Source organism: Ranitomeya imitator, chromosome 1, assembly GCF_032444005.1.
Source record: "Ranitomeya imitator isolate aRanImi1 chromosome 1, aRanImi1.pri, whole genome shotgun sequence".
NCBI classification, from domain to species: domain Eukaryota; kingdom Metazoa; phylum Chordata; class Amphibia; order Anura; family Dendrobatidae; genus Ranitomeya; species Ranitomeya imitator.
Genome location: NC_091282.1, coordinates 1,184,494,598 through 1,184,638,776, shown reverse-complemented (window position 1 = coordinate 1,184,638,776; position 144,179 = coordinate 1,184,494,598). Strand labels below are relative to the sequence as shown.

The 144,179-nt window shown below is 42.9% G+C and overlaps 1 protein-coding gene across 2 annotated transcripts; it reads left to right on the top strand.

The window, feature by feature from the left end:
* The first annotated feature begins 35,232 nt into the window (after positions 1 to 35,232).
* On the top strand, positions 35,233 to 113,999 carry SH3TC1 (SH3 domain and tetratricopeptide repeats 1). 2 transcript variants are annotated; one of them, XM_069744768.1, is made up of 18 exons: positions 35,233 to 35,322; positions 42,208 to 42,517; positions 59,418 to 59,510; positions 71,197 to 71,318; positions 72,929 to 73,034; positions 77,384 to 77,527; positions 79,646 to 79,817; positions 80,925 to 80,995; positions 81,491 to 81,689; positions 82,058 to 82,194; positions 83,776 to 83,811; positions 91,638 to 93,317; positions 94,570 to 94,750; positions 103,198 to 103,348; positions 106,239 to 106,361; positions 108,341 to 108,491; positions 110,117 to 110,313; positions 113,664 to 113,999. In XM_069744768.1, exons 2-18 carry the CDS (start codon positions 42,256 to 42,258, stop codon positions 113,910 to 113,912), a joined length of 4,074 nt encoding a protein of 1,357 aa, XP_069600869.1. In that variant the 5' UTR covers positions 35,233 to 35,322; positions 42,208 to 42,255; the 3' UTR covers positions 113,913 to 113,999. The 2 variants fall into 2 exon arrangements, with proteins under 2 accessions (XP_069600869.1, XP_069600870.1); XM_069744769.1 differs by lacking the exon at positions 59,418 to 59,510 and having other exon boundaries at positions 35,240 to 35,322.
* The last annotated feature ends 30,180 nt before the right edge of the window (positions 114,000 to 144,179 follow it).

The following is a 144,179-nucleotide window of genomic DNA, read 5'->3' as shown; positions in this document are numbered from 1 at the left end:
AAGATCACGGTCAAATTTCAATACCCTTTGCCTCTGCTTACTGATTTGTTTGCTAGGATTAAGGGGGCTAGTTGGTTTACTAAGATTGACCTTCGAGGGGCATATAATCTTATTTGTATTAAGCAGGGTGACGAATGGAAAACTGCATTTAATACGCCCGAAGGCCATTTTGAATACCTTGTGATGCCATTCGGACTCTCTAATGCCCCATCTGTGTTCTAGTCCTTCATGCATGATATCTTTCGGAGTTATCTTGATAAATTCATGGTTGTATATTTGGATATTTAGATTTTTTCCGATGATTGGGAGTCTCATGTGAAACAGGTCAGGATGGTATTTCAGATCCTCCGTAATAATGCTTTATTTGTGAAGGGGTCAAAGTGCCTCTTTGGAGTGCAGAAGGTTTCCTTTTTGGGCTTCATTTTTTCTCCCTCATCTATAGAAATGGATCCGGTGAAGGTTCAGGCCATTCATGATTGGATTCAGCCCACATCTGTGAAGAGCCTTCAGAAATTCTTGGGCTTTGCTAATTTTTATCGTCGTTTCATTGCCAACTTCTCCAGTGTGGTTAAACCTCTGACCGATTTGACGAAGAAAGGCGCTGATGTCACGAATTGGTCCTCCGCGGCTGTTTCTGCCTTTCAGGAGCTTAAACGCCGATTTACTTCTGCCCCTGTGTTGCGTCAGCCGGATGTTTCTCTTCCATTTCAGGTTGAGGTTGACGCGTCTGAGATTGGGGCAGGGGCCGTTTTGTCTCAGAGGAATTCTGATGGTTCCTTGATGAAACCGTGTGCCTTCTTTTCTCGGAAGTTTTCGCCTGCGGAACGCAATCATGATGTCGGCAATCAGGAGTTGTTGGCTATGAAGTGGGCACTTGAGGAGTGGCGACATTGGCTTGAGGGGGCCAAGCACCGTATTGTGGTCCTGACCAATCATAAGAATCTGATTTACCTCGAGTCTGCCAAACGACTGAATCCTAGACAGGCTCGATGGTCCCTGTTTTTCTCCCGTTTTGATTTTGTGGTCTCGTATCTTCCGGGTTCTAAGAATGTTAAGGCTGATGCCCTCTCTAGGAGTTTTTTTCCTGATTCCCCTGGGGTTCTTGAGCCGGTCGGCATTCTGAAGGAAGGGGTGATTCTTTCTGCCATCTCCCCTGATTTACGACGGGTTCTTCAGGAATTTCAGGCTAATAAACCTGACCGCTATCCAGTGGGGAAACTGTTTGTTCCTGATAAATGGACAGGCAAAGTGATTTCTGAGGTTCATTGTTCTGTGTTGGCTGGCCATCCTGGGATTTTTGGTACCAGAGATTTGGTTGGTAGGTCCTTTTGGTGGCCTTTTTTGTCGCAGGATGTGCGTTCTTTTGTGTAGTCCTGTGGGATTTGTGCGCGGGCTAAGCCTTGCTGTTCCCGCGCTAGTGGGTTGCTTCTGCCTTTGCCGGTCCATGAGAGACCTTGGACGCATATTTCTATGGATTTTATTTCAGATCTTCCGGTTTCCCAGAGGATGTCGGTTATCTGGGTGGTTTGTGACCGGTTTTCTAAGATGGTTCATTTGGTACCTTTGCCTAAATTGCCTTCCTCTTCTGATTTGGTTCCGTTGTTTTTTCAGCATGTGGTTCGTTTGCATGGCATTCCGGAGAATATTGTGTCCGATAGAGGTTCCCAGTTTGTTTCTAGGTTTTGGCGGGCCTTTTGTGCTAGGCTGGGCATTGATTTGTCTTTTTCTTCCGCATTTCATCCTCAGACAAATGGCCAAACCGAGCGAACTAATCAGACTTTGGAAACTTATTTGAGATGCTTTGTGTCTGCTGATCAGGATGATTGGGTGGCTTTCTTGCCATTGGCCGAGTTTGCCCTTAATAATCGGGCTAGTTCTGCTACCTTGGTTTCGCCTTTTTTTTGTAATTTTGGTTTTCATCCTCCTTTTTCTTCAGGGCAGGTTGAGCCTTCTGATTGTCCTGGTGTGGATTCTGTGGTTTACAGGCTGCAGCAAATTTGGGCTCATGTGGTGGACAATTTGGTGTTGTCTCAGGAGGAGGCTCAGCGTTTTGCTAACCGTCGTCGGTGTGTTGGTTCCCGGCTTCAGGTTGGGGATTTGGTCTGGTTGTCTTCCCGTCATGTTCCTATGAAGGTTTCTTCCCCTAAGTTCAAGCCTTGGTTTATTGGTCCTTATAGGATTTCTGAGATTATCAATCCAGTGTCTTTTCGTTTTGCCCTTCCAGCCTCTTTTTCCATCCATAATGTTTTCCATAGATCTTTGTTGCGGAAGTATGTGGTGCCCGTTGTTCCCTCTGTTGATCCTCCGGCCCCGGTGTTGATTGATGGGGAGTTGGAGTGTGTGGTTGAGAAGATTTTGGATTCTCGTTTTTCGAGGCGGAAGCTTCAGTATTTGGTCAAATGGAAGGGTTATGGCCAGGAGGATAATTCTTGGGTTGTTGCCTCCGATGTTCATGCTGACGATTTGGTTCGTGCCTTTCATTTGGCTCGTCGTGATCGGCCTGGGGGCTCTGGTGAGGGTTCGGTGACCCTTCCTCAAGGGGGGGGTACTGTTGTGAATTCTGCTCTTGGGCTCCCTCCGGTGGCTATGAGTGGTAGTGCTGCTGTCTTTGGATCGCAGCATTTATCAGGTGTGTCCACTTATTGCAATTTGGACTGGGCTATTTAGTCTTGCTTGATCCTTTAGTCAGTGCCAGTTGTCCATTGTTTTTGGAGGATTCTCATCCATACCTGGTCTCTCCTGTTTTGCTGTTCATTTCAACAAAGATAAGTTCTGGCTTTGTTTTTGCTGTCCACATGCTGTGGACCTTATAGTTCAGTGCATTTTCATGTTTTGTCTTGTCCAGCTTTGTCTGTGAAGGATTTTTTGCAGCCAAGCTGTGTCTCTGGAGATGCAGATATACCCTCCATGTCTTTAGTCAGATGTGGAGATTTGTATTTTCTGTGGTGGATATTTTCTAGTGTTTTAATACTGACCGCATAGTATTCTGTCCTATTCTTTGAGAAATCAACCAAGACAGTGAGCAGCAATGGCACCATAATCAGAGTTACCATCCCAATTCTGTGTCTACTCAAACACTTGCAGCTCACAATTGAAAAGGAAGCTTTGCATGTGGACCATGCGGACCATGTGGAGATGAGGAAGAAAGTACATAGGGTGATACTACCCAACCCAGCCTCATCTCATCTCCTCAGTGTGGATTTTGTGATAATGAGATGGAGGAGTCTGTGGAGGAGGAGGAGTAACAGGAGATGGTTGCCTGCATTACAGAGGGTACAACCATGCCAGCTTTATCCTGTCTGTTCAGCATGTTTGGGCTGAAAAGAAGGAGGAGAGGGAGGAGGGAGGAGGAAGAGACGGAGAGTCATCCTCTTGCTGGAGACAGGGAATTCTTGGCTGTTGGCAGTCTGGCACACTTGGCTGACTTTATGTCCTACTACCTTTCTTGTGATCCCCACATTATACACATTTTGACCAACACTGGTTACTGGTTGTTCACCCTTCTTGACCCACGTTATAAGGAGAACTTTTCATCTTTCTTTCCTGCAGCAGAAAGGGCTAGTAAAATGGTGCAATACAATACCAGAAGGCCCTAGTCGAACAACTAGTAAAAAAAATTCCCATGTGACAAAGCTGGTAGCAGAGATCATAGTTTCTTGGGCACCTAAGGAGGAGAGATGGGGAGACACACCCCAGGCCCAACACAGGCAGGACAACAATATTACATTGATATCCTTTCTGAGGAAGACAATTGGTGAAACGTGTGTGGCACCCCAGGAGTCCAGATGTCACAGTGGCAATGCCTCCCTCACAGGGGGTGATGCCATGACTGGAAGCAAGAAGGGACCCTCTTAACAGATAACACTAGCATGCAACACTTTCCTGACTCCAGACCAGAAAGGGGAGCTCTAAACCCAGTTTCTAGTCTGGAATGAATACGGACCTGACTCCACTCCCATAGGGGTGGAGCCACATATGAATTACTGTAATGAGCGGTACCATGTGACCACTCAATACACGAAAAAGCTGTCAGCACCCGGAGAACCGGGGACCTGCAGGGATCGCGCCAGGAGCAGGTAAGTAAAACGGGGGCATATTCACCTGTCCCACGTTCCACCATCGGGGCCGCGCCGTCTTCCGCGTCCTCTGCAGTGACGCTCAGGTTAGAGGATGCGATGACACGATTAGTGTGCGCGCCGCCCTCTGCCCGAACGTCAGTGCAAAAGACGCGGAAGACACAGCGGCGCCCGGCGGTGGAACGGGAAAGGTGAGTATAGCAAGTGCCGGGGGCCTGAGCGAGGAGAGGTGAGTATGTTATTTTTTTTTTATCGTAGCAACAGCATATGTGGCAAATATCTGTATGGAGCATCTTATGGGGCCATGTGCAGCGTTATATGGGGCAAATATCTCTATGGAGCATCTTATGGGGCTATGTGCAGCGTTATATGGGGCAAATATCTCTATGGAGCATCTTATGGGGCCATGTGCAGCATTATATGGGGCAAATATCTGTATGGAGCATCTTATGGGGCCATGTGCAGCATTATATGGGGCAAATATCTGTATGGAGCATCTTATGGGGCCATGTGCAGCGTTATATGTGGCAAATATCTCTATGGAGCATCTTATGGGGCCATGTGCAGCGTTATATAGGGCAAATATCTCTATGGAGCATCTTATGGGGCTATGTGCAGCATTATATGGGGCAAATATCTGTATGGAGCATCTTATGGGGCCATGTGCAGCATTATATGGGGCAAATATCTGTATGGAGCATCTTATGGGGCCATGTGCAGCGTTATATGGGGCAAATATCTCTATGGAGCATCTTATGGGGCTATGTGCGGCGTTATATGGGGCAAATATTTTTATGGAGCATCTTATGGGGCCCTGTGCCGCATTGCAGCCGAAGAAAGGAAATGTTCCAGCTCCATAAAATGTCAATGCTTTATTTTTCAATTAAAATCTTAGTACAAAATATCCTTGCATAAATATGAATGCTGAAGTGTCACAATGAGAGCAACGCGTTTCGATCGAACCATTGTTCAGTGTTCATGCTGTTCCTTTGGAACATTTTTTCCTCTCTCTACTCCCCCAATTTTTTCTTACATCTTGGCACCCATTGGGTTATTATTTGATTGCAGGGGAGTACCTATTCGAGGCTTTCTGGTACATGCTTGTAGCCCGCATTTATATATCTATCTTGGTACTGCCATCATCTTGGCTAAACAGCATGCTGATATAACACTTTATATTGCTATATACCAAACACTGAATTGCAGTAATTTGCTAGATTATCTGTCAGTGTGCGACTACAGGTTTACGTATGCATTTGTTTCGGCCTTTATATATTCATGTATGTCATATTTGAGGCTTTCTGGCACATGTTTGTACCCTGCATTTATATACCTATCCTGGTACTACCATCTTCTTGGCTAAACAGCATGCTGATATAACACTTCACATTGTTATATACCAAACACTGAATTACAGTAATTTTATTGCTAGATTATCTGTCAGTGTACGACTACAGGTTTATGTATGCATTTGTTTCGGCCTTTATATATTCATATATGTCATATTGGACCGTTACATGTTTAGACAGGATACATCTTGTATATACATATAGCACTTTATCTATGCAGTGTTGTTATTTCATGATATTTGTGCTTAGGGATGGTGACTTATGGTTCTGTATTCAGACCTTTTTAAATGGTTTTATATGTTTGTCATGTTCTTTGAGGTGTAATTAAACATTTTTTGATATTTTCACATATTTTATGGGTGTGCATACCATTATTGGTCGAGTCTTTTTTCTTTTGTGTTTATAGCATTCTATTTACTGACCAGGTTTTTGCACCCCATCTCCATGTGTTGTGCAGAGGTGCACCATTAATTATCCTAATGCAATATAAATGAACTTATCTAAATAATAAAACAAACCAAACTACCAAATTAAATATAAACACAATAAGGCTGTGTGCACACGTAGGAAATGTGGCACAGAATTTTCTGCACCAAATCTGCATCGTGTGCACATACCCCAAGAGCTAAGAAAAAACCAATAAACAATAAATAAGTTTTAACCCCTCTGTGACCTTAGACGTACTATCCCGTCGAGGTGCCCTGCGCTTATCTGACCCTGGACGGGATAGTACGTCATAGCCGATCGGCCGCGCTCACGGGGGGAGCGCGGCCGATCGCGGCCGGGTGTCAGCTGCTTATCGCAGCTGACATCCGGCACTATGTGCCAGGAGCGGTCACGGACCGCCCCCGGACACATTAACCCCTGGCACACCGCGATCAAAGATGATCGCGATGTGCCGGCGGTGCAGGGAAGCACCGCGCAGGGAGGGGGCTCCCTGCGGGCTTCCCTGAGCCCCCCGCAGCAACGCGATGTGATCGCGTTGCTGCGAGGGTCTCCTCACCTCCCTCCCTGCTCGAGCCCCGGATCCAAGATGGCCGCGGATCCGGGTCCTGCAGGGAGGGAGGTGGCTTCACAGAGCCTGCTTAGAGCAGGCACTGTGAAGGCTGCAGCGCTGCATGTCAGATCAGTGATCTGACAGAGTGCTGTGCAAACTGTCAGATCACTGATCTGTGATGTCCCCCCCTGGGACAAAGTAAAAAAGTAAAAAAAAAATTTTCCAAATGTGTAAAAAAAATAAAAAAAAATATTCCAAAATAATGAAAAAAAAAATATATATATTATTCCCATAAATACATTTCTTCATCTAAATAAAAAAAAAAAAACAATAAAAGTACACATATTTAGTATCGCCGCGTCCGTAACGACCCGACCTATAAAACTGTCCCACTAGTTAACCCCTTCAGTAAACACCGTAAGAAAAAAAAAAAAAAACGAGGCAAAAAACAACGCTTTATTATCATACCGCCGAACAAAAAGTGGAATAACACGCGATCAAAAGGACAGATATAAATAACCATGGTACCGCTGAAAGCGTCATATTGTCCCGCAAGAAAAGAGCCGCCATACAGCATCATCAGCAAAAAAATAAAAAAGTTATAGTCCTGAGAATAAAGCGATGCAAAAATAATTATTTTTTCTGTAAAATAGTTTTTATCGTATAAAAGCACCAAACCATAAAAAAATGATATAAATGAGGTATCGCTGTAATCGTACTGACCCGAAGAATAAAACTGATTTATCAATTTTACCAAACGCGGAACGGTATAAACGCCTCCCCCAATAGAAATTCATGAATAGCTGGCTTTTGGTCATTCTTCCTCACAAAAATCGGAATAAAAAGCGATAAAAAAATGTCACGTGCCCAAAAATGTTTTCAATAAAAACGTCAACTCGTCCCGCAAAAAAACAAGACCTCACATGACTCTGTGGACCAAAATATGGAAAAATTATAGCTCTCAAAATGTGGTATTGCAAAAAATATTTTTTGCAATAAAAAGGGTCTTTCAGTGTGTGACGGCTGCCAATCATAAAAATCCGCTAAAAAACTCGCTATAAAAGTAAATCAAACCCCCCTTCATCACCCCCTTAGTTAGGGAAAAATAAATTTTTTTTTATTTATTTCCATTTTCCCATTAGGACTAGGGTTAGGGCTAGGGTTAGGGCTAGGGCTAGGGTTAGGGCTAGGGTTAGGGCTAGGGTTAGGGCTAGGGTTAGGGCTAGGGTTAGGGCTAGGGTTAGGGCTAGGGCTAGGGTTAGGGCTAGGGTTAGGGCTAGGGCTAGGGTTAGGGTTAGGGCTAGGGTTAGGGCTAGGGTTAGGGCTAGGGTTAGGGTTAGGGTTAGGGCTAGGGTTAGGGCTAGGGTTAGGGCTAGGGTTAGGGTTAGGGCTAGGGTTAGGGCTAGGGTTAGGGCTAGGGTTAGGGTTAGGGTTGGGGCTACAGTTAGGGTTGGGGCTAAAGTTAGGGTTAGGGTTTAGATTACATTTACAGTTGGGAATAGGGTTGGGATTAGGGTTAGGGGTGTGTCAGGGTTAGAGGTGTGGTTAGGGTTACCGTTGGAATTAGGGTTAGGGGTGTGTTTAGATTAGGGTTTCAGTTATAATTGGGGGGTTTCCACTGTTTCGGCACATCAGGGGCTCTCCAAACACGACATGGCGTCCGATCTCAATTCCAGCCAATTCTGCGTTGAAAAAGTAAAACAGTGCTCCTTCCCTTCCGAGCTCTCCTGTGTGCCCAAACAGGGGTTTACCCCAACATATGGGGTATCAGCGTACTCAGGACAAATTGGACAACAACTTTTGTGGACCAATTTCTCCTGTTACCCTTGGGAAAATACAAAACTGGGGGCTAAAAAATAATTTTTGTGGGAAAACAAAAAGATTTTTTATTTTCACGGCTCTGCGTTATAAACTGTAGTGAAACACTTGGGGGTTCAAAGTTCTCACAACACATCTAGATAAGTTCATTGAGGGGTCTAGTTTCCAATATGGGGTCACTTGTGGGGGATTTCTACTGTTTAGGTACATTAGGGGCTCTGCAAACGCAATGTGACGCCTGCAGACCAATCCATCTAAGTCTGCATTCCAAATGATGCTCCTTCCCTTCCGAGCCCTCCCATGCGCCCAAACGGTGGTTCCCCCCCACATATCGGGTATCAGCGTACTCAGGACAAATTGGACAACAACATTTAGGGTCCAATTTCTCCTGCTAACCTTGGAAAAATACAAAACTGGGGGCTAAAATATAATTTTTGTGGAAAAAAAAATATTTTTTATTTGCATGGCTCTGCGTTATAAACTGTAGTGAAATACTTGGGGGTTCAAAGCTCTCACAACACATCAAGATGAGTTCCTTAGGGGGTCTACTTTCCAAAATGGTGTCACTTGTGGGGGGTTTCTACTGTTTAGGTACATTAGGGGCTCTGCAAACGCAATGTGACGCCTGCAGACCATTCCATCTAAGTCTGCATTCCAAATGGCGCTCCTTCCCTTCCGAACCCTCCCATGCACCCAAACGGTGGTTCCCCCCCACATATGGGGTATCAGCGTACTCAGGACAAATTGGACAACAACTTTTGGGGTCCAATTTCTCCTGTTACCCTAGGGAAAATACAAAACTGGGGGCTAAAAAATAATTTTTGTGGGAAAAAAATTTTGTTTTATTTTTATGGCTCTGCATTATAAACTTCTGTGAAGCCCTTGGTGGGTCAAAGTGCTCACCACACATCCAGATAAGTTCCTTAGGGGGTCTACTTTCCAAAATGGTGTCACTTGTGGGGGGTTTCAATGTTTAGGCACATCAGTGGCTCTCCAAACGCAACATGGCGTCCCATCTCAATTCCTGTCAATTTTGCATTGAAAAGTCAAACGGCGCTCCTTCCCTTCCGAGCTCTCCCATGCGCCCAAACAGTGGTTTACTGCCACATATGGGGTATCAGCGTACTCGGGACAAATTGGACAACAACTTTTGAGGTCCAATTTCTTCTCTTACCCTTGGAAAAATAAAAAATTGGGGGCAAAAATATAATTTTTGTGAAAAAATATGATTTTTTATTTTTACGGTTCTGCATTATAAACTTCTGTGAAGCACTTGGTGGGTCAAAGTGCTCACCACACCTCTAGATAAGTTCCTTAGGGGGTCTACTTTCCAAAATGGTGTCACTTGTGGGGGGTTTCAATGTTTAGGCACATCAGTGGCTCTCCAAACGCAACATGGCGTCCCATCTCAATTTCTGTCAATTTTGCATTGAAAAGTCAAACTGCGCTCCTTCCCTTCCGAGCTCTCCAATGCGCCCAAACAGTGGTTTACTGCCACATATGGGGTATCAGCGTACTCAGGACAAATTGGACAACAACTTTTGAGGTCCAATTTCTTCTCTTACCCTTGGAAAAATAAAAAATTGGGGGCAAAAATATAATTTTTGTGAAAAAATATGATTTTTTATTTTTACGGTTCTGCATTATAAACTTCTGTGAAGCACTTGGTGGGTCAAAGTGCTCACCACACATCCAGATAAGTTCCTTAGGGGGTCTACTTTCCAAAATGGTGTCACTTGTGGGGGGTTTCAATGTTTAGGCACATCAGTGGCTCTCCAAACGCAACATGGCGTCCCATCTCAATTCCTGTCAATTTTGCATTGAAAAGTCAAATAGCGCTCCTTCCCTTCCGAGCTCTCCCATGCGCCCAAACAGTGGTTTACTGCCACATATGGGGTATCAGCGTACTCAGGACAAATTGGACAACAACTTTTTGGGTCCAATTTCTCCTGTTACCCTTGGTAAAATAAAACAAATTGGAGCTGAAGTAAATTTTTTGTGTAAAAAAGTTAAATGTTCATTTTTATTTAAACATTCCAAAAATTCCTATTAAACACCTGAAGGGTTAATAAACTTCTTGAATGTGGTTTTGAGCACCTTGAGGGGTGCAGTTTTTAGAATGGTGTCACACTTGGGCATTTTCTATCATATAGACCCCTCAAAATGACTTCAAATGAGACGTGGTCCCTAAAAAAAAATGGTGTTGTAAAAATGAGAAATTGCTGGTCAACTTTTAACCCTTATAACTCCCTAACAAAAAAAAAAATTGGTTCCAAAATTATGCTGATGTAAAGGAGACATGTGGGAAATGTTACTTATTAAGTATTTTGTGTGACATATCTCTGTGATTTAATTGCATAAAAATTCAAAGTTTGAAAATTGCGAAATTTTCAAAATTTTCGCCAAATTTCCGTTTTTTTCACAAATAAACGCAGGTACTATCAAAGAAATTTTACCACTATCATGAAGTACAATATGTCACGAGAAAACAATGTCAGAATCACCAGGATCCATTGAAGCGTTTCGGAGTTATAACCTCATAAAGGGACAGTGGTCAGAATTGTAAAAATTGGCCTGGTCATTAACGTGCAAACTACCCTTGGGGGTAAAGGGGTTAAGCATAGTGATACATGATTTCGTTTTTTCTGTTGAGGCCAAAAGGGTATCTCGTTTGTAGATTATAAATCCAAAAAGCTTCTCTAGTGAGTAGCTGTCTTTTTATATCCCCTCCCCTTTGGGAAGGTTTTATCCGTTCAATACCCTGTACTGTCATCATAGAATAATCACCTGAATGACAAGTAACAAAATGTTTGGCAACAGCTGAAACATTACGGCTAGTTGTGTTATTATTACTGGTTAGATCCCTGAGATGTTCCGATATTCTAATTTTAAGTTTCCTCGTTGTGCATCCTGTATAAGAGATTTTACAAGAAGTGCAGTCTATTTTATAAACAACATTATTTGTCTGACAGTTTATAAATTCCTTTATTTGATATGTTTTCGTTCCCTCTGTGTTTTGGAAAGTATTATTAGTTTTCGCATTGCGGCATGTGCTGCAAGCAGCAGTGCCGCATTTCTAAAAACCCCTACATTGTAGCCATGTTTTAGATACAGGTTGATAAGCAAAGCAGTTTGGGGAAAGGGAGCTACCAATAGATGGTGCTCTTCTGGTCACCATGTGCAGCATTATATGGGGCAAACGTGTCTATGGAGCATCTTATGGGGCCATAATCAGCATTTGTGCAGCATTATACGGGGCAAATGTGTCTATGGAGCATCTTATGGGGCCATAATCAGCATTTGTGCAGCATTGTATGGGGCAAATGTGTCTATGGAGCATCTTATGGGGCCATAATCAGCATTTGTGCAGCATTATATGGGGCAAATGTGTCTATGGAGCATCTTACAGGGCCATAATCAGCATTTGTGCAGCATTATATGGGGCAAATGTGTCTATGGAGCATCTTACAGGGCCATAATCAGCATTTGTGCAGCATTATATGGGGCAAATGTGTCTATGGAGCATCTTACAGGGCCATAATCAGCATTTGTGCAGCATTATATGGGGCAAATGTGTCTATGGAGCATCTTACAGGGCCATAATCAGCATTTGTGCAGCATTGTATGGGGCAAATGTCTGTATGGAGCATCTTATGGGGCCATAATCAGCATTTCTGCAGCATTTTATGGGGCAAATGTGTCTATGGAGCATCTTACAGGGCCATAATCAGCATTTGTGCAGCATTGTATGGGGCAAATGTCTGTATGGAGCATCTTATGGGGCCATAATCAGCATTTCTGCAGCATTTTATGGGGCAAATGTGTCTATGGAGCATCTTACAGGACCATAATCAGCATTTGTGCAGCATTATATGGGGCAAATGTGTCTATGGAGCATCTTATGGGGCCATAATCAGCATTTGTGCAGCATTATATGGGGCAAATGTGTCTATGGAGCATCTTACAGGGCCATAATCAGCATTTGTGCAGCATTATATGGGGCAAATATCTCTATGGAGCATCTTATGGGGCCATAATCAGCATTTGTGCAGCATTATATGGGGCATATTTTAGTATGGAGCATCTTATGGGGCCCATCATGAACTGTATGGAGCATTATATGGGGCGTATTTTGTTTGGAGCATTATATAGGGCCCATCATGAACTTTATGGAGCATTATATGGGGCTCCTGATTCAATATGGATATTCAAAAACACTTAGGCTGCTTTCACACATCAGGTGTTTGGTTTCAGGCACAATCCGGCAGTTTCAGGCACAATCTGGATCAGTTTTTTTCTTACGCCTGATCCGTTTTTTCCCCATAGAGTTGTATTACTGTCGGATTGTGCCTGAAGGACATGCGTTTCATCCGTTTTCTGCCGGATCCGTCCCTTCAGGCTTTTTTGCCGGACACAAAAAACGTCTCCTGCAACGTTTTTTGTGTCCGGCGAAAAAACCTGAAGGGACGTTTCCGGCAATAAACGCATGGAACTGATGTGTGAAAGAGCATTTCCGGCGACCGAATCTGTTCTTAACACACTGAGCATGCCCAGAAGCTTTGTTTTTGAGTCTGGCATGGAGAAATCTCTCTCTCTCTCTCTCTCTCTCATCCCAGGAACTCAAAAAACATGCGCAGTACATAGAGCCGGATCCAGTTAAAAAACGGATCCGGTGCATCAGTTTGCATCCGTTTTTTCACTATGTACACCGGATCAGTTTTTTAGCAAATTTGCCGGATTGTGCCTGAAACCAAAAACCTGATGTGTGAAAGTAGCCTAAACCTACTGATGTCTCAATTAATTTTACTTTTATTGGTATCTATTTTTATTTATTTATTTTTTTTATTTTTTTTTTTCTAAATAAGTATTTTATTTGACCATTGATCAAGGATTTTGTCTTGCTTAGAAGAAGGTGTTTGGTCTCTTGGTGGTGAAGCGGGGCTTGTGCTGGCTACGCAAAACTCTGTGTGGCAGAGGGAACTTGATCTTGGAGTCATGGAACTGCTTGATTGCTGGTCTGCGACACTTGTTGGCAGGAATCACCTCAACTTTCATAATGTGAATGGAGTGGGCACGAGCACGATGGTGTGCACCCATATCACGGTAACAGAGGGTCACGGCACCAGCTGTGGTCAGGTCTATGTACTCCCTGTACATGTTGTGTGTTCCACTACAAGAGTCATAGCGTAGCCAGATACCAAAGTTCTTCACCTTCTGAGGGGATTTCCCAAAAACTTGTCCACAGTATACAATCTGTCCAGAGGCCTTCTTCATTTTATTTTTGACATTTACCGGTAGCTGCTGCATTTTCCTTCCTAGGCTTATACTCGAGTCATTAAGTTTTCCCAGTTTTTTGTGGCAAAATTAGGGGTCTCGGCTTATACTCGAGTATGTACGGTAGCTTGTATTTGGTTCCATGTGTCAGCCTAGTAATACCTTGCAATCTGCACTTTATCTTTCTATATAATAGTATTATAGATATTCTATCTATGAACTCTAACATTTTGTACTTCATAATAAGCACTTTGTGATTTAGATGAATAACCACTTTTTTTCCTGAGTGCTTCAATCTCAGTCCATAGCCTCTAGGTGGATCTGTTATACCTTGTACTACGGTTGAAGTACTTTGTGAAAACTGGCTGCTATAAGCCCATTATAGGTAGCCCTTTTTTCTTATATACTGCTATTGATACTAGGTGGAGATGTTACACCATATACCAAAGGTTTTTTACCCATTACACTTTAAGCTGATAAGAGGCTTTGTAATTGTGTATTCCCATGGAATACATAGTGGATTGATTCTCCACTAAGATTGTAAAGTTGAACGTAATAAGTTCTACATATGATTAATTGCCACTTTATTCACTGTACAGACATACCCGCTTTTTTTCTAGCTTTTAATTGCATGTGTTTTAATTGTTATATTTAATACAGATTGATATTATTATGATTTCATTTGGGTAGTTTCATTTCTGTTGGTGTTTTCAGTTATCTTTAGACTCCCACTCATCAATTATCCCCCCACAATTTCTCAACAGTACTAAAGGTCTGGGACTGTTTTATTAGACCCTCCCAGTGCCCAGCCCCTGATGTGCGAGATAGTCTGACAAGGAGGGAAAAGTTTTGGAAGATCATGAAGCAGTACCGTACCAGCGTCCTCCGTGATTCCTCGATGCTGTACAAATATTAGGTATCTAAGCTTGACACATGGTATGTACTGTCCAACTATGCCTTGGAGGTGCTGGCTTCCCTGCCTCTAGCATTTTGTCAGAGTAGGATTTTGGCCCAGACTTCTCAACCCCACTGGATGACAGCAGCAGAACATAAAGCCAATTCAAGAGTTCAATTTTTTATGGTGCATTCCTATGCACCACTTCCCACCCAAAAAGGTATAAGATTCAGGGATTATTATTTAATTTTTGTCCTCCTCCTCCACTATACCAACAGGGTCACCAGGTGGCTCTCACTCAGAATCTTTGACCCTCACTCAAAATCTTTATAGGTTCATCAGGTGGCCCTCACTCAAAATCTTCATAGGGTGAACATGCGCCCCTCATTTGAATTTTTACAGGATAATCCTTCAACCCTAGCTCAATATTTTACAATGCCTTGATTGGCCCAGACTTTTCAACCCCATCGTATGACAGCAGTGGAATACAAAGCCAATTCAAAAGTAAGATCATCCTGTGGCCCTCACTCATAATTTTTACAAGGGTCATCCTGTGGTCCTAGTTCAAAATTTACAAAGCCTGGATTGGCCCAGACTTCTCAACCCCACTGGAAGACAACAGCGTAACGTAGAGAAAAACCAATCCAAATGTAGAAATGTAGGGTCAGAGTCATCCTGCAGGCCTTGCTTAAAATGTTTAGTGTCATCATGAGTCCGTCGTTTAAAATTTGTACATAGTATTCCTGCAGTAATTGCTCAAAATATTCATGGCCTAGATTTGCCCAGACTTCTCAACCCCACCGGATGACCAAAATGTCAATTCAAATGTTCCTTATTTATAGTGTATTCCCATGCACTCCTTCTCAGCCAAAAAAACTATCCGATTCATGTTTTATTCTTTTTCTTCTCCACCTCTTCCTCCAGCACATCAGCAAGTTCATCATGCTGCCTTTTCTACACATTTTTAGAGGGTCATCTTGAGGCGCTCACATCAAATTTTTAGAAAGTCATTATGCATCGCTCTCTCCAAAATTTTAGAGAGTCCTTATGAGTCACTGTCTCCACAATTTTCAGTGTCATTATGCGTATCTTTCTCTAAATGGTTAGAGTCATTATGAGGCGCGCTCTCCAAATTTATAGAGGGCCATTATGCATTGTTCTCTTCACATTTTTAGAGTGTCATCATGTGTCATTGTCTTCAAATTTTTAGAGGGTCATTATGCAATGCACTTTCCAAATTTTCAGAGCGTCATTATGCGTCCCAGTTGCAAAATTTTTAGAAGGCCATTATGAGGTGCTCTGTCCAAATATTTAGAGGGTCAATATGAGCCACTTTCACAAAACTTTTAGAGGGTCACTATGAGGCACACTGTCCACATTTTTAGAGAGTCATCATGAAGTGCTCTCTTCAAATTTTTAAAGTCATTATGAGGTACGCTCTCCAAGTTTTTAGAGGGTCATTATGCGTCTGCAGCTCAGCTCCTATTGAAGGGAACACAAGCTTTGCTGCATGACCCGTGGATGGCTGCTACATGTGTACTACGGTAAGGAGCTTCGATTTCCCCGACTCTGAACATTGTTTTTAGCTAAATGAAGTGAGAGTTGTAAACAGCTGATCGTGGTGGGTGCCAGATGTCAGACCTCCACCAAGCTGCCATTGATTGGTGGGGGTCAATCAATGATAAGGCTAGGTCATCAAGTCCTGGATTATAATTTTACTTTACTCCTCTGAGGTTGCTCACTGTTATCATCCTGTTGACAGATTGTTATGGCCTATGTTATTTATGCTGCTGATCCCAGTACTATTGGAAGAATGTGACAGCGATGACTTCTTTTCCTGTTTATGGAAAGACCAAGACATTTCCAGGATTGAAAAGCTCTTTTCAGGAACCACGTGGTTTATTTGCTGAGTTTGGAGCTCTGAGAACAATGTCTGGATGTTAGGAATCTGCAGAATAGAGATGATTGATAAAAAGTCATGATCTGGCAAATTTTCTCCTTCTATAGCATTGAATTAATGAGAAATTGTAAGCATTTTATCGCCTGTCCATACTGTTGTGGTAATTATAGGTTATGCTTGAATCTGGCATCTGTTAGTCAGGAAACCTCTTTAAAGGAATTTGTCAGCAGGATTTCACTCTTAAACTATTTATACACTGCTCAAAAAAATAAAGGGAACACTTAAACAACAGAATATAACTCCAAGTAAATAAAACTTCTGTGAAATGAAACTGTCCACTTAGGAAGCAAACATTGATTGACAATCAATTTCACATGCTGCTGCGCAAATGGAATAGACAACAGATGGAAATTATTGGCAATTATCAAGACACACTCAGTAAAGGATTGGTTCTGCAGGTAGAGACCACAGACCACATCTCAATACCAATGCTTTCTGGCTGATGTTTTGGTCACTTCTGAATGTTGGTTGTGCTTTCACACTTGTGGTAGCATGAGACGGACTCTACAACCCACACAAGTGGCTCAGGTAGTGCAGCTCATCCAGGATGGCACATCAATGCGAGCTGTGGCAAGAAGGTTTGCTGTGTCTGTCAACGTAGTGTCGAGAGGTTGGAGGAGCTACCAGGAGACAGGCAAGTACACCAGGAGATGTGGAGGGGGCCATAGGAGGGCAACAACCCAGCAGCAGGTCCGCTACCTCAGCCTTTGTGCAAGGAGGAACAGGAGGAGTACTGCCAGAGCCCTGCAAAATGACCTCCAGCAGGTCACAAATGTGCATGTGTCTGCACAAACGGTTAGAAACTGACACCATGAGGATGGTCTGACGTCCACAGATGGGGGTTGTGCTCACAGCCCAACACTGTGCAGGACGCTTGGCATTTGCCACAGAACACCAGGATTGGCAAAGGCGCCACTGGCACCCTGTGCTCTTCACAGATGAAAGCAGGTTTCTACTGAACACATGTGACAGACGTGACAGAGTGACATCATTGAGCATGACCGGTTTGGCAGTGGGTCAGTAGTGTTCTGGGGTGGCATTTCTTTGGAGAGCCGCACAGCCTTACATGTGCCCGCCAGAGGTAGCCTAACTGCCATTAGGTACCGAGATGAGATCCTCAGACCCCTTGTGAGACCATATGCTGGTGTATGCTGGTGCGGTTGGCCCTGGGTTCCTCCTAATGCAGGACAATGCCAGACCTTATATGGCTGGAGTGTGTCAGCAGTTCCTGCAAGATGAAGGTATTGAAGCTATGGACTAGCCCGTCTATTCCCCAGACCTGAATCCAATTGAGCACATCTGGGACATCATGTCTCGTTCCATCCATCAAAGTCACGTTGCACCACAGACTGTCCAGGAGTTGGCGGATGCTTTAGTCCAGGTCTGGGAGGAGATCCCTCAGGATACCATCTGCCGCCTCATCAGAAGCATGCCCAGGCGTTGTACAGTAGGGAGGTCATACAGGCACGTGGAGGCCACACACACTACTGAGCATCTTTTCTTTTCCTTGTCATGAGGCACTTCCACGTGGATCAGCCTGTAATTTGTTGGATCAGCCTGTAATTTGATTTTCCACTTTGATTTTGAGTATCATTCCAAATCCAGACCTCTATGGGATATTCATTTTGATTTACATTGATAATTGTTATGTTTTATTGTTATGAACACATTCCACTATGCAATGAATACAATTTTGCACTGGAATATTTCATTCACAGATATCTAGGATGTGGTATTTTAGTGTTCCCTTTATTTTTTTGAGCAGTGTATATAGCTCTTCCAAAGACAAGACCAACAATACATGATCAGTCTTTTCCTCCATTACTGAGAAGTCAAGGTTTGAATTGATATGTAAATGAGGCTGAAGAGCTAGTTGGAGATCTAAAGCCTCTGTCACTTCAGCTCTATTCCCCGCCCAGCATTACCACCTTTTGCATGACTGACAGCTCCTTTGCCCGAAGACGCACAACTTACAGGCTGTCAGGCAAATTGGTATTGCTGGACTTGTCTTTGTAAGGGCTATATATGCATCTAAATAGTTTTTGGGGATGAAATCCTGCTGACATATTCATTTAATCCATATTTGCCAATCTGAGTAATTTATTTTTTTTAAAACTGAGCCACCTTTGTGTTCCTTCCACAAAGCACTGTATACTTTAACAAATTTTCCAAAAGTCTGTGACCACTATTTCTGGGGCGTAAAACACTTTACACTGTCCAATTCAACCATGTTGTTAGGGACAAAAGGGCAGAACATTGGCCCAGGATTTATAGAAAAGACTTGGTGGGGGGAAAGAGTTTATGGCTGTACTAGCTCAAAAGGTGCTTCTACTCAATACTGAGCAAAGGGTCTGAATACTTAAGACCATGTGATATTTCAGCTTTTCTTTTTTATAAAATTTGCAAAAATGTCTACATTTCTGCTTTTTTTAAGTCAAGATGGGGTGCAGAGTGTACAGTTAATGAGAAAAAAAAATTAACTTTTTTGAATTTATCAAATGGCTGCAATGAAACAAAGAGTGAAAAATGTAAAGGGGTCTGAATACTTTCCGTACCCACTGTAGGTCCCATCCATCCTGGATTCAGTGGAACTATCCTGACACGTCAGGGCTTTGTTCCGACTGCCTCTCACTCTCTCTGTGCAATGTCTTCTCTCTACTGGTTCCATAACCGCTCCTATGGGGTGGGTCCAGAATATCTTTACACTTAAAATAATTAAATAAACAATTATCTTCTTTTCTTGTGATCTGATTTCTCTGGAAGTCAAATCCAAAACCTCTATTTTTGTAGGCAGTAGCTAGAGCTATGAGCCACAGCCTACAAGTAAAGGAGAATTTTGTATTCTTGAAGCTGCATAACAGCCCCTGACCCAATGGGCAGATTATACTGGTACATAGAGATACATTGCATATAGAAGTGTATTTCTATGTTCCTGTATTCCTCTATAGGGAAAATAAAAGTCAGATCATTTTTCTTCCTAGAAATTACTAAAAAATAATGAATACAACAATGTCATCTTGACTCCAATTTTAAAAAACAATAAGCATCACAAATCAGCAAATAACATACATGTTTGGTGTCCCATAAAAAATGGCAATAAACAAAAAAGTTGCACTCTGTAGTGCTAAAGCATATCGACATGAAATATGAATGGCAATACTGCTTCTGGATACTAGGAAAAAACTGAGACACTTAGCACATAATTTGGCCAATTCATGCATGCCTAGCAGTCAACGACAAGGCGTTCTCAGAAATGCTGGGTCCTACGTGTCACACAAAGCAATAATAATTTTCTCTAATTTTTGTGTGTTTTCTGCTTTGCTTTTATGCGTTTTCTCCATTGTTTGATACGTTTTCATACAGATTTGAAGTGTTTGTAATGCTTTTTTTTATAAAAGCTTTGACGTTGCTCTTAAAAATTCAATGACTTTTTTTTCACTTTTTTTCAAGCTATACACTGAGCAAAAACACCAAAACCGTACAGTACAACGGCGTCTTTAGATGCATCAAGGGCGGAGTTTTCATTAAATCACATCCACTTTGCTTGAACACTTAGGCCATTTTCACATGTAGTGTAAATGCTGCATTTTTACTGCTGTTTTTTGTGTGCAAAAAGTCTCCTGTATTTCACTGTCCAAGAGAACCGGAGGTGATTTCATGAGAACTGCGCACACTCTGCATCTAAAGATGCTTCTGAGCTGTGCGGTTTTGGTGCTTTTTCTCTCTTGAGGGTTATACTATATGTGGAGTCGAAAAAAAATGCATGTAAAAAACACAATTTTAATGAAAAGTTTTCTGTAATATAAAAAACACATTAAAGCACTTATTTACATTTGCTCCAAAAAGCATCAAAATAAGGGGGAAAATGCAGTAACCAGAGGAGATTGTTACTGTATAGTTTGGTGCAGACACTTGCAGAAAAACACAAAAAAGCCAGATAATGAAGCTAAATAAGGATAAGAAAGATGTGGATGCTACAACTATGAATGCATGAACAAAAAATAAATCCACAGGTCCCAACTAGAGATGAGCTGTCAGCACAGATGACATTACACCAGCCTGAGCTATTCAACAGCTGCGGCATGGACACTGGAGATTCATGGGCCTGCCGTCCAGCCACATTGACCTGGACACTGGGCCCGAGTCCTGTAAATCGATTCACCCATCCTGGATACAGTGAGAGTTGGGCCTACACCCTGCAGCCTTGGGCATCTGCTAAATGTTCCTCTCTCTACCATTGTCCCTCTGACATCTCTTCCTGCCAGGGTAGAAAGAATGGTAAAAGGACATGGCTTGGGGTGTGGCTAGGGGTATGGTAAAATTTTGTGGAGGCCTCTTCCTGTTCTTCAAAAACTGGAAAGTATGCTAGAAGATTTGGTGCTGTCTATAAAAATAATAGATGTCATACACAATGTTAGATGTAGTACTTTTTGATGTAGGGTGTACTCACTGTAAACGATGAGTATCGAGCACATCCATAGCCTTATGTTTGCCTCTTGACTCATAATGACCACGCTCTATGAAGAGTCGTTGAAATAAAAGTATAGCGTGGGCCATTTATATGGATACACCTAAATAAAATGGGAATGGTTGGTGATATCAACTTCCTGTTTGTGGCTCATTACTATATGGGAGGGGGAAAACTTTTCAAGATGGGTGGTGACCATGGCGGCCATTTTGAAGTTGGCTATTTTGGATCCAACTTTATTTTTTACAATAGGAAGAGGGTCATGTGACACATCAAACTTTTTGAGAATTTCACAAGAAAAACAATGGTGTGCTTGGTTTTAATGTAACTTTATTCTTTCATGAGTTATTTACAAGTTTATGACCACTTATAAAATGTGTTCAAAGTGCTGCCCATTGTGTTGGATTGTCAATGCAACCCTCTTCTCCCACTCTTGACACACGGATAGCAACACCGCAGAAGAAATGCTAGCACAGGCTTCCAGTATCCGTTGTTCCAGATGTTACACATCTCGTATCTTCACAGCATAGGCAATTGCCTTCAGATGACCCCAAAGATAAAAGTCTAATAGGTTCAGATCAGGAGACCTTGGTGGTCATTCAACAGGCCCATGACGGCCAATCCACTTTCCAGGAAAACTGTTCATGTAGGAATACTCGGACCTGACATCCATAATGTGGTGGTGCACCATCTTGCTGGAAAAACTCAAGGAACATGCCATCTTCAGTGTATAACTGAACAGTTTCCTGGAAAGTGGATTGGCCATCGTGGGCCAGTTGATTGGCCACCAAGGTCTCCCAATCTGACCCTATTAGACTTTTATCTTTGGGGTCATCTGAAGGCAATTGTCTATGCTGTGAAGATACGAGATGTGCAGCATAAAGTTGCGTTAAAACCAAGCACACCATTGATTTTCAAGGAAATTCTCAATAAGCTTAATGTCACATGACCCTCTTCCCATTGAAAAAATAAAGTTGGATCCAAAATGGCCGACTTCAAAATGGCCACCTTGGTCACCACCCATCTTGAAAAGTTTCCCCCCTCCCATATACTAATGTGCCACAAACAGGAAGTTGATATCACCAACTATTCCCATTTTATTTAGGTGTTTCCATATAAATGGCCCACCCTTTAGAAGGAAGTGGATAATCTGTAATCGATTGACTCAAGGGCAGAAAAATGTCTTACATAAAGCACTTGTGGACCAAGCAATGATATTTCTGCCTGCACGTAACATAAAGCTCGGGCCAATAAAAAATTTTGTGAAAGCAAAAAGGTTTTCATTATTTGAGACAAATGTTCCCAAGAATAACCGATGCTAAGGTTAAGTCATTTTTGTTGGACCACAGATCCGATACATCCTGAATGACAAGAAATTCGAAGAGCTGCTGGAGGGGAATGAGAAAATTGTTTGGAAATCATTCAAGGATGTTTCCAGAATTTTTTTGGCAACAATCCAACACCAAATGACATTGAATGCTAGCTGACTATTGCTGGACACTACATTGAATGCTAGCTGACTATTGCTGGACACTAACACGGGATGCACCAGATGATGAGTACAAATGAAATTCGGCAACAAAACACTTTTGGTTCATTTGAACTAATGCTTCATGATCCGTAAAACTTAATCTCATATTTCTCAAAGTTTCTAAGTGATGCAGACTATCTGAAATCATATTTCTGCTTAGCTCGAATAGATTTATTATAATCTCATTAAATCTTCAAGGAAGTAAAAGTTTAAAAAAAATTTGTTGTCCAGTGTAACCTGGAGAATATTTGTCATTTCCTAAGGATATCATTGCATTACATATTTAGGATTGGTACAGTCTAATATATTATATTTCTTTATAAATTATATTTTTTATTCAGATTTTAGGAGCAAATGTGCTGGCAAATACTGATAATGGAAAATCGTTGACCCCATAGATCCATGAATCTGTCAGTCTATCATAAATGGAGATGTACTGTACTGTATTCTCACCCATCCCTTGTAGATTGTGAGCCTTCGCGGGCAGGTTCCTCTCTCCTCCTGTACTAGTTATGACTTGTATTGTTTAAGATTATTGTACTTGTTTTTATTATGTATACCCCTCCTTACATGTAAAGCGCCATGGAATAAATGGCGCTATAACAATAAATAATAATAATAATAATGTCTGTATATCATCAGGTGACTGCGTATGAATTACACATCCAATATGACTCCCATATAACTATGGGATATGTCTTTTATTAATGTAAATGTTTACTATTTAGAGAATTTAATAAGTGACTTGCACCAGTTTTCTGCCGTAAAAATTTGATAATTTGAGCAATAATTTGTTACTTTTTTGCCTCTTTATTAAAACTGTGGATGGAGTTTAGCATAAATGACCGTGCACTCATAACTAAAAAAATTTGAAACTATTACTTTTTTCATAACAATAATTTGGATATTTTAGACTTGTTTTTTATTGGCTAGGGTAAGAAATAGCAATTTGTACTTGTATTTTATAGAAATACAGGTACTTCTCACAACATTAGAATATCATCAAAAAGTTAATTTATTTCAGCTCTTCATTATAAAAAGTGAAACTCATATATTACATAGCGTCATTACAGACAGTGATCTATTTCAAGTGTTTATTTCTGTTAATGTTGATGATTATGGCTTACAGCCAATGAAAACCCAAAAGTAATTATCTCAGTAAAATAGAATAATTAACAAAAAACACCTCCAAAGGCTTCCTAAGCGTTAAAAAAGGTCCTTAGTCTGTTTCAGTAGCTCCACAATCATGGGGAAGACTCCTGACTTGACAGATATCCAGGAGGCAGTCATTGACACACTCCACAAGGAGGGTAAGCCACAAAAGGTCATTGCTAAAGAAGCTAGCTGTTCACAGAGTGCTGTATCCAAGCATATTCGTGGAAAGTTGAGTGGAAGGAAAGAGTGTGGTAGAAAAAGGTGCACAAGCAACCGGAATAATGGCAGCCTTGCTAAGAAAAAGCCATTGAAAAAATTGAGGGAGATTCACAAGGAGTGGACTACTGCTGGAGTCATTGCTTCAAGAGCCACCACACACAGACGTATCCAGGACATGGGCTACAAGTGTCGCATTCCTTGTGTCAGGCCACTCATGACCAGTAGACAACGCCAGAAGCGTCTTACCTGGGCCAAGGAGGAAAAGAACTGGACTGTTGCTCAGTGGTCCAAGGTGTTTTCAGATGAAAGTAAATTTTGCATTTCGTTTGGAAATCAAGGTCCCAGAGTCTGGAGGAAGAGTGGAGAGGCCACAATCCAAGCTGCTGGAGGTCTAGTGTGAAGTCTCCACAATCAGTGATGGTTTGGGGAGCCATGTCATCTGCTGGTGTAGGTCCAAGTCAGCGCAGCCTTCTACCAGGAAATTTTACAGCACTTCATGCTTCCCTCTGGCGGCAATCTTTTTGGAGATGGAAATTTCATTCTCCAGCAGGATTTGGCACCTGTCCACACTGTCAAAAGTACCAATACCTGATTTAAATTCAACAGTATCACTGTGCTTGATTCGGCAGCAAACTCGCCTGACCTTAACCCCATAGAGAATCTATGGAGTGTTGTCAAGAGGAAGATGAGAGACCCAACAATGCAGACGAGCTGAAGGCTGCTATCAAAGCAACCTGGGCTTCCATAACACCTCAGTAGTGCCACAGGCTGATCACCTCCATGCTACGACACATTGATGCAGTAATTTGATGCAAAAGGAGCCTGACCAAGCCATAATCATCAACATTAACAGAAATAAACACTTGAAATAGATCACTCAGTGTGTAATGACTCTACATAATATGAGATTCACTTTTTGCATTGAACAACTGAAATAAATTAACTTTTCAATGATATTCTAATTTTGTGAGAAGCACACACACATACATATATATATATATTATATGTAAAAATTAAAACAAATGTTTAAAAATAATATGTATATATTTCCTGCTTTCTCTTTCATTTGCTTCATACATTACGCCCATAATAGGGACATAAAAGTGGGGCATTTCACTATTTAGGTAAGGGATGAAACTTTTTGAAGACAATGATTAATGTTAACGATGTCATGATTTTTAATGATTTATTACTTGATCATTAACCCCTTTCTTACCTCGGACGGGATAGTACGTCCGAGGTCAGATCCCCCGCTTTGATGCAGGGCTCCGGCGGTGAGCCTGCATCAAAGCCTGGACATGTCAGCTGTTTTGAACCCGCCGCGATTAACTAGTTAAATGCCGCTGTCAAACGCTGACAGCGGCATTTAACCGGCGCTTCCGGCCAGGCGGACGGAAATGAGCGCATCGCCGAACCCGTCACATGAACGTGGGTCAGCGATTCTTCTACAGAGTAACCATGGAGGTCCTTGAGACCTCTATGGTTACTGATCCCGGATAGCTGGTCGGCGCTCATAGCACACCTGCAATTCTGCTGCATAGCAGCAATCTGATGATAAAAATGATAAAAATGCACAAAAAAAACCCAGCAAAACATGTATTTGGCATGAGAAAAAAAGCAGCATGCTGTGATTTCAGTCCAAAATTGGGCAGTGCCAGAAAACAGTCGCATGCCTTACTGACAACCGAGTTTTTTCGGAGACATTACAATTCTGCAGCCTATGAAGCTGTAAATGGTCCTGGAAAAGATTAATAGCTGTGGCAAGTGAGCAAAACTCAGCCCACTCTCCTGGATGAGAATGTGACCAATTATTTATAGACAAGTGTGAGCGAACCCGAAATATTGATAGGCAGCATCTATTTGTGCACAGCCTACAGGCGGTAAGTGCCTAGGGTTTTATTCCGTTGAGTTAATTCCCCACCCAGGGACTGCTTTGGGACGTCCCACAGTCCTGTGTCCCCCAATGAGATGCAGGAGAAATATGGATTTTTGTGTTACTCACAGTAAAATCCTTTTCTCCGAGACGCTCATTGGGGGACACAGCTCCCACTGTTATGAAAGGTAATTCAGTACCACAATGGACATAGAGGTCAGCGCACATACAGTGACCTGGCAATAACCCAAAAAACAAGAACGAGCTCTGAGACGTGGGAACTCTGTTGACCGCAATTCCTAATCCTCTCCAACCACACTAAAGGCAGCCGTGGATTGCGCCTAACGCTGCCTATGCAACTCGGCACGGCCTGAGAAACTAGCTAGCCTGAAGATAGAAAATAAGCCTACCTTGCCTCAGAGAAATACCCCAAAGGAAAAGGCAGCCCCCACATATAAGGACTGTGAGTTAAGATGAAAAGACAAACGTAGAGATGAAATAGATTTAGCAAAGTGAGGCCCAACTTTCTGAACAGAGCGAGGATAGGAAAGGTAACTTTGCGGTCAACACAAAACCCTACAAAAACCACGCAAAGGGGGCAAAAAGACCCTCCGTACCGAACTAACGGCACGGAGGTACACCCTCTGCGTCCCAGAGCTTCCAGCAAGCAGAAAAAAACAAATTGACAAGCTGGACAGAAAAAAACAGCAAACAATAGCAAAGAGGAACTTAGCTATGCAGAGCAGCAGGCCACAGGAACGATCCAGGAGGAAACAGGTCCAATACTAGAACATTGACTGGGAAGTCAGGATCAAAGCACTAGGTGGAGTTAAATAGAGAAGCACCTAACGACTTCACCACATCACCTGAGGAAGGAAACTCAGAAGCCGCAGTACCACTTCCCTCCACCAACGGAAGCTCACAGAGAGAACCAGCCGAAGTACCACTTGTGACCACAGGAGGGAGCTCTGCCACAGAATTCACAACAGTACCCCCCCTTGAGGAGGGGTCACCGAACCCTCACCAGAGCTCCCAGGACGACCAGGATGAGCCATATGAAAGGCACGAACAAGATCGGGAGCATGGACATCAGAGGCAAAGACCCAGGAATTATCTTCCTGAGCATAACCCTTCCACTAAAACAGATACTGGAGTTTCCGCCTTGAAACACGAGAATCCAAAATCTTCTCCACAATATACTCTAACTCCCCCTCCACCAAAACCGGGGCAGGAGGATCAACAGATGGAACCATAGGTGCCATGTATCTCCGCAACAATGACCTATGGAATACGTTATGTATGGAAAATGAATCTGGAAGGGTCAGACGAAAAGACACAGGATTAAGAACCTCAGAAATCCTATACGGACCAATAAAATGAGGTTTAAACTTAGGAGAGGAAACCTTCATAGGAATATGACGAGAAGATAACCAAACCAAGTCCCCAACCCGAAGTCGGGGACCCACACAGCGTCTGCGATTAGCGAAACGTTGAGCCTTCTCCTGGGACAAAGTCAAATTGTCCACCACATGAGTCCAAATCTGCTGCAACCTGTCCACCACAGTATCCACACCAGGACAGTCCGAAGACTCAACCTGCCCTGAAGAGAAACGAGGATGGAACCCAGAGTTGCAGAAAAACGGTGAAACCAAGGTAGCCGAGCTGGCCCGATTATTAAGGGCGAACTCAGCCAAAGGCAAAAAGGACACCCAGTCATCCTGATCAGCAGAAACAAAGCATCTCAGATATGTTTCCAAGGTCTGATTGGTTCGTTCGGTCTGGCCATTAGTCTGAGGATGGAAAGCCGAGGAAAAAGACAAGTCAATGCCCATCCTACCACAAAAGGCTCGCCAAAACCTCGAAACAAACTGGGAACCTCTGTCAGAAACGATATTCTCCGGAATGCCATGCAAACGAACCACATGCTGGAAAAACAATGGCACCAAATCAGAGGAGGAAGGCAATTTAGACAAGGGTACCAAATGGACCATCTTAGAGAAGCGATCACAGACCACCCAAATGACTGACATCTTTTGAGAGACGGGAAGATCTGAAATAAAATCCATCGAGATATGTGTCCAAGGCCTCTTCGGGACCGACAAGGGCAAAAGCAACCCACTGGCACGAGAACAGCAGGGCTTAGCCCGAGCACAAATCCCACAGGACTGCACAAAAGTACGCACATCCCGCGACAGAGATGGCCACCAAAAGGATCTAGTCACCAACTCTCTGGTACCAAAGATTCCAGGATGACCAGCCAACACCGAACAATGAACCTCAGAGATAACTTTATTCGTCCACCTATCAGGGACAAACAGTTTCTCCACTGGGCAACGATCAGGTTTATTAGCCTGAAATTTTTGCAGCACCCGCCGCAAATCAGGAGAGATGGCAGACACAATTACTCCCTCTTTGAGGATACCCGCCGGCTCAGATACACCCGGAGAGTCGGGCACAAAACTCCTAGACAGAGCATCCGCCTTCACATTTTTAGAGCCCGGAAGGTATGAAATCACAAAGTCAAAACGGGCAAAAAACAACGACCAACGAGCTTGTCAAGGATTCAACCGCTTGGCGGACTCGAGATAAGTCAAGTTCTTATGATCAGTCAAGACTACCACGCGATGCTTAGCTCCTTCAAGCCAATGACGCCACTCCTCGAATGCCCACTTCATGGCCAGCAACTCTCGATTGCCCACATCATAATTATGCTCAGCAGGCGAAAACTTCCTGGAAAAGAAGGCGCATGGTTTCATCACCGAGCAATCAGAACTTCTCTGCGACAAAACAGCCCCTGCTCCAATCTCAGAAGCATCAACCTCGACCTGGAACGGAAGCAAAACATCTGGTTGACACAACACAGGGACAGAAGAAAAACGACGCTTCAACTCTTGAAAAGCTTCCACCACAGCAGAAGACCAATTGACCAAATCAGCACCTTTCTTGGTCAAATCGGTCAATGGTTTAGCAATACTAGAAAAATTGCAGATGAAGCGACGATAAAAGTTAGCAAAGCCCAGGAACTTTTGCAGACTTTTCAGAGATGTCGGCTGAGTCCAATTATGGATGGCTTGGACCTTAACAGGATCCATCTCGATAGTAGAAGGGGAAAAGATGAACCCCAAAAATGAAACCTTCTGAACACCAAAGAGACACTTTGATCCCTTCACAAACAAAGAATTAGCACGCAGGACCTGAAACACCGTTCTGACCTGCTTCACATGAGACTCCCAATCATCCGAGAAGATCAAAATGTCATCTAAGTACACAATCAGGAATTTATCCAGGTACTCTCGGAAGATGTCATGCATAAAGGACTGAAACACTGATGGAGCATTGGCAAGTCCGAATGGCATTACTAGATACTCAAAATGGCCCTCGGGCGTATTAAATGCAGTTTTCCACTCATCGCCTCGCTTAATACGCACAAGATTATACGCACCACGAAGATCTATCTTGGTGAACCATCTAGCCCCCTTAATCCGAGCAAACAAATCAGATAACAATGGCAAGGGGTACTGAAATTTAACCGTGATCTTATTTAGAAGGCGGTAATCTATACAAGGTCTCAGTGAACCATCCTTCTTGGCCACAAAAAAGAACCCTGCTCCCAATGGCGACGATGACGGGCGAATATGCCCTTTCTCCAAAGACTCCTTCACATAACTACGCATAGCGGCGTGCACAGGCACAGATAAATTAAACAGTCGACCTTTTGGGAATTTACTACCAGGAATCAAATCGATAGCACAATCACAATCCCTATACGGAGGTAGGGTATCGGACTTGGGCTCATCAAATAAATCCCGGTAATCAGACAAGAACTCAGGAACCTCAGAAGGGGTGGATGACGAAATAGTCAGAAATGGGACATCACCATGGTGCAGAATCAATTGGTGCAGAATCCAACCAGAGGAGCAGCACTTTTAGACCTAATACTATCTAATAGACCTGACAGAATAACAAATCTGCAGGTGGTTGGGCATCTAGGAAATAGCGACCACAATATTGTGCAGTTTCACCTGTCTTTCACTAGGGGGACTTGTCAGAGAGTCACAAAAACACTGAACTTTAGGAAGGCAAAGTTTGACCAGCTTAGAGATGCCCTTAATCTGGTAGACTGGGACAATATCCTCAGAAATAAGAATACAGATATTAAATGGGAAATGTTTAAGAACATCCTAAATAGGCAGTGTAAGCGGTTTATACCTTGTGGGAATAAAAGGACTAGAAATAGGAAAAACCCAATGTGGCTAAACAAAGAAGTAAGACAGGCAATTAACAGTAAAAAGAAAGCATTTGCACTACTAAAGCAGGATGGCACCATTGAAGCTCTAAAAAACTATAGGGAGAAAAATACTTTATCTAAAAAACTAATTAAAGCTGCCAAAAAGGAAACAGAGAAGCACATTGCTAAGGAGAGTAAAAATAATCCCAAACTGTTCTTCAACTATATCAATAGTAAAAGAATAAAAACTGAAAATGTAGGCCCCTTAAAAAATAGTGAGGAAAGAATGGTTGTAGATGACAAGGAAAAAGCTAACATATTAAACACCTTCTTCTCCACGGTATTCACGGTGGAAAATGAAATGCTAGGTGAAATCCCAAGAAACAATGAAAACCCTATATTAAGGGTCACCAATCTAACCCAAGAAGAGGTGCGAAACCGGCTAAATAAGATTAAAATAGATAAATCTCCGGGTCCGGATGGCATACACCCACGAGTACTAAGAGAACTAAGTAATGTAATAGATAAACCATTATTTCTTATTTTTAGGGACTCTATAGCGACAGGGTCTGTTCCGCAGGACTGGCGCATAGCAAATGTGGTGCCAATATTCAAAAAGGGCTCTAAAAGTGAACCTGGAAATTATAGGCCAGTAAGTCTAACCTCTATTGTTGGTAAAATATTTGAAGGGTTTCTGAGGGATGTTATTCTGGATTATCTCAATGAGAATAACTGTTTAACTCCATATCAGCATGGGTTTATGAGAAATCGCTCCTGTCAAACCAATCTAATCAGTTTTTATGAAGAGGTAAGCTATAGGCTGGACCACGGTGAGTCATTGGACGTGGTATATCTCGATTTTTCCAAAGCGTTTGATACCGTGCCGCACAAGAGGTTGGTACACAAAATGAGAATGCTTGGTCTGGGGGAAAATGTGTGTAAATGGGTTAGTAACTGGCTTAGTGATAGAAAGCAGAGGGTGGTTATAAATGGTATAGTCTCTAACTGGGTCGCTGTGACCAGTGGGGTACCGCAGGGGTCAGTATTGGGACCTGTTCTCTTCAACATATTCATTAATGATCTGGTAGAAGGTTTACACAGTAAAATATCGATATTTGCAGATGATACAAAACTATGTAAAGCAGTTAATACAAGAGAAGATAGTATTCTGCTACAGATGGATCTGGATAAGTTGGAAACTTGGGCTGAAAGGTGGCAGATGAGGTTTAACAATGATAAATGTAAGGTTATACACATGGGAAGAAGGAATCAATATCACCATTACACACTGAATGGGAAACCACTGGGTAAATCTGACAGGGAGAAGAACTTGGGGATCCTAGTTAATGATAAACTTACCTGGAGCAGCCAGTGCCAGGCAGCAGCTGCCAAGGCAAACAGGATCATGGGGTGCATTAAAAGAGGTCTGGATACACATGATGAGAGCATTATACTGCCTCTGTACAAATCCCTAGTTAGACCGCACATGGAGTACTGTGTCCAGTTTTGGGCACCGGTGCTCAGGAAGGATATAATGGAACTAGAGAGAGTACAAAGGAGGGCAACAAAATTAATAAAGGGGATGGGAGAACTACAATACCCAGATAGATTAGCAAAATTAGGATTATTTAGTCTAGAAAAAAGACGACTGAGGGGCGATCTAATAACCATGTATAAGTATATAAGGGGACAATACAAATATCTCGCTGAGGATCTGTTTATACCAAGGAAGGTGACGGGCACAAGGGGGCATTCTTTGCGTCTGGAGGAGAGAAGGTTTTTCCACCAACATAGAAGAGGATTCTTTACTGTTAGGGCAGTGAGAATCTGGAATTGCTTGCCTGAGGAGGTGGTGATGGCGAACTCAGTCGAGGGGTTCAAGAGAGGCCTGGATGTCTTCCTGGAGCAGAACAATATTGTATCATACAATTATTAGGTTCTGTAGAAGGACGTAGATCTGGGGATTTATTATGATGGAATATAGGCTGAACTGGATGGACAAATGTCTTTTTTCGGCCTTACTAACTATGTTACTATGTTACTATATTACTATGTTACCATGTACCCCCTGACAACCCCAGCTGGACACAGACATGGATCTCCAATCTAAAACTGGATTATGGACTTGTAGCCATGGCAACCCCAACACGACCACATCATGCAGATTATGCAACACCAGAAAGCGAATAACCTCCTGATGTGCAGGAGCCATGCACATGGTCAGCTGGGTCCAGTACTGAGGCTTATTCTTGGCCAAAGGCGTAGCATCAATTCCTCTCAATGGAATAGGACACTGCAAGGACTCCAAGAAAAACCCACAACGCCTAGCATACTCCAAGTCCATCAAATTCAGAGCAGCGCCTGAGTCCACAAATGCCATGACAGAATACGATGACAAAGAGCAGATCAAGGTAACGGACAGAAGAAATTTTGACTGTACCGTACCAATGGTGGCAGACCTAGCGAACCGCTTAGTGCGCTTAGGACAATCAGAGATAGCATGAGTGGAATCACCACAGTAGAAACACAGCCCATTCAGACGTCTGTGTTCTTGCCGTTCAACTCTGGTCAAAGTCCTATCGCACTGCATAGGCTCAGGTTTAAGCTCAGGTAATACCGCCAAATGGTGCACAGATTTACGCTCGCGCAAGCGTCGACCGATCTGAATGGCCAAAGACATAGACTCATTCAGACCAGCAGGCATAGGAAATCCCACCATGACATCTTTAAGGGCTTCAGAGAGACCTTTTCTGAAAATAGCTGCGAGCGCACCTTCATTCCACTGAGTGAGTACGGACCACTTTCTAAATTTCTGACAATATACCTCTATTTCATCCTGACCCTGACACAGAGCCAGCAAATTCTTCTCTGCCTGATCCACAGAATTAGGCTCATCGTACAGCAATCCGAGCGCCAGGAAAAATGCATCGATATTACTTAATGCAGGATCCCCTGGCGCAAGGGAAAATGCCCAGTCCTGAGGATCGCCACGCAAAAAAGAAATAACGATCCTAACTTGTTGAACTGGGTCACCAGAAGAGCGAGGTTTCAAAGCCAGAAATAGTTTACAATTATTTTTGAAACTCAGAAATTTAGTTCTATCTCCAAAAAACAAATCAGGAATAGGGATTCTCGGTTCTAACATAGAATTCTGAACCACAAAGTCTTGAATACTTTGCACTCTTGCCGTGAGCTGATCCACACATGAAGACAGACCTTTAATGTCCATCACTACACCTGTGTCCTGAACCACCCAAATGTCTAGGGGAAAAAAAAGGCAAAACACAGTGAAAGAAAAAAAAATGGTCTCAGAACTTCTTTTTTCCCTCTATTGAGAATCATTAGTACTTTGGCTTCCAGTACTGTTATGAAAGGTAATTCAGTACCACAATGGACATAGAGGTCAGCGCACATACAGTGACCTGGCAATAACCCAAAAAACAAGAACGAGCTCTGAGACGTGGGAACTCTGTTGACCGCAATCCCTAATCCTCTCCAACCACACTAAAGGCAGCCGTGGATTGCGCCTAACGCTGCCTATGCAACTCGGCACGGCCTGAGAAACTAGCTAGCCTGAAGATAGAAAATAAGCCTACCTTGCCTCAGAGAACTACCCCAAAGGAAAAGGCAGCCCCCACATATAATGACTGTGAGTTAAGATGAAAAGACAAACGTAGAGATGAAATAGATTTAGCAAAGTGAGGCCCAACTTTCTGAACAGAGCGAGGATAGGAAAGGTAACTTTGCGGTCAACACAAAACCCTACAAAAACCACGCAAAGGGGGCAAAAAGACCCTCCGTACCGAACTAACGGCACGGAGGTACACCCTCTGCGTCCCAGAGCTTCCAGCAAGCAGAAAAAAACAAATTGACAAGCTGGACAGAAAAAAACAGCAAACAATAGCAAAGAGGAACTTAGCTATGCAGAGCAGCAGGCCACAGGAACGATCCAGGAGGAAACAGGTCCAATACTAGAACATCGACTGGAAGCCAGGATCAAAGCACTAGGTGGAGTTAAATAGAGAAGCACCTAACGACTTCACCACATCACCTGAGGAAGGAAACTCAGAAGCCGCAGTACCACTTCCCTCCACCAACGGAAGCTCACAGAGAGAGAACCAGCCGAAGTACCACTTGTGACCACAGGAGGGAGCTCTGCCACAGAATTCACAACATCCCACCCTGTTAGCCAGATGGCTCCTTTTTGATTTATTTTTGTTCTTTTGATTTTATCAGTCGGTGGGGTTGTTTTTAGACATGTTGTTCCTGTATTAAACCTGATTTATTTTTTGTTCTCCTACTGCTTTTTGCACCAAAACTGGGTTCGCCTGCGGCCGGTGTCAGGGCGTATACGGCAGAGGAGGAGCTAAACTTTTTTATGTTTACTTAGGCTAGGTGCACACGTTGTGGATTAGCCTTAGGAATTTCTGGTGCGGATTCTGCCTCTCCTGGCAGAAAACGCACCCGCGGATTTGTCGTGTTTTTTTTTTGTGCGGTTCCACAGCGTTTTTTGCTGCAGTTTTCTTGCGGATTTGCGGCGTTTTTTACCCCTGCAGTTTTCTATAATGGAATGGGTACAAAAACGCTGCAGATTCACAAAAAAATAAGTGACATGCTACTTTTTTTAAACCGCAGCGTTTCCGCAGCGGAGTTTCCGTAAAGTGTGCACAGCATTTTTTTTTTCTCATTGATTTACATTGTACTGTAAATCAATTGCCGATCTGCAGCGTTTCTGCACCTCAAAAAACGCTGCGGATCCGCAGAGAATCCGCAACGTGTGCACATACCCCGAGTGTCAGCCTCCTGGCGGCGGTAGCATACACCCACAGTCCTGTGTCCCCCAGTGAGCGTCTCGGAGAAAAGGATTTTATGGTGAGTAACACAAAAATCCATATTTCCCCACCAGGTGATTGCAGGGTTTAGAGGGGCACCCTTCCATTTATAAGGGGTCGTCCCTGTCAGGCTGGGTTTACAGGAGCGTATTGTCATAGACACACGAGGGTGTGAGTTCGGATCGGGATACCCTTCGCGAGGCTGGAGGTTGTGGTCTGTATACAGACCGTGAACTTCACTCTTGTGAACACAGCCTACAACTAATTCTGTAATGGTGCATGTATTACTAAGGCAGATCGTGTTCGTTCGTGTGTGTCGCCATTTCTAATTCACCTATATATTTTTGGCATGGGTGGGGGTCCCATTTGAAAGTTCCCATCGGGGCCCATAACTTTGTAGTTACGCCACTGTTTATAATGCAATATTGTGTAGACGCCATGGTCATCTGGAGACATTGTTAATGGTCAACTCTTTGTTAGTTCAGAGAGTCCGAGCTCCGCTCCGGGTAGTTCAGTCAACAGGAAAGGTAAAGAGGTCACACAGGAAGGGATGTATCAGAGGCAGTTCCTGCAGTCCTGTACACAGCGCTGTGCTGGGGAGCTGCTCCCATGCTAGTCCGTCGGAGAGCAAGAACTAAACTGCAGAGGTAAGACATATTCACACTATATTAGACTGAACCGGATCTTTAAATACAGATGCAGCAGAGCTAAGTTTGTCAGATGTAACAGGTTTGGGTTTGTTACGACATTATATGCTGTGGTTTTACATAGGACTGCAGGTAAGTTTAACACATTCTCTTTACTCAAATAGTTCATTGGATACACAACGCTGAATGTTAGGACATGCACTATGTTCTGTTTTGGTTTTAAAGTGTAACTGTCGCTTTAAAAAAAAAATCAGAGGTTTTGATCGGTGATGATTGGGATGACGAGGCCCCCCATCACCAGGGTATAATTCATGCACTGTCAGATAAAAAATGCAAGTTTCCAGTTTACCGGTAACTTAAAAGGTGCAGAAAATCTGCAACACCAAAAACTCATCATGGGAACGTAACCGAAGAACAGCGACCAGAGCTAGCGCTGATCACTTCTGCTTTTATGGTTATGTTCACATGTTGCGTTTTTGCTGCGTTTTTTTTTCTGCTGCTACAAAAAAAGCAGATTTTGCTGCGTATTTGTTGTCGCTTGTGCATGCTGATAAAGTTTAGTGTCTCTCAAAAAATCATGATGCAATGTCTTTAAGGTTTCTGCACCAAAACATAATATTTACATTTTTGCACTTACTCATTGCTTTCTACGGGTGGAGAAAAAAAAAAATAAAACGCTGAAAAAACACTGAAAGAAGTGACATGTTGCAGTTTTCCCAAATCAGTCGGGGAAAAAAAACGTGTGTGCATGAGATCTCTGACATCTCATAACCTTTGCTGGTACTGTAAAAACTCAAAGCAGTACTGTAAAAAAAAAAAGAAGCAGCAAAACGCAAAGTGTGAACATAGTCTCAACAGTTACATAGGTCCGTCAAGTTCAACCTTTCTCCATCAATTATACATTTTTTTTGTCACTAAAATTATCTATAAACCACAAGGTTATGTGTACTGATGAATGTTGATGTCAATCTCTAAGGAGACTAATAAATAAAGTAAAAAAGTTTAAAATATAAAAAAAAAAAAAAAAATTAAATCATCCCCTTTTGTCAGTTTAAAAATATATATATATTGTATTGCTACATCCCTAAAAACGTATCACATAAAAAAATTCACCAGTACAGTAAACACCTTAAAGCATTTAAATAAAAAAATGAAATTGAAATGCCAGAATTTCCATTTTTCAGTCTTCAAAACGTCATATATAACCTAAAAATGTAATAATAAAAAAGTCAGCCTGCAGTGAAAAAAAAAACAAAAAAAAACAAGCTCACAAACCAATTTTTTTTTTACTTTTTACAAATCTGTGATTTTTTATTTTTGCCACTTAATTTCAAAAGCCCCTTCCAAGTTTGGTATCATTGTGTCAGAAGTGAAAGCTCGAGGGTGTTCTCATGATTTTAATGATACGACTGTAGAGCTGTAATTTGCATTCACTACACTGAGATTACAGAAAATGCATTTAGTTCTTGATTTTTTATTTTTTGCAAAAAAATTCTTCAAAATTCCCATCACCAATAAATCATCCGATCGATGTCACAACATAAAAACATAAATGGATCTGAATGATTCGTCGCTCTGCAGGTCTTTACTGAAAAAGCAAACACCAAAGTTAAAGAGTAACTGCGGGAAGAGAACGTTAGCGAGTCGCCGCCGGTGTGAGATTAATATGTGGCAATGTGTCCGCACTCCCTGTTTATTTTACTTTGTACTGAGTGCCAGAATGTGCTCAGAAAATAAACTGTGGGCACGGGACGTCGGACCAGCGGAGCGCTGGGGATGGGAAGGAGTCTGATAACCCCTATGGTCTTCTATATTCTTCATGAGAAGGATTGTCCCACCATTGTGGCGACTGCCATTATTTCAGTGAGTAGACTGCAGCTGTAGGCGGCATTCACATACCCGTGTGACCTCGTGCTGCCATTGTTTTCTCGGACAGAACACGGACTCATAAAGCGTCATTAATCCATGTACACATTAGTAGTACAAGCGTTCATGTCTACGCTCTCGGAGACTCAGATCAGGGTCTTCTCTCATTCCTTTTGTGTATCAGGTTCGGCCATTAAAGTCTGTGAGAATCCGAAGACAGACTCTATACTTCACTTTTCATTCCTAGTTTCATCTGTTTTTAACTGATCCATTGTTGAGAGTCAATGGATTAAAAAAAAGTACAGAAAATATACCTGCTCCATGGAGTAAAAAGGGATGTGAAATAGGTGGATGAAACCAGATGGTCAATTTTACACTTTTGTAGAAATGTAACACAGAGATGTGAATGCAGCTAACTTGTCAGAAATAATAATCTTTATTTAATAATCTTTATTTTTATATAGCGCTAACATATTCCGCAGCGCTTTACAGTTTGCACACATCATCATCGCTGTCCCCGTTGGGGCTCACAATCTAAATTCCCTATCAGTATGTCTTTGGAAACACTCACCTCTGCTACAATTCAGTCCCATGACACCCAATATCACCCACAGACAGTACTAGTAACATTCCTATAGATACAACACTAGTAACATTCCTATAGATACAGCACTAGTAACATTCCTATAGAGACAGCACTAGTAACATTCCTATAGATACAGCACTAGTAACATTCCTATAGATACAGCACTAGTAACATTCCTATAGAGACAGTACTAGTAACATTCCTATAGATACAGCACTAGTAACACTCCTATAGAGACAGTATGATATATATTCCTATAGAGACAGTACTAGTAACATATAGGAACATTTCTTATAGAGACAGTACTAATGACATTCCTATAAATACAGTACTAGTAACATTCTCTTGACCCATCCTCTGCATCTAGCTATCGCCCCATATCACTTCTCCCTTATGCCTCAAAACTACTGGAACAACACGTCCATCTTGAATTGTCCTCCCACCTCTCTTCCTGCTCCCTCTTCGACTGCTTTCAATCTGGCTTCCGGCCACATCACTCCACTGAAACTGCCCTAACTAAGGTCTCCAATGACCTATTAGCTGCCAAAGCCATGCGACACTTTTCTGTCCTCCTCCTCCTAGATCTGTCCTCTGCCTTTGACACAGTGGACCATTCCCTACTATTACAGACCCTCTCATCTCTCGGCATCACAGACTTGGCCCTGTCTTGGATTTCGCCGTACCTAACAGACCGGACATTCAGCGTCTCCCACTCGCACACCACCTCCTCACCTCGCCCCCTATCTGTCAGAGTCCCAAAAGTTTCAGTCCTATTGCCTCTGCTCTTCTCCATCTATACCTTTGGCCTTGGACAGCTCATAGAATCTCACGGCTTTCAGTATCATCTCTATGCCAACGACACACAGATCTACATCTCTGGACCAGATATCACCACCCTTCTAAAAAGAATCCCACAATGTCTGTCTGCTTTTTCATCCTTCTTCTCCGCTAGATTTCTAAAACTTAATATGGACAAAACAGAATTAATCATCTTTCTCCCATCTCACGTGACCCCCCCAACGAATCTATCCATTACAGTAAACGGCTGCCCACTCTCCCCAGTCCCACAAGCTCGCTGCCTCAGGGTAATCCTTGACAGTGATCTCTCCTTCAAACCACATATCCAAACCCTTTTCCACTTCCTGCTGCCTTCAACTCCAAAATATTTCCCAGATCCGTACATTCTTAACACTCTCACACGCCTCTAATGTATCCTAAACTCTGCTGCCCGTCTATTCCCCCCGCTATTCCCCGGCCTCTCCCCTCTGTCAATCCCTTCACTGGCTCCCCATTACCCAACGACTGCAGTTCAAAAGCCTAACCATGACATACAAAGCCATCCACAACCTGTCTCCTCCATACATCTGTGACCTCGTCTCCCGGTACTTACCTGCACGCAACCTCCGATCCTCACAAGATCTCCTTCTCTACTCCTCTCTTATCTCCTCTTCCCACAATCGCATACAAGATTTCTCCCGCGCTTCCCCCATACTGTGAAAATCTCTACCACAACATAATAATAATAATTTTATTTATATAGCGCCAACATATTCCGCAGCGCTTTACAAATTATAGAGGGGACTTGTACAGACAATAGACATTACAGCATAACAGAAATCACAGTTCAAAACAGATACCAAGAGGAGTGAGGGCCCTGCCCGCAAGCTTACAGACTATGAGGAAAAGGGGAGACACGAGAGGTGGATGGTAACAATTGCTTTAGTTGTTCGGTCCGGCCATAGTGTAAGGCTCGGGTGTTCATGTAAAGCTGCATGAACCAGTTAACAGCCTAAGTATGTAGCAGTACAGACACAGAGGGCTAATAACTGCATAAAGTGTATGAGATCATGATGCGAGGAACCCAATTATATTTTGTTTGTTTTTTTGAATGGGCCACACAGGGATAGTTAGGTTAATGCGTTGAGGCGGTAGGCCAGTCTGAACAAATGAGTTTTTAGGGCACGCTTAAAACTGTGGGGATTGGGGATTAATCGTATTAACCTAGGTAGTGCATTCCAAAGAATCGGCGCAGCACGTGTAAAGTCTTGGAGACGGGAGTGGGGAGTTCTGATTATTGAGGATGCTAACCTGAGGTCATTAGCGGAGCGGAGGGCACGGGTAGGGTGGTAGACTGAGACCAGGGAGGAGATGTAGGGTGGTGCTGAGCCAAGGAGTGCTTTGTGGATGAGGGTAGTAGTTTTGTACTGGATTCTTGAGTATCATATCAGACTCTCGCCTACCTTGGAAGCCTTCAAAAAGAACCTGAAGACCCACCTCTTCCGACAAGCCTACAACCTGCAGTAACCACCGATCGACCAAACCACTGCACGACCAGCTCTACCGTCACCTACTGTATCCTCACCCATCCCTTGTAGATTGTGACTCGAGCCCTCGCAGCCAGGGTCCTCTCTCATCCTGTACTAGTCATGACTTGCATTGATTAAGATTATTGTACCTGTTTTTATTATGTATAACTCTCCTCACATGTAGCGCTCTACGGAATAAATGGCGCTATAATAATAAATAATAAAAATAATAATTCCTATAGATACAGCACTAGTAACACTTCTATAGAGACAGTATGATACATACTCCTATAGAAACAGTACTAGTAACATATGGGAACTTTTCTTATAGAGACAGTATTAGTAACATATAGGAACTTTTCTTATAGAGACAGTACTAGTAACATTCCTATAAATACAGCACTAGTAACATTCCTATAGAGACAGTACTAGTAACATTCCTATAGATACAGCACTAGTAACATTCCTATAGATACAACACTAGTAACATTCCTATAGATACAACACTAGTAACATTCCTATAGAGACAGTACTAGTAACATTCCTATAGATACAGCACTAGTAACATTCCTATAGAGACAGTACTAGTAACATTCCTATAAATACAGCACTAGTAACATTCCCATAGAGACAGTACTAGTAACATTCCTATAGATACAGCACTAGTAACATTCCTATAGAGACAGTACTAGTAACATTCCTATAGAGACAGTACTAGTAACATTCCTATAGATACAGCACTAGTAACATTCCTATAGAGACAGTACTAGTAACATTCCTATAAATACAGCACTAGTAACATTCCTATAGATACAGAACGAGTAACATTCCTATAGAGACAGTACTAGTAACATTCCTATAGATACAGCACTAGTAACATTCCTATAGAGAGTACTAGTAACATTCCTAGAAATACAGCACGAGTAACATTCCTATAGAGACAGTACTAGTAACATTCCTATAAATACAGCACTAGTAACATTCCTATAGAGACAGTACTAGTAACATTCCTATAAATACAGCACTAGTAACATTCCTATAGAGACAGTACTAGTAACATTCCTATAAATACAGCACTAGTAACATTCCTATAGAGACAGTACTAGTAACATTCCTATAAATACAGCACTAGTAACATTCCTATAGAGACAGTACTAGTAACATTCCTATAGAGACAGTACTACTAACATTCCTATAGCTACTGTACTACTAAGATTCCTATAGATACAGTAATAGTAACATATAGGAACATTTCTTATAGAGACAGTGCTAGTAACACTCCTATAGAGACAATATGCTACATACTCCTATATAGACAGTACTAGTAACATATAGGAACATTTTTTTATAGAGACAGTACTAGTAACATTCCCATGAAAACACATTAGTAACATTCCTATAAATACAGTACTAGTAGCATTCCTATACAGTACTAGTAAGATTCCTATAGATACAGTACTAGTAAGATTCCTATAGACACAGCACTAGTAACATTCCTATAGGATGCAACACTAGTAACACTCCTATAGAGATATTGCTAGTAACATTCCTATAGACACCGTGCTTTTAACACTCCCATAGAGACAGTATGATACACATTCCTATAGAGACAGTACTAGTAACATATAGGAACATTTCTTATAGAGACAGAACACACCTATAGGGAAGGAGCGCTCATCAACATAATTCTACCAATGAAAATTAATAAGACAAGGAGAAAATCGTGACTAAGTTATTGGATATGCTCCTTACTTGTCAACAGTCATTTTTTTGCTGGACTACAAAGCGTCGGAGGTCTAATAATAAAGTGCACTAATAAGAGCGTTTCTTGCTGTTTCGGACAGTTCCTATACAGAACAGACTTCTAAATCTTTTATCTATGCAATTTCTGGACCTGCAATATTAACTTTTTTAATAACGCCAGTCATGGTCATTGACCTTATGAGGCTTTCCCAGTAGAGATCGGAGGTAGGCTGTAACATGGTACGGAGGATGCTATTGATTGGCATCCAAAGATCTCGTCAGGTATCTACACATATTTCTATGTGATCCATTACTTAGTTCATTATTTGCAGAAATAGTTCAGGATCCCTGATCTAATGTATGGAACAATTTTTATTTCTGCAGGTCAGGGCAGTTTATTGATACAATGCAGATACCATAAGGCAGGACGAGATGATGGATCCCGATGATGTACACACCGTCCCCACCTATTCAAAAGTTCACAGACTGCACCCAATTGCAGAAGATGAGTTAGAGGACAAAGAACCGGTGGTCGCACCTGCAAACCAATCACCTCCAGAAGATAAGAGTCAAGAATATTTAGAGGAACGCACAAATGGAGGAAGTCAGGTGTCCGGACTTAGAGCGGCCGTCCACAGCCCTGGGTCCATTGTTGCATCTATGAAAAAAGTGATATCATCCCTTGGATCCAACGGTAAGAATATAGGCTTAACGCCCAATAATTATTGTTAGTGTCCTGAAAGATTGGACGTAAAACAGCATCAACTTCTTTGTGATTTGAGGTTAGATCAGCAAAGCCATGGGTGATGCACTTGAAGCGCCCCCAGACTTAGGGCCGTGGGGTACTCGGTCCGGGGTTGTCACGGTGGCTATACCCGGTCCGTGACCCTGCTAAGGGGCGTCCAATAAAAGGTGATAGTGCTTGGTGCAGAACGCGAGGAATAACAAGGACACAGGGTTGCAGTCTCTTTATCTTTTACTGAAGGCTTCGAGATCTGCAATCCAGAGCACTGCTAACAGGGCTGGCTGAGACCGGCCGGTCCGAAGGCACATCCAGAGTTCCCTTTGCAGGTGGAAATCAGTGTCTACCTTCTAGCGCCTGTGTGTTGTAGTCCTTCCCTGCTGAGCACCACGGGATAGTCCTCACAACTGTCGTATCCGTCCTTTCTCTTCTCTCCGTCCCCCAGTATGATATGGCTAGGACGCACCCGTATGACAGGTAGGCCTGGAGTTATTCTGGGACCCTAGAGATGCCCCTCTCCCACGAATGCCTCCTTTGTCCGTTCAGTTGATTTAAGTCAGACAGCCAACCTATAATTAACTGTCCTGCCGCTGTTTGAAGTAATGCGTAGAGTCTGTTACTTCCCCGGTGCTCTGGCCACCGGCTACGCGCCTCAGAAGGATGTTGCCACAGTCTTAGGGGCACGACTCCTTCTGGTTCTATCTCCTTCCTACTCTGATCCCGTTTCTCACTTCTCCACAATATACTTCGCTTCGTGTCCTTTCTTAAGATGCCGCCGCAAGGTAGTGCAGGTGCGGCTCCGTAACAATCGGTCCTTTCTGCTAGGCCCCTGCCAGGAACCCACTTCTGACAGGTCCTCCCTGGAGCTCTCCCAGGCTGCTTCTCCCTCTAACTTCCTATCCGACCCCCAGTTTTACCAGAGTGTGGGGAGTGGCCTAATACATAGTGCCTTTTGCTCCCCCTAGTGGCCGGAGTGTAAAGTGTAATGTGTGACTGTGATACCTGGTCAGGTGAACTCCTTTAGTGCAATCAGACATAACATCACTCCCCTTAGTGGCAGAGCAACATTACTGCAACAACCAGGACTCTGGGGCACTGCACACTCAAAATACAGACACTGAAATGTATTCCCATAGCGTGACAGCAGCCTTTGTTGTGTGCACGACCGTTATCTCTGCCTCATATTGAACCTATAGAAATCTAAGTGACCTCACTATCCCTCTGATATCCAACATCCAATATCCAAGTCTAGAGAGCGTTGCTTCATTAGATGATGTACTATGACATTGTCATACAGTGCTCAAAAAAACATTCAGAAACATCAGTTTTTTCCACACGGAAACCGTTTCAGGAAACTTTTTTTTTTTTTTGGGGGGGGGGGGGCAGTGATCTTAAAAAGGTCTCCAAATATGCTTTTTTTCTTCCCCAAGTGCCTTTTGCAATCCTTGATTACACAGTGTAGTGCAGTGGTGGTTGCACAGTGTGACAGAGACAGTGACCCAAGAAAGTTCAAGATAAAACAACTTTTATTCCAAAAACTCACAAAAATCAGGTAAGCGATATCCTCCGGTTCGTATCCGAGTCATCAAAACAGTCCGAGTCCAAACCAACTGCAACACCGTATACTTCTTGGGTGCGTCAGCAGCTTTGAAGTCCCTGGCTCAGTGTTCAACCTCACACAGGCCTGGGTTGAACAGAGCCTCCTGCTCTGCAGCTTGCAAAACCAAAACACATGGACATGTGCCACGCCCAAAACCCGGAGTGGAGGAAGAGAGTTGCCCCACTGCCAAACCTGCAAAACATTTAAAAAAAAAAAGCCCATGTCATGTTTTCCTAAAATCTGACTTGGTCAACTACTTTGACCAATACCACACTCACTTTTATTCTGCCTTGTAATCACAGACGTTGTTTTAGTCACAATGCGCTCCAGCGGGTTCAATATGTTTCTATCCGCATCCTGGGGGACACAGAATGACCCTCATATATGATTCCCCTCACTGTCTCACAACAGTCAAAGAAAAAATATCTCATCAGCTCACCCTGTCCAGGTATCTTTCAATCTAATAACGGTGAGACCATGGGCCGACTTCTGGCTAGAAGGCAATAAGACATCCAGCAACCGTAATGGAAAGTACTATGAAAACATTATTTATTGGTAACTAATAAAATATCAAAAGGGAAAAATTAAACACAAACACACTAGGCCTATGCGTTTCGAGCACTAAGGCTTTTAATTATAGCTTTGTGTTCAAAATGCGTAGACTTAATGTGTTTATTTTTTTTCTTTTGATATTTTAACAGTTACTAATAAATAATGTTTTTATGTTTTTATAATGCTTTCCATGGCGGATGCTGGATGTCTTCCTGTCTTCTACTCGATTGCACAGTGTCTACTTTGGAGCGTTTTCTTCAAAAAAGTGGCATAAACTCTCTTTAATTACCACCAGGCGTTTTTCGAAACCTCGTCAGAAAAGTAATCAAACAAGCAGAAAACAATGAATGACAAAGTGTTTTTCCAGTAGAAATTAATTAGAAAGGTTTTCCAAGCATGTTTTAGGAAGGATTTTGGAGACGATCCACACCCCAAAAAAAACTTTGAAAAAAATGAGTAAACTTCACTGTAGTTTATGTGAAATGATCAGGCACTTACCGTCTAGGAAAAGTTCTACCCTATTTGTCAATGCTCATTTGCATACTTTTTCCCCAATGGAGCATTTTTTGTAAAATTCCATTTTAAGCTACTCTTTTAAAGAGTTTTTTTAAACTATTTAGTGCAGAAAACACTAGAAAAAAACACCTAAAAAATGCTACCAAAATTAAAATATTAATTTCTGTTTAAAAATTACTTGCTGTTCATATTTTCTGGCTTTGGAGAGTCTTTTAGCCACTTCAGAATTCCAAATATGCCAAGTAATTAACTCCTTCACGACAGATGATGTATATTTACACTGAGCCCGCATCTTTTTCTGCTCATGATGGCTGACTTAAACAGCCGTCATGTGCCTAACAGCAGAGGGGGGAGCAAAGCGTCATTCAATGCTCCAATCGGCAAACCCAATGACATGATCGCGATGTGCTAATGTATTGTCATGACAGCCGGGGTGGCCTGTGAATTCCCCCGTGCCTGTCATTACAATACTCCTGTGAACACCGGAAGAGGGCACCTCTGTAAGAACAGTATATGGGCTTTTTAAGTGGTAGTGGGCCCCCTTAGATCTTGGCCCTCTGTGCCATTTTAATAATCTTTATTTTTCATATAGCGCTAACATATTCCGCAGCGCTTTACATTTTGCACACATTATCATTGCTGTCCCCGATGGGGCTCACAATCTACATTCCCTGTCAGTATATCTTTGGAATGTGGGAGGAAACCGGAGTGCCCGGAGGAAACCCACGCAAACACGGAGAGAACATACAAACTCTTTGCAGATGTTGTCCTTGGTGGGGTTTGAACCCAGGACTACAGCGCTGCAAGGCTGCTGTTCTAACCACTGCGCCACCGTGCCGCCCTCATTAATTTTATAGACACAAAAAGAAAGAAAAGTGAGCATAAAACGGGAGAGAATGCAAAAAAATAATAATATTTTATTAAAAGAAAATATAATGAAACACGAAAAACAAAAAAAAATGTACAAAAACTGATGGTTTTCCAAAATAAGAAGAAAACTCCCAAACCACTATGAAAAAAATTGTTATATACATACAGTCATGACCGAAAGTGTTGACTCCCTTGAAATTGTTCCTGAAAATTAAGTATTTCTCCCAGAAAATTATTGCAATTACACATTTTGTTATACACATGTTTATTTCCTTCTAAAAAAAAAAAAAAAAAAATGGTCCTGAGAAAAATAGTTGGCACCTTTCCAAAAATGTGGGTAAACAACTTTGTTTCACAAATGTGAGGCTCATTAAACTTACCTGTGGCAAGTAACAGGTGTGGTCAATAAGAAAATCACACCTGAAACCAGATAAAAAGGGGAGAAGTTGACTCAATCTTTCCATTGTGTATCTTTGTGTGCCACATTAAGCATGGAGAACAAGGAAAAGAGAACTGTCTGAGGACTTTGCATCTATGATCTGCAAACTAAATTTGTTCTAGGAGATTGGCCAGGAGTTGAGTTCCAGCAGCTGCCTTCCAAACTTTGTCGGAAAAGAAAGAGTGACCACTGCTACGCTCTGCAGCAACCCCGGTGACGTGTGTTAATCTTGCACGAGAGTGGGATTACCTCAAATTCTTTCTCTGGAGGCTTGGTGGCCTAATTTGTTCGCAAACATAGCTTAAAATATATTAATAGAAAGGAAAAATTAGACCTTATACTTCGGAGCATGTCATTTGTTTCATTGGATTCTTACAAAATAATATCCTTTTTTTAGGTAATTTCTCTGCTCTGAACATGGCTAAATCTTGAACAAGGAACTGAGTATGTCTACAGAAACTCTTCCGTCAAAACCTTAACTCTACTTCTTGTTCCCCTATGCTCTTCTTGGTCTCAGTAGTGCTCAGCTGAGTTGTCTGTTCCTGGTTTCTGGACAATCCTAAGGCTAGGGTCACACAAGTGTATTTTCTCTCATCAAATCACACTCTGATGAGAGTGAGATCAGAGTAAGATCTGATTTTCTTGGATAAGGAGAAGATGGGAAAAATGTTTCCATCTTCTCCATTTTTTTTGGAGGGGAGAGGTGGTGTGAGTGGGAGGGGGTGGCGGTGTGAGGGTGAGGGAGTTGTTTTTTTCTTTCTTTTTTCCAAGAGCCATAACTTTTTTATTTTATCCTATCTTTTTTGGATTTTCATGTTAGCTATGCAATAAACATAACCTGGTAGCGTGATTTTTCATGTCAGTGCAATCACGGAGATACCCAACTAGTATGGTTTTTCATTATCGTGCTTAAAAAATTCCGAACTTTGTAGAAAGAAAAAAAAAAGTTTGGTTTCTGCCACTATTTTCTATTGACTTTTTATTGCATTTTTGGAGGGAGATGTGACACTAGTCATTATTCACGAACAGACTGTGAAGCAGAGAAGTCAGACATTCTGGGGTCAGTGCCAAGAGAGCACGTAGAAAACCAAGGGAAAAGACAAAGACATAAGTCAGGTCACGGTCTGGGGTCAATATACCAGAAGATAGGAGATAAAGGCAAAAGGACAAGAGAAAGGGATAGTCAGAACAAGGTCCAAGAGTCAGGCAGCGGAAGAGCAGAACTCAAAACAACAGAATCAGGCAAACACTCACCAGGAAGCACAAAATGCATCAGGGATTAGAGGCAAACAGCTCAGTTAAATATCTTGGGCAATCTCCAGAACAGAGAACACCTGGAGAAAGTCCCGCACCTCCCAATCTCAGTTTGGACAGCAGAGCTGTTAATCAAAGCACCAGCAGCTCAGCACACCTATCACAATATTGGACAGCCAAGCTGTCAATCAAAACACTGAAAACCGAGTTTCCATAGAACAGCAAAACAATCATTCAATGAGCGGCGGAAGCATGACAGGAAGTATTGCAACCAAAAAAGCGCAATTCAGTTTATTTTATTTTTTGTTTACTCTGTGGATCAGTTGATCAATATTGTTATATTTTATAAGTTTGTCAATTTCTTTGCTCCATGTTCAGTGTGGTACCCTCCATGATATCAAACAGCACAGCAACTACTTTTCACCATTTAAATAGGCAGACTGACTGATTGCAAGTTTGTAGACACCTGCGATCCTAATTACAGGATAAACCTTACTTTAACATGTCTCTATGGTCAAATTATTTTCAATCTTTTTAGGGGTATCATCATTTGAAAATTACCTTTGGACGTGTCAAGCTATTTCAGTGACCAATTTGAGTTTTTCTTAATATAACAGAAGTGTACCAACTATTCTGTCCACATCTGTATACATACTGTATATGTATTTTTTTTTACACATACTGCTGGTATATTTTATATTTTTCACCAATATTTTTCTCATATTTTTCTTTAGCCCCCTTGAATCTGCAATATCTTGATCACCTTTGCAATACACTGTAATACTGTAGCAGTGGATTGTGACATTAACCATCTCTTATGAAGTCCAGCCAAAATTCAGTATTTAAAAGGTTAACATTTTGAGTTGTCGCTGTCTGGTGCCAGCTATATAATACGGCTGGCACATGCATTGTATAGAGCATTGTTCCCCAAGTGCGGTCTTCAAGAGCCACCAACAGGTCATGTTTTCAGGATTTCCTTAGTATTGCACAGGTGATGGAAGTATTGCCTGTGCAGGTGATGCAATTATCACCTGTGCAATACTAAGGAAATACTGAAAACATGACCTGTTGGTGGCTCTTGAGGACCGGACTTGGGGAACACTGGTATAGAGGGTCTCCTTAGTCCCCTCCAAAGCAGTGTTAAGTAGAGGTGACATATTAGCCTACATGTTCCCCCATTGCTTTGGGGTATTTTTCATGCTCCCTCAATCAATGGAGCTGCAGTACCAGTAACAGCCACACTTGGATAAATGTCTCTGTGCCAAGCACTCTGATTTTCTGATCATTTGGGGTCTCGGCGATCCCACTGATTGCTCATGGGAGCTCACTCCATAGTATAACCCCTCTAGATCCTCCATAATGGCCACCTTATTGCAACCACTAATGGGACCTTCAGTTTGTTTTTCATGGATACATAACATTTAGACTTTCAGGAATGGCTCCTTTACCAGGAGGCTTCACCCCAGAAATCTGCAATTTGGGGTAAATTGTGGGAATGTATTTTTTGGCAACTATATTCTATTAAAATGAACAATGAAGCCAACCAGTTCATGATTACGTTACTGGGAGATTTTATGGAAACATCATTATGGGCCACGCAGATAGGGCAGATAGTATTGGCTTCTGTCCTATAGTAACAGCATATTCCACATCGCTGCCAGACTATAACATCTGCTTAGCGTCACTTTAATGGAACTTTTTTTTTTTTTTAAATCCTGGTGAGAAAACATCATAACTTTGTGACTTGAAGAAACAAATTCAGTGTAAATATTCTAGAACTTATTATTAGATGATGCATTTATGACCCGTCCCCTGGTAATGTGTTTATATTCACCTTCGAGCACCATCTTTCATATACAATTCTGTATTTTTTATTAACTTTCTAAATACATCATATTAAAGGGACACTTTTTTATTACTTGAATGCATGTACTTTCGCTATTGAGTTTCATTATAAATATTGCCCCATTTCCATTCTATAGCCTCTGGTCCCGATTCATTATTTGTGGGGTTTTGTCTTATGGTATTCTTTGATGCTTTTTTTGTGCCAAATTCATCAAGAGGGCACAGAAATCAAAAATGCTTAAATGCTTTTAATTTTTGTCTTTTACCTTTTTTTTGCACTGATTTAGAGCAAAAAGTTACCTGTTCCGCTAAAATGTTGAAAAATTTGCACAAATAATTTCAGACGCACATAACATTACTCAGGGGGGCTCTGGGGCTGGAATATATTGACACAAACATTTTGTAAGTTTTTTTTTTTTTTTTTTTTAAAGGTTGCAATTGATAAATCAACTGCAAACATGTTGAAAGCAAAATCCAGGAGATCATTGTCCAACATAAAAGAAGAAACAAACAAACAAACACATAGACTTTAAAAGGGTGTAACCTAAAAGAAAAATTTGGTACAAATCAAAATAAGCAAAAATCAATTAAAGCAAGATAAATAAGACACAAATGCGATATTGAGTAAGACCCTCTGTGTTTCTCTGCCTATTGCTGACAGACAAATTAAAGAGGAAATTTCACTATATTTTTTTATTTTAACTGAGTACCTCATCCAATTGTCATTGTTCTGCTAATTCTGGAACAGTTTTTCTTTTTCTTCTGTGCCCCTCCTTTCCAAAGTTATGCCCCCTGAAATATAGATGAAAATTTTCCCCTGAAGCTACTGGGCGTGTACCACAGAATTCTCTTGTGGGTGTGGCCCTGTTTTGATTGGCCAGGGTCAGAGGAGGAAAAGCAAATGCCGAAAGCTGGGCTGAAAATTAAAACTTATTTCCAGGAGGCATAATTTTGGAATGGAGGAGCACAGAAAAAAAGAAAAACTGTTCCAGATTCAGTGGAGAAGCGGTGATTAGAAGAGATTTGTCATTAATTACAGTGGGTATGGAAAGTATTCAGACCCCTTTACATTTTTCACTGTTTCATTGCAGCCATTTGGTAAATTCAAAAAAGTTCATTTTTTTCTCATTAATGTACACTCTGCACCCCATCTTGACTGAAAAAAAAAACCCAAATGTAGTAATTTTTGCAAATTTATTAAAAAAGAAAAACTGAAATATCACATGGTCATAAGTCTTCAGCCCCTTTGCTCAGTATTGAGTAGAAGCACCTTTTGAGCTAGTACAGCCATGAGTCTTCTTGGGAATGATGAGACAAGTTTTTCACCCCTGGATTTGGGAATCCTCGGCCATTCTTCCTTGCAGATCCTCTCCAGTTCCGTCATGTTGGATGGTGAACGTTGGTGGACGGCCATTTTCAGGTCTCCAGAGATGCTCAATTGGGTTTAGGTCAGGGCTCTGGCTGGGCCAGTCAAGAATGGTCACAGAGTTGTTCTGAAGCCACTCCTTTGTTATTTTAGCTGTGTGCTTAGGGTCATTGTCTTGTTGGAAGGTGAACCTTCAGCCAAATCTGAGGTCCAGAGTACTCTGGAAGAGGTTTCCATCCAGGATATCTCTGTACTTGGCCGCATTCATGTTTCCTTCAATGGCAATCTGCAGCTGAAAAACACCCCCATAGCATGATGCTGCCACCACCATGTTTCACTGTTGGTATTGTATTGGGCAGGAGATGAGCAGTGCCTGGTTTTCTCCAGACATACCGCTTAGAATTATCAGCAAGAAGGTCTATGTTCATCTCATCCGACTAGAGAATCTTATTCCTCATAGTCTGGGAGTCCTTCATGTGTTTTTTAAGAAAACTCTATGCAGGCTTTCATATGTCTTCCACTGAGGAGAGTGTTATGACCCCAATGGCGAGGGTCTCAGAGGAACGTGGAAGTCTGCAAGATACAAAAATCCAGCTCATAGGGCAGTGGTAACTGGGTTGACCATATATCTACTCCTAACGCCAACACTAGAAGTAGCCGGGGGTCATACCTACGTTGATCCTAGATGACTCGCGCCAGCCGGAGAATCTAAATACCCCTAGTAGAGGAAAACAAAGACCTCTCTTGCCTCCAGAGAAAGGGACCCCAAAGCAGGATAGAAGCCCCCCACAAATAATAACGGTGAGGTAAGAGGAAATGACAAACACAGAAATGAACCAGGTTTAGCACAGAGAGGCCCGCTAACTAATAGCAGAATATAGAAAGGTAACTTATATGGTCAACAAAAAACCCTATCAAAAATCCACACTGGAAATTCAAGAACCCCCGAACCGTCTAACGGTCCGGGGGGAGAACACCAGCGCCCTAGAGCTTCCAGCAAAAGTCAGGATACAGATTAGGAACAAGCTGGACAAAAATACAAAACCAAAAACAAATAGCAAAAAGCAAAGTAAATGACTTAGCTGAATAACCGGACCAGGATCAGTAGACAAGAGCACAGCAGATTAGCTCTGATAACTACGTTGCCAGGCATAGAACTGAGTGTCCAGGGAGCTTATAAAGCAACGCCCCTAACTAACGACCCAGGTGCGGATAAAAGGAAAGACAGAAAAACCAGAGTCAAAAAACTAGTAACCACTAGAGGGAGCCAAAAAGCAAATTCACAACAGTACCCCCCCCTTAGTGAGGGGTCACCGAACCCTCACCACGACCACCAGGGCGATCAGGATGAGCGGCATGAAAGGCACGAACTAAATCGGCCGCATGAACATCAGAGGCGACCACCCAGGAATTATCCTCCTGACCATAGCCCTTCCACTTGACCAGGTACTGAAGTCTTCGCCTGGAGAGGCGAGAATCCAAGATCTTCTCCACCACGTACTCCAACTCGCCCTCAACCAACACCGGAGCAGGAGGCTCAGCAGAAGGAACTACAGGCACAACGTACCGCCGCAACAAGGACCTATGAAATACATTGTGAATAGCAAACGACACAGGAAGATCCAGACGAAAAGATACAGGATTAAGGATTTCCAATATCTTGTAAGGACCAATAAAACGAGGTTTAAATTTGGGAGAGGAGACCTTCATAGGAACAAAGCGGGAAGAAAGCCATACCAAATCCCCAACGCGTAGTCGGGGACCCACACCGCGGCGGCGGTTGGCAAAGCGCTGAGCCTTCTCCTGTGACAACTTCAAGTTGTCCACCACATGATTCCAGATCCGCTGCAACCTATCCACCACAGAATCCACCCCAGGACAGTCAGAAGACTCCACATGACCTGAAGAAAAGCGAGGATGGAAACCAGTGTTGCAGAAAAAAGGCGAAACCAAGGTGGCGGAACTAGCCCGATTATTAAGGGCAAACTCAGCCAACGGCAAGAATGTCACCCAATCGTCCTGATCAGCAGAGACAAAACACCTCAAATAAGCCTCCAAAGTCTGATTGGTTCGCTCCGTCTGTCCATTAGTCTGAGGATGGAAAGCAGAGGAAAACGACAAATCAATGCCCATCCTACTACAAAAGGATCGCCAGAACCTGGAAACGAACTGGGATCCTCTATCTGACACAATATTCTCAGGGATGCCGTGCAAACGAACCACGTTCTGGAAAAACACAGGAACCAGATCGGAAGAGGAAGGCAGCTTAGGCAAAGGAACCAAATGGACCATCTTGGAGAAGCGATCACATATCACCCAGATAACAGACATGCCCTGAGATAGCGGAAGATCAGAAATGAAATCCATGGAGATATGTGTCCAAGGTCTCTTCGGGACAGGCAAGGGCAAGAGCAACCCGCTGGCACGAGAACAGCAAGGCTTAGCTCTAGCACAAGTCCCACAGGACTGCACAAATGACCGCACATCCCTTGACAAAGAAGGCCACCAAAAGGACCTGGCCACCAGATCTCTGGTGCCAAAAATTCCCGGGTGACCTGCCAACACCGAGGAATGAACCTCGGAAATGACTCTGCTGGTCCACTTATCCGGAACAAACAGTCTGTCAGGTGGACAAGACTCAGGCCTATCAGCTTGAAATCTCTGCAACACACGTCGCAGATCCGGAGAAATAGCTGATAAGATAACTCCATCCTTAAGAATACCAACAGGATCAGCGACTCCAGGAGCATCAGGCACAAAGCTCCTAGAAAGAGCATCGGCCTTCACATTCTTTGAACCTGGTAAATACGAGACAACAAAATCAAAGCGGGAGAAAAACAATGACCAGCGGGCCTGTCTCGGATTAAGGCGTTTAGCAGACTCGAGATACATCAGATTTTTGTGATCAGTCAAGACCACCACACGATGCTTAGCACCCTCGAGCCAATGACGCCACTCCTCAAATGCCCACTTCATGGCCAACAACTCCCGATTGCCCACATCATAATTTCGCTCGGCAGGCGAAAACTTCCTAGAGAAAAAGGCACAAGGTTTCATAACAGAGCAACCAGGGCCTCTCTGCGACAAAACGGCCCCTGCTCCAATCTCCGAAGCATCCACCTCAACCTGAAAGGGAAGTGAGACATCGGGCTGGCACAAAACAGGCGCCGAAGTAAACCGGCGTTTCAACTCCTGGAAAGCCTCCACGGCAGCAGGAGCCCAGTTAGCTACATCGGAGCCCTTCTTGGTCATATCCGTCAAAGGTTTCACAACGCTAGAAAAATTAGCGATAAAACGACGGTAGAAGTTAGCGAAACCCAAGAACTTCTGAAGACTCTTAACTGACGAGGGCTGAGTCCAATCAAGAATAGCTCGGACCTTGACCGGGTCCATCTCCACAGCAGAAGGGGAAAAAATAAACCCCAAAAAGGGAACCTTCTGTACACCAAAGAGACACTTTGAGCCTTTGACAAACAAAGAATTTTCACGCAAAATTTTAAAGACCAACCTGACCTGCTCCACATGCGAGTCCCAATCATCAGAAAAAACCAAAATATCATCCAGATAAACGATCAAAAATTTATCCAGATACTTCCGGAAAATGTCATGCATAAAGGACTGAAAAACTGAAGGCGCATTGGAGAGCCCAAAAGGCATCACCAAGTACTCAAAATGACCTTCGGGCGTATTGAATGCGGTTTTCCATTCATCACCTTGCTTAATGCGCACAAGGTTGTACGCACCACGAAGGTCTATCTTGGTGAACCACTTGGCACCTTTAATTCGGGCAAACAAGTCAGACAACAGCGGCAGAGGATACTGAAATTTGACAGTGATCTTATTTAAAAGCCGATAATCAATACAAGGCCTCAAAGATCCGTCCTTTTTAGCCACAAAAAAGAATCCTGCACCAAGAGGGGAAGAAGACGGACGAATATGTCCTTTCTCCAAAGACTCCTTGATATACGAACGCATAGCGGTATGTTCAGGTACCGACAGATTAAAGAGTCTTCCCTTAGGAAATTTACTGCCTGGAATCAAATCTATAGCACAGTCACAGTCCCTATGAGGAGGCAATGCACTGGACCTGGACTCGCTAAAGACATCCTGATAATCAGACAAATACTCCGGAACTTCCGAAGGCGTAGAAGAAGCAATAGACACAGGCAGGATATCCCCATGAATACCACGACAGCCCCAACTAGAAACTGACATAGCCTTCCAGTCCAGGACGGGATTATGGGTCTGTAACCATGGCAGCCCTAAAACAACCAAATCATGCATTTTATGTAAAACAAGAAAACGTATCACCTCGCGGTGTTCAGGAGTCATGCACATGGTAACCTGTGTCCAATACTGCGGTTTATTTGCTGCCAATGGCGTAGCATCAATACCCCTAAGAGGAATAGGATTTTCTAATGGTTCAAGAGTAAAACCACAGCGCTTAGCAAATGACAGATCCATAAGACTCAGGGCAGCACCTGAATCTACAAACGCCATGACAGGATAAGACGACAGTGAGCAAATCAAAGTTACAGACAGAATAAATTTAGGTTGCAAATTTCCAGCGGTGACCGGACCAACAACCTTAGCTATACGTTTAGAGCATGCTGAGATAACATGTGTAGAATCACCACAGTAGTAGCACAAGCCATTCCGGCGTCTATGAATTTTCCGCTCATTTCTGGTCAGGATTCTATCACATTGCATTAAATCAGGTGTCTGTTCAGACAACACCATGAGGGAATTTGCGGTTTTTCTATCACATTGCACCGAATTAGGTGTCTGTTCAGACAACACCATGAGGGAATTTGCGGTCTTGCGCTCCCGCAATCGCCGGTCAATTTGAATAGCCAGTGCCATAGCATCATTCAGACCTGTGGGAATGGGAAAACCCACCATAACATCTTTAATGGCATCAGAAAGACCATTTCTAAAATTAGCGGCCAGTGCACAGTCGTTCCAATGTGTCAGCACGGACCATTTCCGAAATTTTTGGCAATACACTTCAGCCTCGTCCTGCCCCTGAGACATAGCCAGCAGGGCCTTTTCTGCCTGAATCTCAAGATTGGGTTCCTCATAAAGTAAACCGAGCGCCAGAAAAAACGCATCAATATCAGCCAATGCCGGATCTCCTGGCGCCAGCGAAAAAGCCCAATCTTGAGGGTCACCCCGTAAGAACGAAATAACAATTTTTACTTGCTGAGCGGAGTCTCCAGATGAACAGGGTCTCAGGGACAAAAACAATTTACAATTATTCTTGAAATTCCTAAACTTAAACCTGTCTCCGGAAAACAGTTCAGGAATCGGTATCTTAGGTTCTGACCCAGGACTTCTGATAACATAATCTTGTATGCCCTGCACACGAGTAGCCAGCTGGTCCACACTTGTAATCAAGGTCTGGACATTCATGTCTGCAGCAAGCATAAGCCACTCTGAGGTAAAGGGGATGAAGAAAAAAAAAAAAAAAAAAAATGAGAGAGGAGAAAAAAAAAAAACTCAGAATCTTCTTTCTTATAATCCCTCTTTTGCAATGCATTAAACATTTAATATAGGCCTGGCAAACTGTTATGACCCCAATGGCGAGGGTCTCAGAGGAACGTGGAAGTCTGCAAGATACAAAAATCCAGCTCATAGGGCAGTGGTAACTGGGTTGACCATATATCTACTCCTAACGCCAACACTAGAAGTAGCCGGGGGTCATACCTACGTTGATCCTAGATGACTCGCGCCAGCCGGAGAATCTAAATACCCCTAGTAGAGGAAAACAAAGACCTCTCTTGCCTCCAGAGAAAGGGACCCCAAAGCAGGATAGAAGCCCCCCACAAATAATAACGGTGAGGTAAGAGGAAATGACAAACACAGAAATGAACCAGGTTTAGCACAGAGAGGCCCGCTAACTAATAGCAGAATATAGAAAGGTAACTTATATGGTCAACAAAAAACCCTATCAAAAATCCACACTGGAAATTCAAGAACCCCCGAACCGTCTAACGGTCCGGGGGGAGAACACCAGCGCCCTAGAGCTTCCAGCAAAAGTCAGGATACAGATTAGGAACAAGCTGGACAAAAATACAAAACCAAAAACAAATAGCAAAAAGCAAAGTAAATGACTTAGCTGAATAACCGGACCAGGATCAGTAGACAAGAGCACAGCAGATTAGCTCTGATAACTACGTTGCCAGGCATAGAACTGAGTGTCCAGGGAGCTTATAAAGCAACGCCCCTAACTAACGACCCAGGTGCGGATAAAAGGAAAGACAGAAAAACCAGAGTCAAAAAACTAGTAACCACTAGAGGGAGCCAAAAAGCAAATTCACAACAGGAGAGGCTTCCATTGGGCCACTCTGCCATAAAGGCCCGACTAGTGGAGGGCTGCAGTGATAGTTGACTTTGTGGAACTTTCTCCCATCACCATACTGCATCTCTGGAGCTCAGCCACAGTGATCTTGGGGTTCTTCTTTACCTCTCTCACCAAGGCTCTTCTCCCATGATTGCTCAGTTTGGCTGGACGGCCAGGACTAGGAAGACTTCTGGTGGCCCAAAACATCTTCCATTTAAGGATTATTGAGGCCACTGTGCTCCTCAACCTTGAGTACTGCAGAAATCCTTTTGTATCCTTGGCCAGATCTGTGCCTTGCCATAATTCTGTCTCTGAGCTCCTTCGCCAGTTCCTTTGACCTCATGATTCTCATTTGGTCTGACATGCACTGTGAGCTGTGAGGTCTCATATAGACAGGTGTGCGCCTTTCCAAATCAAGTCCTATCAGTTTAATTACACACAGCTGGACTCCAATGAAGGAATAGAACCATCTCAAGGAGGATCACAAGGAAATAGACAGCATGTGACTTAAATATGAGTGTTTTTGAGCAAAGGGTCTGAATACTTATGACCATGTGATATTTCAGTTTTTCTTTTTTATTAAATTTGCAAAAATTACTACATTTCTGGGATTTTTTCAGTCAAGATGGGGTGCAGAGTGTACATTAATGAGAAAAAATGAACTTTTTTTGAATTTACCAAATGGTTGCAATGAAACAAAGAGTGAAAAATTTAAAGAGTTCTGAATACTTTCCTTACCCACTGTAGAAAGTGGTGAAAATCCCCTTCAAAGATTGTTGTGTAACTAACCTGAGGAGGTGGTGATGGCGAACTCAGTCGAGGGGTTCAAGAGAGGCCTGGATGTCTTCCTGGAGCAGAACAATATTGTATCATACAATTATTAGGTTCTGTAGAAGGACGTAGATCTGGGGATTTATTATGATGGAATATAGGCTGAACTGGATGGACAAATGTCTTTTTTCGGCCTTACTAACTATGTTACTATGTTACTATGTTAACCCATGGGAAAGAGAACTACTGTAAATTGGTCAATGTGGGGATGCAGAAATTGGACAGAGCCACGCTCACAATTAGAGGTCATGGTGATAACACATATTGGCACGCCAGTGTATGATAAGTGTACAGTATAACACATATCCCTCCACTACTTCCAGATATTAACTCTATGGGCCCAATACAGGGGTTGAGGTTGAAGTCAGTTTTCTTTTTGTCTTGTTTCATTTATTAATAATTTTTCTGCACAATACTTACAAGTTGGTGCACGTGGTTCAAGAATTTTGCTCCAAATAGAAAAATGCTTTAATTTTTGTCTTTAACAGTTTTCGTGTCTTTTCTAAGCACAAACGGTCATATGTTCTGAAAAAATGTTGAAAAATTTGAAAAAATTATCAATTGTATAATTTAGTCTGCTGAAAACTCCTGAAAATCCCCAAATCTGTCCACATTAAAAAACAGGTGATCCCAAATTAAAAAAAAAAAGACTTTAAAAAAGGCACAAATTAACATGAAAAAGTAGAGAAGAAAAAGCACAAGTGCAATAATAAATTGGGCCTGATGCGTCTCATCAGATTATTATTATTATTTTTTAGAGTACCATTGATTCCATAGTTCTGTACAGGAGAAAAGGGGCTTACATACAAAACACAAATATAAATTACAATGGACAAACAGCGATGACAGACTGGTACAGAGGGGAGATGATCCTGCCCTTGTGGGCTTACGGTCTACAAGACAATGGAGAAGGAGACAGTAGGTTGGGGGATTGCGCCAGTTTCAGTGGTGGTGGTGGTAACCTGGCAGCGCGATCATTTCAGGCTTTCTTGAAGAGATGTGTTTCCAAGTTCTGTCTGAAAGTTCCGATTGTGGTGGATAATAATCGGACGGTGTTGGGGCACAGAAGTCCAAAGGATGGAGACACGTTGGTGGTGATTGGGTGAGGAACGTGCGAATGTGGAGGAAAGAAGGAGGTCTTGGGAGGACCGGAGATTACGTGTGGGAAGCTATTGAGAAATTAGTATTCCACAGTCTTAGAAGATATGTTACCAAGTCTACCATGTTTCTTTACAGCTGCCTCTTCAGTTCCAGATTTCATCCATATTAATGACTGCTTTATAGAAAGATCTGAAAAAATCCCCGATCAAACGGAAAGCTTTATGTCAGGTAAAGACTTCCTCATCAAAACATGAAGGATAGTACTAAACTGAATGTCAATTCTGTACAATACAGAACTCAGCTCAAAGTGATTTTGTTCCAGTGCGACAAATTACTTTCCGATGGGCACATGGGCTCCATAGTAAGAGGCTACCGATGGATCCAAAGCTGCTGGGAAACGACAACTCTCAGCATGATCTGCCAGGGAATGCTGACAGTTGTAGTTTTCTGAGCGCCACACCACTTGTCTGAGGATTCCTGAAGTGTATCTAAAGCCACAATCTATCACACTATACAATGTATTGGTACTAATACAATGCCATGGCACCAAACAATAATTCTAAGAGGGTCAGAGACTAATTATCAGGGTTGGGGGTCTAATAATATTTAGGTCTGAATTAATTTAAGACATCTGGTCTGAAGTATGAATTTGATTCAAGTATCTCTTATGGTGCCTGAGATTAAGGACTTGGTCTGGGGGCTGCTTTTAATATAAGGGCTCTGGTCTGGGGTCTGATCTTAATATTGGGATCTGAATATATTTAGTCATCTCATTTTTTACATAAGCCCCTTTTAGAGGTCACTGCCACGGACCATGTATGATTTATAATTATGAGGTCTTATGTGGGACAGTGATCTTTAGGCTCCTACGGGCACCGGGTCCTGTATTCGAGTGCTACCTCTGCCCCCTTATACATCCCTCTCGGGAGCTAACGATCCTTCATGCTCAGCTCTTCTGTGATAGCAAATCTGCTCAGCTACATCCCGTGAGATTAGGGGAACTAATTTGTACAGAAAAGGAAGTGTTTGTTTTGCGATTTACCTCTGAGGGAAGGAAACTGGCCAGGATATGAATGTATTTCACAGGTTTTGATATGACACAACAGTCCGTGAGACTGATAAACAATGTAACCCACTGACTAATGTAATATCTTAGTAGGCCATAACACTGTATTTTCTATAATACTGCTATAATGGAATGTTCTAAACCAAAACGTCTGATCCAACCACAAAATTTCATCATTATATAATGTAATATAAGGGACATAGAAGAACTAATAAAACTACTTAATATACAAAAAAAAAAATAAAGTAGTTAAAAGATAATACACATGTTAGAAAATTCAGTACAGAGTAAAAAAATCAAATCATATAGTCAAAAGAGCCACTCAATATAATTGAAATTACGGTCTACTGCTGTAAGGAGTTAGTAACTGTCCAATGCATCTATTCATGAAAAACAGTCTAACGTATATAAGACTCCAGAGCCCTGAAGAGCCTTTAAACCCTGACTGTTATGATCTGGTGACCTTGGAGCCACATGGAACTTTCTCTGAGTTGGTGGAACCTGTACTGACCGCAAATTCTGAACTTAACACCGCGACTAGAAGTAGCCGTGGGGTGTGCCTAACAAATCCTAGACACCTCGACACAGCCGGAGGACTAAATACCCCTATAGATGGAAATAGGAAATCTACCTTGCCTCAGAGCAGAACCCCAAAGGATAGGCAGCCCCCCACAAATATTGACTGTGAGTAGTAGAGGAAAAGACACACGCAGGCAGAAAACAGGATTTAGCAAAAGAGGCCACTCTAGCTAAAATAGGAAAGGATAGGACAGAATACTAAGCGGTCAGTATTAAAACCCTTCCAAAAATATCCACAGCAGAAAATACAAAAAAATTCCACCATCTAACTAAAGATGTGGAACGTATATCTGCAACTCCAGAGAATCCAACAAGACTGAGAAAACACTGACACAATCTAAGCTGGACAAGAGAAAACAAATGAATAGAACATAATTATTAAGCGCACAGCATGTGTGCCACAGAAACAAAAACCAGACACTTATCTTTGCTGAATTGGCAGCACGGCAGGAGGAACCAGACAAAGATCCAAAACCTCCCAGAACCATGGACAACTGGCAAGGACTAATGAATCCTGCACACCTAAATATCCCAGTCAGAACTGCAATCAGCAGATACACCTGGCCAGGACTGCAACTCAGGGACAACTGCATTCCCACCTACAACCACTGGAGGGAACCCAAAAGCAGAATTCACAACAGTACTCCCCCCTTGAGGGGTCACCGAACCCTCACCAGAGCCCCCAGGCCGATCAGGATGAGCCCGATGAAAGGCACGAACCAAATCAACGGCATGGACATCAGAGGCAGAAACCCAAGTATTATCCTCCTGGCCATAACCCTTCCACTTGACAAGGTACTGAAGCTTCCGCCTCGAAAAACGGGAATTCAAAATCTTCTCAACAACATATTCCAACTCCCCATCGACCAATACAGGGGCCGGAGGATCAACAGAGGGAACAACGGGCCCCACATATTTCCGCAACAAAGATCTATGGAAGACATTATGAATAGCAAAAGAGGCCGGAAGCGCCAGGCGAAAGGACACCGGAATAATAATCTCAGAAATCCTATAAGGACCAATAAATCGAGGCTTAAACTTAGGGGAAGAAACCTTCATAGGAACATGACGGGAAGATAACCAAACCAGATCACCAACCCGAAGCCGGGAACCAACACACCGACGACGGTTAGCAAAACGTTGAGCCTCCTCCTGAGACAGCACCAAATTGTCCACCACATAAGCCCAAATCTGCTGCAACCTGTCGACCACAGAATCCACACCAGGAAGGTCAGAAGGCTCAACCTGCCCAGAAGAAAAACGAGGATGAAAACCAAAATTACAAAAAAAAGGCGAAACCAAAGTAGCCGAACTAGCCCGATTATTAAGGGCAAACTTGGCCAATGGCAAGAAGGCCAACCAATCATCCTGATCAGCAGACACAAAGCATCTCAAATAGGTCTCCAAGGTCTGATTAGTTCGCTCAGTCTGGCCATTTGTCTGAGGATGAAATGCAGAGGAAAAAGACAAATCAATGCCCAGCTTGGCACAAAAGGCCCACCAAAACCTAGAAACAAACTGGGAACCTCTGTCGGACACAATATTCTCTGGAATACCATGCAAACGTACCACATGCTGAAAAAACAATGGAACCAAATCAGAAAAAGAAGGCAATTTAGGCAAAGGCACCAAATGAAACATCTTAGAAAATCGGTCAGAGACAACCCAGATAACCGACATTCTTTGGGAAACAGGAAGATCGGAAATAAAATCCATAGAAATATGCGTCCAAGGTCTCTCAGGGACCGGCAATGGCAAAAGCAACCCACTAGCGTGGGAACAGCAAGGCTTAGCCCGCGCACAAATCCCACAGGACTGCACAAAAGAACGCACATCCCGTGACAAAGAAGGCCACCAAAAGGACCTACTAACCAAATCTCTGGTACCAAAAATCCCAGGATGGCCAGCCAACACAGAACAATGAACCTCAGAAATCACTTTACTAGTCCATCTATCAGGAACAAACAGTTTCCCCACTGGACAGTGGTCAGGCTTATCAGCCTGAAATTCCTGAAGAACCCGTCGCAAATCAGGGGAGATGGCAGAAAGAATCACCCCTTCCTTCAGAATGCCGACCGGCTCAAGAACCCCAGGGAAATCAGGAAAAAAACTCCTAGAGAGGGCATCAGCCTTAATATTCTTAGTACCAGGAAGGTACGAGACCACAAAATCAAAACGGGAGAAAAACAGGGACCATCGGGCCTGTCTAGGATTCAGTCGTTTGGCAGACTCGAGGTAAATCAGATTCTTATGATCGGTCAGGACCACAATACGGTGCTTGGCCCCCTCAAGCCAATGTCGCCACTCCTCAAATGCCCACTTCATAGCCAACAACTCCCGATTGCCGACATCATAATTGCGTTCCGCAGGCGAAAACTTCCGAGAAAAGAAGGCACACGGTTTCATCAAGGAACCATCAGAATTCCTCTGAGACAAAACGGCCCCTGCCCCAATCTCAGACGCGTCAACCTCAACCTGAAATGGAAGAGAAACATCTGGCTGACGCAACACAGGGGCAGAAGTAAATCGGCGTTTAAGCTCCTGAAAGGCAGAAACAGCCGCGGAGGACCAATTCGTCACATCAGCGCCTTTCTTGGTCAAATCGGTTAGGCCGCCGTCACACTTGCGAGTTTTACGGACGTAAGAGCGCAGAAAATACGTCCGTAAAACTCGCAAAACAAACGGCACAATTATTCTCTATGCCCCTGCTCCTATCTGCCGTATTTTACTGATCAGTATTATACGGCTTTCTACGGCCGTAGAAAATCGCAGCATGCTGCGTTTGTCACCGTATTGCGCAAAAAAATGCCAATGAAAGTCTATGGAAGTTCCAAAAATATGGATTACACACGGACCAGCAGTGTGACTTGCGAGAAATACGCAGCGGTGTTAGAGAGAAAAGCCGGTAATTCAGTGCGGTGTACAGTAAAATCACACTGACAGCTTACATTAGAATAGGTAGAATAAATGTGGACACATAGAATAGGTATATATATATATATATATGTCAGTGAGACACATATATGTACAGTGGGGCAAAAAAGTATTTAGTCAGTCAGCAATAGTGCAAGTTCCACCACTTAAAAAGATGAGAGGCGTCTGTAATTTACATCATAGGTAGACCTCAACTATGGGAGACAAACTGAGAAAAAAAAATCCAGAAAATCACATTGTCTGTTTTTTTAACATTTTATTTGCATATTATGGTGGAAAATAAGTATTTGGTCAGAAACAAAATTTCATCTCAATACTTTGTAATATATCCTTTGTTGGCAATGACAGAGGTCAAACGTTTTCTGTAAGTCTTCACAAGGTTGCCACACACTGTTGTTGGTATGTTGGCCCATTCCTCCATGCAGATCTCCTCTAGAGCAGTGATGTTTTTGGCTTTTCGCTTGGCAACACGGACTTTCAACTCCCTCCAAAGGTTTTCTATAGGTTTGAGATCTGGAGACTGGCTAGGCCACTCCAGGACCTTGAAATGCTTCTTACGAAGCCACTCCTTCATTGCCCTGGCGGTGTGCTTTGGATCATTGTCATGTTGAAAGACCCAGCCACGTTTCATCTTCAATGCTCTTGCTGATGGAAGGAGGTTTGCACTCAAAATCTCACGATACATGGCCCCATTCATTCTTTCATGTACCCGGATCAGTCGTCCTGGCCCCTTTGCAGAGAAACAGCCCCAAAACATGATGTTTCCACCACCATGCTTTACAGTAGGTATGGTGTTTGATGGATGCAACTCAGTATTCTTTTTCCTCCAAACACGACAAGTTGTGTTTCTACCAAACAGTTCCAGTTTGGTTTCATCAGACCATAGGACATTCTCCCAAAACTCCTCTGGATCATCCAAATGCTCTCTAGCAAACTTCAGACGGGCCCGGACATGTACTGGCTTAAGCAGTGGGACACGTCTGGCACTGCAGGATCTGAGTCCATGGTGGCGTAGTGTGTTACTTATGGTAGGCCTTGTTACATTGGTCCCAGCTCTCTGCAGTTCATTCACTAGGTCCCCCCCCGCATGGTTCTGGGATTTTTGCTCACCGTTCTTGTGATCATTCTGAACCCACGGGGTGGGATTTTGCGTGGAGCCCCAGATCGAGGGAGATTATCAGTGGTCTTGTATGTCTTCCATTTTCTAATTATTGCTCCCACTGTTGATTTCTTCACTCCAAGCTGGTTGGCTATTGCAGATTCAGTCTTCCCAGCCTGGTGCAGGGCTACAGTTTTGTTTCTGGTGTCCTTTGACAGCTCTTTAGTCTTCACCATAGTGGAGTTTGGAGTCAGACTGTTTGAGGGTGTGCACAGGTGTCTTTTTATACTGATAACAAGTTTAAACAGGTGCCATTACTACAGGTAATGAGTGGAGGAAAGAGGAGACTCATAAAGAAGAAGTTACAGGTCTGTGAGAGCCAGAAATCTTGATTGTTTGTTTCTGACCAAATACTTATTTTCCACCATAATATGCAAATAAAATGTTAAAAAAACAGACAATGTGATTTTCTGGATTTTTTTTTCTCAGTTTGTCTCCCATAGTTGAGGTCTACCTATGATGTAAATTACAGACGCCTCTCATCTTTTTAAGTGGTGGAACTTGCACTATTGCTGACTGACTAAATACTTTTTTGCCCCACTGTATATATATTATTACTTCATACAGTGCTAGATAGCTTTAAAGTCGGTAATTCAATTACCGGCTTTTGCTATCTCCTTCCTAAACCCGACATGATATGAGACATGGTTTACATACAGTAAACCATCTCATATCCCCATTTTTTTTGCATATTCCACACTACTAATGTTAGTAGTGTGTATATGCAAAATTTGGCCGTTCTATCTACTAAATTAAAGGGTTAAATGGCGGAAAAAATTGACGTGGGCTCCCGCACAATTTTCTCTGCCAGAGTAGTAAAGCCAGTGACTGAGGGCAGATATTTATAGCCTGGAGAGGGTCCACAGTTATTGGCCCCCCCCTGGCTAAAAACATCTGCCCCCAGCCACCCCAGAAAAGGCACATCTGGAAGATGCGCCTATTCTGGCACTTGGCCACTCTCTTCCCATTCCCGTGTAGCGGTGGGATATGGGGTAATGAAGGGTTAATGCCACCTTGCTATTGTAAGGTGACATTAAGCCAAATTAATAATGGAGAGGCGTCAATTATGGCACCTATCCATTATTAAAATACAACAAGAGCCGGAGAAACAACACGCCGAGCGGCACTATCCTCGATGGCTTAAAACATCTGACAGGCTGTGTCAACAGATCCGACAAATAGAAGCACAACTCCAACGAATCCTGACTTCGGGTGCTCCTCAGAAAAAACAGTGTTCAATACGATCCAATACAAGAAATGAGGGCACTCACCAGTCTTCACCGTGATTCGTACTTTATTAACAGATACAACTTGTTAAAAATCCATGGCCGGAGTTGAATGAGCCGTAGCTCGTGTGAGCAGGGGGGGGTCAGGACGACAATCGTTTCGCACTGTGCTTGCGCTTCAACAGGTCCATTATTAATCCAATACTAGTAAAAGGTTAAAAAAAACACACACATTATTAAAAATTATTTTAATGAAAAAATCACAAAGGTTGTTGTAATAATTTATTCTACGCTCAATCCACTCACTGAAGACCCTCGATCTGTAACAAAGTCAAAATAATAAACCAACCATATCCATACCTTCCGAAGATCTGTAATGTCCAACGATGTAAATCCATCTGAAGGGGTTAAAATATTTTGCAGCCACGAGCTTTGCTAATGCAACGTTGTTCGTGGCTGCAAAACCCCGGGGAATGAAGGTAAAGTAGGTCAATGACCTATATTTACCTGCATTTGCGATGAGGCGCCCTCTGCTGGTTGTCTCTAGATCGTGGGAACTTTCCTAGAAAGCTCCCAGGCTCGAGTTCATAAGAGGCGCCCTCTGCTGGTTGTCCTCATATGAACTCGAGCCTGGGAGCTTTCTAGGAAAGCTTTCTAGGAGCTTGTTGGAAGAGGTGGGTCTTCAGGTTCTTTTTGAAGGTTTCGATGGTAGGCGAGAGTCTGATGTGTTGTGGTAGAGGGTTCCAGAGTAGGGGTGATACGCGAGAGAAATCTTGTATACGATTGTGGGAAGAGGAAATAAGCGGGGAGTAGAGAAGGAGATCTTGTGAGGATTGGAGGTTGCGTGTAAGTAAGTACCGGGAGACAAGGTCACAGATGTATGGAGGAGACAGGTTGTGGATGGCTTTGTACGTCATGGTTAGGGTTAGGTAGTGGAGTCTCTGGGCAATGGGGAGCCAGTGAAGGGATTGACAGAGGGGAGAGGCCGGGGAATAGCGGGGGGACAGGTGGATTAGTCGGGCAGCAGAGTTTAGAATAGATTGGAGGGGTGCGAGAGTGTTAGAGGGGAGGCTACAGAGCAGGAGGTTGCAGTAGTCAAGGCGAGAGATGATGAGGGCATGGACTAGGGTTTTTGCAGATTCATGGTTGAGGAATGAACGGATTCGTGAAATATTTTTGAGTTGAAGTCGGCAGGAAGTGGAAAGGGCTTGGATATGTGGTTTGAAGGAGAGATCAGCGTCAAGGATTACCCCGAGGCAGCGAGCTTGTGAGACTGGGGAGAGTGGGCAGCCATGTACTGTAATGGAAAGGTTCGTTGGTGGGGTCACATGAGATGGGAGAAAGATGATGAATTCTGTTTTGTCCATGTTAAGTTTCAGAAATCTAGCGGAGAAGAAGGATGAAATAGTGGACAGACAATGAGGGATTCTGGTTAGTAGGGTGGTGATATCTGGTCCAGAGATGTAGATCTGTGTGTCATCAGCATAGAGGTGATACTGAAAGCCATGAGATTCTATGAGCTGTCCCAGGCCAAAGGTGTAAATGGAGAAGAGCAGGGGCCCAAGGAATGAACCTTGTCGGACTCCGACAGATAGGGGGCGAGGTGAGGAGGTGGTGTGTGAGTGGGAGACGCTGAATGTCCAGTCTGTTAGGTATGATGAGATCCAGGATAGGGCCAAGTCTGTGATGCCAAGGGATGAGAGGGTCTGTAATAATAGGGAATGGTCCACTGTGTCAAAGGCAGCTGACAGGTCGAGGAGGAGGAGGACAGAGTAGTGTCGCTTGCTCTTGGCGGTTAAGAGGTCATTGGTGACCTTAGTTAGGGCAGTTTCAGTGGAATGGTGTGACCGGAAGCCAGATTGTAAGCGGTCAAAGAGGGAGCAAGAAGAGAGATGGGATCACAGTTCAAGGTAAATGTGTTGTTCCAGTAGTTTGGAGGCATAGGGGAGAAGTGATATAGGACGATAGCTAGATACAGAGGATGGGTCAAGAGAGGGCTTTTTGAGGATAGGTGTGATGGAGGCATGTTTAAAGCTTGAGGGGAAAACACCAGTTGTTAGTGATAGGTTGAAGAGATGGGTTAGGGTTGGGATGAAGACTGTGGTGAGGTTTGGGATGAGGTGGGATGGGAGCGGGTCAAGTGCACAGGTGGTGAGATGCGATCTTGAGAGTAGAGTGGAGAGTTGATCTTCTATAATGGTGGAGAAGTTGGTTTTGGAGGTGGAGGGCTGGGAAGTCGGGAGGAAGGGCTCTGGGGGTTGTTGACCAAAACTGTCTCTGATGCTATCAATCTTCTGCTTGAAAAATGAGGCAAAGTCTTCAGCGGAGATAAGTGGGGAGGGAGGAGGTGCTGGGGGACGGAGGAGAGAATTGAAGGTGTTGAATAACTGTTTAGGGTCGTGAGACAGAGAGGATATGAGAAGCAGGTTTGTTTAGCTGTGGCGAGTGTGATCTTGAAAGTAGTGAGGGACTGTTTGAATGCGATGAAGTGCTCGTTAGAGTGGGATCTTTTCCATCTGAGCTCAGCAGCCCTGGAAGCTCGCCTCAGTTCTTTGGTCAGGCTGATGTGCCAGGGCTGTCTGTTGATTTTGCGAGCTTTGGTATGTGTAAGTGGGGCAGCAGATTCCAAAGCTACAGCTATTGTGGTGTTATATAGAGCGGCAGCGTCATCCACATTGTGTATGGAACTTATGTCTGTTAGAGGGAGGAGGGATTCAGAGAATGAATGTAGGTCAAGATGTTTAAGATTTCTGCGAGGGTGTGAAAGTTTGTGGGGTGGGGATTGTAGACATGGAGTGGAGAGAGATGAGAATGTGAGAAGGTTGTGGTCAGAGAGTGGAAGAGGTGAGTTAGAGAGGTTAGATAGAGAGCAGAGGCGGGTGAAGATGAGGTCCAGTATGTGACCATCTTTGTGAGTGGCTGCAGAGGACCATTGAGTGAGGCCGAAGGAGGAAGTGAGAGTTAGAAGTTTAGTGGCAGCTGAGAGGGAAGTGTCAATGGGGATGTTGAAGTCGCCCATGATGATAGTGGGGATGTCCGCAGAAAGGAAATGAAGTAGCCAGGTGGTGAAGTGGTCAAAGAAGGTGGTGGCTGGCCCTGGGGGGCTGTAAATGACAGCCAGTTGGAGGTTGGTGGGGGAGTAGATGCGCACAGAGTGCACCTCAAAGGAAGGGAGGGTAACAGAGGGTGGCAGTGGAATTGGGGTGAAGGAGCAGTTATCTGACAGGAGAAAACCAACTCCTCCGCCATGTTTGCTGCTGGGGCGGGGTGTGTGAGAAAGGTAAGAGAGTGCAGCAGGGGAGGCTGTGTCAGAAGGGGTGAGCCAGGTTTCAGTGATGGCGAGGAAGGAAAGTTTGGTAGTAACAAAAAGATCATGGATGTAGGAAGTCTTGTTGCAGACAGAGCGAGCGTTCCACAGAGCTCCTGTTAGTGGGACTGGGGAAGCGGGGGCTGCGCGAATAGGTATAAGGTTAGAGAGGTTACGGAAGTTTGTGATAGAGCGTGGATGGGAGGTAGAAATGACTGTGGGAATATGGTGAGGAGGACCAGGATTTGGAGAGATATCACCAGCAGTGAGAAGGAGCAGAGAAAGTGTTAGCAGGTGGGAGCAGGAGAGGGCGTGAGGAGGCTGTCTGTGCTTGGAAACAGAAGATTGTATGTTAAGGAACAGTTCTGAGGAGGAGGTGAGGTGGATGGGGAGGATTGAAGAGGAGATGAACAGTTCCTTACTTGGTGTGGGGATTGGGGGAGGTAGCAGAAAGTGAAGGATTATAGGGGTGAAAGTGAAAACAAACAGAATCATTGTTTACAGTGACTGGCCAGTTACCTTCAGTTCCCTTCAGGTTCAATTCAGGTTTTAATTCTACTGTAATCCACACTTTTAAGGACACACTTCTAGGGATCACACTGCAGACTGAAGTCTATGCAGACTTTTGCTATAATCAATCTATGGAAAACTAAGTGCGTTCAGGTGTGAAGCAGAAAGGAGTGGTCTCTGCTCATCTTGGTCAGAGAATTAAGAGTGGACCAGATGCATACAATCAGGCCTGAGTAAACAAGGTCATAAATAACACTAGGGTAGAGCTGGGATTAGCTGAAAGGCATACCATGTGGAAGCTAGGAGCAGAGGGAAATCTATGTGCAAAGCTGGGTGATGTACTATGTGCACTTCATAGACAGACAGCAGCAGAGCTGGGTGGATGAACATACCTGTTGGAAGAAAACGTTACCCCTTAGACCCAAGTTCATGCTAGATAGCCCAGGAATTTACAGGAACTGGAGGCTTTATGCCAAAAAGAGTGGGCAGCTTTACCATCTGAGAAAATAAAGAACCTCATCCACAACTTACACAAAAGACTTCAAGCTGTCATTGATGTTAGAGGGGGCAATACGCGGTATTAACAAATGGGGTATGTGAACTTTTGATCAGGGTTGTTTGGATGTTTTGGGTTGTTGTTATGATTTAAAAAGAGAAAACACAGTAGTTTGACGATAAATGGCTTCACCCAACCACTAACCATGAGTGGAGAAAAAGTTTTGGTGTTATCATTCATATTCTCTGAAAATAGGCCAAGAAAGAAACAATTCTGCCATGGTATGTAAACTTTTGGACACAACTATATATTAACAAGAGGTGTGTCAAAGTAATGCATTGTAGTGGGGATTTTTATTCTGACAGATGGTATTCCTTATTGAGCCTGGCTTCATTTCCCACCAAATTTTAGGTCTGTATGTAATATCCATAAATATCACTAAAAAAAGATGACAAAACAAATCTAAACACTACGAAGGTACTGGTACCTAAAATGGCACCAATACCACACCCAAGAGGAGTAGAGAGGCATACTCAGAAAGAGAAAAGAAACCCATGTATTTTCAGCCATCAGGGGCACCCCATTTTCGAAATCAGCCTACGTTGCTGTTGAAATAACCCATACTCTTGTCTCACAGATCTCAACATCCATCTTGTTATGGTCCGAGGAGGTGTCCCTGATTCCCAACTCCAAGCAGAGCTCAGGAACAGACTCCGTCTACTGGAGAATGATAGCAAGAATGTGGCTGCAGTCTTCTGTGTAAGTTCTCACATTTGATGGAGGCTTCTACATCCTCCTTCCCAACGATTTGAAAAGATGGACATATATACTAGACTTATAAGATAAACTTATATAGGCACACATATACTGTAATATAAGTAACTAAAAGTAGGTTAGAAAAATGTTATCAGAAAGAAGGTCTATCTTTTTGCAGCCTTCACTTGTGCCTATATCTAAAGCACTAGTTAAAGGGGAGCACAGAAAGTAATATTGATTTTCATTGTAAATGACTCTCTATTTAAAAAAAAAAATATGATAGTTTTTCTAATATGGTTTAATTAAAAAGTCCCTGCCCCTCTCTTTGTAATCTAGACCTGACCCTGAAACAGACCTAACTTGCGAGGGAGAGGCTGGTCTCTGCATGCTGGGTTATCTCTTTGCAATGTGCACTGACAGTGCGCTCCCTTGCTGGCTCGTCACTTCTAATTAGAGCTAGAGAGAGAGTGCACGGTCACTGTGCACTGAGAAGCATGTTGCATAGTAAGGGGGAAGCTCGTATTGAGCATATGTAGCAATTGACAACTGACACAAGCTCAGTAGAGCAGGGACTATCCCAGTCGCAGCGAATGTCACTGATGATGCTTCGTTTCAGGGTGAGATAGAGGATGTGGCAGTAACCGCAGTCTCTGCCCCTGATGACACCCCGTTTGAGTAACTCAACATGCACTGGGGATTGTTAAATTAAACATCATCAAAATGGAAATAGGTAAAAAAAAAAGTTAGATTAGACAGGGAAAGGTAGGGACTTTTTAAATAAACCATATTAGAAAAACTATTATATTATTAAAATAAATAGAGTGATATTTAGGATGAAAATCTGTATCAGTTTTGAACCACCCCTCTAATGCAGACTAGTAGATGTGAATGCGGAGAAAAGGTCATCCATACTTAATATCTTTTTACATTAAGTGCTCTCATATTTGGGCTTTAGTTAGCAAAACAAACAAATAAAAGATTACTTGGGCAATTTGAAGTTCAGAGAGCAGCATCAAGAACACCTTGTTATGGAGGGACGTATAGGCTGCTGGTTGTAAGGAAAATGTCTGTAAGGCTACGTTCACATTTGCGTTCTGCCGGGCTGCGTCGGGCGCAGCCGCGGCGATGCATGCGCCATTCGCCCCTATATTTAACATGGGGGCGCATGGACATGCGTTTGCATGCGTTTTGCAATGCATGCGTCTTTTTTGCCGCAAGCGTTAGGGCGCAGAGGACGCAGCAAGATGCATTTTTTTTGCGTCCAAAATTCGGCAAAAAAGGACGCATGCGTCGCAAAACTATGCGTTTTGCATGCGTTCTTGTTTGCGTTGTGCGTTGCGTCGCCGACGCAGACCCGCACAACGCAAATGTGAACGTAGCCTAAGTGCAGAGGAGTTATTAGAATTATTAGAACTGTTCACATTAGTTATTTCAACCAGAGACAGCAATGGCAGCCTGTAAACGACTGTGTTGCTCAGAGAAGGGCAAGATAATGAAAACTACCTTACTAATATTCCATCGAAGCTTGGAATATGATATTAATAAATAGGATCATTTATCATCTATTTTTACACAGTTTTTCTTTTTTAAAATAAAGTCTTGCTGTTTTTTAGGAGCTGTCGGCTCGACTGCTGTCTATTGAGAGTGATAAAGACTTAATAACTGTGACATTCAGAACGTTTGAGGAGATATGGAAATTTTCTACCTACTATTCCCTTGGTAAATGAAAAATGTTATGAATTTTTATTATGTAAATTAAGACAACATAGTTTTGTATTTCTTCGATGTGATCCCTTTGGGTTTATGTGCATGGCAGTATTATGGGTCTGTAGGCCCCTTTAATATTCTGTTGGGCTCTATTTAGCCTCTATTGTGGCTCCAACTAAAAAAACATATATATTTTGAGGTTTTTCTTTGCTGAATTACTGTGTACACTCCTCAACATTGAAATTGCCACACAAAGAAGGAAAAGTCGTGGAATTATGGAAATTACAGGATGGATAGATATGTTAAAGACATGCAAATGATGAAAAAATGGAGCATAGTTTTCAAAACATCTCGAGCACAGAAATCCCCGCACTTATACACCTTAGCTGATATCAGATGATTGTAGGAGGAATGTTTTGCTACTCCCAATGAACTTGGGAAAATCATCAAGAGCCGCTATTGGCAGCTCCCTGTGCAATTGCCGACCAATAACATCCCAGGTGTGCTCGATGGAGGACAACTTCAGAGACACTGCAGGCAATGGTGGCACATTTAGACCACGCAGGTTGCTCATAGTAGCAAGAGCAACATGTGACCTGACAGCTCCAGGGACACTTTAGAGAAATGGTCGTACTACTAGTTCCATGATTGATCCATTCTGTACTGCAGTTGAAATTAGACGTCACATACCAAGCATTAGACTTAAAGCAGTATCTACTCAAACACAAAGAAACCATTAGTACTACATTGGGCTATGAACAAGACGTCCAGGTTCAGATGTTCAAAGGCTATCATGGTGCACGGATTGAAGACTTATCTTCTTTATTGATGAGTCCTGCTTTTGTATTGGATGCAATGATAGCCACATATTGATCTGGAGACCATGAGGGTAACACAATGATTAAGCCTTCACAAGAGAACATCATACCAGTCGTACTCATGGGATTATGGTGTGGGGCGGCATAATGTACAGTAGCCAGACACCCCTAGTCTTCATTCCAGGTTCACTGACAAATCTGCATTATATTGACTGAGTGATGGAACTAGTGATACAGCCATTTCTACAAAGTGCCCTAGAAGTTGTTTTTTACACCACCAGGCCACATGTTTCTCATTCTACTATGAGCAGTCTACAAGCCTCAATGTGCTGTCATGGCCTGCAGCGTCTCCAGGCTTGTCTCCCCATCAAGCATATCTGGGACATCATTGGTTGGCAATTGCAAAGGAGCTGCCAGAAGCAGATTATTTGCCCAAATGAATTCTGCATGGCAGAACATCTTTCACATAACCATTAGTAGCCTCATTTATACAGACGAAGCGTGTAAAAGTGTGGCGCTCATACTGAATAAATCAAGATGCTTTGAAAATGCAGTTTCCATGTTTTCATCATTTGCATATCATTAACATTTCTATCCATCCTGTGATTTCCATAATTCCACAACTTTTCCATCTTTGAGTTGCAATTTCAGTGTTGAGGAATGTACACTGCTCCAAAAAAATAAAGGGAACACTAAAATCCCACGTCCTAGATATCACTGAATGAAATATTCCAGTTGTAAATCTTTACTCATTATATAGTGGAATGTGTTGAGAACAATAAAACCTAAAAATGATCAATGTAAATCACAACAAATATTCCATGTAGGTCTGGATTTGGAAATGATGCTTAAAAACAAAGTGGAAATTGAAATTTCAGGCTGATCCAACTTCAGTGGAAATGCCTCAAGACAAAGAAATGATTCTCAGTAGTGTGTGTGCCTGTATTACCTCCCTACAATGCCTGGGCATGCTCCTGATGAGGCGGCGTATGGTCTCCAGAGGGATCTCCTCCCAGACCTGGACTAAAGCATTCGCCAACTCCTGGACAGTCTGTGGTGCAACGTGACTGGTGGATGGAGCGAGACATGATGTCCCAGATCTGTTCAATTGGATTCAAGTCTGGGGAATGGGCGGGCCAGTTCATAGCTTCAATGCCTTCATCTGACACATTCCAGCCACATGAGGTCCTGCATGAGGAACCCAGGGCCCACTGCACCAGCATATGATCTCAGAAGGGATCTGAGGATCTCATCTTGGTAACTAATGACAGTCAGGCTACCTCTGGCAAGCATATGGAGGGCTGTGCGGCCTTCCAAAGAAATGCAACCCCACACCATTACTGCCCATTATTTACCCACTGCCAAACCGGTCATGCTGAAGGATGTTGCAGGCAGCAGATCGCTCTCCATAGTGTCTCCACACTATGTCACGTCTGTCACATGTGCTCAGTGTGAACCTGCTTTCATCTGTGAAGAGCACAGGGTGCCAGTAGCGAAATTGCCAATCCTGGTGTTCTGTGGCAAATGCCAAGCATCCTGCACGGTGTTAGGCTGTGAGCACAACCCCCATCTGTGGACATCGGGCACTCAGACCATCCTCATGGAGTCAGTTTCTAACCGTTTGTGCAGACACATGCACATTTGTGGCCTGCTGGAGGTCATTTTGCAGGGCTCTGGCAGTGCTCCTCCTGTTCCTCCTTGCGCAAAGGCTTTTTTACGGCCCCCTTCACATCTCTTGGTGTACTGGCCTGTCTCCTGGTAGCGCCTCCAGCCTCTGTACACTACGCTGACAGACACAGCAAACCTTCTTGCCACAGCTCGCATTGATGCGCCATCCTGGATGAGCTGCACTACCTGAGGCACTTGTGTGGGTTGTAGAGTCCGTCTCATCCTACCACGAGTGTGAAAGCACAACCAACATTCAAAAGTGACCAAAACATCAGCCAGAAAGCATTGGTACTGAGATGCGGCCTGTGGTCCCCACCTGCAGAACCACTCCTTTATTGAGCGTGTCTTGATAATTGCCAATAATTTCCATCTGTTGTCTATTCCATTTGCACAACAGCATGTGAAATTGATTGTCAAACAGTGTTGCTTCCTAAGTGGACAGTTTGATTACACAGAAGTTTGATTTACTTGGAGTTATATTCTGTTGTTTAAGTGTTCCCTTTATTTTTTTGAGCAGTGTATATAAGTCCAACAAGAAAAATTTGTGCCTTGACGCATGATAAATTAAAAAATATATTTTTCTGTAAGAAATATTGCATCTTCTAATATTGAGTTCACCATATCATTTTTCTTAAAGTGGTTATTCGGAAACAATAATTCTCATCATCTACAGAGTAGATGATAAATATATGATCGTTGTGGGTCTAGCTGCTTATACCTCACCAGTCCTGAAAACAGGTGGCCCAAGGCTATCTGCATGAATGGAGTGGTAGTGAGCATGTGCAATTACCTCTCCTATAGACAGTGATAGAGCTGTGATTGCACATGCTCATTACCGATTAGTTCACAAGGGAGTTTGGGAGCCCTGTTCTAATGGCTATTGCCCGACTCAGTGGTTAGACACCCAGTGATCATACATTTATCATTTATCTTGTGGATATACATAATACATATAATATATGACGTTAAGTACTTATACACTTACTGTATTAGCGTCGGTTTCATAGAATTCCAATGACCGAAGCTTATTGTGTACTTCCCAAAGAATCCAAAAGTAAGAATCAAGATAATACTGAAATACAATAGTAACTTTTTTATTCTTACACTTGTGCCAAATTTATAAAATTTGTGCACTTGCTACCTTTCTAAGCTTGTTAAATGTGGTTTTAGATATGCACATTAGTTTTTCGCACCTTTAAAAACATTCTCCCTTTTACTAAACTTGTCATATTTTCTTTTCTGGCTTCCATAAAATGCACCATTCAATTTTTGCTTTTTGCATTATTTTTGTTTGGCAGCACAGAACAAAAATGTTCATTTCTCACATCACTCCAAATCCCCAAATGGAGCCCAAAATCTAATTTCTCTATTTCATACACACTAGGGCTGATTTTATAGGAAGTCAATAACTCAAGTCATCGCTATGTTTTTTGAAGTGTGGAAAGAAAGCAGAGAACCCCAATTAGATCCATGGAAACAGGCAACATCATACAATTTTTATGCAGCTTTTGACCTTGTTGGACTTGGACCCAGTGTCGCAAAACAATAGCGCCAACCTATAGATCACCAAGGTGCACTAATGTATAATATTGTTGTGTAGCCGAGTGGGTCAGTGGTTAGCACTGATGCTTTGCAGAACTGGGATCCTGGGTTCAAATCCCAGCAAGACGTTTGCATGTTCTCCCTGTGCTTGCTCTGGTTCTCTGGTTTCCTCCCACACTCCACAGACATACTGATAAAGAGTTTAGATTGTGAGCCCCAATGGGGACAGTGATGACAATATCTGTAAAATGCTATGGAATATGATGGTGCTATATAAGTAAGCATAATATATTATATTACAATCATAGTAAAGCTGCTCGTTTTTCCTTACAGGATTCCTGGATCACTGCATGGAGAACATATTTTTAGACCAGTCTTTTTGGCTGACTTCTCCAGAAGAAGAAGATGTTGGAATTCAAGTCCTGTTAAATGAAGGGTCACTAAGTCTTATTTACAAAAGCCTTTTAATGGAGGAAGGTTGGTAAGATTTTTCAGGATGTAAACACCTTTGGGGACATTTTTTAATGACTGCATGTGTCACGGCGGTAACTTGCATTCCTCCTCAGTGCCACCCTACTCATCGTGGTCACCGCTCTGCTTCTCCTCGTATCAGGCCGTCTTGCTGGGTTTGCCTCATGCAGCACTCCTCAGCACTGTTGCATCTGCATGTTGTTTCCATTTGGCTTTAGGGGTGTGTGGTCGGTCTCTGCAGCAATTTATTCCTACTGTGTCCTGCAAAGATTAAGTTCCCTGCGCCATGCTGTGTCTATATTAGTCAGCTCCTCCCACCATTCCTTGCTCGAACATTAGTTTCTAGCCTGCTTGCACCTTTTTATGCATTATTCTGTCTCCTGTTATCGATCCGGCCTGTTTACCAGCTTTGTTTGACTTTCCCATAAATGACTTCAGCTTTGTATTGTGTACTCTTGCTGCCTGCTCCGTTCCTTGGACCGTCCAACTATGCTTGTGTCTCGCTGCCCTCTACCTTATGCCCATGCTTCTGACCATTGGCTCAGCTGCTGCAGTCCCGCAGTCTGCCCTAGATTGGTACCTGTTGTCTACGAGCAGCCCAGCCTTTCTTCACCATTAGAGGCCCTTGTGAAGACCCAGTAGACACTTTATTATGCCCCTCCATGGTAATCCCGGCCCTTTTGTAGTCACTCGAGAATTTTTACCTCCTCAGGAACCTGGTGCCAACTGGTGATAATTTCCTCTTTTTGTTATATTGTAAATTTTGCTAATAAAACTAATTTGAGATGGGGGGGAATAATTTTGATTGTAATTGTACAAAGATAAGCACATTTATAAATAGACTCCATTAAAAATGTTCTACCATTTTGCAGCTTTAGGATGTCTGTATGTCCGTTATGAAGCTGAATGCTTTTGCACAAATGTTACAAATCTATCAATGCTTCAGCTTCTGATGACTTTCTGCTTTACCATGCCTTAGAAATACCAGCAGGATGGGGTTGGATTTGTATAATGATCTGCTGTGGATGAGGGTTAAAGTATAGGTAATAGGTAATGACAATAGAGGAAAGCACATGAAGAGGAAATATGTGCAGGATGGAAGCTGTGCTGGTTATACAAGTTAATCAAGACTGCAGCAATCTGGATTCACACAGACTTCATCCAGCCTAAATTACCGGGAGAGACGCTCCCATCAGAGAAGAAAACTGAAACTTGATTTCAAAGATGTTTATAGCCTTTAAAGGTCAATGCAATGCTCTCTATAGAATTTGCACATTATAGAACCAGAAACACATGGGCTACTTGCACATTGAACAAGTCTGTAGGAACACGTTCACACCACCAAGAAACTTGAAGACACAAAAGAGCACAGTGAGGTAAAAAATACTCTGTTGTAAAAAAAAATCACAGTAATAAGCAAATGCTAGTCAAAAGATGGAAAAAAAACTGGGTATTTAGTGGATACGTTTTTTTGCAAAAAAATGTATACTAAGCTGCTCCACCAATTGTCAAGGTATACCCATATAGAGCAGTCCTACCTAATGTATATAATCCCTATCTGATTTATTTAAAAACCTGATCATCTGTATAGTACCTGTATAAGCAGGGATCAGAGAGGGAATATCCATGTGGACCTGCTAGATGGAACAGCTTTAGTGCAAATGACCCACAATTGGTCTGCCAAGGAAGCTGATGCTGAGAACGAATATTTTAGGGCCCTTATAAATTATTCAATCTACCAATAAATAAGCATTTTTATAAATTGTTGGTCAATCAGTAGAATGTTTAAATGGCCAATGATCGGTGCTGAACATTCGGCAGATCATCAGCCATTGTAAATGGGCCTTAGGGTGAGTGATCTCTGTAATTATCCGGGTGGACGTTTTCCTCTCGACCTCTTTCTTGTCTCCTGCACTTTTGTGTGATCTGCCAATAGAAGTGCAGGAACGAAAGTAATAACTAGTTTGTATTTGTTTCACTTCTCAGGGGCATACAAAATTAGGAACTTTTTTTCTTTCACGCAAGCACTAATTACTATTAAACCAACCAATATAGGCAAGAATTATAATGTAGATGTGTAGAAAAAGTGATCTGACATTGCATAATAAACCTCTCGTTACATAGGGATGTACTTTGTCCTCTCTTCTGACAACTCTATACAGCAGGCTGTGGTTGTCGATGGTGCTGTGCAGATAATTCAGACCGGTGTTGCTGCTGATGGTCCAAGTACGGCTGGGACAGAGACGGATCCATTGAGCCCAAGGACTGTCACTAAGCCACTTTGTCCATTCCATCAGTAGGTAGCTGCTTTTTTCATTCATTCATGTTATTCTAAAATATTCATAAATGTTGAAATCCACCCATCTATACTGTTTAATTGAGTTACAATTATACAAAGCACGTTATGCAGGGGTGTATCTGGGGGTTAACAGGGTTACTGGCTCCTCGGGGGTGGGGTATGTTGTGAATTCTGTTGTCGGGCTCCCTCCTGTGGTCATGAATGGTACTTCGGCTGGTTCTGTCCATGGACTTCCTCTGGTGGGTGTTTCTGAGTTTCCTTCCACAGGTGACGAGGTTAATTCGTTAGCTGGCTGCTCTATTTAACTCCACTTAGATCTTTGCTCCATGCCACCTGTCAATGTTCCAGTATTGGTCTAGTTCTCTCCTGGATCGTTCTTGTGACCTGTCTTCCCAGCAGAAGCTAAGTTCCAGCTTGTATTTCTTTGGTTTGCTATTTTTCTGTCCAACTTGCTATTTTTATTGTTGTCTTGCTTGCTGGAAGCTCTGGGACGCAGAGGGAGCGCCTCCGCACCGTGTCGGTGCGGAGGGTCTTTTTTGCGCCCTCTGCGTGGTCTTTTTGTAGGTTTTTGTGCTAGCCGCAAACTAACCTTTCCTATCCTCGGTCTGTTCAGTTAGTCGGGCCTCACTTTGCTAAATCTATTTCATCTCTGTGTTTGTATTTTCATCTTTACTCACAGTCATTATATGTGGGGGGCTGCCTTTTCCTTTGGGGAATTTCTCTGAGGCAAGGTAGGCTTTATTTTTCTATCTTCAGGGCTAGCTAGTTCCTTAGGCTGTGCCGAGTTGCATAGGGAGCGTTAGGCGAAATCCACGGCTATTTCTAGTGTGTTTGATAGGATTAGGGATTGCGGTCAGCAGAGTTCCCACGTCCCAGAGCTCGTCCTTTATTATCAGTAACTATCAGGTCATTTCGTGTGCTCTTAACCACCAGGTCCATTATTGTCCTGACCACCAGGTCATAACAGGGGTAGTTACGTATGTGCCACTTAGTCTTGGATTGCTTATTTAGATACAAGGCTAATCTTATAAATTTAACCTCATGGTAAAGCAAAGCTTAGTTAAGGCAATGACTTTGAAGCTCTTTTTTTGATAATTTTTTTAGGTGGTTCCTGAAAGCAAATGTAAATTCTGACCTAATGGACAAAGCTGATTCTGGGTCAGGAAATCAGATTGGTAAGTTGATAGAATGTGACCTTTGTCCGAATAGCTGCTTATTGTAATTGACTTAACGCTAATGTAGTAAGTTTGCAAATTATTCATTATTCACAGGATAGGGGACATCTTACTGGGAGGATGAGCATGCACACCTCTGCCCCATTCATCGTTTATAGGGCTGTGATATGCTGTCTCCAGCAGTCCCATAGACAGTGAATGGAGGAGCCGTGCGCATGCTTGTCCTCCGCTCCATTCAGATCGGGTGCCATTCTTGGGATCATTGGGAGTTCATAGCAGTCAGTTGTTGATGAAGGTGGTGATGTTGGTTCATAAATTAAAAAAAAAACTGGTGACAGGTTCCTTTTAATAATTATCAAATACCAATTTTCTCCATCACTTTGTTCATTAGGATTGGTTTAAAAAAAACAGTCTTAGGGGCAGCAATTTTTTTTATGTCCATGTCATTAATTTATTATTGAATAATTTAAAGTGATTTTTTTTTCATGTCCTTAGTATACACAGGTTGGGTAGAAGCCATAGTTAATCATGAAAGTGATGCCCCTGATGAGATCGAGTATCAGAGTGGAGACATGGTGGAAATCATCACTACGTATATTGAATGCATGGAGTGGTTTGTGGGAAGAAATGTTACCACTGGAAGTGTTGGATTTGTAAGAACCTGCAATATGAAACCTTATATGTCAGAAAAAGGGTAAGAAAATTGCTAAATTGTTGTTGTTTTTTTTATAACTTAGGTCTTACTGCACCAACATTTGGAAACTGTACTACATCCCATGATCATGCTGTCCTTCCCTACCACAAAAGATGGGAAGCTGAGGGCAAACGATCATCAGGGTGTCTATGAGGAAGAGGGGTGCCCATGTTTGGACCTAAGAGCCACTGTTATATCTACGTGTTGTGGTGATTCGCTCATTAGGAGTGAGATTTATTTTATAATATCACATACACAGTCATTTGTTCTTATTGTTTAGAAATAATAGGGCTCTATAAGAATAGTCCCTTGCATACTGTACATCTGTTTTGCGAATATGGTGAACCTAATGGTGTCTTATTATCCAGACAGAACGGCACATACTTCCCCATAAATGACCGTGGACTGAGCAAAAGCGGTGCAGAAGAAGACTTTGACTTTGAGGCAGCCAAGACTTTATTGCAAAGAATATCCCATTCTGATGTCTGCCACTTGTACAAGCTCGGTAAGCCTTGGAGATGCGGTAATTTGGCGGAGTGCGGCAGATTCTAAGGACATTGTTTTCTTTATAGCCGTGCCATAGGGGGCTGTGTATTGTCCGTCCATGGCGTATAATTATTATTTACTCTTCTCGGCGCCTAAAGATAGACTCAGGCTCATTTTCTCTCCTCATCTTCTTCCAAGAGCCATTTGTGTTTTTGTTCTTCATGTAAGGGCTTGTTTTTTTGCAGGACGAGTTTGAATTTTTTTTCTCTATTTTTTCAATACATTCTATGGTAGAATGAATGGTGGAGTCCAAAACTACCAGTGTGGTGAAATGATGAAAAAAACATAAAGCGCTGATTGTGTAACTAAACACAGATAATAGAAATGCAGGACAGGTATTTATCCGAAATAGATAAACATATTTTGCTCTAATTCAGGTTAAATTCTCTAAAAAAATTTCAACAAGTAAATTAGACGAAGAAAACACACAAGTGGGTGACCAGCCACAGATGAGGACTACTATTCAATGAGAAAAAAAAGTCAAAAAATCTTGGTGCATAATAATCCACAATTGAGTAGACAGATACCTGAAGATCAAAGACTAAATATTCACAATATAATATTCACGCAGGATAGACCCATGTTTCGCACCTGCTTCATCTGGGGTGTAGTAAAGATGACCTCCCAAAAATGAGTCTATGGGTCAGTATGATTATGATGATACTAAACTTGTATTTTTAAAAAAAAAATGGTTAAAAAATATTTTTCTTTTGTTGCCATTTTTTGAGACCCGTAAAAATTTTTTTCCATCAATTGGAGGTGTGTGAGGGCCTGTTTTTTGTGTGGCTAGTTGACTTTTTTAAGCACCATGTGTTGGGATTTATATAATAACACTGTATTGTTTTTCCATTGCATTTTTTGTGGAAAAGGGATGATGACAATAAAAAACGTAAATTCTGGCATTTTGCTTTTTTTTTCGTACAGGTTCAATAACTTTATATTCCGATAGATTGGACTTTTACAAATTCAGCAATTCTAATTTTTTTAAATTATTATTTCTATATTTTTAAACAGGTAATGGGGGGGTATTTGAATTCTGTTTTTTTTTTTCACTTTTTTTTTAGTCCACTTTGGGATCTTGAACCTGAATTTTTTGATCCCCTGTTCTAAATACTGCAATATTGTAGCTTGTAGAGAAAATGATAGTATCCTATAGAACATCGAGAAGGGGTTAAAGTGACTGCATCTAATATTTTTAAGGAAAGATCCAACTGTATCATAACTCGAACATTGGTTTCAGGCATTTACCAATAGTGTTGTTGGAAATGTAAGCAATTTTAATCCTGCCCTGAGGTTCCACCTTTGATTGCTCCTGTCCGGTCCAAAAACTCCCATATGTGGCAAGGGTTTAACTATTCAAACCATCACACTGCTAATTTTCTGGAAAAATCAGGACAGACCCAGTACAGTTGTCATGTATATGAGAAGAGGGAAAGAAAAACTAAAAGATACTATGGGTATTGTATAGGGAGCTATGAAAATTATGGTATATGATGAAATAAAAAAAAACCTGTCTTCTTTCTATTATCTTTTATAACAGACCAGTTTGAGGAATCAGAAATTTGCCAAAATAAAGGTAAGTTTATAAAAGTTAATAATTGAAATAAGTGTAAACACGGCGTAGTTACATGACCCGCTTACGGAGAAATCTGCTCCTTGCAACTCGATGAGTTTAGCTTCTAGCGATTTCAGTGAGCAAAACAAACTTATTTCTCATCTCTCATATCCTCCCTGTCTCACAACCCTAAACAGCTTTTCAACACTTTCAATTCTCTACTCCGTCCCCCAGCACTTCCTCCATCATGACAGAAGATCAGCTCTCCACCCTCCTGTCTAGATTGCATCTCACCACTTGCACGCTTGATCCGCTCCCGTCCCACCTCATCCCTAACCTCGCCACAGTCTTCATCCCAACCCTAACACACCTCTTCAACCTCTCACTCACAACTGATGTCTCATCCTTCAAACATGGCAAGATCACACCCATCCTCAAAAAGCCCTCCCCCGACCCATGTCTAGCTATCGCCCAAGATCTCTTCTCCCTTATGCCTCAAAACTACTGGAACAGCATGTCCATCTTGAACTGTCCTCCCACCTCTCCTCCTGCTCCCTCTTTAACCAGTTACAATCTGGCTTTCGACCTCATCACTCAACTGAAACTGCCCTAACTAAAGTCACCAATGACCTACTCACCGCCAAGAGCAAGCGACACTACTCTGTCCTCCTTCTCCTGGACCTGTCTTCTGCCTTTGACACTGTGGACTACTCCCTCCTGCTACAGATTCTCTCATCTCATGGCATCACAGACTTGGCCCTATCCTGGATCTCGTCATATCTAACAGACCGAACTTTCAGTGTCTCCCTCTCCCACACCACCTCCTCACCTCGCTCATTGTCTGTCGGTGTTACTCAAGGCTCAGTTCTAGGACCCCTACTCTTCTCCATCTACACCTTCGGCCTGGGACAGCTCACACACCAGAGTTTGCAGTATCATCTCTATGTCGATGACACGTAGATCTACCTATCCGGACCTGACCTCACGTCCTTACTCACCAAAATCCCACACTGTCTGTCTGCTATCTTGGCCTTCTTTTCTGCTTGATTTCTAAAACTGAACATGGACAAAACAGAATTCATCATCTTTCCCCATCTCACTCTTCCCCTCCACCAGACCTATCCATCAAGATCAATGGCTGCTCATTTTCCCCAGTCCCCTATGCTTGGTGCCTCGGGGTGATCCTCGACTCTGCCCTCTCTTTCAAGACCCATATCCAAGCCCTTGCCTCCTCCTGCCATCTCAAACTCAAAAATATTTCCTGGATTCGCGTTCCTTGAAAACGAAACCACAAAAATACTAGTGCACGCCCTTATCATCTCCCGCCTTGACTACTGCAACCTCCTACTCTCTGTCCTCCCCTCTGGCACCACTTCAATCCATCCTACACTCTGCTGCCCGGCTAAACTACCTGTCTCCCCGCTATTCCCCAGCCTCTCCCCTATGTCAAGCCCTTCACTAGCTTCCTATAGTCCAGAGACTCCAGTTCAAAACCCTTACTATGACATACAAAGCCATCCACAAGTCTCCTCCATACATCTGTGACATGGTCTCCTGGTACTTACATACATGCAACCTTTGATCCTCACAAGATCTCCTTCTCTTCTCCCCTCTTATCTCTTCTTCCGACAACTGCATGCAAGACTTCTCCCATGCTTCCCCAATACTCTGGAACTCTCTACCCCAACACATCAATCTCCCGCCTACCATAGAAACCTTCAAAAAGAACCAGAAGACCCACCTCTTCCAACAAGCCTACAGCCTGCAGTGATCCTCAACCAACTGAACTGCTGCACAACCAGCTCTACCCTCTCCTAGTGTATCCTCACCCATCCCCTACAGGGTCCTCACTCTTTCTGTACCTGTTAATGCTTTGTTTTTTTTTGCTCATGTTTATTGTATTTGTCTATACTTGCCCCCTTTTCACATGTAAAGCGCCATGGAATAAATGGTGCTATAAAAATGTATAATAATAATAATAATGATCCATTTGTAGAAGCCATACTTTTTCAACTTCAGTTTTTTTTACAGGTGATGTTATGTTTGCATCAAAAATTTGTTGAAATTTAATTGCATCCATTCTTCCCTCTACCCATGAAATGTTTTCCATGCCATTGGCTGCAATACAACCCCAAAGCATGATTGATCCACCCCTATGCTTAATGGTTGTCAAGATGTTCTTTTCCTGAAATTCTGTGCCCTTTTTCTCCACACATAACATACCACATTGTGGCCAAAGAGTTCTATTTTAACCTCAGCTGTCTTGTTTCCAAAATGCATCAGGCTTGTTTAGATGTTCTTTTGCATACTTCTGACTCTGAATTTCATGGTAAGGATGCAGGGGAGGTTTTCTTCTGATGACTTTTCCATGAAGGCCATATTTGTGCAGGTGTCTCTAAACAGTAGAACAATGTACCACTTCTCCAGAGTCTGTTAAATCTTTCTGAAAGTATTTTGCAGTCAAGCGAGGGTTCTGACAATCCCAAGAGCAGCTCTCACTGAAATTTTGCTTAGTCTTCCAGACCTTATCTTGGCCTCTACTGATCCTGTTAACTGCCATTGCAAATGCAGAGCATGTGAAACAAACAAAGAGAATTAGAGCTGCTAACACAGGAAGAGAGATATGATGTCACACTCATCACTGAAACTTAGTGGGATGATACACATGATTGTAATACAAACCTTGAAGCCTACAACTTATTTATTAGAAACAGGATTAACAAGAGGGGAGGAGTTGTTGCATTGTAAGTTAGGAAAGTGTATACCTCCACAGATATCCAAGCTTCAGAGAATGGTAGCTCTATAGAAACTGTTTGGTTAAGAATACAAGGGGAGAAGAACAGAAAGGACACTATTGTAGGTGTTTATAGGCAACCTGGACAGACTAAAGTTATGGATGAACTTTATACATCAGTAACGATGCAGATATTTGTTGGGAATCTTTCTCAGGCAAAAGAATTGGGTCCAGAAAATTCTTATCTTCTCTGACAACTTTAGCTTTCAAAAGGTAGAGGAGAGAACAAGAGGATCTGCCAACTTAAATCTAATTCTTTACTAACAGGGAGGAATTGGCTGAGGAAAACCCGCAAGGACTCAGACTTTAAGGTCGGACTTCAAAAATTCAGATTTTAATAGGCTCAGAAAGAGGATAGGAAAGGTCCAATGGTTGGATGTTCTAAAAGACAGAAATGTCCAAGAAGGATGGGAGATTTTGCTAAATGAAATTCTCACTGCACAATCAGTAGCAATCCCAAAAAATGATGCATTGGAAGCATTTAAAGAGACCAGGATGAACACAGAAGTTAAACACTTGCTAAAAAGAAAAAAAAAGAAATGTGTATCAAATGGAAACGGGGATATCGCTTTAGAAGAATATAATGTTGTCTGTAGAGAATGTAGGACAAGCGGTAGAAGAACTAAAGCCAGTAATGAAATGAGGCTTGCAAGAGAGACCAAAAGCAATAAAAAAGATTTTCGAAGTATGTCAAATCAAAAGAAAAGTCAAAGATGTTATAGCATTTTTACAGGATAAAAAGGATGAGGTGGTCAAAAACGATGTTGAGAAGGTGGAAATTTTAAATTCCTATTTTGCATCTGTGTTCTCTAAAAAAGCAACTGCAACATTAACTGATCTTCACTGAGCTATCGAAGGAATAAAATAATCAACACTATCTCCTGGTCCAGATGAATTACATCCTAGGGTACGGAAAGAGATAGCAGAGGAAATTGCAAAACCACTTGCCAGAATCTTTGAAACATCTTGGCGACCAGGAGGAGTCCCAGAAGATTGGAGAAGAGGAAATGTTGTACCTATCTTCAAAAAAGGAAAGAAGATGATACCAGGAAATTACAGGCCAGTGAGCCTTACTTCTATACCAGGAAAGATCTTTGAACAAATTATTAACCAGCATGAATGTAAGTACTTCGATAAGAATGCAGTAATTAACCCGAACCATCATGGGTTTTAGCAAACAAGCCATGCCAGACTAATCTAATTTCCTTCTTTGATGGAATCACTGACTGGATGGATCAGGGAAATGCAGTATAGTATATCTTGACTTCAGCAAAGCATTTGATAAAGTATCTGATACTACCCTTATTGAAAATATGACCAAAAATGGGATTGACAAGGCTACGCTTAGGTGGATTCATAACTAACTCCGTGATCGTAGTCAAAGAGAGGTAATAAATTGTTGCACATCCAATTTGAAGAGTGTTTTAAGTGGGGTACCACAAAGCTATGTCCTGGCCCCAGTGTTGTTCAACATTTTTATAAATGATCTACATAAGGGAACTGAAGATAAACTGATCAAAGCTAGGAGGGATAGCTAACAACTAGAAAAACAGAAAAAGGATTCAGAAGGATCAAGATAAGCTTGAACAGCAGCGACTAAGGCTACGGTCACACTAGCGTTCGGCTAGAGTGCGTCGCGCTAGCGTCGGGCGACGCAGCGGCGACGCACGCGTCATGCGCCCCTATGTTTAACATGGGGGACGCATGCGTTTTTGCTTGTTTCGTTTTCCGACACGTGCGTCTTTTTTGACGCTAGCGTCGGACCAAGAAAATGCAACAAGTTGCATTTTTCTTGCGTCCGATTTTCGTCAAAAAACGACGCACGCGTCGAAAAACGCAGCGTTTTTGCGTGCGTTTGCACGCGTTTTTCGCTGCGTTGTGCGTCGCGTCACCGACGCAGCGGCGCACAACGCTAGTGTGAACGTAGCCTAATAGAATAGTGTATAATGTGAACCTGTCAGTAGGATTTTGCTAAGTAACCTACAGACACTGTCGGGTTGGCAGTATTACACTGATTAAAATGATAACTGGGGTGATTCTTGTGTAATCAGTGTCAGAAGTTTGCAGTTAATGAGCTTGCTCATGCTTCGGGGTGGCACTGTAGACAGAGTATTATCTTATTGCTCTATCCTTCTCTAAGCCAGAGTGCTCAAGCAGAGGCCTGCCCAAAGTCCTGTGTCGAGGCACACACATGTTCCTCATCTTAGAGAAAGACTGTTTGTGTGCATTCTCCTTCAATGGAAGGCTTAAAATATAGAATGGACAGACATCGGTCTGAGATGGTTTAGTGAAACTTGCATTGAGCAAGGGGATGGACATGATGATCCTGGAGGTCCCTTCCAATTCTAACATTCTTCGATTCTATGATATATGAATTACATTTTCGAACTGAGAAAAAGGCAACATGAAAATGCCTTGCTGAAATCTTATAGCTTTCTCCTGCTTTGAGGGCCTACACCTTTTTTATTTTCAGAGTGCTGGCAGCTGCTTAGAAGAACCCATGTCTGCTGTTTCTTAGCACAAGGTTAGAGGAGGCTAGGTTTTTATAAAGCTGGGAAATTTGCATCAAATGGCCTTTCCTAACAAGCCATAACCCCAATAGGCTAAAAAAGCTGATCTCCAAGAGTGCCCAAACTTTTGCATCAGCTCAGTTTCCTTTTTGTAATTTTTAAAATGTAAAAATCAGCAACATATTTTTTGCCTAAAATACAAAGGAAATGTGTCATCTTTAACTTTAGCCCTTTTAGAGATCATTTCATCTTTAACTTGCTTAACTGTTCACAATAACAGTCATTTTAACCAGGGGTGCCAAAACATTTACATGCCATTGTATATCCTCTACGAGGTACACATAAAATTGGCCATTTTTATGCGCTAAAAGCTCTCATTTTTCATATTTCTAGTGCAGTAATGCAGTTTAAATTTCGTGTTTTCAAGTTTACATGTTTTGGCGCTGCAGTGTGCTGCCCTATTTATTTAACTATATACGAGTTGGCGACTCTGGGTTCAGCACCTGTTCACACTCAGTCTATGTTTGGATGTGCAGATCAGGTTTTTTGAAATGTATTCTCTAGCCTTCTGATCGTGCACTCCCCGCCTCCTAGCTTCAGGTGTTTTAATTATAGTAGGTCCAATACCCCTCCACAGTGAGAGAGAATTTGAGTCCAAGGAGAGGTTTCACATGTACCCATTCAGATGGAGACGTTTATTCTCGGCGAGGTAGGTTTAGAGTAGGACCTCGTATAAGAGAGATGCCGTAAAGTGGCTACGAGGTACACATAAAATTGGCCATTTTTATGCGCTAAAAGCTCTCATTTTTCATATTTCTAGTGCAGTAATGCAGTTTAAATTTCGTGTTTTCAAGTTTGCATGTTTTGGCGCTGCAGTGTGCTGCCCTATTTATTTAACTATATACGAGTTGGCGACTCTGGGTTCAGCACCTGTTCACACTCAGTCTATGTTTGGATGTGCAGATCAGGTTTTTTGAAATGTATTCTCTAGCCTTCTGATCGTGCACTCCCCGCCTCCTAGCTTCAGGTGTTTTAATTATAGTAGGTCCAATACCCCTCCACAGTGAGAGAGAATTTGAGTCCAAGGAGAGGTTTCACATGTACCCATTCAGATGGAGACGTTTATTCTCGGCGAGGTAGGTTTAGAGTAGGACCTCGTATAAGAGAGATGCCGTAAAGTGGCTACGAGGTACACATAAAATTGGCCATTTTTATGCGCTAAAAGCTCTCATTTTTCATATTTCTAGTGCAGTAATGCAGTTTAAATTTCGTGTTTTCAAGTTTGTATGTTTTGGCGCTGCAGTGTGCTGCCCTATTTATTTAACTATATACGAGTTGGCGACTCTGGGTTCAGCACCTGTTCACACTCAGTCTATGTTTGGATGTGCAGATCAGGTTTTTTGAATTGTATATCCTCCATCCTGGTATACATGCCCACGTCCTAGTATAGAAGTACCCCATTCAGCTATATATATTCCCCATCCTGGTGTATATGTGTCCCGTTCTTGTATATGTGTCCCCTATCCTGCTATAATGTGCCCCATCTACATATATATGAGCCCCATTATTGTATATAACTCTCCTTATCCAGTTATATATGTGCCCCATCCTGCTATAATGTGTCCCAACCTTGCATATATGTGCCCCAATCTTGTATTTACTGTATGTGCCCCATCCTGGTAGAATGTGCCCCATCCTCGTCTATATGTCACCCATACGGGTATGATGTGCCTCACCCTGCTATAATGTGCCCATTCCAGGTACATATGTGCCCCATCCTGGTATTTATATGCCTCATGATGTAATGTGCCCCATCCTCGTCTATATGTCCCTCATCCTGGTATATTGTGACCCATCCTTGTGCATATGTTGCACATTCTGCTATAATGTGTGTTGTTTTGTAATACATAAAAAATAAATGATACTACTCACCTTTCCACATGCTCCCACGCCAAGCAAGGTTCTCTTCTGCAGCCGACACAGAAGACGGCAGCTGACTTTAGCGTCCTAGTCATGGTGTATGATGTCACTGCCATGCGCCCCCAGTCACCGGCAGGAAGTTGTCAGCTGCTGGACTCTGATTGGCTGGCAGCATGTATTGCAGTACATGGAGCCGGCTGGTTCCCTACACCACAATACATTTCAGCTGAATGTGCGTCCTCGGATGCACATGCAGCTGAACTAGTCACTTGTGGCGGCGGATCCACTTCTGCCTCCGGGTCCCAGTGCAGTTGCACCGCCAGCATTGGCGATATGTCTGCCCCTGCCAGAGATATCGGGAAACCTGAAAGAAATATAGTTCCATCTTGTTTAAACACTTCTTTTCCTGGCAGTTGGGGAAGGTTGAAATGCTGAAAAGGGCTAGATTTATGAGTTATCTTACGGTCTCCAAAATGTGTATTATAAAGCAAAACTTTAACAAAATTTAAAGAAAAAAAACTGTAAACCTTTAAAGAAAAAAACTGTAAAGAAAGTGAGTAGTTACTGGTGACATAATTTACATAAAGTATTTGCAATACTAATTTTGATTTTGAATATTTTAGAAAATTTACATGGAATGACAAGTTGTGACACCAGCAACTTAAAAGAAAAGTTGGAGACATTCATGAGCATTTCTGTCACTTGCCCACCTTGTTTGGATACCTCCAGTGACTTTCAAGATACGAGCTCCATTCCTTCCCCTATCCAGACCCCGCTTGATGAATATGAGGAACCCATCTTCTACGTTCATGCAGAAGAGGAGAATCATGACTCGTTACAACCTTTGCTCTTATTTTTGAACAGTGAACAGTATCAACCAAGTTTCCAAAAACTTTATGATGTCGCATACACTTTCCTACAAGCTTCATTTCATGGATACAGTGAAGAAGAAGAGTTGGTTCGGTACCTTAGTATAGCACGAGGAGCAGCTAAGAAGTCCTGTATGAAATGGGCTCAGGCAAGAATTTGCTTTCTTCTGGGCAGGCTCTGTACCAAGAAGAACAAGTTTTCCCAAGCTCGGGTTTACTTGGAAGAAGCCATGGGAGTTATTAATGGGGATTTCTCCGATATCTTTCTGTTTACCACTGTCTACATGAACCTCAACGCCATTTACTTAAAGCAGAAATCGAAGGAAAAATGTTGTCAAATGATCGACAAGTCTTCAGCGTTACTCCTAGGATTACAAAACTACATAAGCAGCACTGACATGGAGTCCTCGTTTCTGAAGTATGCCATGAAGAAGGCAATACTGAGTCAAGACCAAGTGACTGAGATCAAAGTGTGTCAGCTTCTGGTCAAGACTTTCATTGACTTGAGGCAACACAATGAAGCTTTGCCATTTATCGAAAGGCTACAAACCTTGGACAACTCAATGGACTACACTAAGAGGTCTTCGTCAGGATACTACTTCCAGTTGGCCGATATCTATACTAAAAAGTGTTTGCCAAACTTGACCTTAAGCTGCGTTAAAGTAGCTTCTCCGACTTCTTGTAGCATCATGGACTCTTTAAAAAGGATTAGTGTAATCACAGAAAATACTTCTAGTCCTCACGGAGTGAGAAGGAAAGGGCAGATATTTCCCTCTCAAGTTGCATATCACTTAAGACAAGCTCTTAAATCAGTGGTCACTGACCAAGACCGGAAGCTGTGCTGTTTCATTTATCTGAGCTTATCGGACATGTGCTCAAGGCAAAAATTGTACAAAGAGGCTCGTTCCTATATCATGAAGGCAATGGAAGCTTTCCCCATGGATGCAACCTACAGGGCGGATATATTGGTGTCACTTGCTTGGCTCTACTTGCTTGACAGAGAGAATGATGTAGCTCTTGATTTATTGACCAGAGTGGTGTCCTTATCTTCCTGTACTCAACACCAGTTTGGGATTGCCCAGAACCTTCTCGGTATTGCTCTAAGAAGAGGAGATAAAATTGAAGAAGCAGCTAGACACTACAGCACGGCTTTACAGATCTCAAGAGAGCTGGATAATTTGCAGAACCAGGCAGCCGTGCTGGCTAACTTCGGGATCTTATTCTTGCACTTAAAAGCTCGGATTCTGGCAGAAGTGTTTTTGCAAAAATCAATGACCCTTTATTCTGGGTTTTCAATTTTTGAAAATGGTGCCAATTTTATATATGTCTTATTAATGCTTGGAAGCCACTACATCACTGGAGGAGATAAAGAAAACGGAAGATGTTATTATGAATGGGCACTCCTTGCTGCAATGGAAACAGATCACTTGGAAGGTAGAGTATATTAAGTGTGCATTTAACTATAACATTAAGTGATATATTTCTAATTACTGAGGGATCCACTGTTGCGATCACCCACTGGAAATGGGGTTCCGAACCTTTTATTCTTCTTCGTTGCACTCCCTCGAAGTGAGGACAACTTTGAATTGAATGGTCCCATAGAAATTGAATGAATTGGTACCATGCCTGTTCCATTAAAGCTTCTGCTCATTACAAGGGGTATAAAAAGAGGGACAGAGCACAAAAGACACAGTCCTGAAGTACAAAAAAGTATAGTCAATGTACAAAAATCTTTATTAGTAATCATGAACAGGTAAAAGGGGCCTAAATGTACACACAAACCCGGCATCCATGCAAAGAGCCGTTGGCACCACACTGAAGATAAATGAGTAATGCAACATAATAGAGTTCTATTGAATAAAGCTCATAATACAGCTAATTGTTAATATGGCAAGAGTCCCAAGGCGCAAACAATGTTACAAAATATTATAAAAGTTCACACAGATAATTTACAGAGTTCCCCCTGAGGAAGGAGTTTTTTCTCAGAAACGCGCGTCGGAGTGGGCTCGTGGACCACGTGGGTCCCATTATCGCACTCTGTAAGTTATCTGTGTGAACTTTTATAACATTGTTTGCGCCTTGGGATTCTTGCCATATTAACTATGCTGTATTATATGCTTTATTCAATAGAACTCTATTATGTTGCATTACTCATTTATCTTCAGTGTGGTTCCACCTACTCTTTGCATGGATGTTGGTTTTGTGTGTACATTTAGCCCCCTTTTTACCTGTTACTGATTACTAATAAACATTTTTGTACATTGACTATACTTTTTTGGACTTCAGGACTGTGTCTTTTGTGCTCTGTCCCTCTTTTTATAGCTTATATATTGCAGTTGGTCCGGATTTAGTCCTTATTTGATACTATGGGTGGTATGATTACATCTATAATTATATTTATTTGATTAGAATACCCATAGGTATTCTAATAGGCTCGCAAAAAATTTTTGCTATTATTACAAGGGGTGAAGGTGGAGGGAAAGAGGCTTGAGGGTCCCAATTCTAGTGATCAGAGGGAGTATCAGCAGCTGCACATTAGTTAATGGGAAAATCCCTTAAATGGCCAAATCTTATGAAGACTCTTCCCTTTGAACACTAAAGAACAATGCAACTAGTTTACACTGGTGTAGACTTTTTTTTAGATGCAAATGAAATAAAAGCATTCTTTACTCTCTTTTTTGGACAGGTCAGCTTCATGCGGTCCAGCTCCTTTGTCATTTTTACAAGACACTTGCAGTAAATGAGGCTCAGTGTATTATTTATAATGAATACCAGCTGTCCTTAGCAAAGAAACTATCTGACAAAGTTTTGGAGGGTCAAGTGCTCGAAACAATCAGCCAGCTGTATCTATCATTAGGTACAGAAAGGTAAGAGGGGCGGTAAAGGTAGAAATCAGTATATTTTATGATCCATGCTATTGTGATGATCTGTGCTTCTGAAGAAGGACATGAACCAATATTGGTAATGCCACAATAAATTGTAAGAAGTCTGTGGACACTTGTGTTCATTGAGATGTCTTCCTCATTTTCTCCAATTGTGAAAGTGGCCTTTGATCTTCTAGTTGAAGAAAGGAAGGATTCCAAGTTTTAAAGCTCTTTTAAAGGGGGCAATCATTACTTAATAGAAGGGGTCCTTGACAATACGCTAATCACTAGGGTTGAGCGAAACGGATCGGACAAATTCAAAAATCGCCGACTTTCGGCAAAGTCGGGTTTCGTGAAACCCGCCCCGATCCTACTGTGGGATCGGCCATGAGGTCGGCAATCTGCGCGCAAAAGTCGCGTTTCGTATGATGCTTTCAGCACCAATTTTCAGCCAATGAAGGAGGACGCAGAGTGTGGGCAGCGTGATGACATAGGTCTTGGTCCCCACCATCTTTAGAGAAGGGCATTACAGTGATTGGCTTGCTTTCTGCGGTGTCACAGGGGCTAACCAACTGCTTTTTTAAAAGCAAAAATCCTGTTGCTCCTTTTTGCACAGTTATCTTGTTTATTTGTCCACACTTTTGTGTGCAGCAGTCCTTTTTATTGCTGCCATACTTTTCCTGAGAACATTGTAGGAAGATTGAAATTGTACTACAGTCCTTGTATTTTTTCATATATCTTCCAGCCACTTTCTGCCACTTACATTGTATTGTTTTATGCACTGGGCCTGAGTTTTGGTTCAGTCTCCCCCCAAAAAAAGTGAGATTCAAATTCTCACAAAGTTAATATACTGCAGTCCTGTTAGTTTGTCGTATGTCAGCCAGCCACTTTCTGCCACTTAGATTGCGTTGTTATATACACTGGGCCTGAGTTTTGGTTCAGTCTCCCAAAAAATAAGGGAGATTTAAATTTTCAACAAGTTTATATACACCTTCTACCTTGTTTTACAGTACCATATAACGGTTGTTATTTTGGTTAGATTTTCCAAAAAATGAGGGGAAGAGCCCGTGGGCGGTGGTTGCCAGCTGGTACTGATGGTGGTGGTGGTCGTGGTGCATCTGGTGGTAGTGGCAAAAGCACAATAGCACCTAAGGCTGGAGGTGTTGAGCCAGCGTCATCGTCTGGCTACACAAGGCCTCGAAGGCTCCCTTATCTGGGAGTAGGAAAACAGCTTTTAAAGCCGGATGATCTAACCTTCATTAAAATGAACCAATCATGGATTTCAAATTATTTTGCCCCACCTTCCCCTGCTGACACGTAGCTTGCCTGAAAAATGTCTTGCTTTTGGCCTCCTCTTACTGACTTCTCCAATTCCTCCATTTGCAGCTGCTGAATGTCCACCATAGGCCATTTTTATACCTCCCTAAATGGGCTGACTCCCCCAACAGGGCCATGGTCACCACCTGGCGCAAGCACCCTTGCGAGTGCCGTTTGCCTGGACAGGTGGGTGTGCCCACTCTTGGGCGACGGCACTGGCACAGGGTCCCTCATAGTGCAATGAAGTGTCTCTGACGGTGGTGGTGCACAACCAGCATCAGACACACCGTCGTAATATGAGGGGCCCTGTGCTAGTACCGCTGCCCACGAGAGAGTGTTCCCCCCAGCTCGAACAGTGCTCTACCACTTGCAATACTTACCTCTCCCTGCTCCACCACTGTGTAGTCTGTGCTGTTAAATCCTTCAATGGCACTGCCAATACAAATTTGTTGAAATGATAGATGATAGTTAAAATATACAGGGGCCCTGGCCTCCATTTAGACCAGTTAATACTTTGCGCCTACTACCACTGTCTGCTACTCAGAGGAGCCCACCCCTGTACCTAGCTATGCCACCTGTTTAGTCCTGTTACCAATTTTAAACTGCATTTAGCCTACTTTATTATTTGGGCCTACTAACTGTGTCTGCCACTCATTACAGTTGTCCTCCACTGAACAAAGCAATGCCGCCTGTTTAGTCCTGTTACCAATTTTGAACTGCATTTAGCCTACTTTATTATTTGGGCCTATATCTGTTTTTCCTCCTCATCCTGCCCATTGCCCAGCCACTGCTAGATGAGTCTGCTGGTACATTGACCCAGACCACTACATTCCCCTTGCACTCTACACAGCCAGAATCTGACGCTGCTGAAAGTCAGGTTCCCCTTCCCGCATACTATACCACCTTACACGGGGGCAAAGAGGAAGGTGCAGATGAAAGTGCAAGTTCCTTCATCCGGTATGGGGGCGGCATACTCGTTGGCGACGTCACTGGCACAGGGCCCCTCATAGTACGCAAAAGTGTCTCTGCCAGTGGGAGGCGCCACCCGCCGTCAAACACACCGCCGTGCTATGAGGAGCCCTGTGCCAGTGCCAATGAGTGGGCCCCCCCTGCTTGCTCAGGATCACAGCACTTGCAAAGTTGAAATACTTACCTCTCCCTGCTCCACCGCCGTGACGTATTCCGTGTTTCCTGGGCCTACGAAAATCTTGAGCCAGCCTTACCCCCCCACAACTTTAGCCAAATGACCCCCAATTTCCAATGCCTTACTATTATTATAAGGTAAATTAAGAATGACAAGCTTCAGTAACAAGAATGGATGTTTTTGACATTAAAATGGGCAGTGTAGGTGTTTTCCTGTCCTCCACTCACTGCCGACTTTGATTCCCCATTGACTTGCATTGGGTTTCGTGTTTCAGTCGGCCCCCGACTTTTCGCAATAATCGGCCGATTTCACCCGACTTTTGACAAAGTTGGGTTTCGCGAATCCCGACTCGATCCGAAAAAAGTAAAAGTCGCTAAACTCTACTAATCACAAAATATTCTGCTGTTGGGACCTCCAGCAAAATAAATCTACTAGTTAAGCCCCTCATACACACTAGAAGCCTGTCATCCGAACAATGCTTTGGCCAATCGTGGTCCAACAACTATTGTGACGACATTGAGTGTGGAATGTGTCACTGGCCGGGCTTACCCTAGAGGGGCATGGCTAAGTGGCTACCTGGTCTTCATTAGAGCCTCTGATGGTGAGGATAGGCTTGAGCTATTAGGTTAGAGACATGGTCAGTAGATCTGGTGTCGGGGCATGCAGCACAGGTTCAGAATACAAAGCTGGGATCAGGAGTGGAGGAGAGGTCTGACAAAAGGAGTACACAAGCCAGGTCAGTAACAATATACAAACTGTGTATTCTACACTTGCCCAACTCAGGTTTCGCCGGATCGGCTTTGTCTGGCTCATGTCATTAAATTTCAATCAATAAAAACAGTGAAAAGTACTATCCAGCACTTAATACAAGCTGTCTGTATTGCACACTAACCCAACTCAAGTTTCGCCTGATTGGATTTGTCTGGTGCTTGCCAACATACTGAATTAATCTTATCAATTTATAGCATCTAAAGTCCAATATGTAACATCTGGAATTACTAAAAGATATAACATCTATGATGGGCATCGCCCATACTGACATCATGGACACAAATAAACAATGCAGTAAAGGTAAAGAGAAAAAAAGCACAGAAATGCGCATTTGGATCTGTGCATTTTAACCCCTTAACGTTCAATGACGGCCACAGTCAGTCATTGGACACCTCCCCCTGTTTAGTGCGGGATCCTGCAATGAGCCCGCACCTTTTCCTGCACATGACAGCTGATCTGATCAGCTGACATGTGCCCAGAACAGCCGCGGGTGGAATCGCGATCCACTCGCAGCTGTTAACATGTTAAATGCCGCTGTCAAACGCTTTAACATGTCATTACCACTCCCATCGGCGCCCATGTCACATGACCGCGGGTCGCCGATGGGTTGGCATGACAACCCGGGGTCAGCAGGAGACTATTGAAGTAAGTAAAAAGTAAAAAAAAATGTTTTTAAAAATATTAGAAAAATAAAAAAATATAAAAGTTCAAATCACCCCCCTTTCATCCCATTCAAAATTCCCCCATCTATCAATATAAAAAAAATCCAATCGGTAAACAGCGTAGTCATGACAAAAAAATCTAAACTCCAGAATTATGTATTTTCAGTCGCTGCAACATTGCAATAAAATGAAAAAACAGGCGATCAATAGATCATATACACACCAAAATGGAATCAATAAAAATGGCATATTGGCGCGCAAAAAATAAGCCCTAACCCGACCCCAGATCCCAAAAAATGGAGACGCTATGGGTCTTGGAAAATGGCAACTTTTTTTTTTTTTTCTTTACAAATTTAAAAAATTTTTTTCACCACTTAGATAAAAAAGAACCTAGACATGTTTGGTGTCTTTGAACTCCTCATGACCTCAAGAATCATAATGGCAGATCAGTTTTAGCATTTAGCGAACCTAGTAAAAAAGTAAAACAAAAAACAACTTTGGGATTGCACTTTTTTTTTCAATTTCTCCGCACATGTAATTTTTGTTCCCGCTTTTTTTATCACACAACATGGTAAAACCAATGGTGTCGTTCAAAAGTACAACTTGTCCCGCAAAAAAACAAGCCCTCGCATGGTCATTTTAACCAAAAAAATAAAAGTTATGGCTCTGGGAAGAAAGGGGGCAAAAAAATGAAAATGCTAAACCAAAAATACCCCTGGTCGTTAAGGGGTTAAATACAGTTGTGTGTTTCGGTGCTTTTTGTGTGTGTTGTGTACGTTTTCTAAGCGCATATTTTGTGCCTTTCTTGTGTGTTTGTTCATTTCTATGCTGTTTCCATGCATTTATGTGTTTTTTAGGTGCTTTGAACATTCTTTGTGTTTTTTTTTTCTTTTCTTTGCATTTATTTGGATTGCTGGTTGTACAGTCATGGCCAGAAGTTTTGAGAATGACACCAAAATTATATTTTCACATGATCTGCTGCCCTCTGGTTTTTATTAGTGTTTGTCTGATGTTTATATCACATACAGAAATATAATTGCAATCATATTATGAGTACCAATAGGTTATATTGACAGTTAGAATGAGTTAATGCAGCAAGTCAATATTTGCAGTGTTGACCCTTCTTCTTCAAGACCTCTGCAATTCTCCCTGGCATGCTCTCAATCAACTTCTGGACCAAATCCTGACTGATAGCAGTCCATTCTTGCATAATCAAAGCTTGCATTTTGCCAGAATTTGTTGGTTTTTGTTTGTCCACCCGTCTCTTGATGATTGACCACAAGTTCTCAATGGGATTAAGATCTGGGGAGTTTCCAGGCCATGGACCCAAAATCTCTATGTTTTGTTCCATGAGCCATTTAGTTATCACCTTTGCTTTATGGCAAGGTGCTCCATCATGTTGGAAAAGGCATTGTTGGGCGCCAAACTGCTCTTGGACGGTTGGGAGAAGTTGCTCTTGGAGGACATTCTGGTACCATTCTTTATTCATGGCTGTGTTTTTAGGCAAGACTGTGAGTGAGCCGATTCCCTTGGCTGAGAAGCAACCCCACACATGAATGGTTTCAGGATGCTTTACAGTTGGCATGAGACAAGACTGGTGGTATCGCTCACCTCTTCTTCTCCGAATAAGCTGTTTTCCAGATGTCCCAAACAATCGAAAAGGGGATTCATCAGAGAAAATGACTTTGCCCCAGTCCTCAGCAGTCCACTCCCTGTACCTTTTGCAGAATATCAGTCGGTCCCTGATGTTTTTTCTGGAGAGAAGTGGCTTCTTTGCTGCCCTCCTTGAAACCAGGCCTTGCTCAAAGAGTCTCCGCCTCACAGTGCGTGCAGAAGCACTCACACCAGCCTGCTGCCATTCCTGAGCAAGCTCGGCACTGCTGGTAGTCCCATCCCACAGCTGAAACAGTTTTAAGATACGGTCCTGGCGCTTGCTGGTCTTTCTTGGGCGCCTTGGAGCCTTTTTGACATCAATGGAAGCTCTCTCCTTGAAGTTCTTGATGATGCGATAGATTGTTGACTGAGGTGCAATCTTTGTAGCTGCGATACTCTACCCTGTTAGGCCATTTTTGTGCAGTGCAATGATGGCTGCACGTGTTTCTTTAGAGATAACCATGGTTAACTGAAGAGGAACAATGATACCAAGCACCAGCCTCCTTTTAAAGTGTCCAGTGATGTCATTCTTACTTAATGACTGATTGATCGCCAGCCCTGTCCTCATCAACACCCACACCTGTGTTAATGGATCAATCACTAAAACGATGTTAGGTGCTCCTTTTAAGGCAGGACTGCAATGATGTTGAAATGCGTTTTGGGGGTTAAAGTTCATTTTCTGGGCAAATATTGACTTTGCAAGTACAGTAATTGCTGTTAAGCTGATCACTCTGACATTCAGGAGTATATGCAAATTGCCATTAGAAAAAATGAAGCAGTAGACTTAGGAAAAATTAATATTTGTCTCATTCTCAAAACTTTTGGCCATGACTGTATATATCATGTCAGGATGGGTGCTGTATGTCATAGATGTTATATCTTTTAGTGATTCTGGATGTTACATATTGACTTTAGATCCTATAAATTAATATGAATAATGCAGGATGTTTATATGCCCCGGACAAAGCCAATGAGGCGAAACTTGAGTTAGGCAAGTGTGTAATACACACAGTTTGTATGAAGTGATGGCCGCTGCTTTTCACTGTTTTTATTCATTGGAATGTTGTGAGTATAATAAAAGCTTTGGGGTTCCGTGCCTCTTTATTTGCAGTCCTTCACAATTGGAGCCTTCTTTGGCATTCCCCTCACTATTAGGTCTATGAGAATTTTAATTCCAGGTATTGCCGAAGATTTGATCTCCATGTCTGCTTTTCAGAAGATGGTTGTAGGAACTGGAAACACCCGTACAAGATTCTGACCCCATCAGCTAATATCTTTACCTGCACGGTGTATCTACACTTTACTTATCATCTATTTTTTACAGACATGCAACATTTTCTTTTGAATGTGAATGTGCAAACCCTAACCCTAATCACTTGTCAATTGTCATCAGATTTGGCATGGATTTTTTTTTTTTTTGCACAGAATCCGAGCCTAAATTCATGACAAAGTCAACCCACGTGAATATAGTCTACTAATATACAGCAGTGGTAGTAGAGTTTTCCTGGTGTCATTCTTTGAGTAGCCAAAAAACAAACCAAAAAAATCAACAGAACTATCTACTTTTCATTAGTTTAAATGGTGACACATTTTTATTAGGCCAGTCTCACACGTCCAGATAATTCCGGTACCGGAATTATCCGTGTCCGTGTGCTTACCGTGAACATCAGTGTGCCACACGTGCGGCAGCCGTGTGCCGCCCGTGTGCCAACTGGGTACCACACCGACCGTGCAGGAGACAGTGCTACAAGTAAGCGCTGTCCCCTGCATCTGGTGCTGAAGCCGCCATTCATATCTTCTCTCCAGCAGCGTTTGCTAGAGAGAAGATACGAAAAATCCTTTTTTTTTTTTTTTTTTTCGTGTTTAAAATAAAGATCCCTGTCTCCACCCCCCTCCCACCACCTGTGCGCCCGGCCGCTGTTACTAAAATACTTACCCGGCTCCCTCGAAGCGTCCTCTCCGCGTCGCACCTTCTCCTGTATGAGCGGTCACGTGGTGCCGTCCATTACAGTCATGAATATGCGGCTCCACCCCTATGGGAGGTGGAGCCGCATATTCATGACTGTAATCGGCGGCACCACGTGACCGCTCATACAGGAGAAGCTGGCGCTGAGAGGACGCTGCAAGGGAGCCGGGTGAGTATTTTATTAACAGCGGGCGGGCGCACAGGGGGTGGGAGGGGGGAGGGGGGAGGGATCTTTATTTTAAACACGAAAAAAAAAAAGGATTTATCATATCTTCTCTCCAGCAAACGCTGCTGGAAAGAAGATATGAATGGCGGCTTCAGCACCAAGCTGGGGGGACAGCGCTTACTGTAGCGCTATCTCCTGCACGGCACACGGACTGCACACGGACATCGTCCGTGTGCGGTACGTGTTTTACACGGACCCATTGACTTTAATGGGTCCGTGTAATCCGTGCGCTCCCACGAACACTGACATGTCTCCGTGTTTTGCACACGGACACACGGTCCGTGAAAACACGCTGACATGTGCTGAGACACATTGATTTCAATGTGTCTACGTGAGTCAGTGTCTCCGGTACGTGAGGAAACTGTCACCTCACGTACCGGAGCCACTGACGTGTGAAACCAGCCTTGGAATGAGAATACACCTGTCTTAGATTAGTAAAACCCATTTAATGAGCAATTTTACATTTACATTGGTCTATCAAATTCTACAAGGGGTAAGGATATTGAGAAGATTTAGGTAAGGAGGAAAATCTTACAATTTTGCTTTCCCTGGTTGATCCATAAGAATGCGGAAAAAGCTCATTAGCCATGAAATAATTTACGGTACCTAAAACTGTTGCTACCCTAATAATCCCCCTTCCAACATGTTGACGTTTCGTTGATCGATCTTTGGAGATCTGCACCTGAACATGTCCTCCTGTCGTCGGTCTAGAGCCTGTAGATCGGCACTGGAATATACCAAAAGAAGTCTGGGCATTTTTATTGATCTTCAATCGAAAGAGAGAGAAGCCGGCGCTTGGTTAATGGCTGGGAAGATTTATTACATCCTGGAACAGAACGAGCTGGTGGATCTATATATTCAGGTACTTGTATACGACACCGGGGGGTTTAACGCTGATTAACGTTCACAGAATATTGCTCCTCCATGTTATGGATCAGGTTATGGATTAGAAAAATAAAAATCTGATATCACTGGACACCTGGCAGCATCGATAGTAAATTAGTAAGATGTCAGGAAGTCTACAGGGAGACCAGAAAGAGGTGCTAATATATAGGCACAAGAAGACCATCGCCCCTAGCGAGGCTGGACGTCTCTAGTCCATACCGGGGACATCACATGGTGCAATATTAATTATTACCCACATCTATCAGAGGACATAATTGCTTCTGGGGTTCCAAGGGGATTTTCGGCCTTGGGAAATCATAGAAATGTAATATCAATCTGAATTTTGGCTATATCCTTGGAAATATGGTAGTGATATTATTCCAGTAGGTGGCTAATGCCCACATTCCTGGCATCCAATGATTATAGAAGTAGTCCAGCTATACAATATTGATGACGTATCCTGAGGATAGGTCATCAGATTTAGAATGGTGGTGTCTAGCACCCAGCACCGCTATGGTTCAGCTGTTTGCAGATCCTGCAGTCACTGGTTATAAACAGTGTAAGGTGCCAGTACACCACAGCGCCATACACTGTGTAGTGGCTAATCTCGGGTACTGCAGCTCAGCTCCTACTGAAGTGAATGGGAGCTGAACTTCAGAACTCAAGAACTGCCACTATCATTATGATACGTCATTAATATTCTAGTCCGAGACAGCCCCTCTAAGCACCCCTGCCTCTGATCTCCAATGTGTCTACTTGTTTGGTGGCTTAATTGTTTTTTTTATTAGAAATGTGACAGCCAGTAGAATCAACTGATCCCGGCTTGTTCCCTCCAAATCGCTGATTTTGCTGGAGGAGATAGGTAGTATTACATGGCTGTCTTTTAGATGAATGACCGTCCTTGTAAGACCAGGACTGTTCACGTTTGTCAGAATCCGCTGTGCTCTCTGTTCTGACTCATATGATAGGCCCCAATCGGAGGACCTCCAGCTGTTACTTAATTTCTTTCCCCTAACCTGGACCCCTTTAATGCTTTAGTCCCTGATTTTCATAGAAAGTAACCTAACATACTTCTTCTGGGTACTTTTAAGTTCTTGGGTCATATATTTGCAACATACTAATAAACAAATATATCAAAAGAAAAGATGCTATAGAATTTTTACAGGATGAAAAGGGTGAAGTGGTCAAAAATGATGTTGAGAAGGCTGAAATTTCAAATTCCTATTTTGCATCTGTGTTCTCTAAGAAAGCAAATGTAACATCAACACATAGTGCTAACAAAGGAATAAAAGAATCCACTTTATCCATGAACAGAGAGATGGTGAGGGAACACTTAGCTAATTTAAATGAATTTTAAAGGGGATCTGTGGCCCCATTTTTCGCCTCTTAGCTAAGGCCACCGCCATCAGTGGCTTATCTACATCATTCATACAGCAAATGTCCCTATCTTCAAAAAAGGAAAGAAGATGGAGCCAGGAAATTACAGGCCAGTGAGCCTTACTTCTATACCAGGAAAGATCTTTGAACAAATTATTAACCAGCATGTATGTAAGTACTTGGATAAGAATACAGTATTTGGCCAGAGCCAGTATGGGTTTGTAGTAAACAAGTCATGCCAGACTGATCTAATTTCTTTTTTACGATGGAATCACTGACTGGGTGGATCAGGGAAATGCGGTAGATATAGTATATCTCAATTTCAGCAAAGCATTTTACAAAGTATTTCATGCTATCCTTATTGGAAAAAATGACTGGGAAAAAAGTATGGGATTGACAAGGCTAGAGATAGGTGGATTCATAACAGGCTAAGTACTCAAAGAGTGGTAATAAATGGTTGCACATTCAATTGGAGAAGTGTTTCAAGTGGGGTACCACAAGGCTCTGTCCTGGCTCCAGTGTTGTTCACCATTTTTATAAATGATCTAGATAACGGAACTGAAGGTACACTGATCAAATTTGCAGACGATGCAAAGTTAGGATGGATGGCTAACACTAAGCGATAGCTAACACTAGAGAAGATAAGAGAAAGGATCAAGAAGGTTCTAGATAAGCTTGAATAATGGGCAGCGACTAATAGAATGAAATTTAACAGGAAGAAATGAAAGATTCTACAACTGGGCAACGTAAATGAAAATTACATCTACAGAATGGGAGGAATAGAACTAAGCAACATCATTTGTGAAAAAGACTTGGGTATACTAATATATCACAGATTGCACATGAGTCAACAGTGTGATGCAGCAGCAAAAAAGGCAAACAAACTTCTGCATTAAGAGAAACATAGAGTTTAGCTTACTTGAAGTAATTATCCCCCTCTACTCCTCCTTGGTCAGACCTCATCTGGAATTCTGTGTCTAGTTCTGGGCACCACATTTTAAAAAAGACATTGAAAAACTGGAGCAAGTTCAGAGTAGAGATACCAGGATGGTGAGCGGACTGTAAACTATGTCCTACGAGGAACAGTTAAAGGATCTGGGAATGTTTAGCTTGAAAAAAAGACGGCTAAGAGGAGACTTAAATTAATAGCTGTCTACAAATATCTGAAGGGCTGTCACAGTGTGCAGGGATCATCATTATTCTCATTTGCACATGGAAACACAAGAAGCAATGGGATGAAACTGAAAAGGAGAAGATACAGACTAGATATTAGAAAAAAACTTTCTGACAGTGAGGGTGAGCAATGAGTTGAACAGGCGGCCACGAGAGGCGGTGAGTTCTCCTTCAATGGAAGTCTTCAAACAGAGGCTGGACAGACATCTGTCTGAGATGGTTTAGTGACTCCAGCATTGAGCAGGGTATTGGACACGATGACCCTGGAGGTCCCTTCTGACTCTGACATTCTATGATTCTTATATTCTCCTTTCCAGGTGGCGCAGAATGTTGCTCTTTGTACGGGGGATCCACATCTCGGCATGCAACTGTATGAAGCCAGCGGGGATATATTCTTCAATGGCGCCAGAGACAGAAATAAGGCAACGACCTTCTACAGGGCGAGTACAATATACTGTATGTTCTGCCCCATTGGTCTGTGATATATTGTACAGATGGAATATTTATTTTTGAGACCAATAGTGAGAGATACGATACTTTTTTATGTGGAGCCTCTTGGAAGTTGTAGAAAATAGCTGAGCAAGTTGGAATCACCATTTATTTCACATTCATACATAGGACTATCATATTCGACAGCACTTTACAGACATTATTGCCACAATCTATACTCCCGATCATAATTGCAGGTATTGTCCTGGGTGGGGTTTGTTCTGTGCTCTGACATTTATAGCATCTCCTGTACATAAAGACTCCCCTGGCTTTTGTTTGTTCTTAAACAAACTGTGCCTTACTCACCCACCCTGGGTCCAGCGCTGAGTCTCCACCGCTGAGTCTCCACCGCTGTACTCTGGGGTCACAGCGCCGGTGTCTCTACTGAAGAGTTCTGGGGGCTTTCAGAACAAGGGGGGACGCAGAGTGGCCAGAGAAGGGTATGGAGGGGTGTAAACTACAAAACTGGTGCGATCAGTGCCACAATATTTATCCTTTCCCGGATGTTAAAAGTTACCCAGTATGAGTCCCTACCTTATTGATGGCATAACCCAAAGACTTTTCTGATTATAATAGGCTTTATTCCGCTTATACATAATTGCCATTATGATGATTGTTGCTTTTTAGACATATTTTTTCTTGCAATGAGAGTCTTTGACCAGCAGGAGGAGCCAGAACCTTTTCTATGTCATTTCTTTAAACTAAAGCAATGGAAGCATTTTTTTCCCCCATCGGTTTCAATACAGGTGAATATTCAGCTCTCATAGGATACAAGGGAGAAATGATTCATTTATTCTTCTTTTAAAATCATCAAACATTAAAGTCACACATGTAAAATTAATACCATTAAAGGGGTTGTTCACCTTTGGGGACAATTTTTATTTACTTAAGTGGATGTAATTGAGGCTAAAAATAATTTTTGCAATTGGGTTTCATTAAAAATGTTGCACCATTTGGTTTCTATTACACTGTCTGTTGCTGGCTGCAGAATGAGTAAACTGAGAATCTGTCAGTCAGCTCCTTATGATGATCTGATAGGGAGTTTATAACTCTTATCTCTCTTTCTCGGAGCTCCTCTCAGCTGATTTATGACCACAGACCACATCAAAGTGGAACATGCAGGGAAACAGCCCACAAAAGTCAAATTGGTGCAACATTTTTTAACAAAAAAAAAAAATTTTTTAGCCCCAAATACATGCATTTCAGGTCTCATTTTTCTGTCTTGGTCTCGTGGTAGTTATTGACTTTTTTATGACAAATTCTCGAAAATGGCGCAAATTTTTGGAATTTTGCGCAAAATTAAAAATTGCTCATTTCTTTTGCCTTTTTACAGCAAAAATATTGCGAGTTCAGCTAAAATGATGCAAAATTAGCTCCAAGAATTTCAGGCGTACATAAGATAGCTTCAGGGAGAGACTGAAAAATGTTTGCTAAAAGATTTAGTAAAGGGTTAAAACAGAAAAAGTTGCAATTGATTAAATATCTGGAAAAACAGGAACCAAACTCACAATGATGAGCATTAAAGACAAACAAACAGGTGAACACAAATTAGACTTCAAAAAAAGACACATTAAATAAAAAAAAGCGAAAAACAGCAAAAACTAAACAAAACAAGTACAAATTAAATAAAAAAGGCGAAAAATAGCAAAATCGAAACCATAAAAAAGGTACAAATTAAATAAAAAAGGCGAAAAACAGCAAAAACTAAACCATACAAAAGGTGCAAATTAAATAAAAAAGGCGAAAAACAGCAAAAACTAAACCATAAAAAAGGTACAAATTAAATAAAAAAGGCGAAAAACAGCAAAAACTAAACCATACAAAAGGTGCAAATTAAATAAAAAAAGGCGAAAAACAGCAAAAACTAAACCATACAAAAGGTGCAAATGCAATAATGAATTGGGCCCGTTGTATGTTCCTTACCTTTCAGGACTGCGCTCTGCCGCTTGCTGTGAAGACGGAGAATGTGACGGCTGAACTGCGGCTGTGTAATAAACTCACAGAGATACTGATGAGCGTGAAAAGCTACGAGGAAGCCCTGGAACATGCAAAAATGGCTCTGGTCCTGAGTGTCAATTTAGGTAAAAATCACAAGCGTGGTGGCCTAAACAATTCTCTACCAACAGATACTGTTAAAGTAAGAAAGATTGGGCATGTTGAATTTTAACATGCCTGATCCTTTTATTTTCTAGAAAGATAAAGAAGTACCTGGAAGCGGCCTACTCCCCTTTCCCAATTGAAACCACATCCATACTCAGCCAAATTGAGCATACATGTGTATGGGATAGGCGGGAGGAATATCTATAGAGAGGGTATAAGTAAAAAAAAGTCACCTGATGTAAATGCCGCCGTTCTCCTGAATCTGGGGTCACTTTTCTTTTGTTTCTGTGACTTTCCATTCCTGAGATAAGGCCCCATATTCCCGGTTTGTTTAGAAGTGGTCTTGTGACAAGTGGGTGTGGCACTGAGCTCCATCCTGTGGGCGTGTTCTTCAGTGCCTTGCCCTTTTGGCTAAAAAGGTTAGATTTACATACAGGGAAAAGGAGGCCGTATCTCATGAATGGAGAGGAGTAGAAAAAAAAGAAAAATATCACCAGAATCAGGAGAACAGGGGCATTTACACCAGGTAAAACAAATGACATATTTATGGAAAGTGACAGGTGGTCTTCAGGTGGATAGAAAGAATAGAAAGATACCTGGAAAAAATATACACCATATCTTGTTTCGGTTCTCTTGTGTCAAAAATTCCCATTAATTGGCATGAGGCATATATGTACCAAAACATAATAAAATCATAATAATATAATATATAAAAATTAAAGCACATATGATAATATAATAAAAAATAATTGCCTTTTGTCCTTTTATGCCACTTTTCTAAAAAATTTGCAGTCTATGTAAAAAGAAAACTGGTGTACCTGTCATATTTTTAATTTTTCTGCCACGTAAACAGTCCACAAATGCGCCAAATTTATTAAAGGGTTTGCAACTCTTAATATATTTTAGGTACTTCGCCTCAGCAGGTTGATGTTTGATAAATTCCAATATTACCAAGATTCAAGGAGTTGTGCAGCTCTAGGGGACCTTTTTTTTTTTTAACTTAAATGTATGAATTTGGTGCCAAAGATCATTTTTGCAATAGGGTTTCAGTATTAATTTTGCATAGTTTGACTCTTGCGGTCTCTTTGTTTGCCTGCACGTTCCACTTTGATGTGGTCTGTGGTCATAAATCAGCTGAAAGGAGCTCAGAGAAAGACAGATAAATGAGTTAGAAACGCTCCCATTGTATCGTCAGAACGAGCTCGCTGGCAGATTCTCAGATAACTCATTCTGCAGCCAAGTTACAGAATGTGTAACAGAGGTTATAAAAGGCAAATGGTGCAAAATATCAATTAAACCCAATAGCAAAACTGATTTTTTTAGCCAAAAATTACATAAATTTAAGTAAAAAAAAAAAAACACCCTTACAGTCAAAGGCGTTGTATAATATAGCTGCTACCTTCTGAAAACAGCACCTCCCCTACCACAGGTTGTATGCGGTATTGCCATTTCAATATAACTGAGCTGCAATTCCCAAAATGACCTGAACACAGGTGTGGCGCTGTTTATAGAAGAAAGCAACCATGTTTTTATTAAAACATTTTTAGATCTCTAGGTATAATTCCTGGATGACTAATTCCATGAGTGATGATATCTGCCATTTCAGGGAATCAGCTAAATGAACGGGTGTCATATCACCGACTAGCCGGAATTTACGGCCACCTGAATCAGTCGGAACTCGCTGAACATTTCTACCTGAAGGCTTTGTCTCTCTGCTCGTCGCCCCTGGAGCTAGAAGAGGAGTCCGTGTACTACATGAAGGTGTACCTGGTCTTAGGAGACATCATATTCTACGACCTGAAGGTGAGGACCCTAAGAAATGAGGACTTACTCTGGTCTTCTCCAAGGTTCCTGGGAAGGTTAATGCAATCTAGTGTTCTCTGTTATCAACCAAATAAGGCACGGAGGAGGCTGCCCTTACCGTATACTCAGAACTAAACCGCATAGTCAGTAATTATCCTGAACTTTACAGGACTGTCTGAACCTTTTGGAAACAAAATTTTAGGACTTTTTGGACCAAAACGAGAGGGTTTGGTAAAAAGTCAACCCAAAGCGGGCAGTCCAGCTCAATATAGGAGTGTTCCAGGGCAGGACTGTGCACCAAGGCGTTGTCCACCTTTGGGGGACAATCAATTTTTACTTATTTAACCCCTTCTAACCTTGCAATTTTCCATTTTTTTCTTCCTCTGCTTCCAAGAGCCATAACTTTTTGTTATCTTTCTGTCCATGTAACCGTGTGAGGGCTTGTTTGTTTTTTGCGGGACATGTTGCACTTTTGAATAACACCATTCATTTCTTTAATGTGACGCAAATGGAAGGTGGGAAAAAAGAATCCAAGTGCGTTGAAATTGCAAAAAAAAAGTGCAGTCATTGTTTTTTTGTTTTTTTTTTCATTTACAGTGTTCGCTATATGATAAAACTAAATTCGGAAATTTGTAAAAATAATTTTGTTTTGCTTGTGTCACCATTTTCCGAGCCTCTTAACACTTTCAATTTTCGAGATATGGGGCTGTGTGAGGGCTTATTTTTTAGGCGCCAAGCTGCTGTTTCTACTGATACCATTTTGGGGTAGATAGGATGTTTTGATCGCCTCTTACTGCGTTTTATTGCAATGTTGCTGCCAAAAAACATATTTCTGGCATTGTGTTTTTCTCTTTCTCGTTACACTGTTTACTGAATCACATTCATTTACTTATGTGTATTTTTTTTTATTGTTTTATTTTTAATGCGGCAAAAGGGGAAGATTTGAATATTTTTTAATTTTTTTAATTTTTTCATATTTTTAAAAACATTTTTTACTTTTTACTGTATTTAATAGTCCCCTTTAGGGACTCAAAGCTAAAATCATCTGATCGCTTGTTCTATATACAGCAGTGCACAAACACAGCTATGTATAGTGAAAATCATGATCTCCTACGAACTCCAGCTAAACGCTGACTTTCACAGGAGCATTGCAAAGACACGGGGGCGTTCAGCAGAGCCTCGACTGTCATGAAAAGCCACCGGCTCCCCGCGATCAGAGATTGACAGCAACATTTTACAGGTTGTCAGCCGCTGATGGAGCTGTTAAAGGCACATGATGGCTGAATAAATTAACCATCATCTGCCAGGAAAGATGCAGGCTCGGTAAGTGTGCCCACATCAAAGTCAGGGACACAACATATGACATAAATATGCAGTGAATTTCAAAAGAATTGACCCCCTTTGGCATTTTTCATGTTTTGCTACCCACATCCTGGAATTTCACATTTTTCAATTTTTTTTTAAATTTCAATTCAATTTCAATTCAATTTACAATTTCAGATTTTTTTTAGGGTTCCCATTAGTTCACATAAAGAACATGCCTACCACTGTGAACATTTGTTGTTTTTTACTGTAAAGCAAACAACAAATAGGACAACATAATGTAAAACTTCATTGTGCGCATAACTATTCACCCCCTAAAGTCAGTACTTTGTAGAGCCTCCATTTGCAGCAATTACAGCTGAAAGTCATTTTGGATAAGACTTTGAGCTTTCCACATCTTGCCACTGGGATTTTTGCCCATTCCTCAAGGCAAAACTGCTCCAGCTCCTCCAAGTTAGATGGTTTTTCCTCTGGTGATCAGCAATCTTCACATCTGACCACAGATTCTCAATTGGATTAAGGTCTGGGCTTTGACTAGGCCACAAACATTTATATGCTTCCTATTAAGCCACTCAAGTGTTTCTTTAGCAGTATGCTTTGGGTCATTGTCTTGTTGGAAGGTGAACCTCCATCCCAGTCTCAAATTACTGATAGACTGAAATAGGTTTTGCTCAAGAATATTCCTGTATTTCACACCAGCCATCTTCCCCTCAACTCACACCACTTTCCATGTCCCTGCTACCTAAAAACATCCCCACAGCATGGTGCTGCCACCACCATGTTTCACTGTGTGGATGGTGTTCTTGATGAGCCTTGTTGGTTTGGCACCAGAAATAGAGTTTACCTTGGTGGCCAAAAAGTTACACTTTAGTCTGATCTGACCACAGCACCTTTCTCCATACATTTTGGGAGTCTTTCACATGTCCACCTCTATGGATTGTATGGTTTATTATGGTCGTATGGACACATACTCCAGTCTCTGCTTGGGAACTCTGCAGCTCCTTCAAGGTTACCTTTGGTCTCTGTGCTGCCTCTCTGATGAATGTCCTCCTTGCCTGGGCTGAGAGTTTTGGTGGCGGACCTCTCCTGGCAGGTTTGTTGTGGTACCATGTTGTTTCCATTTGATGATAATGGATTTGATGGAGCTCCGGGGGATCATCAGAGGTTGGGATATTTTTTATAACCCAGCCATGACTTGTTCTTCTCAATGACTTTGTACCTGCCTTGTTTGGAGATCTCCTTGGTGTTGCAGCCTTTGTGCCCTTTTAGAAAAGGTAAAGTATATACTGACAGACATGTGACACATAGATTGCACACATGGGGACGTCCTGTCACTAAGCATAAGACTTATGAAGATAATTGCTTGCACCAAAGACTTCATAGTAAAAGGGGTGAACATGAACACATAAAAAAACGTAACGTAAAAAAAAAATAGGTAAAATGGCAAGGGGGTGAACACTTGTGCAAGCCACTGTACGTCATATGTCATGAAGGGGTTAGAGTGGATCTTTCACACGTATGAGTATAATGAACTGGCCGCTTCATGGAATAGTGGCTGCAGAGAGGAATAAAATGTGGCTTTTATCGCTGCAGTTTGTTAAAAAAAAAACGGGGCCATACTCACTCTCCCGGGGTCCAGACCAGAGTCACTGCTGCTGCTCTCAGTGTGTTATTACGTCATTTTCGTAGCACTGTAGCCAATCAGTCCTTGCGCCATCAACATAGGCAATGTCACTGAGCCCAATGATTGGCTGCAGCGCTGTCACTTCTACAGACAATAGCCTACACCAGCCGCAGCAGCAGAGACTCAGCGCTGGACTTGGGGAGAGTGAGTAAAGCACAGTTTGTTTTTTTAGCTGGGGACAGGGGTTTTCTAACACCAGAAGCCGATAGAAGAACACCGGCGTCATCTGACATAATACTGCCCCCTACAGACCTTACCGGGAGCATTCCTATACCTGCCTAGATGTGAATGATCCTCTTTGGTAGAGAGTCGAGATGTGACCATTACTACCCCTATATTGCAGGATCCCTATGACGCCGCTGGATACTATCACCTCGCCCTGGCCGCTGCAATGGATTTAGGCAACAAGAAATCGCAGTTGAAGATTTATACCCGACTTGCCGTCATCTACCACAATTTTCTAGTTGACCGAGAAAAATCACTTTACTTTTATCAGAAAGCCCGGACCTTCGCCACCGAGCTGAATGTACGGAGGATAAACCTGTCTCCTGGGCAGCAATGCCAAAATCTAGCGCGGACTCACAGCCACTGAAAGGCTTCAATGAAAAGACGACTTTTATCATTTCCTTGTGTAAATTCTGCTATATGTTTTATTCTGTATTAAAGCCAATTACTAAAACCGCTCTGTTTGTCTCAGATGTCAGATGTTCCGTCCTCATTTGTCGTTACTGAGAAATGAGGACGGAACAAAGGTTCAAAAAGGTCCAACATAGCATTTTGCAGCTCATTCTAGCCCTAGCCCCCTGAGGAAGCCTGTTCAGGCGAAACTTGTTGGGGAGGCTATGAATGATTTTTAGCCAGATTGAATGATTCCGATAGGTTGCAATAGCAATAACATTGATACTCATCTGTTGTTTACTATATGATTATGGACTGCAGCCGTGATAGACCAGTATGAAAGAATTATTGCACTAGAGTTCAAGAGGTTGGAATATAATGTAGGAGCATTCTAGCGATAATTTGATTGATACTTTAGTGACCATTTTTAAATTGAAAATTAATAAAAGTCATGTTTTTAACATGCCTTAATATGGGATCTATTTACCCTTTGGGTTATTTGGTGTTACGAAGATGTCAGACGTTCCCTGTACAACCATCCTGAAGAAGCCGTAGGATTGGAATCTCCCCGTAAGTCCAAGTTCCCACAATGAGTATTTGGTGCACTTTTTCCGCTGTGTGTTTCCATGAGTCAAAAAAAAAATGCAGCGTCTTCCAGTTCCAGCAAAGTGGATGGGACATATATACAGTGCTCAGCATAAATGAGTACACCCCCTTTGAAACAATATCGGACTGAACCAAAGAACAATTTTCATGACTGACAAGACTGACTTTCATAGCACATTTTTTTTAACCCATAACATGAAAGTAAGGTTAATACTATAACTTTCAATAAAATATCTTGTTGTTTTATGCAAATTAGTTGGTACAAAAATGAGTACACCCCTCATCAAAAACTACTGTAGCTAGTATTTTGTACGACCGCCATGATTTTTAAGTACAGCACCAATTCTTCTAGGCATGGAATGAACAAATTGGTGACATATTGCTACAGCTATCTTTTTCCATTCTTCAAGAGCAGCCTGTTTTAGAGCCTGGATGCTGGATGAAGACTGATGACAACTTGTCTCTTTAGAACTCGCCATAGGTGTTTGATAGGGTTCAGATCAGGAGACACTATGCCAATGAATCCCTTACATCCTGTTCTTCTTCAGAAATGCTGCTGATTTGTGTTTTGGATCATTGTCATGTTGGAAAAGTGCATATCTACCAAGGGCATTGAGTGATAATAGCATCTTCTCTTTTGATATGGAGCAGTGACATTGGTGAATTCATGGTACCACCAATGAAATATAGCTCTCCAACACCAGCAGCGTTCTTGCAGCCTCATGTAAGAACACTGAAACCACCATGCTTCACTGAAGGCACCATGCACCTAGAAAAATGTATGTAGAAAAATGCATGGTGCCTACAGTGAAGCATAGTGGTGGAAGTGTCCTTTTGTGGGGCTACATGAGTGCCATTGGTGTCGGAAGTCTACATTTCACTGATGACACCATGAATTCAAGGATGCTCTGCTCTCTATTGAAAGATGCCAATATTGTTGGGTCCAACATGCTCACCACACATCTAAATAAATTATTTTATGGGTCTAGTTCCAAAATGGTGTCACTTGGGGTTTCCACTGTTTAGGCACATCAGAGGCAGTCCAACAAGATTTGACACCCAGAGAACATTCCTTCAAAATCTGCATTCCAAAATATCACTCCATCCTTTCTGAACCTTGCTGTGCGCCAAAACAGTATTTTTCCACCACATGTGGGGTATCTTCGTACTCAGGAGAAATTGCACAGCAAATTTTGTAGTCCATGTTCTCCATTACCCTTGCGAAAAAATAAAATGGGGGTAAATTAGCATTTTTGAAGAGAACATGTGTTTTTTTATTTTCATCGCTCAACTTTGCTTATAAACTTCTATAATGCACCTGGGGGTTCAAGGTGTTCACCACGCACCTAGATAAGTTCTTTGAGGGGTCTGGTTTCCAAAATGGGGTCACTTGTGGAGTGATTACACTGGTTAGGCACATCAGGGGCTCTCCAAATGCAACATGGTGTCCTCTAATGATTCCAGGATATTTTGCATTCAGAAAGTCAAATGGCGCTCGTTCCTTTTAGAGCCCTGCCATATGCACAAACAATAGTTTTCCTCCACATAGTGGATATTGGCATACTCAGGAGAAATTGCACTACAAATTGAGTATGCATTTTCCCCTGTTACCCTTATGAAAATAACAAAAATTGGAGCTAAAAATAATTTTTGTGGGAAAAATGTGATTTTTTTATTTTCATGGCTCAACGTTATAAACGTCTCTGAAGCACCTTGGGGTTCAAGGTGCTCACCGTACATCTAGATAGATTTTTTGTGGGCTCTAATTTCCAAAATAGGGGCACTTGTGAGGGGTTTCCACTCTTTAGGTACATCAGGGGCTCTCCAAATGCAACATGGCATCCACTAATGATTCCAGAAAGTCAAAGGGCGCTCCTTTCCTTCTGAGCTCTGCCGTGCATCCAAACAGTAGTTTTTCCCCACGTATGGGGTATCAACATGTTCAGGAGAAATTGGAAAATAACTTGTTGGGTCCATTTTCTCCTCTTACTTTTGTGGAAATAAAAAAAAATTGGGTCTGAAGTAAAACTTTTTGAAAAAAAGTTAAAAATTCATTTTTTCCTCCCTCATTCCATTAATTCCTGTGTGAACCTGAAAGGTTAATAAACTTCTTGAATGTGGTTTTGAGCACCTTGTGGGGTGCAGTTTTTAGAATGGTGTCACTTTTGGGTATTATTATTTATTATTATAGCGCCATTTATTCCATGGCGCTTTACATGTAAGGAGGGGTATACATAATAAAAACAGGTACAATAATCTTAAACAATACAAGTCATAACTGGTACAGGAGGAGTGAGGACCCTGCCCGCGAAGGCTCACAATCTACAAGGGATGGGTGAGGATACAGTAGGTGAGGGTAAAGCTGGTCATGCAGTGGTTTGGTTGATCGGTGGTTACTGCAGATTGTAGGCTTGTTGGAAGAGGTAGGTCTTCAGGTTCTTTTTGAAGGTTTCGATGGTAGGTGAGAGTCTGATGTGTGGTGGTAGAGAGTTCCAGAGTAGGGGGGATGCGCGAGAGAAATCTTGTATGCGATTGTGGGAAGAGGAGATAAGAGGGGAGTAGAGAAGGAGATCTTGTGAGGATCGGAGGTTGCGTGCAGGAGAGTACCGGGAGACGAGGTCGCAGATGTATGGAGGAGACAGGTTGTGGATGGCTTTGTATGTCATGGTTAGGGTTTTGTACTGGAGTCTCTGGGCAATGGGGAGCCAGTGCAGGGATTGATAGAGGGGAGAGGCTGGGGAATAGCGGGGGGTATTTTCAGACATATAGACACCTCAAAGTCACTTCTAATTGGCCTGGTCAGTAAGGTGGAAAGAGGCTTTGGGGTGAATGTGCTAATAATTGTCAGATTTTCTAACATTCTATAAACAGTAGGGAGTGCCTTATTTGCTTTTTTTAATTTGATGATGGACCCCTCTGTCTGCAGGACCCCAGGGCAGCTGCACAGTTTGCACATATGTTATCTCCGGCCCTGATAGTAATTCTCTTTTGTACTGTCAGTGTGCAGTTTATACATTACATCGTGATGTGGATGTAATTTTATAAGAGAGTACATACCCCACCGTAAATGGAATGTCTTACAGCACTACAATTACAATGTTTGCCCTCCAGGGGGCAGTAATGGTATTGAGATTTCCAGAATGTAAAAATTAATTACATAGAATTGTAAGATGGAACAAAAATACATTTACACAGATGCGATTCCCATTTGGAAGCATTAAAGCCCATTACATTCTGACAGCCGCACTATTAGAACCAGTCACACAGATGTAGAAGCAATGACTAATGTCACATGATGGATTTTGTTTTTCTGCTCTTTTGCATCAACATAAATTATTATGTATATTATTATGCAAGTTATGACTAATTGCACCAACATTTTGGGGGCGACTCATTACGGCTTTTGTGCCTTTTTTTTCTAGAGTTAAAGGCCCTGATTCACCAAAACCTTCTAGCTTAAATTTTGGCAAAAGTCTTCTTGAAGGATCTGAAAATTTTTGCACAACTCAAATTTTTGATTTTTTTTGGCATGTTTACACCAGTCGTGGCCAGCTTCGCCAACTTTTTTTTGAAAATTTGCCTTGCTCAAATGGGATGAGGCGTGGGCAACCACGACAAACATACAAAGTGTCGTAAATGACAGAAAAGTGGATTTTGCCAGGTCACCTGCAGTGGTTCAATAAAATGGAGCGCGAATATGTGTCCTGACCGGACATTTGACAGATACTTGAAAAGAGGAAAGAAATCCAGCTCCAATAAAAACTTGTCATTTATTCAAAAGTTGGCGATTTCATGTAGCAAAAAAATCCATCAAGAAGGGAGAGGGATGCAGAGGAAAAATTGCATTAGATGAGGGACATCAAGCAATGTATCTGGCGTAAATGACAACCGAATTGTACAGCAGCCCCTGCCTGGCATACATTTATGGCGGTAGCACACAGCAGATGACAGACGCATCAAATTACGGTAGCTAGAGGCACACGACTCCTAATAAGTGAAGCACATTCAAGACGCTTGCTACAAAATGATATTAATGAATAGGGGCGAAATAGTTGCAACACTTGCTTTTTTTATTTTTCGCTTCGTTTATTATTTATTTTACACCTTTTATGTTTTTTTCAGTAGTTGTTTTTGTCTGTCTTTCTTTTGTTTCGCGGCATTACGGGCAAGGTTTTGGCAATTGGGATGTTTTAGGACAGGTTCAGAAGTTCTCATCTGAGAGAATCGGGCCGATTAAGCAAATCACACTCTGACTATACTCTGATCAGAGTTTGGACAGAGTGTGATCATAGTGTGATCCAATTCTCTAGGCTGAGAAGAGGGAGAAAAAAAAATCTCCATCTTCTCCATTGTGTCAGTGCATGGAAATCAGACGGTACTCAGATGTCATACGAGTGCAGTCCGATGATGTCCACGCAGTCATTGATTTGCATGGCCGAGTACGATCCGAAGATTTGATCAGGCACTGTGTCACGCAATGGGGGACTTTGGTTGGGAAGGGGAGCTTCAAACTTTCCGTGGAACTAGGATCCTAACTATTCCTCTTCCTAGGGTGCTCTTGAAGGTAGACTGGTCCGAAACTCCAACCTTACTATGCTCCTGTAAATGCCTGATCTGTCTTCCTCCCACCCATGAGGCCTGGGATAGAAATATAAGGTAAAGAAGACATAAAAACAAAACAGGGATTACAGAAAGCAGCAAACATACAAACACCAAAGGTCAAGAGGTATATAGGGAAGGATAGGAATGTACCAACCAAATGGGACTAAGACAATGAGGAAAGTATATACCCGAAAACAGGACACAACAATCTCCAGTGCAAAAATGGTCTCCTATTCAGCACAGCGTCTCCAAGGAGCTAGGAAGCAAAGCTTTCACTGGCAAGACACATAGGGTTTTGCCAGGTTTTATAGGGAGAAGTAATGACCAGATCAGAAGCAGCTGAAACTAGAGCTACAAGTTTCTGACCAGCATAGAAAGAGTCGTTAACCTCTTCAGCACCAAAGGATAAAACGGAAGATCTGCGATTCACAATAGGAAGTGATCTTCTAACCCCAGATCTCCCAGGAGGACGTGACACACTCGTGACACTCTGTCTGAAATTGTACACGTGCACAGCCCCATAGAATAACATTGGTAAAAGAGCGATCTGATGTTTGGTCGGATAGCACTTGAACAGAACATACAGAATAAAGGACCACATATAATGCTCCATACAGATTAATGGGCCCCATATATTGCTCCAAACAGAACAGTCCACAAATATTGCTCCATACAGAATAATGGGCCCCATACAATGTTCTATACAACATAATGGGCCCCATGTAATGCTCCATACAGAATGGTCCCCATATAATACTCGACACAGAATGGACCCTCTATATTGCTCCATACATAAAAAAAATCAAATATTGACCTCTCCTCGCTGGCCGCAGGTATGGACTGCTCAGCTTTACCATCTTCTGGTTCTCTGCACTATGACTGCTCAGAGCGGAGGGTGTACAGTAGTGACATCATCACGCCCATGCCCTCTGCCCTGAAGCGTCACAAACGCGGAAGACACCGAAGCTGCAAAGGAACAGGGAGAGGCAAATAGTGCAAGCGGGAGGGCTCACTCGTGGTCACTGGCACTGGGCTCCCCCGACTCCTTGGCCCCATAGCGTGCCAGTGTTCTTGAGGTTAATGAACTCCCCGGCTTGCTCAGGATCTCGGCACTTGCCCGGGTGCACCGGGTGATGACAACCAGCCCTGGAGCAGATCCTTACACTATTTAGTAGTGTTGTAAGTCCTCCATGCTGCTGATTCTAAACATGTGTGCAACACCAGCTAGGGCCGTGGGGTACTTGGTCGGACGGCTCTTAAAGGGGTGCTCACGGCAGCAGTGACCAGGTCCGTGGCCCTGGGCACGCAATAAAAGGTATGAGAGAAATGTTTGTGGGGGATTATTTGTGACGCCACCTGTAGTGTTCAGCTAAAGATGGCCGACGCTGCTTAAGGAGACGGCTGGGGCAAGTGGTGTTGCAGCTGAGATGGTTTCACTCCCCACAGGTGAAGCGGGGCCCCAGGGCTACCAGAACAGTCTATGAGGGGTTGTGGACATTGGGGTGGAAGAATGATTGGGGGACACAGGAACTGTAGTTTCTTTGCAAAAGAGGGGAGAAGCCAGCGCTGCTTATGGTCAGAACGCAAAACATGAAGTGCACGTGCACATATTGATTTCTAACTGTATTTCAAAATGAGACATTTAGCAAACAATTGATCAATTCTTTGAGCCACCCCGCCACGTCACGGCATTCTCATAATGGGGCAGTCCTACTCTACGTTTTTTATGCCTGGTCAGGCAGTGTGGAGGTTGTATCTAAAATGTCTATGCCCAGACCTGGTCAACCTTTATCCTCGCTTGCCTACTCTGGCGTCATGGGGGTGATTCAGAAAAGCTACAGGTGCAGTTTGCATTTAATGTGGTCTTGCTTTTAATACATTTAGGAGGCCTTTATGGCACAGCGAATATAAAAAACGTAGAGTAGGACTGCCCCATTATGAGAATGCCGTGACGTGGCGGGATAGCTCAAAGAATTGATCAATCGTTTGCTAAATGTCTCATTTTGAAATAGAGTTAGAAATCAATATGTGCATGTGCACTTTATGTATTGCGTTCTGACCATAAGCAGCGCTGGCTTCTCCCCCTTTTTTATTTTGACTGTAGTTTCTTTACCTTTAATGGTAGGTGCAGTCCGGAGCACAGGCAACAGGTGGTATTGGAGATCCGGGCAGCCTCGAAGCAGTTCAGAATTCTCCTAGCCCGGTGGGGTTGGAAGCCTCCCTACTGCGCTGCTCTCTGGGTTCCTGATGCTTGTAGTTCTCCTCAAGTCCCTCCTCAGTCTGTCCACTTAGTGAAACGCTACCCGCATGGCAGGCGGCTAGAGCCTTTTCCAGGTGTCACTCCCTCGTGGTTATGCAAAAGTTGTGCCAATTTATTAGAATGTACTGGGAGCATAACAGAATATTACAGTATAAGCGATTAACAACGTTTCGGCTCAACCAGAGCCTTTGTTACGTATTCGCTGTGAAAAAAAGAAATATGCAAAACAAAAAATAAAATAAATAACATGCATAAAATAACAACAAAATAACATATAGTACATGTGATCGGTTGTCCTAAACGTCAAGCAGGAGGAGGGAGAAGCCCACCAACAAACATACAAGGACGTCCGCAGAATTGATGACCAAGGGATCATGTGTCTGGGTAAAGTATAGAAGGTCTTGTGTATCCTGTGGGTAGGGATGATACAATAAGTGCCAACATAGAAGGATGTAGACATAACTGGAGGAAGTAAGTTGCAGGATACCACATATAAGAAGAATATAAGAATAACATTGCATGAGGTTACGTCCATATAACAGTGGCACCAGAAATTACCTTTATCCAGGTATAAGACAGTGTATAAATGAGGAAGAAATCCCAGCGGTAAGATGTAAATTCTGTAGAAAACAGTGATAGAGAATTAGCTGGTGTAAAGTAAGGAAACAGTGCCCCTCTGAACTAATTTGGTACCTTAGATAATGCACTCAGAATACTAAGTGAGGCTCCCTTCAAGTAGTGTGGACCTAATAAAAGCAAACAGCATCCATGTAATATATCTATGGGTGTCTATTAAGCGCCGGGAGAAGAGGTAAGGAACTGTTGTCAGATGTTTACCTGCAGTGTCGGGGTCAAGAGCGGCGCTCCCGCGCTGTGCTCAGTAGCAGCGTGTGTCAGGTCTGTGGCAGGGACGGCGTGTGTCTGTTAAGACACCGCCGTACCGGAAGTGGATGGCGCAGACCGGAAGTGACGTGTCGCTACTATGTGGGGCCTCAGTGCGCATATGCAGCCACTGTTGTGGCAACCCTGTAACTAAGTGCTGCTTGTAGCTCAGGAGAAAGGGACTGTAGGATGCAATTATAAGCAATATGGGGATGTATAGTGATCCGGAGGCTGAGTAGTAGTATTATGGAACTCGGTAACAGACACCACTTGGGGATATTAAGGACTAAATATAGTATATAATATATATAAAAAATAAAAACGGATAAAGGCAGCAATGATTGATAATATGGGGCAAAAACAAGATGAGGTGGGGGGCTGAGCATAACTCACCTATACTAGATCTAATAGATGCTGTGTAGTCATGTATTAACGGGTCTGAAAAGAAAGGTACAATCATTAGAAATTATAACAAGTCTCATATTAACCAATCAATCTCCCTATTGAGCCCTTTGGGGGCCAATGTGTCAAGTTTATATATCCAGTGGGTTTCACGTGCTTTGAGAAGTCTAATATGATCACCCCCTCTTCTGGGGCGAGGGACATGCTCAATTACTTGGAATTTGAGCTGTGCCACAGTATGTCTGGATTTGGAGAAATGCTCTGGTAGCGGTAGCCAATTCTTTTCACATCTAATGGTAGATTTGTGGCTGGCAATTCTATCCCTAATGTGTTGTGTGGTTTCTCCTATGTACAGGAGGCCACATGGGCATTTGATTAAATATATGACAAAATTAGAGTCACAAGTATGAAATCCGCGTACTGGATAAGACTTTCCTGTTCTTGGGTGGGTTATGGTGTCCGATTTGATGACATTAGAGCAGGCTGCACAATTCAAGCAAGGAAAAGTGCCATTGCGTCGGGTGCCAAGCAATCTCTGTGTAATAGTGGGCCTCTTGCTGCCAACGTCAGCTCTTACAAGTTTGTCTCTAATGTTGGGTGGTCTTTTGTTGCACATTAAGGCTGGTTCCTTAAACGGGGAGATGGTAGGGTATGATTTGGCTAGAAGGGGCCAATGTTTCCTGATAATAGAATGGACTTTGGGTACCAACGGATGAAACACGTGTACAAACGGAATCCTCTCTTGTGTGGCACTAGGGGGCCGAGGTGATGGAGGTGAAAGAATACGTGCTTTCTCATCAGTGAGAAGTTTAGAAGGATAACCTCGTGATAGAAATTTGGAGGTCATGGTATCCAATCTATCGTTAAGTGTCATGGGATCCGAAACAATGCGAGCCACCCTATTGAGCTGGGAACGCGGTAGGCTATTTTTTAATGAGCGTGGATGGCAGCTGGTATATTGCAAAAGGCTGTTGCAGTCAGTTGGTTTACAATAGACATCAGTGGAGAGATGTCCATTGATGTCCTTGATGACCATGGTGTCCAAGAAGGGTACCGAGTTGGCATTATAGTGAATAGTGAACTGGAGCTCTGGAAGAATCGAGTTAAGGTGCGAGTGGAAGGATTGCAATGTATCTGTAGTGCCTGTCCAGATGAGAAAAATGTCATCGATGTAGCGATGATAGCACACAACATGTTGCAGGTACAATTCATTAGTAAATACATGTGTTATTTCAAAATGATTCATGAATGCGTTGGCATAGGCTGGCGCAACGTTCGAACCCATTGCGGTCCCGCACCTCTGGATATAGAAGGTATCCTCAAATAAGAAGACGCAGAGGGGGACATCACGATGGAGACCCACAAGGAGAGCAAAGCGGAAAAATGACAACAAGATCACAGGTGAGACCACGAACCTAGTGATCAATATATCCGACTACCTTCTGTCCCCCACAGAACTCTCAGTACTTCAAAAGGGACTCTCATTTTGCCCTACACCTAATTGGGACGCTCTGCAGCTGAAGAAAGACTTAGAGAATTTCTACCGGACAATTAGGTTGAAGACCCACTTTGGACTTAATATGGACAATATGCGTACTCCAATGCCTTCAAGGAGTGATGATACGCCATCGGCGTTATCTATCACTACCCTTGGTCTCCGTAATCGTAGCAACTTCTGCCCTCCTAGGACCTATCATGCTACAGAAACGTTTATTTCTCTGGTAGATCAGGAAGTAGATTCTCTGATACACCAACAACGTCTTGGTCTATTTCCTCCTCACTCTAATCTTTCTTCCACGGAGAAACAGGCTCTGTCCTCTCTTCACTCTAACAACACCATTATAGTGAAGCCAGCAGATAAAGGGGGAGCAATCGTAATGATGAATCGTACACAATACATGGGTGAGATTTATCGACAATTAACAGATACCAATACCTATGAAACCATCCCCAGGGATCCGGTTGCAACAATTAGTCGCAAGATCAAGAATGTCCTTGACACTTATTTGACTCAGCACACCATCGATCAGAAAACAGCAACCTTCCTCACTAATCCCCATCCGGTAACACCGGTTTTTTATGTGTTACCTAAGATCCATAAATCACTACTCAATCCCCCAGGCCGGCCTATTGTGGCCTCAACAGATTCTGTTCTGTCTCCGCTGTCTGTCTTTCTGGAGAGGATTCTGACACCTTTGATCAAATCCACTCGATCCTTTCTCTTGGACACCGGTCACTTCCTCAATATTATCAAACAACTCGACAAAGTACCACCTGATAGTACCCTTGTTACACTGGACGTCAATAGTCTCTATACATCAATCCAGCATACGAGAGGCATTGAGGCCACTAAACACCTATTATATCAATCTTCCTTACCAGAGGATGCTATCCAATTCTGTATAGATCTGCTTACCCTAGTGTTACATGAGAATTACTTCTTATTTGAGGATACCTTCTATATCCAGAGGTGCGGGACCGCAATGGGTTCGAACGTTGCGCCAGCCTATGCCAACGCATTCATGAATCATTTTGAAATAACACATGTATTTACTAATGAATTGTACCTGCAACATGTTGTGTGCTATCATCGCTACATCGATGACATTTTTCTCATCTGGACAGGCACTACAGATACATTGCAATCCTTCCACTCGCACCTTAACTCGATTCTTCCAGAGCTCCAGTTCACTATTCACTATAATGCCAACTCGGTACCCTTCTTGGACACCATGGTCATCAAGGACATCAATGGACATCTCTCCACTGATGTCTATTGTAAACCAACTGACTGCAACAGCCTTTTGCAATATACCAGCTGCCATCCACGCTCATTAAAAAATAGCCTACCGCGTTCCCAGCTCAATAGGGTGGCTCGCATTGTTTCGGATCCCATGACACTTAACGATAGATTGGATACCATGACCTCCAAATTTCTATCACGAGGTTATCCTTCTAAACTTCTCACTGATGAGAAAGCACGTATTCTTTCACCTCCATCACCTCGGCCCCCTAGTGCCACACAAGAGAGGATTCCGTTTGTACACGTGTTTCATCCGTTGGTACCCAAAGTCCATTCTATTATCAGGAAACATTGGCCCCTTCTAGCCAAATCATACCCTACCATCTCCCCGTTTAAGGAACCAGCCTTAATGTGCAACAAAAGACCACCCAACATTAGAGACAAACTTGTAAGAGCTGACGTTGGCAGCAAGAGGCCCACTATTACACAGAGATTGCTTGGCACCCGACGCAATGGCACTTTTCCTTGCTTGAATTGTGCAGCCTGCTCTAATGTCATCAAATCGGACACCATAACCCACTCAAGAACAGGAAAGTCTTATCCAGTACGCGGATTTCATACTTGTGACTCTAATTTTGTCATATATTTAATCAAATGCCCATGTGGCCTCCTGTACATAGGAGAAACCACACAACACATTAGGGATAGAATTGCCAGCCACAAATCTACCATTAGATGTGAAAAGAATTGGCTACCGCTACCAGAGCATTTCTCCAAATCCAGACATACTGTGGCACAGCTCAAATTCCAAGTAATTGAGCATGTCCCTCGCCCCAGAAGAGGGGGCGATCATATTAGACTTCTCAAAGCACGTGAAACCCACTGGATATATAAACTAGACACATTGGCCCCCAAAGGGCTCAATAGGGAGATTGATTGGTTAATATGAGACTTGTTATAATTTCTAATGATTGTACCTTTCTTTTCAGACCCGTTAATACATGACTACACAGCATCTATTAGATCTAGTATAGGTGAGTTATGCTCAGCCCCCCACCTCATCTTGTTTTTGCCCCATATTATCAATCATTGCTGCCTTTATCCGTTTTTATTTTTGATATATATTATATACTATATTTAGTCCTTAATATCCCCAAGTGGTGTCTGTTACCGAGTTCCATAATACTACTACTCAGCCTCCGGATCACTATACATCCCCATATTGCTTGTAATTGCATCCTACAGTCCCTTTCTCCTGAGCTACAAGCAGCACTTAGTTACAGGGTTGCCACAACAGTGGCTGCATATGCGCACTGAGGCCCCACATAGTAGCGACACGTCACTTCCGGTCTGCGCCATCCACTTCCGGTACGGCGGTGTCTTAACAGACACACGCCGTCCCTGCCACAGACCTGACACACGCTGCTACTGAGCACAGCGCGGGAGCGCCGCTCTTGACCCCGACACTGCAGGTAAACATCTGACAACAGTTCCTTACCTCTTCTCCCGGCGCTTAATAGACACCCATAGATATATTACATGGATGCTGTTTGCTTTTATTAGGTCCACACTACTTGAAGGGAGCCTCACTTAGTATTCTGAGTGCATTATCTAAGGTACCAAATTAGTTCAGAGGGGCACTGTTTCCTTACTTTACACCAGCTAATTCTCTATCACTGTTTTCTACAGAATTTACATCTTACCGCTGGGATTTCTTCCTCATTTATACACTGTCTTATACCTGGATAAAGGTAATTTCTGGTGCCACTGTTATATGGACGTAACCTCATGCAATGTTATTCTTATATTCTTCTTATATGTGGTATCCTGCAACTTACTTCCTCCAGTTATGTCTACATCCTTCTATGTTGGCACTTATTGTATCATCCCTACCCACAGGATACACAAGACCTTCTATACTTTACCCAGACACATGATCCCTTGGTCATCAATTCTGCGGACGTCCTTGTATGTTTGTTGGTGGGCTTCTCCCTCCTCCTGCTTGACGTTTAGGACAACCGATCACATGTACTATATGTTATTTTGTTGTTATTTTATTCATGTTATTTATTTTATTTTTTGTTTTGCATATTTCTTTTTTTCACAGCGAATACGTGACAAAGGCTCTGGTTGAGCCGAAACGTTGTTAATCGCTTATACTGTAATATTCTGTTATGCTCCCAGTACATTCTAATAAATTGGCACAACTTTTGCATAATTTTCTAAAGAGAGTGCGGTGAATTTGAATATTTCAGTATATTAGGGCCTTTGGTCCATTACACCGGCACCTCGCTCTAGTCAGGCTGAGTGCACGCCAAAACCTTTTTCCTACTCCCTCGTGGTTACTCCGGGCTCTGATATGCAGCTGTGCCTTCGGGTGTCAGTTGTGGCCAGGAGACCTGCAATCTCCTGTCCTCCGGATTTGGCTACAGGGCATGTAGTTCCCACACAACCACGGACTCCGGTGCCCACTCTGTTGCACTCAATCCTGGGGTGAGCTCAGTCGCAGCTCCACTCCCAGGCTCTCCTCACATGATTCCTCTCACTTCACTGTCTCACACTGAACCCCCTAACCCTGCCTCCAGGCCAGAACTTATAGGGAAGCAACCCTAAAATTGGGTTTAGAGCTCCCCCTTCTGGTCTGGAATCAGGAAAGGTGTCGTATGCCAGCGTATCTGCTAAGGGAATCCCTTCTTGGTTCCAGGCATGGTATCACCCCCTGAGAGGGAGGCAATGCCACTGTGACAACCGGACTCCTGGGGTGCCACAAGTGCTACATAGACATTGGAGAGCAGGAAACTCATGTCTGTGTGTGCTGTTTATAAGAAACATAATAGCAGCTAGTCTCCACCCAGTAGCTCAGAGACAACTGAAAACTGGAGATAGCGCATGCAGAGGGGAAAACAGGTAAAAATGCAAAATACAAGTCATATAATGGCCAGAAAGAGTGTTATTCGCCATATACACACTTGACAGCTTAGTCTGAAAAGCTACCTGAAAGGAAGGGTACACGTTAACCTATACATAGCTTTTGTTTCTTTGTGCTTAGTGGATCATGAATTGTGAGGTTTTCCCAAAAAGTTCACCAATGGAAGAGCAGACCAGTATTAGCAGGTAGCGATTAACAACTGTAAAGACGTTGGGGAGTACAAACTTAGAATTGACGGACAGCCAGGGATTTAGGGACATATGTCCTTCCAAATAAAGATTTATGAAAAATAGTCTCCAGTAAACATTTTTGATAAACGAGCCCGTAGTGTGAAGACAGTTGTTGTTTTCTCTTGCTCTGCTCCACACCCTCACATACGCACTAGTAGAGCCCTAACAGCCAAGACAAACACGAGGCGGAAAATACAACTTTTCAGTCCATTATTTTCAATCATTGTGTCTGATGTCATCCTAATTTCATGCAGGGAATAGGGCTGAGGAAATAGAAAACAGGACAGATCTGCCTGAACCAAGCGCATAGTAGTACGATTTATTTACCGTATAACCAGGTCAAGACCGGGTTATTTTCACACTTTCATGACCAGGAACATTGTTATTTTCTTTTAGTTCTTGTTGTGGTTTTAAAATCTCTAATGTCTTTCCTTATTTAGATATTTTATGTCTTTTACCTTTATTTTTGTAAAGAAAAAAAAGGAAATTTGTGTCTGTTTTTTGCTTTTTTTCGTTTTTTATTTATCTGTTTTTTATTTTACACTTTGTGTCTCTTAAAATAAGTCATAAAAAATCTTTTTGTTGGGGGAAGTTTAACCCCTTAATCCCATATGACGTACTATCCCATCAAGGTGACCTGGGACTTAATTCCCAGTGACGGGATAGTACGTCATACGCGATCGGCCGCGCTCACGGGGGGAGCGCGGCCGAGTGTCAGCTGCCTATCGCAGATGACATCCGGCACTATGTGCCAGGAGCGGTCACGGACCACCCCCGACACATTAACCTCCGGCACACCGCGATCAAACATGATCGCGGTGTGCCGGCGGTATAAGGAAGCATCGCGCAGGGAGGGGGCTCCCTGCGGGCTTCCCTGAGACCCCCGGGGCAAAGCGATTTGATCAAGGGAGGTGGCTTACCAAGTGCCTGCTCAGAGCAGGCGTGTTGTGAATTCAGCTTTTGGGCTCCCTCCGGTGGTTGTAGAGGGTAATGCAGTTGTGCCTGGACTGCAGGAGTGCACAGGTGTATCTACTAATTGCAAAACTGACTGGGGTATATAGCTTTGCAGGATCCTTTAGTCAGTGCCAGTTGTCCATTGTTCTGGAAGGATTCACTTCCCTGCTGGTCTCTCCAGTTTGCTGTGCTTTTCTACAAAGATAAGTCCTGGTTTTGTTTTTGCTGTCCACCTGCAGTGGACCTTATAGTTCTGTGCTTTTTCATGTTTTTGTCTTGTCCAGCTTAGTCTGTGAAGGATTTTTTGCAGCCTAGCTATTTCTCTGGAGATGCAGATATACCCCCCATGTCTTTAGTCAGATGTGGTGATCCGTATTTTCTGCGGTGGATATTTTCTAGTGTTTTTATACTGACCGCATAGTACTCTGTTCTATTCTTTCTTTTTAGCTAGTATGGCCTCCTATGCTAAAATCTGATTTCATATCTGCGTATGTTATTTCCCTCTCCTCTCACAGTCAATATTTGTGGGGGGCTATCTATCCTTTGGGGATTTTCTCTGAGGCAAGATAGGTTTCCTGTTTCTGTCTTTAGGGGTAGTTAGATCTTAGGCTGTGCCGAGGGGTCTAGGGAGTGTTAGGTACCCCCCACGGCTACTTCTAGTTGCGCTGCTAGGTTCAGGGTTTGCGGTCAGTACAGGGACCACCTTCTCCAGAGTCCGTCTCATGCTGCTCCTAGGCCACCAGATCATAACAAGGCGCTTGGTAAGCCGGCACTGCTGCAAGTCAGATCGCTGATCTGACAGAGTGCTGTGCAAACTGTCAGATCAGCGATCTATGATGTCCCCCCCAGGGACAAAGTAAAAAATTAAAAAAAAAAATTTCCAAATGTGTAAAAATAAAAATAAAAAAAATAATTCCTAAATAAAGAAAAAAAAAATATTATTCCCATAAATACATTTCTTTATCTAAATAAAAAACCAAACAATAAAAGTACACATATTTAGTATCGCCGCGTCCGTAACGACCCAACCTATAAAACTGTCCCACTAGTTAACCTCTTCAGTAAACACGAAAAAAAAACGATGCAAAAAACAACGCTTTATTATCATACCGCCGAACAAAAAGTGGAATAACACGCAATCAAAAAGACAGATATAAATAACCATGGTACCGCTGAAAACGTCATCTTGTCCCGCAAAAAACGAGTCGCCATACAGCATCATCAGCAAAAAATAAAAAAGTTATAGTCTTGAGAATATAGCGATGCCAAAATAATTATTTTTTCTATAAAATAGTTTTCATCGTATAAAAGTGCCAAAACATTAAAAAATGATATAAATGAGATATCGCTGTAATCGTACTGACCCGAAGAATAAAACTGCTTTATCAATTTTACGCCTCCCCCAAAAGAAATTCATGAATAGTTGGTTTTTGATTATTCTGCCTCACAAAAATCGTAATAAAAAGCGATCAAAAAATGTCACGTGCCCGAAAATGTTACCAATAAAAACGTCAACTCGTCCCGCAAAAAAAAACAAGACCTCACATGACTCTGTGGACTCAAATATGGAAAAATTATAGCTCTCAAAATGTGGTAACGCAAAAAATATTTTTTGCAATAAAAAGCGTCTTTCAGTGTGTGACGGCTGCCAATCATAAAAATACGCTAAAAAACCCGCTATAAAAGTAAATCAAACCCCCCTTCATCACCCCCTTAGTTAGGGAAAAATTAAAAAAATGTATTTATTTCCATTTTCCCGTTAGGGCTAGGGTTAGGGTTAGGGCTAGGGTTAGGGTTAGGGCTAGGGTTAAGGTTGGGGCTAGGGTTAAGGCTACAGTTAGGGTTGGGGCTAAAGTTAGGGTTTGGATTACATTTACGGTTGGGAATAGGGTTGGGAGGTGTGGTTAGGGTTACCGTTGGGATTAGGGTTAGGGGTGTGTTTGGACTAGGGTTTCAGTTAGAATTGGGGGGTTTCCACTGTTTAGGCACATCAGGGGTTCTCCAAAACGCGACATGGCGTCGGATCTCAATTCCAGCCAATTCTGCGTTGAAAAAGTAAAACAGTGCTCCTTCCCTTCCGAGCTCTCCCGTGTGCCTAAACAGGGGTTTACCCCAACATATAGGGTATCAGCGTACTCAGAAGAAATTGGACAACAACTTTTAGGGTCCAATTTCTCCTGTTACCCTTGGGAAAATACAAAACTGGGGGCTAAAAAATAATTTTTGTGGGAACAAAAATTTTTTATTATTTTCACGGCTCTGCGTTATAAACTGTAGTGAAACACTTGTGGGTTCAAAGTTCTCACAACACATCTAGATAAGTTCCTTGGGGGGTCTAGTTTCCAATATGGGGTCACTTGTGGGGGGTTTCTACTGTTTAGGTACATTAGGGGCTCTGCAAACGCAATGTGATGCCTGCAGACCATTCCATCTAAGTCTGCATTACAAATGGTGCTCCTTCCCTTCCGAGCCCTCCCATGCGCTCAAACGGTGGTTCTCCCCCACATATCGGGTATCAGCGTACTCAGGACAAATTGAACAACAAGATTTAGGGTCCAATTTCTCCTGTTTCCCTTGGAAAAATACAAAACTGGGGGCTAAAAAATAGATTTTGTGGAAAAAAAATATTTTTTATTTGCACGGCTCTGCGTTATAAACTGTAGTGAAACACTTGGGGGTTCAAAGCTCTCACAACAAATCTAGATGAGTTCCTTAGGGGGTCTACTTTTCAAAATGGTGTCACTTGTGGGGGGTTTCTACTGTTTAGGTACATTAGGGGCTCTGCAAACGCAATGTGACGCCTGCAGACCATTCCATCTAAGTCTGCATTCCAAATGGCGCTCCTTCCCTTCCGAGCCTTCCCATGCGCCCAATTGGTGGTCCCCCCCCCCACATATGGGGTATTAGCGTACACAGGACAAATTGGACAACAACTTTTGGGGTCCAATTTCTCCTATTACCCTCGGGAAAATACAAAACTGGGGGCTAAAAAATTATTTTTGTGGGAAAAAATTTTTGTTTTATTTTTACGGCTCTGCATTATAAACTTCTGTGAAGCCCTTGGTGGGTCAAAGTGCTCACCACACATCTAGATAAGTTCCTTAGGGGGTCTACTTTCCAAAATGGTGTCACTTGTGGGGGGTTTCAATGTTTAGGCACATCAGTGGCTCTCCAAACGCAACATGGCGTCCCATCTCAATTCCAGTCAATTTTGCATTGAAAAGTCAAACGGCGCTCCTTCCCTTCCGAGCTCTCTCATGCGCCCAAACAGTGGTTTACCCCCACATATGGGGTATCAGCGTACTCAGGTCAAATTGTACAACAACTTTTGGGGTCCTATTTCTTCTCTTACCCTTGGGAAAATAAAAAAATTGTGGACAAAAAGATAATTTTTGTGAAAAAATATGATTTTTTATTTTTATGGTTATGCATTATAAACTTCTGTGAAGCACTTGGTGGGTCAAAGTGCTCACCACACCTTGTTAGGACTGGCGGAACGCACCAAGACAGATGGTATAGATGCGTTCGCAGTCCGGGGTCCACCGTGCAGGTGAAAACCTGCTGCTAGCAATTAGCAGACTATATGGCGGTACACTAAAGTATACACGCGTGGGTTAACCTCACCCAGCGTGAAAGAAGCAATCCTGTTAAGGCACAGGACCACGGTACCGCACCTAAAGCGCGAGCAAGTAGTCAGCGAACTCAACCCCAACTAGGATTAAAGTCCGATTAGACCCTTGCTGGCACAACACCGCAACTGGGTGTGTAAGGAAACTGAAGAGCAATATTAAGGCACAAGAGTGCATGCAGTGCCGCACTGACGAACGCCACTAACCACCCAGGCTTGGGTAAGGAAAGCACAGAGGAAGTGCACGGCGCCGTACTGGCGGTTACAGCAACCGGACGCTATAATGTGTGACTAGTGCTGTAGGATAAGTCGGGCGCTAGGTAGCAGCCATACACCTTCCGTGAACAGTCATTCAATAGGGTAGGGGTATCCAAGGACGACTTGCACTCACAACATACACACATTAGCGATTGAAAGACAATACTAGCGCATGGCCGTGCGGTCATGCGCAGTTTATATAGCAGCAGCACAGGAAGTGGCCACAGCACCTTTGCCCTTCCAAGACCTGCCAAGAGGACCAATGGAATGTGCTGCAGAGCCTGAGCACATGACCCTCGATCTCCAACGGGAGATCTTACCCTGGGCATGCTCAGTACGTGCAGACAAGGACTTTGTCCCAGAGAAGTCCGCTCGCTGCTGACCAGCACTGACTTTAATGGCAGAGACTGGAGAAGCAGCAGTAACTCTCAGAACAGAGTGAGAATGAGCAAGACGCTGGGACCGACGTCTTTGCTGAGCAGACTCCACTGCGGCTGGACAAGAATGGGAGACCGCAGCGGAGGTGGCTCGAGGTTCCCCCTGTGCAGAAGCGGGAACTCGACCCCTAACATTACCCCCCCTCCTAGGGCCCCCCCCCCTCCTTGGGCCTCGCTACGTTCGAAGGCAGCAATGAGCTGCGGAGCCCGAATGTGCTCAGCAGGCTCCCAGTACCTATCCTCAGGGCCGTAACCCTTCCAGTCCACCAAAAAAATTTTTTTGCCACGTACCACCTTGCACCCCAAGATAGCGTTCACCTTGAAATCGTCCGTAGACGAACCCGATGTCCCGGCAGATGACTCAGAAAACCGGGACATGTATACGGGCTTAAGGAGGGACACATGAAAGGTGTCGGTGATACCAAGGCGTGGAGGAAGGGCCAGACGGTAGACCACAGGATTAACCTGTTCGAGGACCTTGAAGGGACCCAAGTAGCGAGGAGCAAACTTAGTGGACTCAACTCGCAGCCTGATGTTACGGGCGGAGAGCCACACCAAGTCGCCAGGAGCAAAGGTCGGAGCGGGGCGCCGATGAGCATCGGCGGAGGACCTCATTCTCTCCTTAGAGGCCCGAATGGCATCCTGAGTGCGGTCCCAAATATCCCGTGCCTCCACAGCCCAGTCTGCCACCCTGGAGTCTGCGGAAGACACGGGCATAGGCAAAGGTACCCGTGGATGCTGACCATAGTTGAGGAGGAATGGGGTTTGTCCAGTGAAGTCGGCTACGGCGTTGTTCAGCGCAAACTCTGCCCATGATAGCAAGGATGCCCAGTCATCCTGCCTGGCTGAAACAAAATGTCGCAGGTATGTGACCAAGGTCTGGTTGGCCCTCTCTACCAACCCATTCGTCTCGGGATGATAAGCGGAAGAGAGATTCAACTCAATACTGAGAAGACGACATAGCTCTCTCCAGAACCGAGACGCAAAACTGGGGACCCCAGTCACTGACAATTTTGTCAGGCATACCATGTAGGCGGAAGATGTGCTTAATGAACAACGCAGCCAAGGCCCGTGCAGAAGGTAACCGTGGTAGTGGCACCAAATGCACCATTTTCGAGAAATGATCGGTGATGACCCAAATGATGGTACAGCCGCGAGACTTGGGCAAACCCACGACAAAGTCCATCCCGACCATCTCCCAGGGCCTATCTGCCACCGGCAAGGGATAGAGCAACCCAGCTGGCCTTTGACGCGGAGATTTATTTTTGGCGCAGGAGACACACGCCAGAATATAATCCCTGACATCCCGGACCATATGCGGCCACCAGTACGTCCTCGCCAGTAGCTCAGATATCCTCTTTGTCCCAAAATGTCCACCCACTCTGGACGAATGAGCCCAAGAGAGAACCTCCGGTCGCAAATTAATGGGCACAAAAGTCTTACCCGGAGGCACAGACTCAAGCGAAACCGGCGCTACGGTTCTCAGGCTCTCAGAAGGAACAATGAGCCGAGGCTCCTCTTCCTCCTCTTCAGTTGACATAAGGGAGCGAGAGAGAGCATCAGCACGAATATTCTTCTCCCCGGCGAGAAAATGAAGAGAAAAGTGGAACCGGGAAAAGAACAAGGACCATCTGGCTTGGCGAGAATTTAGCCGCTGGGCTGTTTGTAAGTAGACCAAATTTTTGTGGTCAGTGTAAACCTGGATGGGAAACCGCGCACCTTCCAGAAGATGTCTCCACTCTGAAAAGGCCAACTTCATTGCTAGCAGCTCCCTATCCCCGATGGAGTAGTTTCTCTCCGCTGGCGAGAAGGTCTTAGAGAAGAAGAAGCATGGATGCTTCCGACCTTGAGCATCCTTCTGATAGAGGACTGCTCCAGCACCAACGGATGAGGCATCCACCTCCATTAGGAATGGCTTATCCACATCGGGACGATGTAAGATGGGAGCGCTAGCAAAATGGGACTTAATAGAAGTGAAGGCCTTGGAGACCTCTTCCGACCACAATTTAGGATTCGCTCCCTTCTTGGTGAGGGCTACCAAGGGAGCTACCAGAGTTGAGAAGTGGGGAATGAACTGGCGGTAATAGTTAATGAACCCCATAAAGCGCTGCACCGCTTTAAGAGAATGGGGTTCTTGCCAGTCCATCACAGCCTGTAGTTTGGCAGGATCCATAGCCAATCCCTGGGCGGAGATGATATAGCCCAGGAATGGCAAAGACTCCTGCTCAAACATACACTTCTCCAACTTAGCGTAAGAGAGTTTGCCCGTAGGAGGTCGAAGACTCTGCCAACATCTCTCCGGTGGGAGTCAATATCTGGAGAAAAGATGAGAATATCATCCAGATAGACTACAACTGAGGTGGAAAGCATATCCCGTAAGATGTCGTTGACAAAGTCTTGAAAAACGGCTGGGGCATTACAGAGCCCGAAGGGCATCACCAGATACTCATAGTGCCCATCTCTGGTGTTAAACGCCGTTTTCCATTCGTCCCCCTCACGGATGCGAATCAGGTTCTAAGCACCCTGCAGATCTAATTTAGTAAACACTCTAGCTCCCCGAAGCCTATCGAAGAGCTCGGATATCAAGGGCAAAGGATACTTGTTCTTAACGGTGATAGCGTTAAGACCCCTGTAGTCTATGCATGGACGTAGTTCCCCATTCTTCTTCTGCACAAAGAAGAACCCAGCCCCAGCAGGTGACACTGACTTCCTGATAAACCCTCTTGCCAGATTCTCTTGAATGTACTGAGACATGGCCTCCGTCTCCGGGAGAGATAATGGATAAACTCGACCCCGGGGAGGCTCCACACCAGGCAAGAGATCGATAGGACAGTCATAGGGGCGATGGGGCGGAAGGGTCTCCGCCGCCTTTTTGGAGAACACGTCTGCGTAAGACCAATATTGCTTGGGGAGAGAGGATAGATCTGCGGGTACCTCAGTAGTAGCAACCTGAACGCACTCTCGGTGACACCTACCCCCACATGATTCACCCCATCCCAGAATTCTGCCTGAGGACCACTCGATGTGAGGAGAGTGGTACCGTAGCCAAGGTATCCCCAACAGGACCTCATCAATACCCTCAGGAATGATGAGCAGAGAAATAATCTCCTGATGGGATGGCGACATGGACAGAGTAACAGGGATGGTCTGATGTGTTATCTGTGCGGGGAGTGTCGACCCATTCACCACTCGTACCGTTACTGGTTGAGATAGCATAACTAGGGGTATTGCGTGACGTTGGGCGAAGGCAGAAGACATAAAATTGCCCTCCGCCCCAGAATCCACGCAGAGGTCTACCGAGTGGGAGGATGAGCCAAAGGTAATTGTCCCCTTAAAGGACAATTTGGAGGCAAACGTCGCAGTATCTAGTGCACCTCCACCTACTACCACTAGACGCTGACGTTTCCTCGACCGCTGATGACATCTGGTGGCAAGATGTCCTGACTGTTGGCATACATGGCAACCCTGGAGTGCACGAGCGGTCTGGGACTTAGATCCCGCTCGTGACACCACCTTAGGTTCCTGGAACTCAGGAGCCTGGACTGGAGATTCCAAAGGTTTGGCGAAAGTGGGAGCCAGCCGAAACCTCTGCCTACACTGGGCTCGCTCTAACCTCTGCTCGTGAAAACGGAGGTCGATGCGAGTAGATACTGTTATTAACTCTTCCAGTGTGGCGGGAATCTCCCTAGTGGCCAGAGCATCCTTAACGTGGTCAGCCAGCCCCCTCCAAAATATAGGGATAAGGGCTTTATCTGACCACTCCAGCTCAGATGCTAGAGTGCGGAAATGGACGGCAAAAAGGCTGACCAAGGACGAGCCCTGAGTCAGTGCCAACAGTTGGAGCGCCGTGTCATGGGTGACACGAGGTCCTAGAAAGACCTGTTTCAGAGTGCTCAGGAATAACGGAGCACTCTGCACCACATGATCGCCACGCTCCCACAGCGGCGTAGCCCACTGCAACGCCCTGTCCGACAATAAGGAAATTATAAAGCCCACCTTAGCCCGCTCTGTAGGGAAACGAGAGGCCAGAAGCTCGAGATGTATTGAGCACTGACTCACGAAACCCCTACAGGACTTACTGTCACCAGAAAATTTCTCTGGTAGCGGGAGGCGAGATAGCGTCGGTACAGGGGTGGCAGTGGACAAGGTAGCTGCAGCCACACTTGCAGCCTGAACAGCGACAGCAGTAACATCCACAGCTGAGGTTGAACGCTCAAGAGCCGCCAACCTTCCCTCCAGCTGCTGGATGTACCGCTGTAAACGCTGGTCGTCCGCCATTTTACTAGCCAGACCCTGGCGCTAGTATTCTGTTAGGACTGGCGGAACGCACCAAGACAGATGGTATAGATGCGTTCGCAGTCCGGGGTCTACCGTGCAGGTGAAAACCTGCTGCTAGCAATTAGCAGACTATATGGCGGTACACTAAAGTATACACGCGTGGGTTAACCTCACCCAGCGTGAAAGAAGCAATCCTGTTAAGGCACAGGACCGCGGTACCGCACCTAAAGCGCGAGCAAGTAGTCAGCGAACTCAACCCCAACTAGGATTAAAGTCCGATTAGACCCTTGCTGGCACAACACCGCAACTGGGTGTGTAAGGAAACTGAAGAGCAATATTAAGGCACAAGAGTGCATGCAGTGCCGCACTGACGAACGCCACTAACCACCCAGGCTTGGGTAAGGAAAGCACAGAGGAAGTGCACGGCGCCGTACTGGCGGTTACATCAACTGGACGCTATAATGTGTGACTAGTGCTGTAGGATAAGTCGGGCGCTAGGTAGCAGCCATACACCTTCCGTGAACAGTCATTCAATAGGGTAGGGGTGTCCAAGGACGACTTGCACTCACAACATACACACATTAGCGATTGAAAGACAATACTAGCGCATGGCCGTGCGGTCATGCGCAGTTTATATAGCAGCAGCACAGGAAGTGGCCACAGCACCTTTGCCCTTCCAAGACCTGCCAAGAGGACCAATGGAATGTGCTGCAGAGCCTGAGCACATGACCCTCGATCTCCAACGGGAGATCTTACCCTGGGCATGCTCAGTACGTGCAGACAAGGACTTAGTCCCAGAGAAGTCCGCTCGCTGCTGACCAGCACTGACTTTAATGGCAGAGACTGGAGAAGCAGCAGTAACTCTCAGAACAGAGTGAGAATGAGCAAGACGCTGGGACCGACGTCTTTGCTGAGCAGACTCCACTGCGGCTGGACAAGAATGGGAGACCGCAGCGGAGGTGGCTCGAGATTCCCCCTGTGCAGAAGCGGGAACTCGACCCCTAACACACCTCTAGATAAGTTCCTTAGGGGGTCTACTTTCCAAAATGGTGTCACTTGTGGGGGGTTTCAATGTTTAGGCACATCAGTGGCTCTCCAAACGCAACATGGTGTCCCATCTCAATTCCTGTAAATTTTGCATTGAAAAGTCAAATGGCGCTCCGTCCTTTCCGAGCTCTGCCATGCGCCCAAACAGTGGTTTACCCCCACATATGGGGTATCAGCGTACTCAGGACAAATTGTAAAACAACTTTTGGGGTCCATTTTTGTCCTGTTACCCTTGGTAAAATAAAACAAATTGGAGCTGAAGTAAATTTTTTGTGAAAAAAAGTTAAATGTTCATTTTTATTTAAAATTCCAAAAATTCCTGTGAAACACCTGAAGAGTTAATAAACTTCTTGAATGTGGTTTTGAGCACCTTGAGGGGTGCAGTTTTTAGAATGGTGTCACACTTGGTTATTTTCTATCCTATAGACCCCTCAAAGTGACTTCAAATGAGATGTGGTCCCTAAAAAAATGGTGTTGTAAAAATGAGAAATTGCTGGTCAACTTGTGACTTGTGCTGATGTAAAGTAGACAAGTGGGAAATGTTACTTATTAAGTATTTTGCGTGACATATCTCTGTGATTTAATGGCATAAAAATTCAAAATTGAAAAATTGCTAAATTTTCAAAACTTTCGCCAAATTTCTGTTTATTTTCACAAATAAACGCAGGTAATATCAAAGAAATTTTACCACTATCATGAAGTACAATATGTCACGAGAAAACAATGTCAGAATCACTGGGATCCATTGAAGCGTTCCAGAGTTATAACCTCATAAAGGGACAGTGGTCAGAATTGTAAAAATTGGCCTGGTCATTAACGTGCAAACCACCCTTGGGGCTTAAGGGGTTAAAGGAGTTAAAAACATATACTCCCCTCCAGGGCCAGTGCTGTATTTCCTTGAACTCCTTTTTATGTGGCGTGAGATGGGTTGATGGGCTGCAGCGTTGCATCAGAAGGAAATCCATCTGACGAATCTGTGAAGCCTGCAGCCTTTCCACAGTCGATGATAGGATGCAGCGAGTGACTGCAGACTTGAACCCCAAGCCTGGACAACCACTTTAATTTAACTAAATACTGCAATAGTCAAAAACTTAAAAATGTAAATCATTCCTCTTTTCCCAATTAAAAAACTAAATACTTGGTGTTGCCAGGTCCATAAAAGTGATTTAAGCAAAAAAAGAAAAGCTAGAATTGCTGTTTCTCATTCGACATAACTCACAACAAAAATGCAATAAAAAGCAATCAAAACATTGCACACATCCCAAAATAGTGACAATGAAAACATCAGCTCGCAACACAATTAGCAAGCCTTGGCAATATTGCATTAGCAGAAAAATAAAAAAAGTTACAGATCTCATAAAATGTCAAATTTTTTTTTTTTTTTACAAAGTTCAGAATTTTTTTTAACAACTTAATACTATACAAGTAATCTATAATCATAGTGACCTGAAGCATCATTTTTCCAGGTCATTTTTACTGCACCCTGAATGTCTTAAACAAAGCCGAAAAACCAATGATGGAACTACATCTTTTTCTAATTCACCTCTTTTGGAATTTTTTTCTTGTTTTTAGCACTGGGAATGATGTTATTCAAAACTCGTCCTTCAGACAAACATACGACATAAGTGGATGAAAAAATAAAAAAAAGTTACGTCTTTTGGAAGAAAATAAAAATCCAAAAACAAAAATTGGGCAAAGCCGGAAGGGTTAACAACGACTTTATCCAGCTGTTAAGGAGTGATGATACCATAGGAAAATTATCTTACTCTTGTGGATTTTCTTTCTTTCTTTTTACAACTTTGGTGAACATTGCTGTGAAAAGAGGCCAATGTTGTTTGTTCATTCGCTAGGCTGGTACGTCTGCCCGTAGCCTGTGTCTCTATAGGTAGTCAGCAGATAGACTATGTCCATGAAAGGTCATGATATATCATCTGTTCTCGTTACAACCTGCTTGGTTCTTCATAGAATTAAAACCTCATAAAACCTCCGACCAAGTGATCTGAACCTTCTCATTTCTTCATCCATGGAGCACTGGAGAGTGACTCATTGTTTCCATACTGCGTAAACTTTCTTCCTAACTTTAAACCCAGCTTCATGGATGAGGCACAGGAGCCTCCTAATTTGAGCCATGATGTAGAAAACACATGTATGATTGGAATATTTACTGGTAGATACAGTTGGGGTCCACTCCTAGTATTTATTATGTCATGAAGTGGTGACATCTGCAAGGGATTTCATAGCCCAAAGCTCACACTGAGAGCTCAGACAGTTTTCTGCTGATTGGAAGCCTGATTATTCCATTAAAATAGTTATCCGGTGCCTCCCACTTCTACATAGAAGGAAAAAGGCACTTCTGATGGGCTGTCAATCGGCCTATTGCCATAACTTGGGCATGGCGGGCAGTTATTGCTCTATTAATGGATGTATGCAAGTTGGCAACAGATGCCATGTCAGTAACACCTCTCACCTTCCAATGTATGCAAATGTGGGTGGCACAGGGCATCTCCTTTAAGGAAAGCTCAAGTAACTGATAAAATCCCCAAACCAGATTATCAGAATCTAAAGTCCCCTTCTTTGATGGTCACCATCTTATATCTGGAAACCGATCGCTATCTTGGTGTCCAGAAAGTTCTCTTTGGCTCCTTGTGGGTGGGTATGATAATGGGATTTACTCATGCTGGCCCCTGTAGGATGTGGGTATCTGGTTCTCTCAATCTTGTGATGATTTTAACAAGTAGATCTAAAGAATGAGCCTGGGCAGGAAAGGTGGTGGAGACCCCCTCATTACCAACTGTGGTGGATATTGACACACATGTGCCTGTTCTGTAATCCGCCCCTAAATTACAGACTTTCCTATTAAAGAGGTTTTTGAGGAGTGGAATAATTCAATGAAGTGAACATTCAGTACTTGAAGTTGATGTGTTGGAAGTAGGAAAAAAAACGGGTCAAATTGTGATGCCTAGATGTATCTCCAAGATGGCAGGTATTCCTGATATGTAGTAGTTCGTATCTACCCAAAGTGGTCCAAGAAAGGAAAACTGGAGAACTGGCGATGAGGTCATAGGCGTCCAATCTTCATTGATGTACATGGGGAGTGAATGCTAGCCCGTCTGGTCCAGTCACTCAGAAAAGCTACAGTAGCACAAAATGCTGAAATGCTATTGGACTGAGGAATCATGTTTTCTTTTACGTGATGTGGACGGCCGGATGCATGTGCGTCACTTCCCTGGGAAGAGATGACTCTAGGTGGCACCATGGACAGAAGCTGGTAAAGGCACTGTGATGCTCTGAGCAATGCTATGTTGGGAAACCTTGGATCCTGATCACATATAGAAACTAGTGATGGGTGAACCCATGGATGTTTCTTCTGCGAGTTGTGACAAACTTTTAAAAAATTCGGTTTAGGGGGGCCCGAAAATCAGGCGTTTCCCACGCTGTCACCTGAGTAACAGCATGGGAAACCATGTCTATGACCTGTGGTAACCTTAAACATTAAAAATAAATGAAAAAAATGATGTGAGGTTCCCCTTAATTTTTTTAACCAGTTGAGGGAAAGCCGATGGCTGGGGGCTGCTGTTAATATTCTGGATACAGGACAAAACCTCTAAAGGTTCCTAAGCTATTAATATCAGCTCATAGCTGTTTGCGTAGTCTTTACTGGTTATTATACGTCTCGGGCTGTACACATTATATTCCTCTGTATATTTCCCTGAGAGAGTATTGTATGATTATCCGTCCGTTTCTGCCCTGGCTGTCTTATTTTGTGTTTCCCAATACACGGTACAGATTAATACTGCTCAGGAGCATAGGAAGGAACGAGACTCAGGCATCTCTGTTGTGGATTCTGTTTTTTTGCTCCCTCTGGTGGTTACAGATGGTACTGGGTGACTTGTGTTCTCTGCGGTCTCTGGTGTCCACCTGTTCTATCAGGATATGGGAGTTTCCTATTTAACCTGGCTTTCTTGTCATTTCCTCGCCGGCTATCAATGTAATCAGTGTGTCTTGTTACCTCTGCTTCCCGCTTCTGTATTCTTCAGGACAAGCTAAGTTTTTGATTTTCCTGTTCCACGTTTTGCTTAATTTTTGTCTTAGTCCAGCTTGCAGATATGTGATTCCTTTTTGCTGGTTGCTCTAGTGGGCTGATATTACTCCTCATGTTCCATGAGTTGGAACATGAGTTCAAGTAATTTCAGGATGGTTTTTTGTAGGGTTTTTTGCTGACCGCGCAGTTCACTTTTGTATCCTCTGCTATCTAGCTTTAGCGGGCCTCATTTTGCTGAATCTGTTTTCATAACTACGTATGTGCTTTCCTCTCATTTCACCGTCATTACATGTGGGGGGCTGCTATTTCTGTGGGGTGTTTCTCTGGAGGCAAGAGAGGTCTGTTTCTTCTAATAGGGAAAGTTAGTTCTTCGGCTGGCGCGAGACGTCTAGAATCATCGTAGGCACATTCCCCGGCTACAGCTAGTTGTGTGTTGAGGTTCAGGATCGCGGTCAGCTCAGTTTCCATCACCCTAGAGCTTGTTTTGTTTTTTGTGCTTGTCCTTTTGTGATCCCCTGCCATTGGGATCATGACACATCTCCACCTTCAAGGGTAATCCTGGGACAGGGATAGCCAGGGGCCCCTATCCTAAGGGTCAGTATAGATGCACATCTATTATCCCACAGTCACACTGTGACATTGGTACCTTCAGAAGGTGTGTGGAGTCCTTACCTTTGACAGCATGATGAGGGAGAGCTATGTATAGGTTTGGTGCTTCTGATTGTGAACCATTATGTCAAGTTCAAACAAGGGCAAAGAAGTGGCCCTTTGGAAGGAACTAGGAAAAGTCCCAATTGTTGAAGCAGTGGAGAATGTGGCCAGCCACACAGTTCCCATGCTATGGTAAACTTTTCATATTAATGGTTGAAGATGATCACATGAGCATGGTCACACTGACTCCACAAGACCAGAAGATGCTTGCTGTGGTTTCTCTCTGCTCGGG

What these genes read in the sequence shown, in the direction of transcription:
- SH3TC1 (XM_069744768.1), top strand. Translation starts at nt 42,256, where the DNA reads ATGATGGATCCCGATGATGTACACACCGTCCCCACCTATTCAAAAGTT. An exon ending in CTGCCACTTGTACAAGCTCG is followed by an intron (nt 82,195 to 83,775) that starts GTAAGCCTTGGA and finishes CTTTTATAACAG; the next exon opens with ACCAGTTTGAGGAATCAGAA. An exon ending in TCATATTCTACGACCTGAAG is followed by an intron (nt 110,314 to 113,663) that starts GTGAGGACCCTA and finishes CCTATATTGCAG; the next exon opens with GATCCCTATGACGCCGCTGG.